Raw genomic sequence first — 140,312 nt, forward strand, 5'->3', positions numbered from 1 at the left:
GGGGTCCAGCCAGCCGGGCACCAAGAGGGGCAGACTCAGAACTCAACCCAAAGGACCCCAACAGTGGTGGGCCTCCCGAGTTCAGGAAGACGGCTGTGGGAGAAGGTCACTTGGGACAGCAGTGGGTTACAAGGCCGTAGCCACTGCGGTGGGACTTTGGAAGAGGAGAGGACCCCAGCACTGGGCAGAAACTAAGGATAACAGGAGCAGAAAGAGTGGGTCCTGGAGGGACCGAGCCTGTGGCAGGTAGAGGCTGGGGACAGAGAGAGAGAGGGAGGAAAGCCCCGTTACCAGAAACCACGTTCAGGTCAGGGCGCACTGGCCGTTCCTGAAACGCAGGTCTGGAGTGTTGAGCTAAGTCTCCTTCCGTGCCCCTTCCTGGGGTCAGGGCTCGTCCCGGAGATGGGAGTCTTTGAATTAGGGGGCCGTGCAGCTGCGAGGAGCCGGAGACTGGACTACAAGCGGCTCAAACAGGAAGCAGAGCATTGGCTCCCAAAGGGGAAGGTCAGCAGAGCGCGCCTGTGGCTGACCTCACCCAGCGGCTCCAACTCCACCTCCCGGTGGCTTTCTTGAGTCTGTCCATGGTGGGACGGTGGCTTCACCTGCAGGATGGCAGCCAAAGGGCTCCTGCCAGGCTGGCCATGGGTGGGTGTGGGCAGAGCAACATTGCAGGGTAGGCTCCTTTCGGGGCACAGAGCGGTGCGGGTAGGATAGACACCTGCACAGAATCGTTCTTCTGTTAGCAAGAAGGAAGGGGAATGGTATCAAGGGCCGGAGGGAGCACAGGTGGGTGGCACACCTGGGCTCCCACTGCTGCTCTGACCATCTCTGTGAGCCGGGGAAAACCACTTCCGCTCTGGAGGCCTCAACCTTTCCATCTCATAACGAAGTGATTGAACTAGAGAATCTGTAAGTAGGCTTGCCCTCGACGAAATGAGATGTTCATGGACTACTCCATGCAGGTCGATGAGTATAGAAAACGATTCCGGCCCTTTGTGGAAGGTGATACTTCCCAGAGATGGCCCCAGCAACTTCTCCACCCCACATGTCCATCTGCAGTGGGACCTTGCCACTCTGCCAGCAGGAAAGGGAGTCTAATTCTCATCCCCTTGAGTCTGTGCCAACCTGATGACTCTCCTGGACCCGGGGGGCCATCGTAGCTGGTAACTAACACACTCAGGGAGAAGTGACACTCGTGGTCTTTTCAAAAGGCCATTGCAGCCCTGGCTGGTTGGCTCAGTGGTGGAGCGTCGGCCTGGCGTGCAGGAGTCCCAGGTTCAATTCCCGGCCAGGGCACACAGGAGAAGCGCCCATCTGCTTCTCCACCCCTCCCCCTCTCCTTCCTCTCTGTCTCTCTCTTCCCCTCCCGCTGCCAAGATTCCATTGGAGCGAGGTTGGCCCGGGCTCTGAGGATGGCTCTGTGGCCTCTGCCTCAGGCGCTAGAGTGGCTCTGGTTGCAGCAGAGCAATGCCCCAGATGGGCGGAGTATCACCCCCTGGTGGGCATGCTGGGTGGATCCTGGTCGGGCGCATGCAGGAGTCTGTCTGACTGCCTCCCCGTTTCCAGCTTCAGAAAAATACAAAAAAAAAAAAAAAAAAGCCATTGCAACTGGTTCTCTCAGATCACTAGCTGCAGGAGAATCCAGCACCGTATCAGAAATCTGACCACTCTGAGACTGCCGGGTCAGGGAGGCCATGTGCAGGTGTCCGTGGGGACCGCTCGGCTGGGCCCCAGCCCACAGCCGGCACCAGCCGCCGGCCGCGAGTGTGTGCCACCTTGGACCTCCAGCCCAGGCTAACCTTCAGATGATTGAAACCTCGGCTGACATCAGATGGCAACCCCATGAGAAAGCCGACAGACAGTCCAGCCACGCCTGTCCACAGTTCCTAACCCAGAAAACCACGAGCAAAATAAAATGATGGGTGTTCTGCACCGCTGTGTGTCGGAGTGATTCGTTACGCCCCAGCGGTAACCAGAACATCCTTAGAGAGGAGTGGGCATAAATGAATCAGGGAGGCTTTAGGCCCAACTTTGAGAAGTTGTTTCTGAGGGCTGCAACAAACCATTGAAAATCTTTAAATTCCTTTCTGTGGCTTCTGAAGAAACCAGGTGGAGAGATCCTTTGAGGACTGGCCTGGGGGCATCTCGCTAGGAGGTAATAACAATCGACAGTCACATTGAAGGTGGCCCTTCGGAGTCTGCGAAGGACAAACTAACTCATTGGAATGTCAGAATTAAGGGCACAATTCAACCTCCATCTTTGTCCAGCACCCCGCACCCCTGGAATTCCTGAGCCTGTGGCCCACCTGTTTTTCTTAGAACACTAGTACGTTAGCAAAACCTCCCTTCAACGAGCACCCACATGTGTTGGGCTCAATGCCAGCCAGTTTCCTAATTGTATCCTCACGTGGGGACAGCAAAGAGGGCTGGAGGCCTCTGAGCTGCCAAGTTTCCCAGCCGGTCCCCGGCTCTCTGCTGACGGTCGCAGGCTCCAGCCCAGTGGCCCCTTGTACAGCCCTGTTTTAGCAGCGGCTGCCTTGACTCAGCAGATGCGTCCTCTGGTTCAGGGTCTTCCTTGAAGGAGTTCCACAAACAAATCCTCGTGCCTGACCCGTGGTGGCGCCGTGGATAAAGCATCAACAAGCCCGAGTTCGCTGCTTGAACGTAGGCTCGCCAGCTTGAGCTCAGGGTCTCTGGCTTGAGCGTGAGCTCATCAGCATGATCCCAAGGTCGCTGGCCTGAGCCCAAGGTCACTGGCTTCAGCAAGGGGTCACTGGTTTGGCTTGAGCCCCTCCCCGGTCAAGGCACGGATGAGAAGCAATCAACAAACAACTAAAAAGTGATGCAACCATGACTTGAGGCTTCTCATCTCTCTCTCTCTTTCTCTCTTTCAAAAAACAAACAAACAAAACCCCTCGGCTCTGTGAGGTGAGTAGGAAAAATGTTATTAACGCTATTGTGATAACCAGCCTCCAAGATGATCCCCAGGAGCGTGTGCTCCCTGGTAGTCGCGTCCTTCAGTGGGTTAAATCGGGTAACAAACAGCATAGAGCTAACTTCAGGGGCTAGGTCGGGGACGATAGAGGGGCTTCTGTCTGGCTCTCTCAGCTTGCTCTCTCTCTCGGGGAGGCCAGCTGCCAGTTGAAAAGAAGCTCATGCAGCCCCACGGAGACTCCTGCCAGCAGCCACGTGAGGGAGCCATCGTGAGAGGCGATTCTCCAGCCCCAGTCAAGCCTTCGGATGACTGCAGCCCCAGCAGACATCGTGGCCTCATGGCCTGAGAGACCACGAACCAAAGCCACACAACGCAGTCGCTCCTCAATTCCTGACCCAAGGAAACTGAGTGAGATGGTGAATGTTTATTGTTTAAGCTACTAAGTTTTGAAGGAATTTTTACAAGAGTGATGAGTAATTAATCTGTCCAGTGTCCAAATGAGAAACTGAGGCCCAGAGACGTACAGTGACTAGCCCGACGTCACACAGCTAAAAGGGGAAGAGAGCCCTCACCTTGTGACCGCTGACCCACACAGCACGGGTTCTCTGACAGCCCATGACTCAGCAGTTCTCTGATCCGGCCCCAGAAGAGGGAGACGTGAGGCTGCAGGCACGGGGCAGTGACTGCCCAACCAACCCTGGGCACGCTCGGGGCCCGGACCAACACGGCTCTGCACCAGGAGTCCAGGGCTAGGGCGGGTGGCCGGGACCCTTGATGCCCACCGACGTAGGGCCTCCATGTCGAGGAGAAACAAGCCAGCATCCAGACCTGCTTTTCATCTGGGCAGACACCCCCACCCCCCTCACACACAGGCTCACACGTGCTCTGGGCCTCAGCCCCACCACAAAGGATGCTACTGTTGAGCCATGATGCTACACTTCAGTGGGGCTGCGGTGGAAGTCTGTGTGCAGGGTCCTGTGCATGTGACACTTCCGTGTGTGTGTGTGTGACTCAGGGTCTGTCCTGGCCTCCCAGTGTCCCCACAGCTGACTCATGCGTCTGTTTTAGAGAAGTTGCCCCGGTGAGGTGCGCTTTCAGTTCCCATGTGAGTCACTGGCCATACGGTCACCGGTCACCCCGCTGCAGGGCGTGCCTGTGGCCTCCGTCAGCTCTCCAAAGTGACAGCCTGGGGTGGTCATATGGTGAGCATGGTGCAAGGCTATGGGACTGTTTCTGCATCCTTCCAGCTGGATGGGACTGATTCCAGTAAGAGCTACCGTGCCCGCCCCCCAGGGTAGGCCTGGGACTGGGCGTGTCAGGAGGATGGTTGAAGACAGAAAGGTACGCGGCCGCTGCTTGTGTGCCCGGCTGTCAGTGCCCTGGGAGGGGGCGCCAGAGAGAGCCCCGAGGCAGGGCCTGGGCTGTGCGGACCTGTGCGAGGGAACAAGGGAGAGACCTGAGGTGGTGGCGTTTCTTGATTAAGGACCTTAACGGCCCAGCAGAGGGTCCTGAGCCTATGACCTTGTGTGGCATTCAGTGACCTCCATAATAGAAGAGGCGGAAAGTACGGCATAGGACACCTGGGTTCTAGTCTAAACTCAAGATTTCATCACTTGGTTAACCTTGGAAAAGTTGGCCAATCTAGGCCTCGGTTTCTTCAGGAGTCAAGTCAAGCAAATGGTGCTCAGACTGGGTTCCCTGGAGCCCTAGGGTTCTGCAGACCGACCCTAGAGCGTGCCATTGGGAGGGGGCCTCTAAACCAGCGCTATCCAATTGAAACACAAAATGCAGCACAGATGCACTTTAAATTTTTTTTTTTAGTAGCCACATTTTTTTATAAAAATCAAAAAACAAATAGGTAAAATTAATTTTAATAGTCTCTTTCAACATGCGATCCATTGATGACATTCATTAAGATATTTTACATTCCACGTTTCTGTACTAAATCTTCAATATCTGGTGTATAATTTGGACTTCGGCACATCGCAATGTGAACCAGCCACACTTCCAGCGCTCAACAGCTGAAGTTTGTAGTACCTGACCTGTGAGAAGGAAGGAGCAATCAAGGCTTTAGGAAAGACCTCCCCCTGGTGGACAAAATGGAAAAGTACAGGGGAGGCCAAAGGATGAGAAGATGCAAAACACTGGAAAGCAAAGCCACTGGGGGCGCAGGTGGCTCAGTCCAGCCAGAGCGTGAAGCTAGGAGAAGGAAGGGTGACAGAAGAGGTCGTGTATTCACTCGGCTTCCTCCAATATCATGCAGTTTTCATGTCATCTAGTCAAGGTCTCACTTCCTTGTTCAATGATCATGTATAACGTCAGCATCATATAGGCAGATAGGTAGATAGATAGATTAGATAGATAGATAGATAGATAGATAGATAGATAGATAGATAGATAGATAGATAGATAGATAGATAGAGAGGGCATTTGGGGACAGCACATGCAAATCAGAGACACAGATCAAGGCCAAACGAGAGCTGATGGCAGAATCACTGTGGGAAGAGAGTGGGTGCAGACTGTTCTCCCAGGAGGGAGGAGGATGGGGAAGAGACAAGAGTGTGTGGACCAGGGGGAAACTGCTTGGACAATAATACAGGCTGCAGAGCCATTGTCACGACCGGGTCAAAGGAATCAGAGGCATCTAAGGGGCAGAATAGCAGGGCTGCTTAGGAATAGACTCTGGGGCCAGCTTCGCTGCTTCCCGGCTGTGTGACTTTGGGCAACTCGCCTCCTGTGCCTCAGTTTCCTTACGTGTCTAATGGAGACAATAATGATACCTGCCCCTTATATTTGCAGCGTGATGAGTTCTATTTGATAACAATCTATTGTTATCAAATAGAACTTTATTTTATCTTTATTTTCCCTAATAACATATATCAAATGCTTAGACTAGGGGTAAGAAAGTGCCATGGATTACTCAGCTATTATGATTATGGGAATTTCTTTAGAGGGGCCACATTTTCTGTGAATGCTCACACAGGAGTTGGCCTTTTCCCTCCCGGGAGAGTTCAAGTTCAAGTGCAACCGTAGGGCAAGTCTGACTATTCTCTACTTAGAAATGACAACATTATTTCTCTAGGGGGCAGTGGCCCACGGCATATTTTTCTAGTGTCTTCGAGCTGGAACAGCCCAGAGGGCCAGCTTCCTGACCTAGTGGGGACACTCAGGATCGTGGAGGGCCAACCCTTGCTTTACGCTTCCCTCTTTCCCAGGGAAAATGAAAGTATATCAGGATTCACAATTCTATCTTCTAACTGTGATGCTGATGAATTCAATGATCTTCTCATTTTAAAAAACCTAATAATGGCTGTGGTTTGTTAAAGCCACTACCAAGTGGCAGTCACTGACCAACATTCCATCTAATCGATTCAAATCTGCAGAATGAGTGTCTCCCCTTATATAGCTGAAGATGCTGAGGCTCAAGTGTCATCCAAGTTTGCTTCAATTCCAGGATTACCTGGAGCACTCGTTTTACACACAAAATCTGAGCGCCTGAGTAGTGGTCCTCAATCTTGCTATACCAGAACCATTTGTGTGAGAAGAAGATGTGGTGGGGGTAACATTTTTGAAATCCTGGCGGTCCAAACCCACACTCCAAATCAATGAAACTGAAACCTCCGGCTGTAAGACCCAGACATCAGTGTTTTCAAACTCCCTACTCAGGGGTCCCCAAACTTTTTACACAGGGGGCCAGTTCACTGTCCCTCAGACCGTTGAAGGGCCGCCACATACAGTGCTCCTTTCACTGACCACCAATGAAAGAGGTGCCCCTTCCAGAAGGGGGGGGGGCAGATAAATGGCCTCAGGGGGCCACATGCAGCCCGCGGGCTATAGTTTGGGGACACCTGCTACGTGATGTAGTATATAGCCCAGATTGGAAACCTCGCATTCTGAAGGTGTTGGTCTGGTTCCCAAACCTGGCCAGTCCTTAATCTCATGCTTGGAACGCACTGCCTAGGTGCACAGAATTGAATGCATTGTTCTCCTTACCATGACATGCTGCGATCACTGGAGGTCCGTGCCAAGTCCTTCTTTCTCTTCATTCTACTATTTTTTTCCTTCACCACTCATTCCCAGCCCATTCCCCTCCACCCTCTGAGGCACTTCTCCCTCTAGACTACTCATGTCTGTTCCGTCGGCGTTCCACGTGGAATAAATATTCATGCTCTTGAAAACTCCGGTGTGCATGCCTCTAGCTTACATAAATGACACTGTGCCATCAAGTATCCTTTGGAATGCTTACTTTTTATTTAATTCAACGCAATGTTTGTGAGCCCCACCCGTGTAGCTGCAGTAGATGTGTTTCCGATTTCTGCTTTGTCTTATGACGTGTGCATGTCACCAATATCTTATGTGTCGTTCCCTAGGGACAGGCATCCAGGTTCTCTCCAGTCTCTGCCATCAACAACGACACTGCCCTGAGCATCGTCTCACTGTCTTCATAGGGCCCGGGCCCGGCTTCCCTCCGTGAGGGGCCCGGGAGGGGAGCTGCCGGGTCAGAGGGTATTTGCAGCCCTCTTCTGCCCTCCAGATGCCACACCAGTTCATACTCCCGCAGCCCCGCCCTGAGGGCCCTCATTTCCCCCATCCTTGTCAGCCCCTGATGGTATCTCACTTTCTAATTTGTGCCAAGCACATGGATAAAAATATGACCTCTGATGGCTTTCATTTGCATACACCTACCTGATTGCTATGGAAATGTCCTCTGTCACGGAGCCATCACACACTTGACATCAAAGGACGGTGCAGAGGGGGGTTTCCACCCGAGAACGGTGAAAGCCCCATCAGATGTGTAGCTCTTTGCCACGTGATTCCAAATACCTTGGCTTGTTTGTTGCTCCCGACAGCCCGGGGAAGCCTTCTCCACGGAGGAGGGAAGGGGGGCTCAGACGGTCTGATGGCTGACCCCCGGTTGTCCAGCCAGTTATTCCCAGAACCGGGGTGGGAATCCCGGTGTCCTGACCCCTCATCGAGGCTGGTCCTACTCGAGTGCATTGTACCTCCAGAAGAGATGTCCTCTCCCCCCAGGCACGGGGCTCGGACGTTTGTGAGAAAGCTGAGGGGTTTGCTTTTCTGTTTTGTTTCTCTGATCAGCTTTGTTGAGGTATAATTCACACACCGTGAAATGGGCACTTGCCTGAGTATCCACCAGGGGAACCACCAAGCCAGATACAAAGCAGCTGACCCCCAGAATTTCCCTCGCCATCGCCCACCTTCCCAATTCATCACCCCCCCACCAGGCAGCCGCGGGCTGGCTTCCTGTGAGTGCAGAGTAGATTGGCCTGTCCCCGAGTTTCTATCACTGTGGATGAGATTTGTTTTCCCCCAGGTTTTCCTAAGCGTCGTTCAGCTCCTGTACCTGTGTGTTTCTCGGCACGTTTGTTCTTCTTGCTGCGGCCTGAATTCGCAGTTCGCTCCCAGTCGTTGCTGATAGCATCCCACTGTACGACTATGACACCATTCTCTTGCTGATGGACATCTGGCTGCTCCCAGGTTTGGGGGGGGGCGGTATTAGGAAGAAAGCTGCTACAAACCTCTGAGTGCAGGTCTTTGTGTGGAGTTCAGAGCCAGGACCCAGTGGAGGCACCTCAGTGGCAAAATTTAAGGAGGCACTCAACTCTCAGGTTCAGGAAAGCGCCGGCTCTGAACCTCCACGGACCTGAGAGTGAGTCCTCCTTAAATATCACCCCTTCCTCTTCCTGCTGGCCTTCCCTTAGTCCTAGAACTGGTGGACTGACGTTTTGTTGCAGAACAGGCTGTCACTGGGAACTAAGCGTTCAAGAGCAGAGCCAGAGCCTGGGTTTCTCAAAGTGTGAGCTGAGGCCCCCTCTTGCAGCCTCGCCAAGTGCTGAGCTCATGAGACCCGCAGGTCCCTGCCCCTCCTCCCTCCCTACCGCAATGAAATCTGGGGGTGGGGGCGACTGGGGATCTGTCTGCGTGTTTATTAATACAACACGAGTGATACCACTGACGTGAGCAATGAAGAATTGCTGAAGCTTTTGGAGCTGAACAATAGCAGGACCATACCTTTTTGTTTGTTTAACTTAGAAATAATTGTAGATTCACAGGAAGTTGAAAAAAAAAGAAGCATAAGGAAATCCCACCTCCCCTTCACCCATTGCCTCCCAATAGTTACATCCTGTATGACTATAGTACAATACAAGAACCAGCAACTGGACGTTGGTATGATGTGTGTGTACAACAGTGCTCATGGTTCTGTAACCACCATCTCAGCCAAGATGCAGAACTATTCCATCACCACAAAGATCTGCCTCCTGCTACCCTGTGTGGTCACGCCTGCCCCCGCCACCCCACGCCCTGGCAACCACTGACCTGCTTTCTATCCCTATGATTTTGTCATTTCAAGAATGTTATGTAAATGACATTGCACAATATGTGACCTTTAGAGACTATACATATATATATTTTTTTGTACTAATCATAAAGCCCTGAATGATAGCCCATGGTATGGAATTTAACCATTCACCCCAGTAAGGGACATTCGGGTTTTTTTCCAGCTTGGGGCTCTTAAGAATAAATCTTCTATAAACATCATGTATAGTTTTTTTGTGTAAAAAACGTGAGTTTTATTTCTTTGTCATAAAAGCCTAAGTGTGCAATCGCTGGATCATACAGCGTGTGTTCCGTTTTTTAGAGCACTGCCACGCTCTTTCCCAGAACGGCTACACCCCGGTGCCTTCCCAACAGCCACTTCTGGGAGATGTAGTTCCTCTATCTACACCCTGCCAGAACTCGCTATGGCCACTATTTTAATTTTAGCTATTCTGAAAGGGATGTGGTAATATCTCTCAGAGTCTTAAATGATATTTCCTTCGTGGCTAGTGATGTTAGGTGTCTTTTCATGTGTGTGCGTATTTGCCATCTGTATATCCTCTTCAATGAAATGGCTCTTTAAGTCCTTTGCCCACTTTTAACTGAATGGTTTAGTTTTTTACAGTTGGATTTTGAGGAATATATATCTATGTATACATATATATATTCTAGACACTGGTCCTTTGTCTGATATATGGTTTGCACATATTTTCTCCAAGTCTGTAGTTTATCTTAACAAAAGAAGAGCAAAAGTTTTTCAGTTTGATGGAGTCTTAATTTAGTATTCTTTTCTTTTATCTGTTATGTTTTCAGTGTTAAGTCTAAGAACTTTTTACCAAATGTTAGGTCCCAAAATTTTCCTCTGAAATTTCATAATTTCACATATGCATTTATATCTTTGATGCATTTTTTACTTAACTTTTGTATAAGATCCAAGATTTAGGTTGGAGTTGTTTTGTTTTTGTTAGTTAGTTAGTTTGTTTGCCAGTGAACACCCAATAGCTTTAGCACCATTTTTTGAAGACTATTATTCTTCCATTGGATTGTTTTTGTACCTTTGTCAAAACTCAGTTGGCTATATGCATGTAGAGCTATTTCTGGGTTTTCACTGTGTTCCGTGAATCTTTGTGTCTGTCTACCCACATACCGACACCACCCAGATTTGGTTACTATTACTGCATAGTAATCCTGAAATAGGATCAAGTGATTCCTCTCACTTCTTTCTTCTTTTCCAAAATGTTTTAGCTTTAAAAAAAAATAATGTTTTCACTTTTCTAGTTCCTTTGTCTTTCCATATAAGTTTTAGAAAAAGCCTGTCCATGCCTATAGAAAGTCTTAGGATAATCTGATAGAATTGCATTTTAACTATATGTCGTTTTGAAGAGAATTGACTTTTTACTATAACGAATCTTCCAGCCCATGAAAAGAATATGTTTCTCAGTGTATGTAGGTGCATAGGGGTCCTTTGATTAATTTCATCGATGTTTTGTAGTTTTGGGCATACCTGCTCCGTACACGTTTTGGTGATTTATGCAATATTTCTTTATTGAGAGAAAGATTATGAATGATGAACATTAATTTTGTTTTTTCCGTTTTTATTGCTTTTGGCTTTGCTAAATTCACTTATTATTCTAAGAATTGCTTCAGTCTTTTGTTTTTATTGTTGTGGGGGTTTTTTATATATTCTTTGGTATTTTCTGTGTAGACCATCATGTCATTTCTAATCAGTATTCTCTTTTCCCCCTTATGCTGCCTAGGACTTCCAGTACCACACTGAATCAGAGTGGTAAGTGCAGGCATCACTTACCACTAATTCTCAGTCTTAGGTGGGAACATTCAATCTTTCACCATTTAAATGACATAAGCTATAGGTTTTTAAATAGATATTCTTTATCAAGTTGAGGAAGTTCCCCATCTCTAGGTTTTCTGAGCCTTTTACCTTGAATGGATGTTAAATTTCATCAAGTGCTTTTTCCTGTATCAATTGATATGATCATGTGCTTTTTCTCCTTTAGCCTTTCGATATAGTGGATACATTGATTGACTTGGAGTGTTAAACCAGCTTTGCATCTCTGGAATAAACCCCATATGCTATTTGTTAATATTTTGTTAAGGATTTTTTTGTGTGTGTATATTTGCGATATTGGTCTGAGGTTATATTTAATTTTTGTACTGTCTTCGTCTAGTTTGGGGACCAGGGTAATGCTGGTCTGTCAACATGAGTTGGGAAGAGTTCTTTCTTCTTCTGTCTTCTGGAAGGGACTATGCAGAATGCTTGTTAAATTCTTCTTTAAACATTTGGAAGAATGCTCCAGTCAAATTATCCGGATCTGGTGATTTCTTTCTAAGGAGTTTTAAATGATGACTTTGGTTTCCTTAACAGACATCAGGCTAATCAAGTTATTTATTTCGTATTGGGTGAGTTGTGGTAGTCCGTGTTTTGGGGAGAATTAGTCTACTTCGTCCAAGTTGCAGAGTTGCTCGTAGAATTTGACTATTATCCTGTGATGGCTGCGAGGTCTGTCGGGCTGTCTTGATCCCATTCCTCACATTCGTCATTCGTGTCTTTGCCTTTTTCTGTCCGTCTTTCTAGAGGCGTGTCATTTTTAATGATCTTTTCAATGGACAGTCTTTAGTCTCATTTCTTGGTTGTTTATGTTTTCAATTTTACTATTTCTGCCCTTATCTTTATTTTTTCCTTCTTTCTACTTAATGTGGATTTATTTTGCTTTTCTTTTTCTAGGTTCTTAAGATAGGAGCTTAGAAATTTATGTGATACATTTTCTCTTTTCTACCGTAAGCATAGAGTGCTATAAACTTTCCTTTTCAGCACTGCTTTCATTGTTCCTCGCAAAGTATGATGTGTTACGCTCTTGTTTCTATTTCATTCAGTGTATTTTTTATTCCCCTCAAAACTTTTTGATCCTTGGATTATTTAAAAGTATGCTATCTAGTTTCCAGTAACTCACTTGGTGAAGATTTTCAGACACAGTAAGTAGGTTCAGTATTTTATTATATATTTTTTTCAGATGGTGATTTCATAGTAAAGATGTGCTACAAAGAGAACCACATCTTTTGTTTTTGAAGGAGCCTGGAACTTTGTTAACATGGAAACATATGAAACCACACACACATGCACGCACGCACATACACACATGGCATTCTTATACCCATGGTTAACCAGGAGAGCTCAAACTCTCATTTTCAAGAAACAAGGCTGAAAGCAGACACCCCAGTAAACAAGAAACAAGAAACAAGAAGAGGAAGGAAATAAGTATCAGGTCAGCTTTGCACCTCTAAAAAACTTATGCCAAACCAGAAACCTCCAGCGGAAATATCAGAGATATTTCAGAGCCTGGATTGACAGCAGAGGAGCTGTGCCTCTTGTGGGTTAGCAACACCTGCCTCTAAGTCAGTGTCCTCGCCACCTCCCACCATCACTGCCCCATCATACCAAGATCAATCCATTCATTCCACTTTGAAAAGTCAAAAAAAAAAAAAAAACCCACAACACTACACTTAATACAACAGTGGAATGGAAATTCTAGGGACTAAAGATGTATCAAAAAGAAAGAGTGTCCTGCACAGCAATTCAATGCCTGATAGATAATAACTCACTTCTCAAATGGCATGGACGGAGGAGTGTAGACATATTGTATTTACATTTATGTGCACTGCATATAAACACATAAGTATGTTTATAAAGTCTTTCCCTATCCATCGGATAACTATTTCTGTCTTCCAGTTTTTATGGTTTCATTTCTTACACTTAAACCCTAAGCTGTGGCTTAATAATACATTTCCATATCCATTGGATAACTATTTCTGTCTTCCAGTTTTTATGGTTTCATTTCTTACACTTAAACCCTAAACTGTGGCTTAATAATACATTTCCATCCTTGAGAGCGTCCTGGGTCACTCAGAAGCTGCGTCATGGAACGTGATCATTGGACTCTGAGCTCCAAATGTTGAATGCGAGAGGGAACTTCACCGTTTCCATTTAAGATAAAGGTACCCAGGCAGCTTAGACCAGAGCTTTGCAACTTCAGCACTATTGCTATTTAGGTAATTTTCTTTCATAACAGTTTGTCTTGTTTGGCTACATCCTTGATCTCTACCTGCTAGATATCATTAGCTTCCCCTCAGTTATAATAGCCAAAATTTCCTCCAGACATTGCAAAATTGCTCCCAATGAGAGCCACATGTTTAGACATATGCCTTCTCACTTCCTGCACTGGATGCTGTAAAAGCCATGATGCCTGGAGCCGCAGCAGCCATGTTGCAATCATGAGGAATGATGCAACAGAGGTGCTGCGGCTGGTGTAAGAGATAGAAAGGGTCGTGGTTCTCGATGACGTCGCCGACTTGCTGCATCAGCCCTAGAATTTTCTTCATGAGGGAAAGGAGCAGCCTCCCACTACTTAAGCCAGTGTAGCCATAAGCTCTGTTACTTGCAGCCAAGAGTGTCCTAGTGAATCCACTGATCCCCTTATTCCTCTACTTAGAACCCTTCACTCTTTCTCCATTCAGGATAAATTTCAAACTCCTTAACTCAGCACCCAAGGGCCTTTGCTTCTGTCTCCTCATCCCTGACCAGTCCTCTCTCTCCCTTTGAGCCTCAGTAGAGTCCTTGGAACCAGCCCTGATTCTCACATCTGCCGGTCTTCGCCCTGCCGCGGCCTTCCTCCTCCTCCCTTCCTGTTCACTTCTACCACCTCTGAAGACCTAGCCAGGTTCATCTCCCCCGGCAAGTTCTCCCTGAGGCTCTATGTGGTGGTTTTGAAACACAGAACCCAAATTATTTAACACTCCTCTAACTGAGAGTGGTCATGTGTTTCCTCGGGCGGCAGTGTGGGCCTCTGCGGCTTCTTGTACTCTGAGCACCACCGCGGAACGCTACATGACTAATCCGGGGGGAGTGTCATTCTTCGGCACACAAGGTGACTTTCGTGGTGAGGACGTGCAGTGCGTGAGCTGAGCTGGCCAGAACCGAAGGCATCGGGGAACCTGACTCAACCCAACCAGTGGACGCTGCTCATCTTCTCAGCTTCAACCACTGACAGCCCTGCCTCGTACACCACACCCCTCATCTGCTCTGAACCCCCGGGCGGGCCCAGGGTGTGCACTGTGGCATGTGTTTCTCTACACCTGGCATCTGCCCCCTGGAAAACTCCTACTCATCCTTCAGAACTTCCTTTGTCAGGATGCCCCAGGAAAGCCTTCCTTGCCTCTCCGAGGCTGGTGTGCCCAGAGCCAGTCCCTCACATCATACTTACCACGCCGCATCCTCATTGCCCCTTCCCATATCTGGGAACCCCAAGCATCTTAGGGGCAAGGAAGATAGTTTATTCCTTTTTTAGCCCCCTGCACCTAAAATAATGCCAGGCCTGACGTCACATAGTCAGTGAGGTGGATGCTGTAATTATCTGCAGTTCATATAGGGAAACAGAGGCACCAAAATTATATACATGGGCACTGGATCCTGAAGTCCGAGTTTGAACCCCAGCAGCCTAGCTCCAGAGCCCACGAGGCTAAACCTTACACTACCTGGTTTCCATCCGCAGAACCGTCCTAGACACTTGTTACAAAGGCGGCAGCCTGAGCCCCCCCGGAAGAGCTTATTTCTCCAGGTCTGGGTAGGCCCTGGGAAGCTGCATTCATTAGCAGCCCCACATAGCAGTGCCCACACCAACTTCCCGCTCAGAAATGATGGCTGTGTCCCCAAGAGCATAACGAATGCCCCAGGTTCCACAAGGTCTAGCCTTGATGTGTGCCTGTCTCACTAAAATCACAAACACATCCTATACTTACTCTTCTCCAAACTCTGTTCTCTCTGCCAGGAATGCTGTCACCCCCACCCGCCCACCAAAGCAATAGAGAGAGAAGAGGGGCCCCCTCTGCTCAGGATGAACTGGCAAATGCCTGGAGCCCCAGGGACATCCCCACAGTCCCCCCCCCCCCCCAGAGACCCGGGAGCAGACCAAGGGGCCTCGAGCTTCTCAGATGTCTGGTTAGTCATTAGCACAACCAGAAATGGGCAAAGGCTCCACTGAGAACTCTCTACGCTTGGAGAGCACGCCCACCAGGGCCCAGTTCTCTCACCGCACACCTGGCTGCCCTCCGGAGTGCCCCACAGACAGCACTGGTGATTCCAGATGTGCTTTGCTCTGCCTGGGACACGTGCACCCTGGGAAGCAAGGCGGTGTGGGACCAGGGACAGCCCCAGCCAGCCGCTGGTCCTGCCCGGCTCTCAGTGTGAAATCCCTCTCTCCAAACCCGCGCGCGCGCGCGGTCAGTCGGGTGGGCAGAACATGCTTTTCAGGAAAGGGGCTCTAGGCAGGAGTCAGTGAGTGAGCTGCCACCCAAGGTGGAAGGGGTGCCGGGTGAAGGTTCGGCCCGGGGCCCAGAGCAGCAACTCAGCTGCCAGAGCTCTGCTAGGAAGCGGCAGGCCAGCCCTCGGGGGGGATTTCCCGGCTGTGCTGCAAATGGAAGCTTCACAGAGAAGGCACCCCCTCTCCAGCCACATCAAAGGTGCGCTGCTGGAGAGCTGACAAAGCTCCCGGTGCGGTCGCCTTCATGCGTTATCTGCGCGTGGGGGTGCGGGCAGGATGGAAAACAGACTGGGGTTTTCCCGTCACCAGTCACCAGTGCTGCCTGTTCCGACCGCTGCCTGCCGTGTAACGAGCCACCCAGATGCTTAGAATGCTTTAGATGAGAACCGTTTTATTATTTCTCCTCATTTTGTGACTCAAGAACTTGAGCGGGGCTCAGCTGGGTGATTCTTTTCCCTGTAGCTTCAGCGGAGGTCTTCGGTGCCCCTGAGCTGGCCTGGGTTTCGGTGGAGGAGGCGGGAGAGCTGGGCCTGGCCCCGCCCACGTGGCCTCAGCCGCGTGGTGGCCTCAGCCGCGTGGTGGCCTCAGCCGCGTGGTGGCCTCAGCCGCGTGGTGGCCTCAGCCGCGTGGTGGCCTCAGCCGGCCTGGGTTTCGGTGGAGGAGGCGGGAGAGCTGGGCCTGGCCCGCCCACGTGGTCTCAGCCGCGTGGTGGCCTCAGCCGCGTGGTGGCCTCAGCCGCGTGGTGGCCTCAGCCGCGTGGTGGCCTCAGCCGCGTGGTGGCCTCAGCCGGCCTGGGTTTCGGTGGAGGAGGCGGGAGAGCTGGGTCTGGCCCCGCCCACGTGGTCTCAGCCACGCGGTGGCCTCAGCTGCCGCAGCCTCTGAAGCTGGACTTCACAAGCTGTGGTTCCCGGCTCCCAACGAGAATGTTCCAAGGGATCCAGCTGAAGACTGCCGGGCTCCTGATGACCGACAAGTCCCAGAATGTCACTTGCGCTGAATTCTATTGGTCAGGCTAGTCCCTAAGACCCACTCATGTTCAAGAAGAGTAAAATTAGACTCCACCCATCAATGGAAGGAGCAATAAAAAATTCATACTCATATTGATTCTCCCACACGGGAAAAGAACTAGAAAACGCTTGCTAGCTCAACTGTGGGGGGTTTCCACTCCACACGTGTTTGCTGAGCTTCTGATATGTGCCAGGCGCTGTCCCGGAAACAGAGAGAGCAGAGAACAGGACAGGAAGAGGTGTCTGCCTTCAGGAGACTGTCGTCTAGACGACAGTCCAACCAACAGTTACACAGTGTCTGGTATAATGTAAGTGCTCAGTACACATCGGCCGCTGGCACTATGATTGTTAAATAAACCATTATCGGATAAAAAATTTGCCAAAAGCAGAGCAATGCTTTGAAGAATGACAAGGTGCAAAAGGATAAAATGAGTCGTCAGGTAGCAGCACCCTTAGGACGTGATGCCGGTCCAACTCCGGGGTGAGGAGAGGGGAAGGAAGAAGCAGCAGTCTGGAGGAGCCTCACACAGCAGCTTAGATCCGAGAAAATGCTGGCCAGCCCAACGGGCAGTCCCAGGGCAGAATCCACCCTTAGAGGAACGCTGGTTCGGGCAACAGTGCAAGGGCCCTAATACCCTCCCAAACTCAGTCGCTGGCTAGAAGCAGCAAGAGAGTGGCGCGTGGCCTCAGGGGGCGTGGTGGAGGCAGCTGGGGCCACCAGTCAACCACGCACCCTACAGATGTCCCTGAAGGAGACCTGAGCAGGCACTTCCATGGCTGGCGCAGGACCTCATGCCCATTGGCCTTGCTGCCCAGGGGCCTGCATCTCCTCTAGGAAGGTCAGGCTTTCATGCTTTGTGGCTTTAGGAAGTTCAGAACTATCTACCTTCTCCTGAACGTAACTGCGCAATGATAAAGCCCAGAGGTCCCAGAGGTGTCCTGGTCCTAATGCCACTGCTTCATTGGTGTCTATGTGTGATGAGCATTGTCAATATTGGTCTCTGGCTAATTAAGACCCCCCCCCAAACCTTGTGCCACTCCCTCCATGGTTCATGGCCACACCAAACCCTGCCCTTGGGGGCTCCAGGAATGGACCACCCCAAAGGAGATATCCTCTATGCCAGACTCTCCAAATCCAGCTTTGGGCTGCCCCCAGTGCTGGGTGCAGCTGGGCCACTGAATCAAAGCCCTCAGTCCAATGCTCAGATTCACCCACCATGCCCAGAAGCCAGGAGACGGGGGAAAGAGGCCCAGGCCCTGCACACTCATGGCTCCTTCCAGCACCGACCACATGACCTCCGTTCTCTGCACCTCTCACCTGCACCTACCTTCAGCCTCCACAGGCGAAGGCTGTGTCTTCTGATTCTAAGAGGCCTATCCCAGAGGGTCCTTGGAACCCAGGAAATAAGGCGTGAAAGTGGCCCTTGTAGGTCAGGCCAGATAGCAGACACCAGGCTTCAGCCCCAGGGGTTCTCAACAAATATGTTGAACAACATCCTGTAAAAGAAAGGCAAGGGAGCACCAAAGGATGAGCTCAGCAGAGGGTTTTAATAATCAAGCGTATGTACAGGATGACTCATTCTGTGGGTACCAGTCAGCCTTTCTCCAGATGCCTCTCTTATTGCTCAGTGGGCTCATGAGGAGGTGGCCACAGTGCTAAGGATGGAGGTTCTGCAACATGCACTCCTCTCACCAGTCTCTGGTGCTATTTCTCTCATGGTCAGGACTCACTGGCCCAGGAATGAAAGGGAAACAGTGAGAGGAGCTCCACTATTACCAGTAGTGATTCATTAGCAAAATGTTTGCTTCCTGTTCCCACAACCCTATGCTCTGCTCGTCTGGAGGTCTTGGATCCAAAGGGAGGAATGCTTCTATCAGGGGACATAACAATGATTTCGTTGAACTAGATGTTAAGATGGCCATCTGGACACCTTGGGCTCCTCTTGCCTCTGAATCAACAGGCAAAGAAGGCAGTCACTGTCTTGACAGCCGAAGGAAACTGACCTGTCACTACACAATAGAAGTAAGAAAGAATATGTCTGGAATACTGGCAGTTCCTCAGCATGTCTCTTAGTACTTATTCATTGAAATGTGAGTGGTCCAGGTTTTAGGAATGAAGGTTTGGATCACACATCAGTCAAAGAACTATGGGCCCTGGCTGGTTGGCTCAGCAGTAGAGTGACGGCCCAGTGTGTGGAAGTCCCGGGTTTGATTCCCAGTCAAGGCACACAGGAGAAGCGACCATCTGCTTCTCCACCCCTCCTCCTTCTCTTTCTTTCTCTTCCCATCCTGCAGCCATGGTTCAAATGTTTCGAGCAAGGTGGCCCTGGGCACTGAGAATGACTCCATGTCCTAGCCTCAGGCACTAAAAATAGCTCAGTTACCAAGCAATAAAGCAGCAGCCCAAGATGGGCAGAACATTACCCTGTCGGGTCTTGCCAGGTGGATCTCAGTTGGGGTGCATGCAGGAGCTTGTGTGTCTGCTTCCCTACCTCTCACTTAAAAAAAAAAAAAAAAAAGAACTATGACAGCAAAGGTGTGACAAGAATCTGGAATAGATAGTGGAAGAGGTGGCTGCAATGTGGCCAGATGTGGAAATGAGAATTGTAACTGTTATGAGTATATCTTCTTTATTTTGTGATATATATATATTTGAGCATCCTGCCCGGCTGTTCGTTTGCTCAGAAAGAGTGGCGGGTACCCACACTCTCACTCGTGTTATTTCCAGACAGCTTCCGGGTTCAATGCCCTCCAGCTCAGCCTGGCACATCAAATTTGCTTGTTGATTTTGGAAGGAAAATCTTAATTCTCTGATCCCGGTTTTGGAGACAGAGAGGTAAAATGCTTTTACTTTTAGTCTATGTGACATGCAGCTTGCATTTCCCACTTCTAGCAAAAAGGTTCCTAGTCACTTTTCACTTTTATTCAACCACCCCATGATCACTACAAGATTTTTTTTTTGGGGGGGGGGGTTCAACTTTATTGAGGTATGTATAAGTCAGATTATTTTTTTTATCTTTTTGTTTCTGTTTCTCTCATAGAACCTGGCTTACACATACCTCAATAAAGTTGACCCCCCCCCCAAAAAAAATGAGAGAAACAGAAACAAAAAGATTTTAAAAAATCTAACCATTTGAGGCATGGCTGCAGGACGGGAAGAGAGAGAAAGAGAAGGAGGGGGGTGGAGAAGCAGATGGTCGCTTCTCCTGTGTGCCTTGACCAGGAATCAAACCTGGGACTTCTATACACTGGGCCGTCACTCTACTGCTGAGCCAACCAGCCAGGGCCCATAGTTCTTTGACTGATGTGTGATCCAAACCTTCATTCCTAAAACCTGAACCACTCACATTTCAGTGGATAGTACTAAGAGTACTATATACATGTGTACTAAACAACAAAATTTTTTCCCTTTCTTACCCTAACGTAAGATATATTAATAACAAACAACTTACATTATGTATTAAAGTTACTGGATATCCAGAAAAAGAATGAATACCACCCAAGAATTTTGCAACCTATCTGGAGAAAGGATTAGCACACTTTCAGCTGTATGCAAGATAGTTGTATTACGTTAGGTAGCGGTATGACTTTGTTATTGTAATGTGTGTACGTGTTATTATAAATGTATCTATAAATACATGTATATTGTAAATGTATATATTTATAATTTATGTTATACATATGATTTTATATTATGTATAAATATATAAGTTATAAATATGTATTTATAAATTATATCTAAATATCATATATATATGTAGAGATTATTTTTTTTATCTTTTTGTTTCTGTTTCTCTCATAGAACCCTGGCTTACACATACCTCAATAAAGTTGAACCCCCCCAAAAAAAAAATCTTGTAGTGATCATGGGGTGGTTGAATAAAAGTGAAAAGTGACTAGGAACCTTTTTGCTAGAAGTGGGAAATGCAAGCTGCATGTTACACAGACTAAAAGTAAAAGCATTTTACCTCTCTGTCTCCAAAACCGGGATCAGGGAAATAAGATTTTCCTTCCAAAATCAACAAACAAATTTGATGTGCCAGGCTGAGCTGGGGGGCATTGAACCCGGAAGCTGTCTGGAAATAACACGAGTGAGAGTGTGGGTACCCGCCACTCTTTCTGAGCAAACGAACAACCGGGCAGGGTGCTCAAAGCTCTGCCCACTAGGAGGACTCCCCTTCACTGCTGTCCTGCAGGAATGTCCCAGAAAGCAGCTGCAGGGCTCCTCCAGTGGACCACCTTAGGGTAGTGTCTGCAGGTCACACAGAACGATCTGTCAACCTGACATGCGTTTTTGTCTTTTCTATTCATCTGGACATAGGGAAGCCATTGTGAGGTCATAAGTGCGGGGCTGGGAGTGAGAAAGCAATATAGCAAGAGTAGGGGCCATGGGCATTTGGGCCACTTCCTCATGTAACTTACTTGTGCTTTCAGAGTCTCCTTGATCCCAGTCTCGCATCTAACACCCCCGCTTGATGATGGCTTGGTGGGTCACACAGAGGTGGAAAGGCTGCCTCTACTGGCAGGTTAAGGGTCCTATACCCCCAGCTTACTTGAGATCTTCCCATATGTTCCCCTTCCAATTTCCAGGCTCTCCTTTTTTCTCAATCAATGACCTCCCTCTAATAAAAGACACCCTGCAGGGCTGTAGATTTTATTTGCATTATAATTTGGCCACTGCAGGTTGAAAGATTTGGTTTCCAGAAATCTCAGCCTAGTGGCCACAGGAGATAGGATTTCTCTAAGGACAGATACAGAAGTTTGCAAGTCACTTATACAGAGCTTGAATGGACCATCTGAAGCCCTGAGCTAATCCTTTGTTTTGCTCACTTTCTCTAAGACAGTGGAGAGCCACCAGCCCATGTCATTATGTACCTGAGTTTAACTGAAGTGTCCTAAGGTATCATATACATGAATGGTATACCCAAGAGGATGAAAAATGTCTGTCCACATAAAACATGCACATGACTGACCTGTGGCGGCGCAGTGGGATAGGGCATCGACCTGGAACGCTGAGGTCACCGGTTCAAAACCCCAGGGTTGCCTGGTCAAGGCACATATGGGAGTTGATGCTTCCTGCTCCTCCCCCCTTCTCTCTCTCTTTCTCTCTCTCTCTCTCTCTCTCTCCCTCTTTCTCACTCTCTCTCTCTCTATCCTCTCTGAAAATTGAATAAATAAAGTCTTTTAAAAAAATGTACATGAATGTTCAGAACAACACAATGCATAAGAACCAAAAATGGAAACAACCCAAATATCCTTTAACTGATGAATGGATCAATGAAATGTGGTTTATCTATACAATGGGATTATTCAACTGTATTATGTAATCAAGTATTCAACTATATAAAGGAATGAAGTACTGACACATGCCACAATATGGATGAACCTTCAAAACATTATGCTAAGTGAAAGAAGGCAGACACAAGAGGTCACATATTGTATAGAGTCACTTACATGAAATGTCCAGAACAGAGAAATCCATAGAAGACAGAAAGTCAATTAGTGGTTGTCAGGGAATGGAGGGAGGTGGGGAGTGGGACTGATGACTAACAAGCACAAAACTTCTTTGGGGGGTGATGGAAATGTTCTGGAATTGGAGAATAATGGTGATCATACAATTGTGAATAGACAAAATACTTCTGAATTCTATAATTTAAAGTAGTAAATTTTATGTTCCATGAATTTTATCTCAATACTAAATAATCCTAACTATATATAACTAGTACATAAATCAAATACAATTTTTGATAAGATAAAAATACAACTTAAAAGATATATTAGCCTTTAACATCCCTTCTAACTCCAAAGTTACTTGAATCTCCCCTTGGAGGAACCCAGGGCTCAGAGGACCTGTATGTTATCCGACCCACCTGCCTGTGGAGATGAGATGGGTAACTAGCGCTTGACTGTGTGACCGGTGCTGTAGCCAGGTTCTAACATGAGGTCTAAGACGATAGTAAGGGTGTTGGAGGTGGATCAAATCAGGAAGCCTGGTGGTGGGAAGAGGAAGGATTAACAAAGACTTTCCCTTCTCTCTACACAACAGTCTTACCCCACCCTTCTCCAACTTACCTGGTAGGACAGTTGTTTCATTTTCATTGAGCAAAATCTGAAAGCCCCATTTCTGCCTGAAGACACATGTAAAGGGGTGAAGCTATAGGTGAGTTCCTTTAAACTTGTGTTTTTCTCTAATTTTAATAGCCTATACTGAAAGGCAGAAACTGTGGGACGAACTGAAAATACGACACTGGTGTGTTCCAAGAGAAAAGTGTATTTTAAAAGTGCTTGGATACTAGATGCAAGCGGGCTGAGACCAGCCTAAGGGTGTCAGCCCCAAGCTGCAGGAGCAAGCCTTAGATATAGGGGTTCAGGGTTTTGCTGGCATGGGGTTGTCTGCACCTGGGCAAGCTCAGATTAGCACATCGGGGTTTGTGGCTTTGGTTATTGACTTAACAGTGAGCAGGAGAAGGGGAAATCCTGCTGCAGAACACAAGTTTTTCGATGTATCATAGGCTTGATGTCCTTGGTAAATTCTGAAGACAGCCAAGAGGTCAGAAATCTCTGGGGAACAGCTGAGACCAGAGCCTGTGGCTAGGCTTTCACAAACAACTATTGTGATTTAAACTCCCCTAATGGTCAGGTCCATCCCCAATGCAAGCTTTCCCTGACATCCCTGAAGGTAAACTTTTTGCTGCATTTCAAAGGGAAGGCCAGGAAGCCATTAAGAGAGAGACTAGGAAGCAAATGACTAGGAAGCAAATTAACTACAACCTTGCACTACTCTCCCTGGGTGGAGGGAGGTTGGGTGGAAGAAATCTTTACCAAAGAAGTTGACCTAATGGGAGTTGGATGAAGGGAATTTGAGTTTTATTGGGGCTCTGGATTCAAAAGGGCCAATTTAAGCCTAATGTTTACCAGGAATTCTTAGACTTTGGTGGTCATTGGAACCACCTGAAAAGCTAGTAAATATGCATGTTCCTGAGCCCTATATCCAGAGGCTCTGATTCCATAGGTCTGGGAGTTCCCCAAACCTGCAGTGCTAGAAAGCTGGTCAGTAGATGGTACTTGCAGTAGAATTGTAGTATATAACACTTTTCTTTTCCTTATGCTAAAGTAAATGGAGGTGTTTATTTGGTTGCAAGTCCTTTATGTAAGGTGGGTTTTGTTTTTTTGATTTTGTGGTGTTGTTATTGGTAGTTGGATAATTGAGAAGTGTGTCTCTCAATCCAAATTATGTTGTGGACCAGGAAGATAAGTTTATTCTCTTCAAGTTGAGTGGGCCAAGGAGATAGGGAAGGAGAGCAATGACAGGCAAACGAGAACCAAACTAGAATGTAACCCAGAGTGGTTGGGATCTGGCGACATTCACCTTTGTACTAACAAGGTCTTCCAGGCCCGTACCCATGAGTGCCTCCGAAATCTTGAGTAAATAAGTAAATAACCAACAGAAAAGTGGAGTGGTTTTTGTAGATGCCCGATATTCCCTTTATTTCTCATTTGCTGAAAGTTTATGCCATGACATAAAAGCATTTTGACAGTTGTGTCAAATGCTTTTCTGAAATTATCTAAAAGGATCATATAGTTGGGTCGTTATTCCGTTAATATGGTGACTTAAATTGATTGATTTTTCAAATATTAAACCAATCTTGTATTTCTTAGATAAGCACCACTTGGCCATGGTGTATTATCCCTTTTAAATATATTGCTGGACTTGATTTGCTAATATTTGGTCAAAAGGTTTTGTTCCTATGTTCAGGGGATTTTGGTCTGTAAGGGTTTTTAATTATTATTGCAATATTTTTGTCTGGTATCAGGATTATGCTGGCTTCATAAAATGGTTTGGGAAGTATTCCATCTCATATTTCAGATAGTTTGAATAAGATTAGTGTCATTTCTTCTGTAAATGTTTGACAGAATTCACTAGAAAAATCATCTAGTCCTGGCGGTTTTTTGTAGGGAAACTTTTTCTATAGTTCACTAAATTTCTGTAATAAATGCAGGACAGTTCAGTTTACTATGTCATTTCATGTCAGTTTTAGTAAGTTGAGTTTTTAAGCTTCTTTTTAATTTCATTTAAGTTGTTGAATTTGTTAAGATAAAATTAATATGATATTTCTTTGTCATTCTTTTAAAATCTCTAAGATCTGTAGCAACAACCATTCTTTTATACCTGCTGTTGACAGTTTCTGTTCTCTTTTTGGTTTTCATAATCTAGCTAGTTTTATTACCTTTACAGATTTTTTTTTTTTTTATTCTTGAGAGGCAGGGAGGCAGATAGACTCCCAATTGTGCCCTGACTGGGATCTACCTAGCAAGCCCCCTATTGGGCAGTGCTCTGCCCATTTGGGGCCTCTGTTCTATTGCTTAGCGACCAAGCTATTTTAGTGCCTGAGGCAGAGCCAATGAGCCATCCTCAGTGCCCAGGGCCAACTTGCTCAAACAGTTTGAGCCATGGCTGCAGGAGGGGAAGAGAGAGAGAGAGAGAAGAGAGAGTGGGAGAGATGGAGAAGCAGATGGGCACTTCTCCTGTGTGCCCTGACCTGGAATCAAACCTGGGATTTCCACATGCCAGGCCATGCTCTACTGCTGAGCCAACTGGCCAGGGCCTACAAATATTTTTCAAACAATTAGTTATTGTTTTGTGTATTTGTTCTCTTCCTTATTTTCTATTTCTTTACTTTTTATCTTCATTACTTACTTCCTCTATTTACTTTGGGTTTATTTTGTTCTCTTTCTAGTTTCTGAGCCACCGATTTTAAATAACTGATTTTCAAATTTTCTTCTTCCTAATTAAAGCGTTTAAAACTACACAATTTTCTCTAAGCACTGCTTTAGTTGCAGCCCATGAATTTTGAGATGTCCTATTTTCATTATTATTTAGTTCAAAATATTTTATAATTTGCCTTGTGATTTCCTCTTTGATTTATAGCTTCTTTAGAAAGAAGTACATTATGTACTTCCAAATTATTAAGGTCTTTCTAGGTATCTTATTGTTATTGATTTCTAAATCCTTTTGAATGCTTTATATAAATATAATTTTATTTCTCTGCTGACATTCCTTATTTTCTCATTCATTGTGGATATTTTTCCTTTATTCCCTTGAGCATTGTTATAATAGTTGCATTTTCATCCTAATTGCAAATTCCAACATCTTCTAGATCATCTCAGGGTCAGTTTCTTGATTGTCATTCGTTCTGAGTATGGGCCATATGTTCCTATTTCTTCATATGCTGGGTAATTCCATAACTGAACGTTATGGAAGCTGTGTTGTGGGGACGGGATTCTGTTTTGTTCTTCTGCAAAGTATTGATTGTTTATATGTTGCTTGTTTGTTCAGCAGGCAATTAACTTGACTGGTCAAACTCTAAACTCCATCTCCCCTGAACTGGGCAGCAGCTCAAATCTCAATTTAGTTATTTTTAGCTTTCGCTGGTGCCGGCATGATTCAGAGAGGTCAGCCAAACATTTCTATGGCAGAGATATGCCCAGAACGTGGGGCTCTTGTTCTTTATCCCTAAGAGAGATGTTTGCTCCATTAGTGTCATCTCTGTTTGGCCCTGTCCCAGGAGACAGCGTGGTTTTCCAAACAATCTTGTCATCAGGACTTCCACATTTCACGGGAGGAAGTAAAGGAAGGAGTGGAAGAAGAAAGAAAGAAACAGAGAGAAGGAGGATGAAGGAAGGCAGACACAGTAAATGCTCACTAGATATTTGTTGACTAAAGGAGGGAGTGACTCTGGGATCGTTAGCTCTATGTAATAAATGAGAACCTGAGGTTCAGAAAGGTTCAAGAGCTTACTAGGGAACACAGCAACGGAGCCCAGATTTGATCTCCAGTTTTAGAGTCCAGTTCCACTTCTTTTTCCTACACCTAGGAGACTGGTCCACCTGGTGCTAGCCAAATACCCCTCTTCAAGGAGAAAAGGGACTTATGACAGAAGGTCAATCCATGCACTGCTTCCTCCATCAGGAAAATCCTGCTAAGAAAAAAATGCTAACCAAACTAAAGAGTGTGCTTAACGACTACTCCGTGTTCTAGTGAAAGTTCCTAATCTCCTTACAAATAATAATTCACCAACTGGCAGCTGGACCGTGGACCACACAGTACTGCAACTTGAACTCCCTTGAATGCTAGCCTCACCGCCTGGCTTTAACCTGTGGGTCTGTTTCATTTCAGAGGCTCTCAATGTCCAGATGGAGCCCTCAAGCACCCCGGGGTCCACCACGTTTTATGATTATGATCCTCAGAGTTTTCTGTGTGAGAAGCAGAGCTTCACCTTCGCCACCTTCAGCACCACCATCCTCTACTGCCTGGTGTTTCTCCTCAGCCTGGCTGGCAACAGCCTGGTGTTGTGGGTCCTGGTGAAGTACGAGAGCCTGGAGTCCCTCACCAATGTCTTCATCCTCAACCTGTGCCTCTCAGACCTGGTGTTCTCCTGCTTGCTGCCTCTGTGGACCTTGGAATACCACTGGGGCTGGGTGCTGGGCGACTTCTTCTGCAAGCTCTTCAACATGGTCTTCTCCGTCAGCCTCTTCAACAGCATCTTCTTCCTGACCATCATGACCATCCACCGCTACATGGCGGTGGTGCACCCCCTCTCCTCCCTGCGCGTCCACACCCTCCGCTGCCGCGTGTCGGTGACCACAGCCGTGTGGGCAGCCAGCGTCCTGTCCTCCCTCCTCGATGCCCTCTTCCATAAAGTGTTTCACAACTCGGACACTTCACGCTGTGATTATTCAGAATACAAGTGGTTCCGGGCCTCGGTCTACCAGCACAACGTCTTCTTCCTGCTGTCCACGGGGATTATCCTGTTCTGCTACGTGGAGATTCTCAGGACTCTGTTCCGCTCGCCGTCCAAACGCCACCACCGGACCGTCCGGCTCATCCTCACCATCGTGCTGGCGCAGTTCCTCAGCTGGACGCCCTACAACCTGATCCTGTTCCTGCAGACGCTGCTGAACCTGGGGGTCCTTCAGAGCTGCCGGGTCAGCCAGCAGCTGGATTACGCCTTGCTCGTCTGCCGCAACATCGCCTTCTCCCACTGCTGCTTCAACCCGGTGCTCTACGTCTTCGTCGGCGTCAAGTTCCGCAGACACCTCAAAAGTCTGCTCCGCCGCTTCTGGCTCTGCCGACCCCAGGCGCCCAGCCTCTCCCCGGCGCCTCACTCCCCAGGCGCCTTCCGCTACGAGGGCGCCTCCTTCTACTGAAGGGGGAGTTGGGTGCTGCAGGGTGAACGGACCGGGCCGAGGGGCTGCGGCGGGAGCCAGGAGAAGGGGTGCAGGAAGCGGTCCTGCAGAAGGTGCAGTGTTGGGGGCGCTACGGCTGCAGGCGTGGGGGCGAAAGAAATACATTACGATACATTACGCGCGCGGGGTTTTCCAAACAATCTTGTCATCAGGACTTCCACATTTCACGGGAGGAAGTAAAGGAAGGAGTGGAGGAAGAAAGAGAGGAACGGAGAGAAGGAGGGATGGAGGAAGGCAGACACAGTAAATGCTCACTAGATATTTGTTGACTAAAAGGAGGGAGTGACTCTGGGATCGTTAGCTCTATGTAATAAATGAGAACCTGAGGTTTTCAGAAAGGTTCAAGAGCTTTTCGGCAGAAATGTAGCTTCCCCACCTGGAAATTTTATATTGCCATCAAGAAAACATTTCTTGGATTCTGAGTTTATTATTCATTCCTTCGTTTATTTAGACACGGATTTCTTATCCTTGCTTTGTTCAGGAGGGTCGAAGACACGTACGGATTCCCAGGAAGGAGCACCCTTCAGGACTCGATGGGGGGTGGAAACTCCTTGCGCGCGATGACCGCGCAGATGCAGGCTGCCGGCCACAGGGCCTCTCCCGCTGCCGGCGGTAGTGTCGCCCCAGCTGATTTCGGGGAGCATTGGTTCTTGGTTCTGTGCCCCTCAGTGATGACTGGGTGAGGTTGTCTGCAGGACAGAAGTAACCATATCCTCAAATAAGCACAGTCAGAACGAAATCCGGATTCTAAACACCCACAACCAGACTGGCGACGTGTTCTGTATCACAATTCCCGTTTTGAGCACATGAACCGGCACTTGCATATTGAGTTCAGAAATCTTTTATGGAAAAGATGATTCAATAAGTGCTTCCTTCTGCATGAAGCATGTATGTGGGGGATGTAAAGACGAACAAGGTACAGTTGCTACTCCCCAGGTGCCAACAGTCCAGCTCTGAGGTCCCAGATAAGTGCCCTATTTCCCCGTGTGTAAGACGCACCTTCTTCCAAAAAATCTGGGGTCTGAAAACTGAGTGCATCTTACACAGCGGCTGTAGATTTTTTTGCTTGCATTTCCCGCTTTTTCACGCTTGTTTTTGCGCTCATTGTTAAAGACAGGGATTCCTCATCAGAACAGATGAGGACAAGCTAATGGATGGGAGTTTTGACGGTGATGAGGAGTTATATGAATTTGATGATGAATAAAACTTGCATTCAATAACTTTATGTAATACATATTTTTTTCAAAATTCGGGCCCCCAAATTAAGGTGCGTCTGATAGATAGGATCGTCTTAAACATGATGGGGAAATACAGTAAGCACCCAACTTGGTGAAGGCACCCAAGGTGAACAGTACTCCGAAACCTCATTCTTCCCAGGTGGATAGTGAGCTGACACTTCAGAGTCACCCCTTTCCGCTTCACCCCTCCCCAGTCACCCACCCTGCAGACCCAAGTCCTCTTTGAGCCCTCCACTCCCTTCCCCTCCACTCCCTTCCCCTCCACTCCTGTGGCCAAGTTCTGTGGACCCTGCCTTCCCAATATCTCTCTAAGTTGTTCTCGCCAATGCACGCCCGTGGGTTCACCCCCGAGTGGCCTCGCTCCCTCAGCGTCTTCCTGCTGCCCATCTCTCCGCACCAATGTCCTCTGCATTGAAACCACGGTGCACAAAACCCTTAGTGGCTCTTTATGACATCCAAACAAAGCCCCAACTCCTTAGCAAGTCCTCCAAGGCCCCTGCAACCCAACTGATTTTTCCATTCTTTTTTTTTTTTTTTTTTTTTTTTCCATTTTTCTGAAGCTGGAAACAGGGAGAGACAGTCAGACAGACTCCTGCATGCGCCCGACCGGGATCCACCCGGCACGCCCACCATGGGGCAGCACTCTGCCCACCAGGGGGCGATGCTCTGCCCATCCTGGGCGTCGCCATATTGCGACCAGAGCCACTCTAGCGCCTGGGGCAGAGGCCAAGAAGCCATCCCCAGCGCCCGGGCCATCTTTGCTCCAATGGAGCCTTGGCTGCGGGAGGGGAAGAGAGAGACAGAGAGGAAAGCACGGCAGAGAGGTGGAGAAGCAAATGGGTGCTTCTCCTGTGTGCCCTGGCCGGGAATCGAACCCGGGTCCTCCGCACGCTAGGCCGATGCTCTACCGCTGAGCCAACCGGCCAGGGCGATTTTTCCATTCTTACTCCACCCTGAGCTCCGACCCCCACCAGCTTGGGACCCAACCACAAAAGACCACTGGCTCGTCTTCCGGACATCTTTCTCCCGGTTTCCTCTGGGCCGCTGGCATGCTGTCACCCGGGCCTGGGACACTTGTCCTTCTGCTCCCTAATCTACAAGCTTCAGCCCAAAGGCCAGCTCCTTCAGGGAGTCCTCCCCGGTCTTTAATTCAGGAGAGCACTCCGGGTTGACATGTCACTCTGCTTGTCCCCTCCAAAATAGTGTTTGTTGCTTTCCACCACATGTCTTATATCACCACAGAACATGCCCTTTGAAAGGCCTGATCCGCTGTCTTCCTGTCCCATCCCGTTCCTTCAATCCTTCAAGTCCCAAGATGCATAGCCAAGTATTTCTTTCAACACATACAGCCATATCCTTAGGAGCACTTCATTAAGTACAATCATGTCCGTCTCTTTGCACTCCCAATAGACTAGGCCCCTGGAGGATCTTTAACCAAGAGTCTTCTCCTAATCCAGCTCCTTGGGAATCCAGGGGAAGAGGCATGGAGACAGAGAGGCCTAAACAGAAAGAAAGAGGGCCATCCTATCAGAAAGGAAGCGTGATAGAGACCAGGGACCATGCTCTGCCTTCTCTGATCACCCCCTTCACGGGCCACCACTTTCTGCTCCTCCCCCCCCCCCCGCACCCACCCACTGAAACCACTGTTCGACCTCAGCTAGACTCTGTGGGCCTATCCCTCCCCCAGCAGGTGAAAACTGACGCCCTGGACTCAGGGCTGCAGACCTGCCACACCTGGAGCATAAAAACCCCCAGCGGTGCCTAAGGAAGGTCCTTCCCCAGCATTTCCATCTCCACGCTCTCTCCAACAAAACAAGAAGAGAGAACGCTGGCTGACTTCCGCATAGGAACGTGCCTCCAAGCCCAGGGCAGCCCCAGAGCTCAGATGACCCCAGCCAGAGTGGAGTTTCCTCGAGGGCACAATCTGTGTTGCATGTCTAGAACCTTCCTTGATGCCCCACCGTATCTGTGGTTGGTTGAGTAAATGGATAGAAGACCCTCTTTTGGACATTTTTTTTTTCTACTTCCATTTCCTCTCTGACACTTGCTTATATTACATCTTCCAGTCAACTCCTGGTACCGCCTATGGGCTTCTCATGAATTCTTCTCTAGAGCCCACCAGCCCAGACATCACCTGATTTGTTCACCTCCTGATGGGTTTCAATCGTGAAAACTCCCTGTGATGCGACAAAGAGACTTGCAAGTATGGGAAGTCCAGTAGAAAAGTTTCCCAAGGGAAACTAGCTGAGAAGTCTGTTGGGATTTGAGCCCTGGACCCAAACCCCAAAGGTCTTTTATTCAACCACTGTGACCTTGGGTGTCACAGAGCCTCAGTGTCCTCATCTGTAACACTGTGTAACTGTCGGCAACACAAAGACGGACTCTACCCATACAATAGAGGTGTGCATGAGGTCATGTGTGTGAAGGTACTTGCTTTGTAAATCATTCCGCTCCAGACTAATATGAACGACTACTGAAATCATCTAATAAAAGCAGAAAGCATCATTGTAGTATATGCACAAAAAATTTCTACCCAGGATCATTACCTAAAATTCTTCAAAGTTCTCTGCTTAGGGGAGTGTTGGAGGACTGGGTTAGATTTGGGGCAAAGGAAGGGATACAGAAGAAAAATTGGAGGTAAAGTGTGGAACAAGCCCTGTGTGGGTCAGGATGGTGGGAAATTGGCTCCATTTAGGCCTCAGGCAAACTTGTCTGAGGCCAAGTCTGACCTGAGTGACCTGTGGCTCAGTTTTCTGTCCCTCTCTCTCCTCTGGCCTCACACCCAAGTCTTCTGTCTCCAAGACCCGGGCTTTTTTTCCATCTCATGATCCATGTGTGTCTGAACAAGGGCCTTCCAGAGAATAGCCCTCCCACCAAAAGGGATGATACTGCTTCCTGCTGGAAATTTCAGGAAACCTGAAAATTTGGTGAGAGATACTTTGCAGGTTTGGGGGAGAAGTTTGGGAAGGGGAAGAGGGTTATCCTAACTCCTCACCAAGTTGTTCTGAGTACAGAGCTACCCTCTCTACCATGAAGCCCGCCCAGATTTTAGGTGTGAGGTTGTTGCATTTCCTCCCACACAACCTCTCTAACCCCTACAGAAGGAAGTGAAGCCAGAGCGACCAGAGGAGGACAAGGGCGATCTAATTCTTTGATTTTGACCATTTCAGAAAATCAGTCTTGAGCATCACCCATAGCTAGAAGAAATGGGCGACAGATGAGCATGGAAAATTGGATGATTGCAGAGATTAGAGTTGGGGAGAAGAGCGAGAGGGGCAGGTGCAGACCTCCACAAGGTCCCTGACCTCATTTGTAGAGGGCCTGCTCTGTGCAAAGCCTGTGCTGGGGGGAGCGAGACAGCAAAGATGAACTAACCCCACTCTCAAGTTGGCCAGCCTCTAGCCACTCTCATTTGGGGAAATGTCCCCATAGGATTACTCCAGTCCCAAGGAATTCCTAACCCTTTTTCCAGATAACTTAGACGAACCCTCTGAACTAAGAGAAAATGACTTCACTTGATCATCCACACAACTGGGAATACTCACTTTAAACATGTCATTGAAACTATTCCAAGGCACTTTGCAATGAACGGTGGGACTCGGGGGAAGAAAGTACCCTCCTGTATCTGCTCCCTGCATCTTGATTGCAACTGGTTCAGCAAGCTGCCTCTCATCTTGCCCAATAGTAAGGAAAATGTGGGTTAAAAACAAGAACAAGAACAATAGCACTGAACATTGCGAATTCTTCAAAACATTTTCTGCTCATTTCAAAATTACAGGACCCACAAATGTTGGCCCCAACATGAAGAAGTCACCCCCCACTTTTCTGGTTTGGTCCTTAGCAAGATGCTTTCCCCTCTTCGGAGTTTCTTTTTCAACTTAACCAGAGAGGTTTGAACTCAGTGATCTCAAAGATCCCTTCCCATGATTAAAAATGAAAGTTTATGGACCTAAAGTGTCATGGACTGCATTTCTATTAGCATAGAGCATGTTAGATATTGAACTGTGTGCCACCCTCCCTCAAATTCGTATGTTAAGTTCCTAACCCCAGTACCTCTGAAAGTGACCTTATCTGGAAACAGATAAGGATTGCATATGCAATTAGTTAAGATAAAGTCACACCGGGCTGGGGCAGGCCCCTAACCAGTATGACTGATGTCCTTATCAAAAAGGGAAAATTTGGAGACAGACAGGAACAAAAGGAGACTGCCATGTGAAACTGGTGTTGTACTACCACAAGCCAGGGAACAGCAAGGTCGCCAGCAACCCCCAGAGCTAGAGGGGGACCTGGGGCAGATTCTCCCTCATGGCCTCGGAAGGAACCAACCCTGCTGGCACGTGGATCTCCAGCTTCCAGCCTCATGAACTGGGAGAAAATAGATTTCTGTTGTTGAAGCCACCCAGCCTGTGGGCCTTTGTTTTTGCAGCCTGAACAAGCTAATACAAAGCACACATCTCAGTGGGTGTGCGGGGGAATTCCAGTGCCGCTCAGACCCCCCGTGAGGTTTCATTGCCTACCTCGCCCACGCAGAAGACTGCACCTAACTAAAGACATGCAGGAGATTGGAAACTGACTTCCGCTGAGATCTACTCTGTGCTGGGGCCACACATTTCCACCTCGCACAGCCAACCTGTAGGGCGTCTGTTTCTCCACTCAGACCAAGGAGGACATCAGGACTCAGAGAGGTGACACTCCAACCCTCAGGGCATGGCTCTCAATCTGGGCCACATGCCAGATCACATGGGGATCTTGAAAGTGTACTGATGCTTGGGTCCCACCCCCAAAGATTCTGATGCAATTGGTCTGGGGTATTGCCTGGCCTCAAGATTTTTAAAGCTTCCAGGTGGTTCTAATGTAGAGCCAAGTTTGAGAAGCACTGATTTGGTGTATTTATTTGTTTGGTCACTCACTCAATAAATATCTAATGAGCACCTACTATGTGCCAGGCACTGTGCTGTGTGCCTTGCACACTTTATGTCACATTCTCACAACACTTTGTAAGGTAGGCATTGTCTCCTTTACCCAATGGGAAACAGGAGGCTTGAAGAGATAAATGACTTGCTCCAGTTCATGGGGTCAGTTAGACTCAGACCAGGGATTATCAACTCAGGTCTGTCTTGTCCCCAAATACCTACCTTTCCGTCACATCATTCTGCTTCACTAAATGATGAATGTGTCCATCAGGACTCTTTGCTATATCCACAGAAATCACCTCTAGTTGCCATGGCAGATAGAAATGCGTGGAAAATATATTGTATAGAATTGCATTGTGATTGTGTCAGAGACATGTCATGGTATCTGCAACTGCATCACAAAAGATTCAGCAGGAAAAAAAAAAGAAAGAAATGTGTATAATTAGACATTAAAATGGGAGGAAATAAAATAGAATTTAGACTCAAAGAAAGAGAAAAGATGCTGGACAGCTCACAAAACTGATGGGAAGGTGGCCCTGGCCAGTTGGCTCAGCGGTAGAGCGTCGGCCTGGTGTGTGGGGGACCTGGGTTCGATTCCTGGCCAGGGCACATAGGAGAAGTGCCCATTTGCTTCTCCATCCCCACCCCCTCCTTCCTCTCTGTCTCTCTCTTCCCCTCCCGCAGCCAAGGCTGCATTGGAGCAAAGATGGCCCGGGCGCTGGGGATGGCTCCTTGGCCTCTGCCCCAGGCGCTAGAGTGGCTCTGGTCGTGACAGAGCGATGCCCCGGAGGGGCAGAGCATCGCCCCCTGGTGGGCAGAGCATCGCCCCTGGTGGGCGTGCCGGGTGGATCCTGGTCGGGCACATGCGGGAATCTGTCTGACTGTCTCTCCTCGTTTCCAGCTTCAGAAAAATACAAAAAAAAACAAAAACAAAAAAAAAACAACAACAAAAAACTCTGATGGGAAGACAGGAGAAGCAGGTAGACAAGGGGAGGCAGTCTCTGGCACAGCCACATGGGAAGCCAGAGGCTGCAGCAGCTCTGGAAAGTCTTCCCCCACCTACAAGGCCCATGGCAGGTACATGCGGTACAGGGGCTGGGCCAATGTCACACATCTACACTCTGACCCCGAGGGAGCTGAGAAAGCACATTTGGGATCTGGGAAGGTAAACTTTGACTTCCTGGCTCCTGTTAGAAAAGTGGGCACTGTCTCCCACCAAGACAAAGTAGTAGGGAATCCCCCCAAACCAGGGAAGAAGTCTAGTCACCAAATCCAAATCAGAAAGAGGTTACTGAGAAAATATCACTACTGCCCAGCCTTGTTGCAGTCTAACTCAGCAATGTGGGTCGCCAGATGTGTGACATCACTGTGCCCACCCAAAACATCTTAGAAAGGAGCCTTGGACAAGCAACATGATCAGACTCCATCCTCGCTTACTGACCTACTCAATGAGAAAGTGACACTCTTAGAAAACAGCAAGCTTAATTATTCTATACTAGTATTATTGAGAATTTCCTTCCTGCCAGCCATTTACTTAAAGGTTACTTCTTGGTAGCAAAGACTAGAGTTTTTCTAGAAAGCACTTTTCAGTTTCTTCCCCAGAAGAAACCATCAAGAAAATGAAATGATTTTGTTGTTACCCTCCCTCGTATACACCATAGGAGAAGATATTATTGCATGTAGACAGTATTAATGAATGCATTTTGTTCTGTTGGGTCCAGCCTCAGAGTGCTTTGCAACTTATAAAGAGAAATTGGTCTGAGAGTGGGGCAGAATTTATGAGTGGAAATTCATCTATTAACGCAGTTTTTGAGCACTCCTTTTAAGTAGATTAGATTCCTGTGTTAAGAAGTGAGGGAGATCAAAGAGCAGGGCATTAAACACAGCAATATGTTATGTTTTTTATTTAGTCCAACTTGTCAAAAATATCATTTCAACATGTGATCAATAAAGAAATATAGTAATAATAATTTTACATTCCTTTTTGTACTAAGTCTTTGGGATTCAGATGTATTCTGCACTTAGGACACATGCACACTTCAACTCAAAGCAGTCACATTTCAAATTCTCAAATGTCACACATGGACAGCGCTGCTTTCAAGAAAGATCCCAGACCCGTGGGTAGTGGGCACACGTGCCAGCGGAGATTGCAAGGGTTAACCTATCGCCGGTGCCTGGGAGGGCCAGTAGGAGTTGTAAACCTCGGCTCTGCAGAGCATGCCGGGAGTTGTAGTTTGCGCCCGTCCGTCCGTGGGGTCCGACGGGCGTTGTAGGCCTCGGGTTTGTGAAGCATGCCGGGAGCTGTAGTCCGCACCCGCCTGTGGCCGGTATCATGGCCGTCTGCGCTGCCCTCCCGTAGTCTTCCGTTTGGCCCCAGAAAGTTTCGGTTCTGTCCAGCGGTGGACTCACGAGCGCGTAAGTGCTGCCGGGGGACCAGCCGGACTCTGGGGGCTCCCAGACTGCTCTGGACCCCGGAGCGGAAACTTTCTTCCAGTTGCGGCTTGTCACCTGTTGCCCTTGCCGTCCCCGCCCCTCCCGGGTCTCCCGCGGACCCCCTCCGAGCCCTCGGCCAGCGGGCCTGGGAAGGACCTCAGGCGGCTGAAAGTGACCCACCCTGGAACCCAGGCTGCCTCTGGTGACCAGTGAGAAAGGCAGAGCCCCGACATCAGCTCCAAGACCCACACCGGCCGCGGGGCCGCAGAGGGGCCCCCCTTGTAGAGGGACCTCAGAACACGGAGGACAGGTCCCCACATTTCTGCTTCCATTGTCCAAGAGGCCGCTGGCCTGAGAAGCTGGTTCCAGGCTCTGCTGGGCCAGGGCGGCCCAGACCGTCCCTTTGTGAGGCTCCACTGAGGCCCAGGTCGCTCCCCTCCTCCCGCGAGAGGACAGTTTGTTCATCCCGGGACATCCTCAGGTCACAGCCCATTGCTCTCCACCCGCTGCCCCTTGTGCCCAGGTGCAGGGTCTCGAGACAGCCCCCAGGCCGTCTTTCCCGAGACACCTGTGGCTTTGTCGATTGTCTCTGGTGCGGCAGCTCCGGACTTGAGCTGGAGTCCGTGCTATTCAGAACCTAGGCTGGGGGGTGTAGAGGAGGCGGGGGCTGAGGGGTGTTTTTTTTTTTATTATTATTTTTATAAAAAACCATGTGTGGTTGACACGTTCACCACGTGGCGCCCTGTGCCTGCATCCTCTGATGCCCCTTGTCACTCTTTGCTGTTTCCATTGGCCGCCCCCTGGGGGGGGCTGGGGGGGGGTGGAGAACTTAGTGAAACTGCCTGTGCTGGCCACAGCCTCTCTGCCCCTCTGCTTGTCTGACCGCAGCCGTTTCCTCTTCCGACCGAGAAATGGGTCAGGGGCTCTGGAGACGGAGGATCAGGCCTTAATCCGCTCACAGCCCTCCTGCCACCCCCGAGCCTGGCGGTCTCTGTAGCAAGCTTAACTTTCCTGCCATCTGACTAAGGCGGGTGCTGGGGGCCGCGGCCGGGAAGAGCTGTCACGCTGAGGTTGTCCGCTCTGGGTGGCTCCCACCTTCTGCCGTGGGTCCAGGTTGAGAGGGCCGCGCTTGACCCACCCACCCTGTTCTGTGTTAAGAACTGTTTATAAGCTATTGAATTGCCCGTACCACCCCGGAAAAGCAGAGTTCGTTGTCTCAGAGTCGGGCCGCGGCCTTCTTTGATGAAAAGGATCTGAAAAGGTTCTTGCTTTAGGACATGGGTTTTTCTGCTTCATTTAGTTTTTAAATTGCTTTCAGTATTTTATTTAAAAAACAGTTGAACACAGAGTTTTCGAAAGAACTGTACGCTGAACATATACCCACCTGTTGGGTTCTACCATTAATATTTTACTTTGATGATTTTTGTGCTTGTTTGGGCGTCAGTCCTCTTGACGCTCCTTGGATGGTCTTTGCACCTTCTGGCTGGTTTCCGGGCACCAGCCTGGGTTCAGGAGCCCCCGCTTTTAGCCTGGTGCTTTGGGGGCAGGATGGCTCCCACGGATGTTGGTGATGAGAGGAACCACTTGAAACAGATGTCAGGGAGAAAAAGTTGTCCTCTGCCCTTCCAGGTTCTTCTGGTTGGACTAATAATCAAATTAACATGAGACAAATTCGCAGGAGAAAAACAAATTGCAGTTTAATACCATGTATGCCTCCTGTGTACATGGAAAGACAGGAAAACTTGTAACTCACCAGAATGGTGGAAGCAAGCACCTTATAACTACCACCATCTGCTGAAGACAAAGGCCGGGGTTGGGGTAGAGGGTCCCAATGCGAGGCTGCCAGGAAAAGCCTGGGAAATCAGGGTCAGGTTGTTATGCTGATATAAGCCCCTGTCTTCTCTATTGAATGCAAAAGCAGGCCTGGTGCAATGAGGGGTAGACACCTGCAGAGATAGAGATTCCCCTTACAAATGTAAACGTCCTTTTACAAAGGGTAATGTCTAGACCAGGCCGTAGTTTGGGGACGCCTGGTCTAGACTTTCAGAGCTTCTCCCACCTCCGCTGTTTCTTAGAATTGACTAGCCTAAAAGAATCAGTACCCCAAGGAGCCGTATGTTGAAGTGGTAAACTCAGCTCCCCTTCAAGAGCAAGACTTCTGGTGACTTCTCTGACCCGCTTTGGTCACTGAGGTCGTGGGCACCCAGGGCTGTCCCCCTCTTCCCTCTGGTGGAGAGGCTTAGCTAGACGGGGGTAAACTGTTTTCTGGTGATTCCAGGGACAACTTAGGTGACTCAAGATTAGAATGCCTTTAAACGTGAGGCAGAGGAAGCGTGTTGTCTAGCTGTGGTCTCATGGTGAAAATCACTGATAGGAACTCAGTTTAGAGACTCACTCGCTGGAGCGGCCCCAGTCAGCAGAGCAAGAAAGGTTCATTAACTGGGGTCTTGTACCTGGAAGTTGCCTGAGAGCAGAGGTGAGTGGAGTTTGGCCTTGTCAACATCTGCTCGCCTCGTGGCTGAATGTCATTGCCTTGCTCAAAAGATAAACAGTATTTTCTGTTTGTAATCTCAGTGCCAGATGTTTGGGGTTTTTTTTACGTTGTTGATTGGTATAAAAGCCTCTGTTTGAACAACTAAATAAACCACTAGGGTGGGCATTGAAAGTTTTCTGTGAGTCTGTGCTTATCTTCCTGCTGTTTTTAGATGTGTCACCGTAGTGACCCCACAATAAGAGCGTCGCCCTCAGAGCACACGGCTGTGGCTTTTGGAAGGTGAGGATGGCAGAGACGCTCTGGGTTGTGCAGGAGGCATTCTCCCCCCCCCTCTTACACTGAAGCCAGTCGGCTTGACGGTGGCAGTGACCACCAGTGGTCCTTCCTGTTCATGCAGCTCTCAGTGGCATTTGAAAGACACCAAGCGGTGGTTTCCAGGTGGGCCAGATCCTGTTTTCGGTAGGAGCTGTGCACAGCAGCGTAGTTGAGGACAGACGGAGGGAGAACCTGTGGTCTGGTTAGAGCACTGTGGCCTTGCGGCTGGCCCAGGGGCCCAGGGGCCCAGGGCAGGTTTGACCAGCCACAGGGTGTGGTGGGTAGTGCACCTCAGCCTGGGGCAGAGAACTGCTAGGGAAACCCTTGCGGCCAGAAGAAAACCCTGAAGCGGAGAGCAGTTCAGGCCGGTCGCTGGCGTACGGAGGTCCAGGCTGAGGGAATCCCTGTAATGGGGAGGTCCAGGCTGAGGGAATCCCTGTAATGGGGAGGTCCAGGCTGAGGGAATCCCCGTAGGAGACCCAGGAGGGGCTGGACGCTGAGCCAGGGGTGGTGACCCCCTAACATGGGGCTGGAAGGAGATTCCTCAGGCCGAACCTGCAGCCCCAGGTGCCTTTCCCAGGGCACCTGCAGCCTTGGTCAGGGAGGGGGCACTTTCGAGGAGCCTCGACCACAGTTAGCCAGGAGAACGTCAGCTCTTCTCTGCCCAGCTCCTCCGCGAAGGAAGAGAGAGGGATGCCTCCCCACACTGTACCTATAAAACAAACAACCCCCACACACACACACATACACACCCACGCACAACACACACAAGGTAGGAGGAGGTCAGATACCTTCCTCAGGACAGACAGATTTGCTCACACCGCCTGAAAATTGTTTGGTGAGCTAAACATCCCGTGGGTCTCAACCAGTCACGGCATGATCTTGATTGCATTACTCATTGCATGATGGGTAATGGAAATTTCGCACGACTAGTCAGCTTCTAAATCTGAATAGGGTCCAATTGGCGAGACCCGGCTACAGTTGATAAAAGCCAAGACCGTTTTCTTGCCCATTGCCACAATGCCCGCAGCCCTGGTTCTTGCGCGCCCTCCTGTCTGCCAGCCTGGCCCCACCCCCTGCCCCGTCCATAGCCAGGCTGCTGCTCGTCACTCAGGGAAAAAAACAGCAGAACTCAGGTCCATCAGTACCTCCCTGACCCAGCCTTGTAGTGTTCCTGTTTGATGGTTCCAGGTAGAAACATCCGGGGCGGAGGGAAAAGGGACCTGGGGGAGGGGGAGGGCTGAGGTAGAGGGGTGGGGTGGGGGGGCTGAGGGAGGGCTAGGGGGTGGGGGAGGGCTGGGGGGTGGGGGAGGGGGGAGGGGGGGAGGAGGGCTGGAGGGTGGGGGAGAAGTGGAGGTGGTGGGAGGGGCTGTGGTCATTGCTCCCCTGGATGGGGTGAGGAGGCTTCTGGGTAGGGCTGTCTTGGGGTCAGGGCTGTGGGGTGCACGCTTTCCTGTAGTGTAGACACACTTAATGTGTCCAGTCCCCAAATTACACCGTTCCATTCATTCTCAGCATAACACTGTGCTGTTGGCATGATGATGATGATATGTCAGCAATTACAGCTTGACTTTTTAAGATGCATTATTTTAGTCAGCATAAAACTATTTTATGCTCAATAAAGGAAAATTGAAAAATTCAAGAAAGAGAACTTTTTTTTGTAGCGTTACCCATGATTCCCACCTTTGAAGGATAATTATCATTAATTACGTGTTGGTACATTTCTAGTACATCTCTATGTCTAAGGTTTAACTTGGTTTGTGCAGCAGGAGTCAGGGTTTTGTTTTGTTCAGTTCATTCATTCATTTACCAAGTAACTTATTGAGGTGTCCGTCAGCACTGTGCTGGGTGCCGGGAGGGCAGTGGAGCTTAGAGACAAGCGGGAAGGACAGATTAAACCCAGGACCGGATCAGCGCATGGCCCCAGGCAGCGGTGGATGTAATGGGCAGACACACCAGGCACGCGCCCTGGGCCCCAACTTCTGAAGGGCCCGGCAAAACCCCAACTTGACACTTTTTCTACTGATACCAAGTTTGGTTTCATATGTGCAATTTAACATTAACAGTATATAGTATCTTTTTATTTATTTAAAAATGTGGTTAACATATATTTTTATTTTCTTTATCTCTCTTTTTTTTTTAAGGGGCCCCAATATTTTCTTCTGCGCCCGGCGCCTCAACCGACCTTACTCCGCCTCTGGCCGCCGGTTTAGAAGACAGGGGAGCCCCAGCAGTGCGGGCTCAGCCTCAGGAGCTCAGAGTTTGGTGCCTCGTGCTCCTCTGTTTTCATCAGAGTGCTCCTCAGGCCTCACCACTCCCGTTTGTCCATCAGCTCAGCGGGTGTGTGCTGTTTGCTTCCCCCCTGCAGCGTGAGTTCCGTGAGGTCCGGGGCTCCCCCAGCCTTGTTTACAGCTGTCGCCCCAGCTCCAGGGTCAGGCCTGCCCCGTAACGGTGGGGCCCAGCCAGCCCGTTTGGGCTGGCAGGAGGTTTGTTAGCACAGGCGGGTCCCCCGCCGCCATCCCCAAGGCTGAGTTTAGTGGTGCAGCACCTTCTATGAGGTTCAGGTCACAACTCAACACTGGCCACGCTGACAGCCCCGCCCGGCCCCCGCACACCGTTTGGGAGCATCGCTGTTCTCGCACCTGTGGGGGGTGCTGTTTGAGGAGCGGGGAGGTGCACCAGCCTGTTCTCACTTGTTTGTGCCGCTGTGATGGTCACTGCCCCCATGTTCACACACACCCCCGTGGCCCCGGGTGCTCTCCCTGGGCTTTGCACAGGCATTGGAGCCCCAAGGACCAGTGTGCAGCCCTCCAGAGAGCAGTGCTCACCTTCCTACAAAGAACAGACAGCTTCCCCAGGCCCAGATGTGACACCTCCAGCCACAGGGGCCTCTGCTCTCCTGCGTCAGTGGGCTGGGCTGGGCTTCCAGGGCAAGTGACCAAGAAACCTGAAATTGTGGATGGGAAGGGAGCAGGGGCCAGAGATGGCTCAAGAAGTGATGGCAGAGTCTCAAGCCTTCATCCCCTTTGACGAAGGGAGAAGACCGCAAGCAGGGAGTGCTTAGGGAAGATGACCCAGGCGTACAATTAGTCAACATTGTAATTGTAGGTCAAGGGGTGGGGTTGCCTAATGAGCCTTTGGTCAGTAGTGCTGAAATGTCTGCTTCTGAGCTGGCCTCCGACAGACTGCTGAGCACTCCTAGGCACCTTCTAGAAGCTCTGGTGAGGGCAGCCTGCCTGCCCAGCAGCCGGGTCAGCGCTGAGCCAGCAGAGAGAGCCTTGGGCCTCAGAGCCGCAGGTACCAGCCTAGTGACCCCCTTTCCAGAGGTGGGAACCAGGTCGATGCTGTCGAGTGTGCTGAACCCGGCCAAGGCAGTGGACTCTCCAGAGAGGCTTCCTGCTTTCTGGAGAGAAATCTGAATTTGTTCCTATTGTTTCTTGGTCTGGGTGGGATTTACAACTGATGTGTTCCACCTTGTTGGAGAGTGGGAGGGGCCCCAATGTATGGTGCCCTCTCTGGGTCAGTTCTTAGTTGTGGTGGTGTTTGTCAGTACTTGTTATTGAGCGAGTATGACAGAGTTTGAAGGCACAGCAAGGTTTGTCTTTCATGCCTCAAACCTCCTCCTCCCCTCTGACCCTTCTTTCCTGCTGTGGCTACTCAGACGCTGCAGAACCCACTTCTGGACAACATGAATATTAGTCATTTGCACCATAGTGTAAATAATTTTATGTGAGTCAGTCTTTATACTTTAATCTGGTTCTAAACTGCTGTTTGTATTGTTTAGGGCTTCTGTGTGTATTGTTTAGGGCTTCTGTGCACCTAATTTTGGGGTGGGGGAAGATGCTTTAGCTCTGAAAATAATACCTGGGCCATGACTAGGTATTTGGGCAATAGTCTCAGGTAATAAGAATTTTTTAAAAATGCATTTAGTCCCTTTCTCCCTTTCAGAGGATTGGATGTTTTTAGACATTCTGGCTAAGCTGAAACATAATTCTGAGTTGTTGGCAAGAGAGCACAGTGTTCCCCCCGGTAGTCAGTGTCAGAATTGAAATGAATTGAGGGGCACCCAGTCGGTGTCAGAACTGGTTTCTGGTGCAGGAAAGAGCCACACATTTGGTGTCAGCGTGTGTGAGTGGAATAAGAACCCTTTGGTTATCTAGAGACACAGGAAGTTGGCCATGATGTGGAGAGAGTGTCCCTTGTATGTCTTTTGCTGCTTAGTAATGACCTCAGACTAAGGAAGAGGGAGGACAGAATGCTAAGACTCGTCCTTCCAAGTCCGTTGAAACAGCGTCCCTATGGTGACCATGTCTTCCAGGGAAGCTCTGACTTCCTGAAACCCGGGAGGCGGTGCCCACAGCCTCGGGGGAGCCCGCTGTGCCCTGCAGGCCTGGCAGCCGGTCTCTCAGGGCTCCTGCCTTGGTGGCGCCGCGGGCTGTTTGGAAAAGCAGCTGTGTAGTCAGCAGCTGGCACAGGGCACCCCATGACCCGGGACCTTGGCTTCAGCCGAGCGCCCTCCTGGGGTCAGGCAGAGAAGGCCTCCTGGGCTCGGGCCCCGCCAGGGCCGTTTCACCAAAGCGCCAAGAAGTCTTGAGGGAGTAGGTCGGTGTCTGTGTTCAGGCTCGTCGTGCCAAGTTGCCGGTTTGGTTTGCAGACGTCATTTCCTCACGCCAGACTCCACAGAGGGCTGGTTTCTAGGAAATGCAGCGGGTTGTTATGTCATGCATTGTCCCGGCCAGAGCCTGCCCAGTTAGCTCAGTCTGTTTTTATCACTTCCTTCCAAGGGCCACCCTCTTCCATGTGGGCAAGTCTCACCTGTACTTGAAGTAAACACACAGACCCAGTAGGCGTCCTTTGAGGACTCCTGTGGTATTAGTCACCATAGTTCTCCCAGAAGCCACAGCGCTCTCTGTGTTGATGATATTCAAAAACGAGGAATACCAGCGGAGAAACAGGCCTTCCGTACCCTGCTCCCGGCACCCTTTCCGCCTGTGTCTCTTTGAAGACCTCCTGTTCATTTCTCAGGCCTGGCCCAACTCATTGCCATTACAATGTCTACCCCCTGCTCCTTCCCCAAGCAGAATTAACTATCCCTACCTGGAGTCCCACTGAAGCCTTCTAAATTCATCACAGTGCTGCTGTTGTTTTGTTTGTTTTTGTGTGACAGAGACAGAGAGAGGGACAGATAGGGACAGACAGGAAGGGAGAGATGAGAAGCATCAATTCTTCATTGCAATTCTTCATTGCGGCTTCTTAGTCTCCTTAGTTGTTCATTGATTGCTTTATCATCTGTGCCTTGACGGGAGTAGGGGGAGCTACAGCAGAGCGAGTGACCCTTTGCCCCTTTGCTCAAGCCAGCAATCTTTGGACTTAAGCCAGCGACCATGGGGTCATGTCTATGATCCCACACTCAAGCCAGCGATCCCATGCTCAAGCTGGAGAGCCCATGCTCAAGCCGGCAACCTCGGGGTTTCGAACCTGGGTCCTCTGCATCCCAGTCCAATGCTCTATCCACTGTGCCACTGCCTGGTCAGGCTGTTTTTGTTGAATATAATTTATATATAGGAGTTTTGACAACTCAGAATGTTTTTGCCATGTGACCATCACCACAATCAAGGGAGAACAGAATTGCCGCCCCCCCCAGCTTCTGTATTCTCTTTTATAGTCAGAGCCTCCCTTCCCCCCCAGCCCCTGACAACCACTGATCAGATTTCTTCCCAGTGTTTTGCTTTTGCAAGAATATGCAAATTGAAATGCAAAGTATGTAGCCCTGGTTCACTCAGCATTATAAAGCATTTGTTGTATGTGTCTGTGGTTCATTCCGTTTCATGGCTGAGTACCATAACTTTTTATCTATTTATCTGCATGGACCTCTTCTGTTATATCCTGATACTGATATTTTTCTGTCTCCTTGGCGCCCAACTGAGCTCCTCCAGGGCCGGCCTGTGCCTTGCCTGCCTCTGTATCCCTGGGCACATGACAGAGTGTGGGGCCAGGCAGCTCTGCACTGGCGGTGACGATCCTTGATCCTCCCCACCTCGCAGCGCACCGGGGGGCCCAGGTGTCTGCCTGGGCAGCAGAGCCCCTGCAGAGGTCTGGCCAGCTGGGCTCCAGCTCGCTCTGGGGCCCTGGCTGGTCTCTGCTTGGGCTCTGTGTTCAGCCGGCAATCTGGAGCAGCCCTGGGGGCTGGCCTCTTGTACACCCTCCCTCCCTCGGTTTGGTGTGTGTGATGGGCATGGTGCCAGCACTTGCTGGGGGGCTTTGGGGGGTCTGTCTGGATCCCTGACTCTCTGGAGCTCCATGTCATGCATTACTGGGAGTGTGGACAGGTGTGTGCCTGTCTCATTCCTCCCAGGCCAGAGGAGCCCTCTGTGGGCTGGTTTTCACTGACTCACCGCTGCCCTGGTTAGTTAGTTAAAAATAGGTTGGGCATATCCGCCCTGTGACAGGCCCTCCTCAGGCAGGCTGACACTGGAATGTTTATGTACATATTTGGAGGAGCATGTGCCTAGAGACTGTTTCTATCCCAGGATCTCCTTGCCCTGACTCCTGGGGCACTGAGGGGAAGATGGCAGTGGGAGAGTGAGGGCCAGCACGTGTTAGAAACACTCAGGGCGGCAGCACGTTGTTGGGGAGGTGGCTGGAGTTCAGGGCGGCTTTTGGAAGTCAGTGGAAGTGGTTGGTCATTGGCTGTGGTGACAGTGGCTCAGCCGTAGGTCCCAAGTTTGAAGTCAGACTGACCAGGGTTGTTCAAACCGCAGTGCCACTCCTTGCTGGCCGTGGTCTCAGACAAGTTCCAGTTTCTCCTCTGTACATGATCTGCCCCACTAGGTGGGAATTAAGTCACGTGTGTAAAGTGCCTTGCAGGGCCCAGCACACAGTAGGCCCTCATTTAGTGGTGGCAGCTACTGTGGGCTCCTCCAGTCTTGTCAACTGCTTTGCCAGCAACCATTCCTACTTTGCGTGGGACATCTAAGGAAAGAATCAGGTTTGCAAGGACCCAGGAGTGTCCAGATGCAGGGCCGGGCCTCTTTCCAATGCTGCTCCTATCTCCCCATCGCTGTTGGGTTCAGCTACCAGTGTCCTTAAATCACTTCAGCAGCTGCCCGAGTGGGGCTGGCAACTGGGACTCACCAGCCACAGGAGGACAGTAACCGAGCTTAAAATAGAAGTGGCTCTTGACTGGTTCCAGGGGCTGCGCGGGCCCCTGATGAACGGCCCGGTGGCCTCAGCCCATCCAGGCAGAGCCGGACTCTGGGCATCTGGGCTGCACACCTCCCGGAGGGAGCCAGGCTTCCCCCAAGAGGCGAGCCAGGCTTCCCTGGGTCCAGAAGCCCTGAGGGTAGGTGTCTTCCCCTCGCTCCTGGCCGGAGGCTACGGAGCAGCTTCAGAGAAAGCAGACCTGGGCAGGATGTGGGAGAGAGAGGGGTTTGGTGGTAGCACCAGAGGCTTAGCAGGCCAGTGGGCTGGGTGGGGCTGGACTAGCTCTGGCCCTGATTTGGGGGGTATGGAGGAGCCCCTGGGAGGTATTTTTAAAGGTGGAAAGAGAGGCGCCACTATTTAAGAAGGCCGATGAGTAGAAGAACTCAGAAAGAGTAGACCACACTCTTTGGTTGGTCTTGTTTCTTTTTAAGGCCCAAACCAGGTTGTTGTGTCTGAGTATAGGTGTCAGAAGCCAACCAGGGCATGGAACGCATGCCCACAGAGCAAGGCCCACACAGAAAGGTCAAGCCCTTTCCGTTGCCAGAAGGTGCCCAGACGGGGCCACTTTGTGCCCAGAGCAGAGTTCCTCTCCCATCTTTGCAGAGTGTCTGTGACTGCTCCTTCCATGCCCCCTCCCCCCATGCAGGTGCCACCATGGAGCCCGACTTCTGCTGACCGGGCCCAGGCGGGAGGGGCGCAGCTGAGACGGGCAGCCTGCAGCGGTCGCCATGGCTTCCAGCAGCGCGGAGGGCCAGCTCCAGAGGATCGTCCGTGACTTGCAAGGTATGGTTGGCCACTTGGCTCCAGGCTGGGCGTGGGGGAGCTGTCCTGTGCTTTCGCTGTTGCCACTTGAAGTTCAGCCCTTTCGTCTGGGTTCATGTGGGAGTAATTGGAGCCCTCAGGACACAGCATATTGAAGTATTCAGGGCTCAGATGTCCATCCTCTACGGCCAGGAGAGCTGGCCTGGCCTTCCTCTCGGGGCACTGTAAAGGCGCATTGTGAACAAAATGACATACTCCTTCCTGGGTCTGGGTCGCGCGTGCATGCGTGTGTGTGTGTGTGTGTGTGTGTGTGTGTGTGTGTGTGTTTTCTTGGTCGAGTCACGAGCCTCTGGGCTCTGATGGAGTTGGGGAAGAATATTCTCCTTCCCTCGGAGCAGGAAGACCAGGTACCCGTCTTTCTTGTTCTGCTGTCTCGCCTGCTTGTGGTGGGCAGACGGCCTATTCCGGACGGACTCCAGTGGTGGGCCTGTGCCCTCCCAGACGTCCCCCCGCGCGGCCTTGCCCAGTGAGAGTGGGACACACACACACACCACGCCCCGAGGGAGGTGGGGCGGCCGGCCGTGTGTGTGAGAGAGGGGGTTGCCTCCTCTGCTGGCTGCAGTCCGGAGGGGACGGCCCGACGGCCACAGTCCTGTCCGGGTTTCCAAGCCCCCCGGACCCTCAGGGCTGGTCTTGTAAGTCTCCTCAGAGATTCGGTACATTTGCTACAACACCCTCTTCAGCTCACCACTTCCTCCCTGTCACAGAGACCACAGTGGCACTCTCCTGACAGATTGACGGCCCAGGTTCCTAACCGCTTTGACACGATGACCGACTGCAGGCGCTTCTACCCAGGACTGTCAGGCTGGTGGCAGCCACAGTGCAGTCCTCTCTCAGAAGGTCACGGTCAGTGAGATAAAAATCTCGTTCTCAGGCTTGTCTCCTATTTATGTGACTCTTTGGACCTCTAATAGCTAATAGTCATATGGCATTTCACACGTGCCAGGCACTGTCCTGCACACGTCTTGCTGATAATAACTCACTGTGCCCTCGTGTTTGTTTCTCAGAGGTAGGAACCATTGTTATTCCCATTTTGCAGATGTGGAACCAGACACAGAAAGCTTCAGTGACTTGCCCAAGGTCACATGTCCAGTCAGGCAGAGCCTGGCTTTGCGCACACAAGTTACAACTGGTGCCAGAGTCCGAGCTCACACCAGTCTACTTCCAGCTAAAGGGTCAGATGCTTTTTTAAAAAGCAACTCACACGTGCGTGCACCCACACGCAGAGAAAGTGACGTGCTGGTCTCTGTACATTGGAGTTTGTCACTGGCCTTGAGATGTTTCTCCACACGGTGGCAGGCTTCTGTGTTCCGTCTCTGGTTTGGGACGCGAAGGTCTGCACTGGGCGGGGGGGGGGGGGGGGGTAGAAGGCTGGGGGAGCCCTGGGCGAGCCCTGATCCAGGGGGACGGGCGTTAGCCTGGGCTCAGTGCCCTGTTCCACCCCTTGTGCTGGCTGCCCTGGTCGTCCCAACATCCCAAAGTCATCTCCAGTCCTAGATCCCGTGCACAGAGCGCTTTGGTGAGAATTCTTAAAAGGCATCACATTCTCAATACCCTTCCTTTTCTTTTTTCTTTTTCTTTTTTTATTCAGTGAGAGGAGGGGAGGCAGAGAGACAGACTCCCTCATGTGCCCGACTGGGATCCACCCGGCATGCCCACCAGGGGGCGATGCTCTGCCCCTCTGGGGTGTTGCTCCGTTGCTCAGCAACTGAGCTCTTAGCATCTGAGGCAGAAGCCATGGAGCCATCCTCAGTGTCCAGGACCAACTCGCTCCAGTCGAGCCCTGGCTGCAGGAGTGGGAGAGAGAGAAGCAAGAGGGGGAGGGGTGGAGAAGCAGATAGGCTCTTCTCCTGCGTGCCCTGACTAAGAATCGAACCCAGGACATCCACACGCCGGGCCACGGCTCTACCACTGAGCCAATCAGCCAGAGCCTCAAGACACTGTCTTTTCATCTGTTGGTAACTGTTTTAATAAACAGCCAACAAACTGACAGTGGTGCGTCCTTGCCTGAGGTGTCCTGTGCAGGACAGCCCACTTACTCTGGTGACAGCAGTTATGCAGGCTTTGGTGGCAGGCAGGCTGGGGCCAGCTCATGGCTCCACCTTTTACCCTGGAAGAGGTCGAGTGAGTCCCTTCGCCTCTCCGGGGTGCAGTCGCGGCTGTCATGTGCTAGGTGGGTTGGTGAGATCACCCACTTCCCAGGAGTGCTGGCAGAAACAAACATAATTCATGTAAAACTGAGATATTCATAAGTAATGTATTTGGATCATCAGTGAATAGTGCTAAACTCCTGATATTCCTTTGAAAGGAAGGCTCTTTCCAAATTTCAGGGGTTCCTAGAACAGGTTGTGAGCGCTAACCCCGCCTGACGGGGGAGAGGAAGGCTGTGATTTGCATGTAGAGTCCCCTAATGCTGACTTCCAGAAAGCCTTGCCCTTCATTCTGGTCCCTAGTGCTCAGTGCAGGGAGGTCCAAGCTTCCAGCCCCCACCCCAGTTCTCAGCGCCAGTCACAGCGGACACTTCTACTGGCACACAGCTGGGCTACAGTCACTTACAAGAATCGGTCCCTGGTTGATGAAGGACCTGTCTTCACCATCAGCTGACCTTTGCCTGCGGGGTCAGGGTCGATTACATTTCGGCAGCTCAGACTCAGTGCCGGAGACCTGCTCTTCCGCTGTAGTGCTTGGGAGCCAAGGGCTCTGGCCTCTCCGCCAGCTCCTTCCTCATCTGTAAAATTCTACGCTGTATTTATTCATTTTAGCAGCTTGAAGTTGGGACCACCTTAAAGCCGACTGCATCTCAGAGCTGTTGAACAGGCAGCTCCTGCCTCATAGGGCTGTATTAAGTGAGAAGGGCTTGCAAAGGCCCGGCAGGTACGGCAGGACGCAGTTAGCAGAAGCACTGTATTAAGTGAGAAGGGCTTGCAAAGGCCCAGCAGGTACAGCAGGACGCAGTTAGCAGAAGCACTGTATTAAGTGAGAGGGGCTTGCAAAGGCCCGGCAGGTACAGCAGGACGCAGTTAGCAGAAGCACTGTATTAAGTGAGAAGGGCTTGCAAAGGCCCGGCAGGTACAGCAGGACGCAGTTAGCAGAAGCACTGTATTAAGTGAGAAGGGCTTGCAAAGGCCCAGCAGGTACAGCAGGACGCAGTTAGCAGAAGCACTGTATTAAGTGAGAAGGGCTTGCAAAGGCCCGGCAGGTACAGCAGGACGCAGTTAGCAGAAGCACTGTATTAAGTGAGAGGGGCTTGCAAAGGCCCGGCAGGTACGGCAGGACGCAGTTAGCAGAAGCACTGTATTAAGTGAGAGGGGCTTGCAAAGGCCCGGCAGGTACGGCAGGACGCAGTTAGCAGAAGCACTGTATTAAGTGAGAGGGGCTTGCAAAGGCCCAGCAGGTACGGCAGGGCGCAGTTAGCAGAAGCACTGTATTAAGTGAGAGGGGCTTGCAAAGGCCCGGCAGGTACAGCAGGACGCAGTTAGCAGAAGCACTGTATTAAGTGAGAGGGGCTTGCAAAGGCCCGGCAGGTACGGCAGGACGCAGTTAGCAGAAGCACTGTATTAAGTGAGAGGGGCTTGCAAAGACCGGCCCAGCAGGTACAGCAGGACGCAGTTAGCAGAAGCACTGTATTAAGTGAGAAGGGCTTGCAAAGACCGGCCCAGCAGGTACAGCAGGACGCAGTTAGCAGAAGCACTGTATTAAGTGAGAGGGGCTTGCAAAGGCCCGGCCCGGCAGGTACAGCAGGACGCAGTTAGCAGAAGCACTGTATTAAGTGAGAGGGGCTTGCAAAGGCCCGGCCCGGCAGGTACAGCAGGACGCAGTTAGCAGAAGCACTGTATTAAGTGAGAGGGGCTTGCAAAGGCCCGGCCCGGCAGGTACAGCAGGACGCAGTTAGCAGAAGCACTGTATTAAGTGAGAGGGGCTTGCAAAGGCCCGGCCCGGCAGGTACAGCAGGACGCAGTTAGCAGAAGCACTGTATTAAGTGAGAAGGGCTTGCAAAGGCCCGGCAGGTACAGCAGGACGCAGTTAGCAGAAGCACTGTATTAAGTGAGAAGGGCTTGCAAAGGTCCGGCAGGTACGGCAGGACGCAGTTAGCAGAAGCACTGTATTAAGTGAGAGGGGCTTGCAAAGGCCCGGCAGGTATGGCAGGACGCAGTTAGCAGAAGCACTGTATTAAGTGAGAGGGGCTTGCAAAGGCCCGGCAGGTACGGCAGGACGCAGTTAGCAGAAGCACTGTATTAAGTGAGAGGGGCTTGCAAAGGCCCGGCAGGTACGGCAGGACGCAGTTAGCAGAAGCACTGTATTAAGTGAGAAGGGCTTGCAAAGGTCCGGCAGGTACGGCAGGACGCAGTTAGCAGAAGCACTGTATTAAGTGAGAGGGGCTTGCAAAGGCCCGGCAGGTACGGCAGGACGCAGTTAGCAGAAGCACTGTATTAAGTGAGAGGGGCTTGCAAAGGCCTGGCAGGTACGGCAGGACGCAGTTAGCAGAAGCACTGTATTAAGTGAGAGGGGCTTGCAAAGGCCCGGCAGGTACAGCAGGACGCAGTTAGCAGAAGCACTGTATTAAGTGAGAGGGGCTTGCAAAGGCCCGGCAGGTACGGCAGGACGCAGTTAGCAGAAGCACTCTATTAAGTGAGAGGGGCTTGCAAAGGCCCGGCAGGTACGGCAGGACGCAGTTAGCAGAAGCACTGTATTAAGTGAGAGGGGCTTGCAAAGGCCCGGCAGGTACGCAGTTAGCAGAAGCAGGACCTATTGTTGTCACTCTTGGGATTGTTAGCATTAGTTATTTACACATTCTGGGTCTTCCCGACGCCTGGACCTCCCTGCACTGAGCACTGGGGCCAGAGTGAGGGCAAGGCTTTCTGGAAGTCAGTATTAGGGGACTCTGCATGCAAATTACAGGGCTGCGTGGCAGGCCTGCAGGATGACCCAGGAATGTGCCCACCCAGTGAGCTGTGGCAAAGTACCTGGGCTCTCAGGACACCCTGGCGCCCTCTGACTTGGCCTGCGTCCCTTGGGTGTGGACACTGCACTTCTCGCCTCCCAGCTTCCGTGCCGTCACTGACCGCTTGCTCCTTGCTTCCCGGGATTATTCTGCTTCTCTCTCGAGGGCAGCCTTCATCTGGTTACATGTTCCTGTTTGTTGTCCTAAAGATGCTGTGACAGAAATAAGCAAAGAATTTAAGGAAGCAGGGGAACCCATCACAGATGACAGCACCAGCCTGCATAAGTTTTATTACAAACTTGAGTATCTCCTTCAAGTAAGTGACCCCTGTACTGCGCTGCTATCTGCTCCGCGTTGTCTTGTGTTTCCCTCGTGGTGACTGGGCAGCACTCAGGACGTGGTCCGGAGCTCAGAGGAGCCTGTGAGCTGTCCCGCTTAGACCGAAGGGCAGAGCAGTCTCCATCAAGAGTTTGGCCTCCAAGGGCCATCGTCCGGACAATTGTAATGTTGCCCCTTAGGATGATTTTGGGAATCCAGAACATTCTTTAGAGATTCAGGTCAACTTAAGGCAGATAACAAGGCCCCCACTTAGCAGGGAGCTTCACTTTGGGCAGTCATGTCCCTTTTTGAAAGTCTGGTGAAAATGATGGAATCTCTCCCAAACAGGCATGCATATGTGTACCTGACCAGTCACACGTTTCCAAGATAATCTGAAGAGTATGCACAGCTCTGCTTTAGACGCCTGCTCCCCCGAGGGCGGCCCATAGACCAGCAGGTGGCCAGTGCCACCTGCAAGCATGTCAGAATGTATTCTCGGTTCCCACTCTTGACTCCCCAAGTCAGGATCTCTGAGGTCAGCCCAGGAAGTTTTCTTTTAACACACAGCATAAAGCTCGTGACTGCTTGGTTCAAGGGCACAGATCTAGAGAACTCTGCAGATATGGAAAAGTACAGACGACGATGACAGGAAGGAAGTGGGCCTAAACGTTAGCAGAAGTTCATCTTAGGTGTTGATATTAGGTATTATGATTTTCTTTTCTATTTTTTAAATTTTCTCCAGATTTCTTAACACTATATGTATGTCTTCTGTAATCAGGAAAAATAAAAGCCATATGTTAGGCTACAGAATGATATAGCAATACGTTCTGTATCCCTTTTCCGCCATGTAGACCATTTTGGTTTTGGATTTGAAATGACTCATAGCTGACACTTACTTGAATTTTTTGTATGTATATTAAAACATTGACACTTGAGTAGTTGGGATGAGATGTCACCAAGTTATTTCCCTAAGTTGAGACATAGTTAGCCCTTCATGTTGCCCTTAAGACTTTTCACTTGTATTTCTTTATCATGAATTGTTATGTATCTTTATTAAAGTTGTTAATAGCAGCTTTGATGGTCTTCTGCCCAACTATAGGCACAGAGGTCCCTTCAAGAGATAGATCTGGGGGGGGGGGGCTGTTATTCCTGAATCTTACTAGTTGTATGACCTTCAGCTAGTTGTTTAACCCCTCCTAGCCTCAGTGTCCAGATCTGTAAACTGAGGATTAAAATACCTTCATTTGACTATAAATAAGAATAACGCCAGTGAAGGGCCTCGCCCAGTGCCAAGCCTCGCCCAGTGCCAGGCGACTATGAAGCTGTTATCACTCATCATGTAAAGAGGTGCTGGCAGGGGGTTTGAACTGCCTCTCTGCTCCTTCTGTTCCTTTCCCTCCCCAGTTCGATCAGAAGGAGAAGGCCACCCTCTTGGGCAACAAGAAGGACTACTGGGATTACTTCTGCGCCTGCCTGGCCAAGGTGAAAGGGGCCAATGACGGGCTCCGATTCGTCAAGTCTATTTCGGAGGTAAGCAGAGCAGCCAGGGCCTCGCGCCGCCTGCCGCCTGCCGCCTGCCTCAGGCACCGCTTTGTGGAGACCTTGGCCGCACAGTCAGATGAGGAAGTGGGCTTTACGGGTGGTGAAGGGGGGTGATCTCCAGTCCAGGCACACGCAGTGCTTGCTCTCAGCTCGGGGAGCAGGCTACGTGAGTGTTGACCAAGCCAGGAACGCCCAGTCCAGGCTCAGGGACCAGACCGCAGCCCGCACGTGACCCCACAGGCTGGGCTGGTCACACTGGTCTGCCCATGGTGCCCTGCAGAGGCTCACAGCACTTTTTTTAAAAAGTCAGTTTCTTAGATAAGATTCTAAATATTTGCAAGGTCATTTTTTCTACAGTGTTCCCAGAAAACTTGGATTTGAAATGAAGAGAGTGATGTGGGTTCTTAATTAAGACTTTAAATGCTGACTGCTAAGCGGCTTCCCACATTCAGTTCTGAGCCCTTGGAGTGGCTGGCTGTTTCACAAAACTCCAGAACAATCTGTCTTATCTCTCCTCCCCTCCCTCTCCCCCTCTTTCTTTCTGTGTCTCCTCTGCCTCCCACTCCCGATGAATCTTTTTCTCTCATAAGCCTAGTCCATCTGGGAGTAAACTTTACACATCAGGGAGCAAGTAACCCCCCAGATTTAAGGCAGGAGGCCTAAAGGGTTTGAACACTTCACCTTCTCCGTATCTTGTCTGCAAGTTTAAAGACACTTGAAAGTCAGCAGACATGCTGCTTGGCTGGCCTCCTGCAAAAGCCACAGAGTCAGGTGACCTGGAAGGAATTCCTTCCCGACCCGGAGCCAGATGGGTTTCTTCTTATAGAGGATGGCAGTTAGATTCTCTGACGGTGAGAGCTGGCCATTTTCCCTGGCTGCACGCTCTGGCATCGGGGGCGACGAGGAAAGCTCCTGACTGGAAAGAGTTTGTCCCGCAGTTTCTTTAATGTCCGGGTACTGCAGACAGGCCTCGGAGATGCCGGGTGGGACACTCAGGTCCACGGTGTAGAACAAGGGTTAACGCACCGTAAGTCTGGAGCTGGTGCTCGCTGTGGCCCCTCGCGGTCTCTCCCGCTCTTCACAGCAACTAAAGCCTTCAACTTGATGACTTCCAGCAGCTGAAGTCTGGAAATAAATTTAGTTTAATCCTCATTACCTGGGGTTACAAAATGCTCACATCTACTTTTTAGCTAGTTCTGACCTTTTCTCACAATGCACTCAACGTGTTCAAGGCCAGGGAAGGTGTCTTCTAGAAGCAGAAGCAGTTCCTGCTTGCACAGACGTCGTTGGGTTTTTGGTGGCTGGCACGGGCTCTGCTTCCCGTAGGGTCCGGTTGTCTCATCTGTTGAAGACTCTGCTCTGTGGGACACCACTGGGTGGAATGGCTTGGGATGTCACTGGGCAGGACGGGCTGCTGGATACTTGGGTTAACTTTAATTAGTAATCAATTGCCACCCAGGCCAATGAGCCAGAAGGTCAAAGTTCATGGATAAGAAGCATTGCTGGGCCCCTTAGCGTTGCTGGGCCCTGTAAGTCCCTTGGGGTGGGAGGCAGCCACTGGGCCTAAAGCAGTCCGAGGCTCCAGCCAGCCACTCCTGAAGGTTCCCCATGACGGGCAGGAGCAGAACCGGGTGCAGCGTGGCTCCTGGCCCGGCGGCACGACTCGAAGCAGAGTCAGCTCCAGGGACCTCGCAGACTTCCTGTCCCCGGCTGCTGTTGTATCGCTTCCCAGTATAGTGCACACGTTCTGATTAAATGCTGAAACATTTCAGGAATTGAGTCATTGAAAGCGGACCCATGATCTCAAAAAAATAGGAGATAAAAAGGCTATGCAGTATTTTCATTTGTAGTACAAGGAGCCAGTGTTCTTTTCCACAAGGGATGTTTAAAAAGACCTCTTAAAATTAATAGCTTCTTTTATATATAAAATAAATACAGTTAATAGGCTTGGTTAAAAAATATAGACTCACATGTTCTCTATTAAAAAATAAATGTTCTAAATGCTGTTTCAGTGGCTATTTTGCTAATAAAGACAGGCCGCTGCCTTGAGAGCGCGCAGACTTGGGCTGTTCGGCGAGGCTCTCACTCAGGTCCGTGTCCTGCGTGGATCTGTGTTTGTGTGACTGACACACGGTGCTTCACAGAGCCTGGCTCAGCTGTCCCCGGCTGCCTGAGCTTCCTAGTTATCACCACTGGACACTTTGTTCTCACCTCACTCATCAGTGGCAAAAGTATTTGGACATGGGGCTGTCATCAAGATTGTCCCCTGGGCATGTGTCGTGACCGAGAGTCTGCAGACCTGCCGTGGTGGAGTTCTTAAAGCCAGAGGCCGCCCACCTGCATTTTTTGGCACCCTGACTTTAACTCAGCCCCACAAAACGTACAGCCTTTCCAGCTCTTGAGGTTTCACACCTTTTTGTTTCTTAGAACTGCTTCATGTTGTGGCACTATTTCCTTCAGTGGGCAGTAAGAAGTCGTAGCTCTGAGCTAGAAGGTGCTTGATCTTCTGGGGCTAAAATGTTGGCAGTATGAATCCTGTTTTGCAGACTGGTCTCACATGTCTTCTGTGGCTGTCCCCCGAGCCCTTCCGTCTTGGCGGCTGTGTGTCGCAGGCAGAGTCTCTGAGCAGCTACCCCATCTCCATCACAACAAGCTGCCAGAAACCTTCAGGAGCCGTGTTTTGGCACAGTGGGGAGAGGGTTCAAAGACAGGCCTGTACCTGGGCCCTCCGTCCACCTCACACTTCTCGAAATAGAAGCATGCCCATTCTTTCATTACCCCAGTGTGACTGGGCCGCCTAGGGACGCCTGCTCTCATCCCTGGGCCCCCTGACTAAGAGCAGGGAGTCGGTGTGGCTGAGAGGAGATTCATGATGGTGTCTGTCCATCAGGGCGCCTCAGAGTCCCCCTGCACATCCCTGCCTTTAGCCCTCCTCTCTCCCGCCCCCGGGGCTCCAGCCCCGCCCTGGCGGCCTGGTCCCCTCACCTCCTCTTCCAGCGCCCCCAGGGCAGCCCGGGGGTCAGCCGCACTGGGACCCGCTCCCGCTCAGCTCACTTCTGGTGTTGAGAAGCCTTCACTGACCTCCAGGTTTTATTCTAACCATTCCAAGTGGATCCACGCAGTTTTCTCTCAGACTCCACACCCAGAGATTCTGATGCCCCAGAGGAAGGCCAGTGGCCTCCCAGCGGAACCTGCGGTCCTGGAGAACTTCTCTCAAACATGCCGATCTTACCGTGTTTGCTGGAGTCTGTAGATTATTTATTCTTGGGTAGAGGCCTACAAGAAGCTGACCCACTTCTGGCCTCGCCCTCGGGATGACATTATCAAATACCCAGTGTCCTCTGAGGGCCATGCGTGACGCCAGTGTGGAGGGTGGAGCTGGACGTTCTCCACCCGTCTGTCTCACTCAGGCCGTATCAGGCCGGGCGTTGGCATAGACCTTGGCCGAGGGCCGTTCATTCCTGTGTGGTCTTTTCTTCCCAGCTCCGAACATCCCTGGGGAAAGGAAGGGCATTTATTCGCTACTCCTTGGTGCACCAGAGGCTGGCCGACACCTTACAGCAGTGCTTCATGAACACCAAAGTGACCAGGTGAGCCCCTGGCAGTGCTGGCCGACCCCGCCACTCTCCAACGAGCTGAAGGCCCCTCGTGGATGATGATGGTGACAGCTGCAGCTGCAGTGCCTGTCACAGCCGGGCTCAAGCACCTGCCCTCCTCCCTCTCCCCACCACCGTCCTCAACACACGTGAGCACCTGTCATCCTCCCTCCCCACCACAGTCCTCGACACACGTGAGCACCTGTCATCCTCCCTCCCCACCACAGTCCTCGACACGCATGGGCACCTGTCATCCTCCCTCCCCACCACCGTCCTCAACACGCGTGAGCACCTGTCACCCTCCCTCCCCACCACCGTCCTCAACACACGTGAGCACCTGTCATCCTCCCTCCCCACCACCGTCCTCAACACACGTGAGCACCTGTCATCCTCCCTCCCCACCACCGTCCTCGACACGCGTGAGCACCTGTCATCCTCCCTCCCCACCACAGTCCTCGACACACATGGTCACCTGTCATCCTCCCTCCCCACCACCGTCCTCGACACACGTGAGCACCTGTCATCCTCCCTCCCCACCACAGTCCTAACACACGTGAGCACCTGTCATCCTCCCTCCCCACCACCGTCCTCAACACACGTGAGCACCTGTCATCCTCCCTCCCCACCACAGTCCTAACACACGTGAGCACCTGTCATCCTCCCTCCCCACCACAGTCCTCAACACACATGGGCACCTGTCATCCTCCCTCCCCACCACAGTCCTCGACAAGCGTGAGCACCTGTCATCCTCCCTCCCCACCACCGTCCTCGACACGCATGGGCACCTGTCATCCTCCCTCCCCACCACAGTCCTCGACACGCGTGAGCACATGTCATCTTCCTCTCCACCACAGTCCTCGACACACGTGAGCACCTGTCATCCTCCCTCCCCACCACAGTCCTCAACACACATGGTCACCTGTCATCCTCCCTCCCCACCACAGTCCTCGACACACATGGTCACCTGTCATCCTCCCTCCCCACCACAGTCCTAACACACGTGAGCACCTGTCATCCTCCCTCCCCACCACAGTCCTAACACACGTGAGCACCTGTCATCCTCCCTCCCCACCACAGTCCTAACACACGTGAGCACCTGTCATCCTCCCTCCCCACCACAGTCCTAACACACGTGGGCACCTGTCATCCTCCCTCCCCACCACAGTCCTCGACACGCGTGAGCACCTGTCATCCTCCCTCCCCACCACAGTCCTAACACACATGGTCACCTGTCACCCTCCCTCCCCACCACAGTCCTCGACACACATGGTCACCTGTCATCCTCCCTCCCCACCACCGTCCTCAACACACGTGAGCACCTGTCATCCTCCCTCCCCACCACAGTCCTCGACACACGTGAGCACCTGTCATCCTCCCTCCCCACCACAGTCCTCGACACACGTGAGCACCTGTCATCCTCCCTCCCCACCACAGTCCTCGACACGCGTGAGCACCTGTCATCCTCCCTCCCCACCACAGTCCTCAACACGCGTGAGCACCTGTCATCCTCCCTCCCCACCACAGTCCTCGACACGCGTGAGCACCTGTCATCCTCCTCCCACCATAGTCCTAACACACATGAGCACATGTCATCCTCCCTCCCCACCACCGTCCTCAACACGCAAGGGCACCTGTCATCCTCCCCTCTTCCCACCACCATCCTCGACATGCGTGGGCACCTGTCACCCCCCCCCCACAGTCTCAGGAGGCACTGACTGCCTTCCTGTAGGGACCACCAGTGCTCCCCCACACACAGTCTCGGGAGGCACTGACTGCCTTCCTGTAGGGACCCCAGTGCTGAGCCTGAGTCATCGCGTAGGAACTCGGGTCCAGGTCACTGACGTGGTATTGCCAGGTAATGTCCCCCCAGGGATGACGTGTTCTTGGTGCTGACAGTAATGAGTCGCCACACCCACTCCTCACCAGTGGGTTGCAGCCCGAGTTCGCACTTGCCAGGCATGGCTGGGCTTCCTGGAGACTGTGATGAGCGGCCCGTTCGGGCGCCTTTGTGCCACCAGTGATGAAGCCAGGGTTTGGGGCGTGGAACACGAAAAAGCAAGTGGGGAGGGCGTGGGGGACCCAGAGCTGCAAGACCCCCACCGCTCAGCGGAGCCTCTTCAGCCACACCTCCTTCCCAGAGCTGCCTCCCTCTCCCTGGGGCACAGGCCGACTGTTTAAGAAGAGAGCAGTTGGGGGAAAATACTTTGTTTTCGTTTGTCACCTTGAAGGCTGGTTTATATTAACGTGCATTTCTCACATGTGTGACATGGCACGGGCTTTGTGAATCTGTGTGAGCTGAGAGAACCTTCTTCACATGTTTGACTTGTAGGTGGTTTTGTTCTAGATGTTTGGTGAAAACCATCACACACACCTCGGCCTCCAGTGCACCCCAGTTCACAGGCGTCGGCCAAGTAGCTCTGCAAACTCGTCAGTGTTGTCCTTAAATTCTTCCTGCTCACGGGAAGTGAATCCACTGACTCCTCACACCTCAGGGGCAGGCCTTTTGTTCTTTGTCTTTTAAATTGGTGTCAGGGCAGAAATTAGCAGTGAGTTCCCTGTCCTGCATTGAGTTCTCCAGAAGGAATAGGAGGGGAGGTTATATACACTTCCTTTCAAAGAGGAAGTGTTCTTTGCCCTACAACTAGCTTTTCTTGGCAAGTAGTTGAGATTTAAGGTTCCTCATATCCTTTTTGGGAAATCGATAGGATAGACATAATAAATGTGAAAGTACCTAGTTCATCTCAGCAATTTCTGTGATAGCTTATTGGAGAGTTACGTGCTCTTGCAGTGAAAATCAAATGGGGAGGCGGTGTGTCTGTCTGTCTGTCTGTCTAATTTAGTAACCTGCATTAGTAACCTCAGGAGGCAGAGCCATACTGAGAGGACTGATTAAATTCACTCTTTCCTTACTAAATTTACCCTTCCTTACCTGTATTCATCTTATAGTCTGCACTTTTGTTTCCCTGCAGTGACTGGTACTATGCAAGAAGCCCTTTCCTGAAGCCAAAGCTGAGCTCTGACATTGTGGGCCAGCTCTACGAGCTGACCGATGTCCAGTTTGACCTGGCGTCGAGGGGCTACGACTTGGATGCTGCCTGGCCGACATTTGCCAGGTATTGTGAAAACTTGCCTGGTTTAAAAGACAGAGGAAAGGTATTTTGGAAGATTGCCACCTGTCCACTGAAAGCTCTTATTTGCTCAGTAAATACATAAAGCTTTCCAACTGTCACACTGGTTGATTTTACAGACTTGGATGAATGGTGACGCATAATAAAATCTGAAGGCACCAACCTAACTGGCCAGGTGGTATATGAACCAGTGGAAATGCACATTCAAAGCCCAAGGGTTCTAAATGTGCTGAGGGACTGGGGTGAGAGTCTGGAGAGGAGCAGGTGGGCCTTCCCCATTTGTGTTCTTAGGGAGTTATCATGGAGGCCTTCCAGGTGGAGGGGGTGAAAGCTACAGCTCGTCCATGTAAGGGGTGCTGGGAAGGTTGCCAGGTTTCCCCTTTTACACCAGCACGGCCCTCAGCACGTCATCCAGCGGGGTCCTCACAGCCGCTGCAGGAGGGAAGGGCGGAGGACCAGGCCCCGAGCCGAGGGGCTTGCCCGGAGCCACTCAGCTGGTGGGCAGCAGGGCCAGGGCGCCACACTCAAGTCCAGCGTTCTTTCTTTGTTTCACTTTCCGTTAATAAGGCTTTTTAAATTTTAGTTTTCATATTTTCTATCAGACCATGCTTCCTATGTGAGAGCAGTACTGAATATAATGATATCCACTTACCGATCACCAGGATTTAATAGCTAACATTTTGCCATATTTACTTCACATGTCCTTTTTAAAACTTGGTGATTCTGAAATGATTTCAGAATTACAGAAAAGCTACAAAGGTAGTAGAGTGCCCATCTGTCCTTCACCTCAATACTACTGTCTAATATACAGATCTTATTTAATACTAAGACTCACCCCAATAATGTCTCTTATGATCCGGGGGCACGGGGCACGGTTCCTTGTCTCTAACCTGGAGACCGCCTCTTTAGTCTGGACAGTGTCTCGGGTTTTGTTTTCCACAACATAGACGTTTTTGAAAAGTTCAGGTCAGTTATTCTGTGAAATGTTTCTGACTTGGAGTTTGTCTAGTGTTTCCTTGTTATTAGATTCAGGTTGAGCATTTTGCAGGAATACCTCAGATGTCGTGTCCTCAGCACGTTATATCTGGGGACACACGGTGTTGATCTGTATCATTCCAAGCGCAGTTAACCATGATAATGTGGCCCAGGGTGTGTTTGCCAGGTTTCTCCTGAAGTGACCATTTCTCCCACTGTGATTAGTGTGTACCTTATAGTAATACTTGGAGATTAGGTTAATAACCTGTTTCTTTTAACAAATCCCTCACCTGTTAGTTGTAGCATTCGTTGATAATTCAGGCAAGAATTACTTTATGATGCATGTATCCATAAATACTTCATATATAGTTCTACCTTATATACACCGAATCATGAGATAGCTCTCCTTTTGCAACTTGCCTTTTCCACTCCACATTGCTTTTGAGGTTTTTGCCCGTATTGGCCCATGGAGTTGTCCAGATGGGGGGTCGAGCCAGCAGCCGGGGCCCCCCAGGGCGGTATGTAACATGGCTTCGTCCGTCCTCTGCCTGTTGTCTATGGCTGCTTTCATGCTACAGTGGCACAGTGGGGTTGTGACGAGACCATAGGCTTGCAAGCCCCAAATATTTACATCTGGCCCTTTCCAGCAAAAGATTGCTGACCCATGGTGTGGAGTCTTCTGTTGTGTGAATAAACCGGTTTGTCTGTTGCCCTAGTGATAGAATAAGGCTGCGTCCACTTTCTCCACTGTTACAGCGTGCTGCCAGGAACACCCCCGTGTGTCCTCTGCACACACAGTGTGTGACTCCTGCTAGGGCAGGTGCTGAGAAGTGGAATTGCTGGGTTGTGGAGACTGGCCAGTTTTAAAATGCAATAGTTGTACGTTAAGGAGAAGATTCTTCTTAAATGAAAATGTGTTTGGTCTGCACTGTTGCAGACTAAACGGGCATTACCGTGCCGTCCTTGTGTTTCCGGGCTGTCAAATAGAACTTCCTGCAGTGATGGAAATGCTGTGTGCGCTGTCCACACCAGTTACTGAACTGGAAGCAGGTCTCCAGTGACCGTGCACACCTAAGCACGATGTGACCTTTGTTCACAGGTTGACCGCTCCTTGTTCCTCACTAGCAGACCAGACTGTGGCAGGCACCAAAAGTGAAGGAATACTTAAGCCAGAAATTGGGACCTGTGTTCACTTAGCTCTGTTTGGCACTGGGAGGAAAGCCGCCATGTTTGAACGCTAGCGATGGAATGCCTTTGCTGCAGACCAATGTAATCGTGCCCTTTGGTGGAAACCGTTGGGTTCTGCCTTCTGGCACTGTCTGGGAGAGCACTGTCCCCTCCTGCATCGGTTTCCGTGTGTGTGCGGTCGCGTTTCCTGCTCTGACACAGGCGTGTGTGTTCTGCGGCCCCACAGGAGGACCCTGGCCCCCGGCTCCTCGGCCTACCTGTGGAAGCCGCCCAGCCGAAGCTCCAGCATGAGCAGTTTGGTGAGCAGCTACCTGCAGGTAATGACAGAGAGGCTGGAGCTTCCCTCGCTGTGGTGTCACCCGGGACGGGTCCTTGCCCCTCACGGCTCAGGGTGATGTTCTCAGACACCGCTTGTTCCAACCGGAGCAACGCAAACCGTCTGTTATACCCACTGTTTGCTAGAATCCAGGCTTCTATAACCACAGAGAACTTAGGCCTCTTTTTTTTTTTTTTTTTCTTTTCTGAAGCTGGAAATGGGGAGAGACAGTCAGACAGACTCCCGCATGCACCCGACCGGGATCCACCCGGCACGCCCACCAGGGGCGACGCTCTGCCCACCAGGGGGCGATGCTCTGCCCCTCCGGGGTGTCGCTTTGCCCCGACCAGAGCCACTCTAGCGCCTGAGGCAGAGGCCAAGGAGCCATCCCCAGCGCCCGGGCCATCTTTGCTCCAATGGAGCCTTGGCTGCGGGAGGGGAAGAGAGAGACAGAGAGGAAGGAGGGGGTGGGGGGTGGAGAAGCAAATGGGCGCTTCTCCTATGTGCCCTGGCCGGGAATCGAACCCGGGTCCCCCGCACGCCAGGCCAACGCTCTACTGCTGAGCCAACCGGCCAGGGCAACTTAGGCCTCTTAAAAAGTAAATTCTTTGAAAAGCTTTAGAAGTATTTGAAAAGAAGCGGTTTAACACTGGGGTTAAAAGCAACAGAGTCAATAAACTGTGTCGCCTATAAACTGTGTGTCCCCGGGCAGATGACCAACCCTCTCGAATCTCAGCTCCGTCACTCGTACACTGGGGATCGCGACCATCACTGTGGCGGATGAGTGGTTGTGGGGGCTGAATGAGGGAGGGCGTGACCCAGCAGGTGCTCAGTAAACATTAGTGGGTAGGTTAGTTTTGTTGACTTGTTAGAAATGTGACTATGTCACAGCTGTGTGTAGTTTTGTGGGAAAGAACACTGAAATTAATCCCAACAAAATAAAAATAATCAGCATTAAGAGTAGAAAATTGACTTTTTACCCTGTTTTGTGGTTTAATCACCGCAGGAATTGTGGGTGTAGTGCAGTGAACAGTAGTTTAACTTATTTAAGGGTCGCCATTCATTATGTTACCAAAGCTACAGGAGGCTGAGTGGGAAACACGGGTCTGAGTCTCGGGAGCCCGGGGTGGCGTGGGGCCTTCAGGGTGTACTGTCGGCAGAGACTGTGAGCAGGGGGTGCTCTTCCTCCGAATCGCTCGATGCTCTACCTTTAGGTCATAGAACTGCCGTATTTTTACTTCTGTTCTCAAACTCTAAAGCTTTTCATAGTTGCCATGTAGCTTCATCTCAAAGCCACTTGTGTTTTGTTTCTCCTCCCCAGACTCAGGAAATGGCCTCCAGCTATGACCTGAGCAGCCCCTTGAACAACGAGGCACTGGAAGGCTTTGACGAGATGCGGGTGGAGCTGGACCAGCTGGAGGTGCGGGAGAGGCAGCTGCAGGAGCGCGTGCAGCAGCTGGACAGAGAGAACCAGGAGCTGAGGGCAGCTGTCTACTCGCAGGGGGAGCCGCTGCAGGGGAAGAGGGAGAGGGATCGCTCTGCGGCCGCGGCCGAGGACCACGGTCGCCTCACTTGCGTGATGGTCCAGCTCCAGAAGCAGTGGGAGGTCACCCAGGCCACGCAGACCAGTGTGAAGGAACTGCAGGGGTGCCTGCAGGCCCTGGAGCTGGGGACCGCGGGGAAGGGGGAGGGCTACCACTCGGCTCTGCAGCGGCTGGAGTCCATGGTGCAGCTCCTAGCCCAGGGGCTCGAGGCCACGCAGGACTTGCTGGGCAGGGAGAACCAGCTTTTAGCTCACGTTCCGGACCCGTCGGGCCCGGCTGAACAGAAGGCAGACGTGGCGCTGGACACAAAGGGACAGCAGCAGCTCGTCCCCGGTGCCTCCACCCCGGGGCTCGGGGAGCTGGGCGAGCAGCTCCGAGCCCTCGAGCAGGAGAGCGCCGAGGTCCAGGAGCTCAACAGGCAGCAGAGCGCCCAGCTGGAGCGGCTGGCCGGCGAGCTGCAGCTGAAGGAGGAGGCCCGCGCCGGCCTGGAGCGCGTCGTCCGGGAGATGGCCTCGCTCCAGGAGGAGCTGTCCGGGAAGAGGAAGGAGGCGACCCAGCTCCGGCGGCGGCTGCAGGAGGCGCTGGCCCACCTAAGCTCCATAGAGGAAGAGCTGATCAAGACGAGGCAGGTGGAGCAGCGGCAGCGGGACGAGAAGGAGCTGCTGCAGCAGGAGGCCAGGTCCCTGATGCGGCAGCTGCACCTGCTGGAGACGCAGCTGGCACAGGTGAGCCAGCACGTGAGTGACCTGGAGGAGCAGAACAGGCAGCTCAGCCGGGACAAGGACCACCTCAGTGAGAAGGTGGTGACCCTGGAGTGGCTTGCTGCGCAGGTGGCGGGCGAGGAGAGTGAGGCCCAGGCCCCCCAAGACGCCACCCCGCAACGGGCCAAGGAGCAGGGGGGGCTGCAGGAGGGACCGCTGGACGACAGCACGATGCCAGCGAGCGACCGGGAGGAGGAGCTGCAGCAGGCCAACAGGGAGCTGGAGGAGAAGCTGCAGGCTGTGGCCGCGCGCAACCAGCTCCTAGAGGACAAGCTGCAGGCCCTGCAGGCGGACTACCAGGCGCTGCAGCAGCGCGAGGCGGCCATCCAGGGCTCCCTGGCCTCCCTGGAGTCCAAGCAAGCCAGCATCCGGCACATGGGGGACCAGATGGAGGCCAGCCTCCTGGCTGTGAAGAAAGCCAAGGAGACCATGAGGGCCCGCATGGCGGAGAAGGAGGCCGAGTGCCAGCAGCTGCGGGAGCAGGTGGAGCAGAGCCGGCAGCTGGCAGAGGCCCGGGAAGGGGAGCGTAGGGCTTTGGAGAGCCAGTGCCAGCAGCAGGCCCAGCTGATCAAGAACCTGACAGCAGAGCAGGGCCCACAGGGGCTTGGCCCACCACCGGGAAGCACATCCCAGGAGCTCGCCGCCCAGCTGGCCCTGTCTCAGGCGCAGCTGGAAGTCCACCAGGGGGAGGCCCGGCGAGTGCAGGCTGAGGCGGTGGACCTCCGGGCCAAGCTCCAGGCAGCCCTGGGTGACCAGGAGAAGGTGCAGAGCCAGTTGAGTGTGGCCGAGGCGGCTCTGCAGGAGCACAAGGCCCTCGTGCAGCACCTGAAGGAGCAGAACGCAGCCCTCAACATGGCACACGTGCAGGAGCTGCTGCAGCACTCGGAGCAGGAGGGGGCGCTGCAGGAGGAGAGGGCCGAGGAGGCCCATCTGCGGATGGAGGAGGTGCAGGCGCTACGGGCGGAGCTGTCCCACGTCAGGTGCAGCTCCGAGGAAGCCCAGCTGGAGCATGCCGAGCTGCAGGAGCAGCTGCACCAGGCCAACACGGACACCGCCGAGCTCGGCATCCGGGTCTGCGTGCTGAGCGCGGAGAAGGAGCGGATGGAGGGGACCTTAGCATGCACTATCCAGGAGCTGCAGGATGCCAAAGAGGCGGCCTCACGGGAGCGAGAGGGCCTGGAGCGCCAGGTGGCGGGGCTGCAGCGAGAGAAGGAGAGCTTGCAGGAGAAGCTGAAGGTGGCCGAGGAGGCAGCTAGCTCGCTGCCTGGCCTGCAGGCCCAGCTGGCCCAGGCCGAGCGGCAGGCCCAGGGCCTCCGGGAGATGGCACACCAGGAGCTCGACACCCTCAAGTTCCAGCTGAGCACCGAGATCATGGACTACCAGAGTCGGCTTAAGGTAATGCTGGCCTTGCCCATCGGGCTGCACCTGTCCCCTGCGGCAGGACGTGATGGGCTCCTGAGGGGGTGGGATGCATGTGGTACGGGAGGGTGCAGGCATGTCCCAAGGGCTCAGGCAGACACGGTCCCATCCCACGGCTGCAGCGCACAGCATCCTCTCTGCAGGAACCTGCTAGGGGCACAGCGCTGGGGAGTAATGCCTCAGCCCAGAAGTCTAAACTCAAGGCCATTGCAGACGAGTTTGCCCACACAGAAATTTTTTTAAGTAGTGGTCAGCATTTAAAGAGCAGATGTTTACAAATTCGAGTTGGGTGCTTCTTTTGCAATCTTGAGAGATCTCAAACCCTATGCCTTCATCCCCAGGTGGCAGTGGGGGCTGCCCACAGTCAGGGACATGCATCCTTTGGTATTTTCCTTGCAGTCCTTGATGTAGTTACCCAGCCCTTTTGGGCATGTGGCTTTGAGACCCCTGCTGTAGCCTCAAGAACCTGCTGCAGAATGCCAGCGATTCCTGGCAGCCTTGAGTCCTGCTTCTGGCTCCTTTGTCTCCTCAGGTGCCATTCTGATAGCAGGTGCAGTTGGAGGGAACTGACTCAGTTACCACAGGGCCCTTGGAGTAGATGAGAGCATGTGAGGGGGCCGTGTGCCTTTGCTGCTGCACAAGGAGGGAGTGGAGAGCGAGGACAGCTTGGCTTCCAGTGCTCTCACCGGCCGGGTGTCCAGGTCTGTGCCCGTGGGCAGCTGGTGCGTGTGTTCCCAGATGAACCGCTGACCCTATCGCTCCATCCCACTTTCCCTTGCAGAAATGAAATTCTAAGTCTGGAGACCAAGCTAAGTCTGTTAGTAAGCTCGAAAGGATTTTGTTACCAATGGAGGCTGGAACATACTGAGTTTGGGGGAGAAATGAGAGGTAGCTTGTTTTTACCCATTTGGATGATGTAGCTGAGGGCATTTCAGAACAAGGCCCCACCTCTGCGGTCCCTCTCTCGTCCTCTCCAGACGGCCAGTGAGGAGAGCAGGAACCTCCGGGACCAGCTCGAGGAACGGGGCTGGCAGCTGCAGGCCGCCCAGGCGGCGGTGGAGAAGCTGGAGGTAGGCCTGGCCCGGGGCGTGTGCTCCGGAAGCCCTGGTCAGCGGCTGGCCACCCAGGGGGGAGGCGGGGGCGGGGGCCTCTGCCTGGCCATCTCCACTCCCGTGTGTGGACCTGTCAGGGAGACGGGATCTGGTTTGGTTTTCACTGGACCATTGAAGGGCTCCCCACAGACGTCCAGTTCCCAAGCTGAACCTGTCATCAGTTCATTTGCAGACACCCTCAGTTTGTGTCATGGTCCTTTTCTGCTCCCTGGACAGCTGACTGGAGCTTCCAGGTGTGTTTTTCACCCCACCTTACGGGCAAGAAATAAGTGTCCTTCTTCGTCGGCTCTGCACGCATTCTCTAAGTCAGGGACTGAGCCGAGCAGGCACGGGGTGGCACCAACACTGGTGTTCAGGGCAGTGACTTATTTTAAGCGAACCCTCCTCCCTTGCCACCTCACCCCCACCCTGGAGATTCTGATACCTGCCACCCCTCCAACCACCACAACCAGTTGCAATTGATGCTTCAGGGACATAGTTACAGATCACGGGAGTGTGTCACACTCCACAAACCCAGAACAAAGCTTCTTGCCTCTTGACCTTAAAAACAAACAAACAAGCAAAAGCCCCTCCAGTTAGAAGTGGCCCAGCCAGATGGGGTGGCGAGCACAGCAGTCCCTGTGGCGTCGTCTGGCACGTGCTTCTGCGAGCTGAGTGTCTGCTCCCTGCTGTCCTGTGCCAGGCTGCCCGGGCGGACGTGGGCGAGCAGCTGAGCCGTGCCAGCACCCAGCTCTCGGAGTGCCAGGTCGCCCTGCTGAAGAAGGACGAGGAGGGGGCCGCCCTGCGCGGAGACCTGGACAGGTCAGTTCCCCGGCCCTCCCCGCGGCCGTGGGTGTCTTCAGGGAGGCGGGTGTGGGGCTCAGTCCTTTAGAAAGTCAGCCACTCATATGAAATGAAAGAAGTCGTCTTCTTTTTTTTTTTTTTTTTTTTGAGAGAAGCCACAGACTCGGGAAGTGCTTGTGCCCAAAGCATGCCACCGAGAAGCCGGCCACCCGCCTCTCGCAGCCCTGCAGACCGCAGCGCCTTCTCCTGACTCCACTGTGGTGTCTGGCGTGGCGTATTTCAGTTCAGTAACGTCCTGTTTTGCAAAGATGAACAGGAAGTAAAGTTGAGATGTAATAATGGTAGTAATCACAGCAAACACTTAAATAATACCTGAAATGGAGCAGGCACCATTTTTAAATACTTCGCCTCTAATTGCCCATTTAATCCTCCCAATGGTCCGATGAGGAGGGCGTTGTTTATGCTCATTTTATAGGTGAGGGAAATGGGGCTTGAGAATTAAGCTGCCCCCCTAGAGACAGACAGCGTGTGAGCAGTGGTGGTAGGATTGGGGCCCAGACCACTGGCTGCAGAGACTGTTTTCTCAGTAACTACCCTAAATATACATAGGCAGATAGTTTTGTGGTGTTTTACTCTAGGGTACTGGTGTGTGTGCGTGTGCACATGTGCGCGTGTGTGCGTGCCTTTCCCCCTCTGGACATGAGTCTTCCTCATTTCCACTGTGGTAGGTGTGGGGTCCTCCCAGGCTCGTCCTGAGGAGTGAGTGTCCGGGGCCGGGAGCAGCTCGGGCTCCTGCAGCCTCTCTGGTGCTGTGTCTGTGGAGAGCACGCCGTACTGTCACCCTGTCACTTTACAGTGTGGGCCCCGTGTGGCCAGCACCCAGGCTTCCCGAGCCTCCAAGCCTTCGGGCGTGGGGGCCGCCTGGAGTGGTGAGCGTGAGCCCCCCGTCTGTGATGGGCCACGCTAGGCCTGCCGCAGCCTGATTAGGACAGGTGTAGCCGGAGATGCTGGGACCAAACTGCCTGTGTGCCCCTTGCAGGGGCAGGCACCCCAAGTTGTGCCAGTGGTTTCACTTTTCCCCTACCGCCCCTCCCCTCCCCCCACCCTCCTTCAGGGCCCGGCCCGGCCCAGCAGGAGGTCAGAGCAGGTTCAGTGACCATGTGCCTTTCTTCTCATCTGACTTTCAGAGTTCAAATCCTAGCTGGCTGCCGTTAGCCAGGTCACGATCACATGACAACTTAAATAGAACTTTCTAAGTTGGTGACATATATATTTTTTAATGCTATAATGTGGTTGTGAAATCTCAGCCATTATTTTAGCTGCTGAAAGTTACATAATCCATCTGCCTAAGAGTGGACTTTGTTGTTATTCATTGTGTGGATAAACCATGGCGGTGTGTAGACCCATGAAATCATTCTGGTGGACAGTATCTAGTAAACAGCCTCCTGACGACATCATACTGGACATGAAAAGGCTGGAGGAGACGCACATGGATTGGTCACTGTGGAGGCCTCTGTTTACTGGAGCCTTTACAAACATGTTGTGGGGCCTGGAGTCTCGGAAGACCACTACCTTGGGCGTAGCTGGCTAAGAGTGGGGTGGGCAGGTGGCACGCCTGGCCATGCAGATAGCGTGCCTGCTGTGTGCCCAGCACTGTGCCCTGAGTCCTCCACGTGGTCACCTCCGGGTGACCCTCTGTCCCGACTCCTCCATCTCACAGCTAACCCCCTCTGTCCCGACTCCTTCTCCGTCTCGCAGCTAACCCCCTCTGTCCCGACTCCTTCTCCGTCTCGCAGCTAACCCCCTCTGTCCCGACTCCTTCTCCATCTCGCAGCTAACCCCCTCTGTCCCGACTCCTTCTCCATCTCACAGCTAACCCCTCTGTCCCGACTCCTTCTCCATCTCGCAGCTAACCCCCTCTGTCCCGACTCCTTCTCCATCTCGCAGCTAACCCCCTCTGTCCTGACTCCTTCTCCATCTCGCAGCTAACCCCCTCTGTCCCGACTCCTTCTCCATCTCGCAGCTAACCCCTCTGTCCCGACTCCTTCTCCATCTCGCAGCTAACCCCCTCTGTCCCGACTCCTTCTCCATCTCGCAGCTAACCCCCTCTGTCCCGACTCCTTCTCCATCTCGCAGCTAACCCCCTCTGCCCTAACTCCTTCTCCATCTCGCAGCTAACCCCCTCTGTCCCGACTCCTTCTCCATCTCGCAGCTAACCCCCTCTGTCCCGACTCCTTCTCCATCTCGCAGCTAACCCCCTCTGTCCTGACTCCTTCTCCATCTCGCAGCTAACCCCCTGCACTAGCTGCTGAGCCTTGCCCTACGGGCTCCTCTCATATCCTGAGGCCCTGCCCAGAGTTCAGCTCAACCTGGCTGCCCCTAGTGACCCAACATGACCTGTGTTCCCAGAATGCCCAGAATTGGGTGTGTGTGTGGTGTGCGAGGGGAGTCTTTACAGCCGGGGGGCGCAGCACCTGTGAGCAGGTGGGGCCAAGAGGCTCTCCCTGGGAAGAGAGCGTGGCCCATCACAGATGGAGGGACAGGTCATCAGGAAAACGTGCCACTCCTCCACCAGGACCCAGAAGGAACTTGAAGAAAACATGACAAAAATGCAAGAGTATAGCAGCAAACTGTGCCAGGAGGTGACCGAGCGGGAGAAGAGTGACCGGAAGATGCTCGCGGACTTGGATGACCTGAATAGAACCAAGAAGTACCTGGAGGAACGGCTGATAGAGCTGCTCAGGTGAGCGCAGGGACGGACAGGCGGCTGCGCCTTCCGCCCAGGCTTGGTTTCCTTAAAGAAATGCAAGGGTTCTTAAGAGACTCTTCAGGGGAGCGCCCCCCACACACACTCACGTACAGGCTCTGCCCAGGCCCTTGGCAGCCTTGAGTGGATCTGTGTCCCCACTAGTGCTCACAGGGTGTGTGTTTTATAGTACTATGTAATTATTCTCAGAATCTCCGTGCTTAGCCACAAGAATGACAATAAGTGATGTTCAACGTTTTATAGACTTTCCCCTTCCCTTTCCCTCTCTCTTGAGCCCCCTTCCATCTCCATCACCCTCCCCCACCCCCCGGTGCCAGGGTGCCCAGACCCCGCACGGAGCAGACTGCTGATGTGCCTGTGTGTCCGGTGGGAGGAGAGCGGGGGCACAGCCTGCCCCCTCTGCCAATTGCTGCCACACAGGCATCGAGCCCGGAGTAGCCGCCTTAACGCTTAGAAGGTGGAAGTCTTGATTTTTATGTGAAATTGTCCTAACTTTTAAACACTAACGAGTCATTAAAATTTTTTAATACTTACAGCAAATTTCAAATAAACAAAAATAGAGTGGCATAACATTATTCAACTCGGGGCCCGCCTGGTGTCTTCGGAGTCCCACCCATTTCCTTGCCTCCCCAGATTATCCTGAAGCATATTCCAGACGACATTTCACCCTCCAGTGTTTTAGAACCTATCACGACACTTTAATCAATTGCAATATCATCACCACACTTACAGATTAACTATTTATATAATCCTCGTATAAGGTTCTAGTCAGTTCTAAAACTTTTTCAGCTGCCTTACAACTTTTTCTCAGCAGGATCTAAATGAGAGCCACACAGTGCATGCTGATATTTTTCTCGGATCTCTTTACTCTGCGGGTTTCCCCACCATCTCTTAACTTTTTTTTCCACCCGCAATTTACTTTGGAAAAAGCCAGGTCGTTTGTCTGGTAGAGTTTCCGTAGCCTAGGCTTTGCTGATTGCATCCCCATGGTGTCATCTAACGTGTTCCTCCAACCTTTGTATTTCCTGTGAATGATAGACCAGTGCTTCTCAACCCTGACTGCACATTAGAATCACTAGGGGAGCTGTTTATAAAAAACACAACACTTATGTTCAGCACCCCCCACCCAGACCAACAAAATGAGAAGTTCTGGGAGCAGGCTCCAGGCGGGAGAGGCCAGAGCTGAAATCACTGCCCAAGTACAGGCTTGCTCAGATTCACGTTCAGTCTTTGGGCCAGAACACTTCACAGAATCTGCTTCTAGTTCTGGGTCTGTCCTGTGGGAGCCACATCGATCCGATTAGCCTTTGCTTCACATGTTAGCAGCCGTAGATAAGCATTGCTAGATCAAATCATTCATCTGGGGTTGCAAAATGGTGATATCAAATTAGAACTAAAGTGGAAGTTTCAAAACTTTGCCCCCGTGTCGATTTGCAGACTTGGAACTCGAGGCCTTTGTGACCTCTGAGCTCAGAGACCTCCCGAGGTGTCCTTCAGACTTGTTTCCTGGGGTGACCACCGTCTCGGAGGAGCAGGGCCGACGAGCGTCCCCTCAGATTGCAGGCTGGGGAGTCTTTGTTGTGTTGCAATGATCAGTCGTTGCTTGAACCATAAACCGTAAAAACATGGAGGCCCTGAGCACACGTAAAATTTGAGTGGGCAGTGCGTTTGTGGCTCTTGGGCTCAAGCTGTCGTGTCGTTGTGACAGCCCAAGGTAGCTTAAATTCCCAGCGGCCTTGTGCACTGTCATTTAGACACCTGAGCAACATGTCACCGTGTTCATGCTGGCGTTCTTTGCGGTTGCCAGAGCCCTCTGAGTACATCCTGGGCCACTTGTGGACCCTCTCGTGTGTAGTGCCAGGGAGGGGCCTGCCCTTGGGACCGAGGGGACACGAGTGGGGTGTGCTTCAAGGTGGAAGTGAGTTTTCCTCTGAGTCTTGGGACATTGGAGTCAGTCTCTTACAATGAATCTGGGATAATTCGTTTCCACAGACCTTTCTTTTTTCTAACGTGGCTTTGTCCCAGGGACAAGGATGCGCTCTGGCAGAAGTCCGACGCCCTGGAGTTCCAGCAGAAGCTCAGCGCGGAGGAGCGGTGGCTCGGGGACGCGGAGGCGAGCCACTGCCTCGACTGCAAGCGCGAGTTCAGCTGGATGGTGCGGCGGCACCACTGCAGGTCGGCGGCCCGGAACCGGAGGCACAGCCCGGGCGGGCCTCGGCGCTGGGGCTGGCAGCCTGCGAGGACCGCAGTAGGCGAGGGGCAGTACTGGGCAGGGTCCGAGCAGGACACTCGGGGACCCCTGGAGAGGAAGAGTGTCATACAGATGTGTGGGTGGCGTCAGGGGGAGCCACAGGGGTGTGGAGCACACGGAGACCAGCAGCCCGGGCCGCCCTCGGCCTGCAGGGACCAGAGGGGAATGGTATTACTGCAGCCCAAGGGGAGTGGGGGCCAGGCTTCCCTGGAGGAATCAGAGCAGAGACCCCCTCCGGCCCAAAGGAGGGTAGGCAGAAGTGAACCTTGGTTTGTGAGCAGAGCACAGAGGTGGCATCAGCCCAGGCCGAGGAGCGGCTGCCGTCTCTCAGGGCCTCGGCCACACGCTAATCCTCGTGTCAGTGCGGGTGGTGTTGGCCACACGCTTTACCCCCGCTTCCCATGACCTTAGGAAGTGAAGCATCCTCCCACTTAGCTCACCAGGATGGCCTTATTGGAATCCTGTCACATGGGCCTGAAGGCCACACTGCAAAGTGGGACGGTGCCAGGTCTGACGAGAGCCGAACAGCATCCAGAACCCGACAGTCCCGTTCCGGTGCTGAGCGGATCTCGGGCCCACCGCCGCCGTCCTCACCGCCCGTGCTCATTTGGTCCCCAGGGTATGTGGCCGCATCTTCTGCTACTACTGCTGCAACAACTACGTGGTGACAAAGCACGGGGCCAAGAAAGAGCGCTGCTGCCGCGCCTGCTTCCAGAAGCTCAGCGAGGGCACCGGCTCCCCGGACAGCACCAGCACCAGCACCAGCACCAGCCTGGGGTGGCCCAGCCCCACCCTGTCGCCGGCCGCGGCTGGGCTCCAGGCCCCCGGAGGCCAAGGTCAGGCTCCCGCTGTGGCCCTCCGCGTTCCCCGGGGCGCCCCCCACGCCTACCACTGCCGTCCCGGCCAGTTAGCTGTCACAAGCTCGATTCCGTGTTTTCCAAACCGAGGTGATAAAAATGTAGTGCCACAAATTTGAGACTTTCATTTTGATGTTTTTAGGATCGAACAGGAATTGAAAAGGGAATAACTCTCTCCTGATATGATTCAGTGTTGTAAACATGAGCTCTGTGTCCCTGTTAGCTCACGGGCAGCCAGGGTACTGTGCCCACACTTGGGAGACACTGTCTCCTGCAGCCTTGACCCTGACTTTCACCCTCTGTCCCAGAGTGACCAGAGGCCGGAAGTGGACTGTGCCCCACACTTGGGAGACGCTGTCTCCTGCGGCCTTGACCCTGACTTTCACCCTCTGTCCCAGAGTGACCAGAGGCCGGAAGTGGACTGTACCCCACGCTTGGGAGACACTGTCTCCTGCGGCCTTGACTCTGACTTTCCACCCTCTGTCCCAGAGTGACCAGAGGCCGGAAGTGGACTGTACCCACACTTGGGAGACGCTGTCTCCTGCGGCCTTGACTCTGACTTTCCACCCTCTGTCCCAGAGTGACCAGAGGCCGGAAGTGGACTGTACCCACACTTGGGAGACGCTGTCTCCTGCGGCCTTGACTCTGACTTTCCACCCTCTGTCCCAGAGTGACCAGAGGCCGGAAGTGGACTGTACCCACACTTGGGAGACGCTGTCTCCTGCGGCCTTGACTCTGACTTTCCACCCTCTGTCCCAGAGTGACCAGAGGCCGGAAGTGGACTGTACCCACACTTGGGAGACGCTGTCTCCTGCGGCCTTGACTCTGACTTTCCACCCTCTGTCCCAGAGTGACCAGAGGCCGGAAGTGGACTGTACCCACACTTGGGAGACGCTGTCTCCTGCGGCCTTGACTCTGACTTTCCACCCTCTGTCCCAGAGTGACCAGAGGCCGGAAGTGGACTGTACCCACACTTGGGAGACGCTGTCTCCTGCGGCCTTGACCCTGACTTTCCACCCTCTGTCCCAGAGTGACCAGAGGCCGGAAGTGGACTGTGCCCCACACTTGGGAGACACTGTCTCCTGCAGCCTTGACCCTGACTTTCACCCTCTGTCCCAGAGTGACCAGAGGCCGGAAGTCACGACTGGAAACACCTGCATCCTTTTCTCGCTTCCCGTGGCTCACATTCTCTCAGTGGCGATGGGGGGAGGGGTGTTCTCCTTCGTGTCCTTTCACTTGGTGCAGTAAAAGGAAGTGGGACCTGGGGCCTGCTGCTCCTGCTCCTGCTCCAAGGACGACCCAGCTGGGCAGCGCAGGGGCCCTCCTGGGGGCAGGCCTGCGGGTGCGCCGGGAGCAGAGCCGACAGGCCCGGGCAGAGTGAGTCTCATCTCTGCGTCCTGCGCTGGGGCCTGCTGGCTTCTCCGTGACCTCTGCCTGGGTCCAGGGCCGCCGGCCACCAGAACGAGCCAGTTCCTCTTTTGTTCGGCTCGACCATCAAGGAGGGCCGCACGCCCCACTGTCCATCTTGGCTCCAAAGAGCTGCTCGGGGTCAGGGAGAGTGCTTTGCACAGCTTTAGTATTTCTTCACATCTTTTGCTCATTTAAAATTTTCTTTTAATTCTTGAATTTGATTCCTTTATATATTGAAGTTATTTACAGATATGCATTTTACAAATATTCCCTCCTAATCTATATATCTATATATATATATACATATATATATATATATATAGCCTATACTTTCATTTTCTTTCAAAGAGCAAAAGTTTATAATTTTGATAGAGTCCAGTCTATAAATTTTTTTCTCATAGATCAATTTTTTTTTCCTTTGTGTATCACATGCATCTTTGCTTAACCCAAAGATTCAGTTTTTTGTTTTTTCTTAGAAGTTCTGTAGTTTTAGTTTGCACGTTTGGGCCTGTGATCCATTTTAAGTTTATTTCTGTATAGTGCAAACTGTTCATAGAGATTCATATACTTTTTCGCATGTGGTTGCCTAATTGATTCAGTACCATTAGTTGGAAAGTGTGTTCTTTTGGTATAGAATTACTTTTACGGCTTTGTCACAAATCAGTTGAGTCTTCTAATCCATGGACATAGTATAACTCTCCACTGATTATGGCCTTTTTGATTTCTCTCAATGGACATCAGTTTGGGTCCTGATACCCATCTGTGGCTAGGTCTATACAAAGGAACCAGTCCCTGTCCCCTTTTCCAGCCTGAGCCTCAACCTCTCCCTTACGTAGACTTCAGACAAGAGGAAGTATGTGCCTTCCCAGTAGCCATGTAGCAGGACCCACTGGGAGCTGATAGCTCATGTGAACTGACTCTTTCTGCCCTGAGTCACTGGCAGTGGTTCTAGAGACAAGGGAGAGTGGCACTATGTCAGAGTGCTGAGGTCACTGGTTTTGATTTTTGATATTTCCTGTCTCCTCTTTTGTCTACCTGTCTTCCTTCCTCCCTCCTTCCCTGTCCTTCTGTCTTTTCTTCTTTCTTTTTCTGCCTCAGACATGCCATCACATTTTCCGTGACATATGCAAGAGAGTTCTTGTGGGTGGGTGATGGGCATAGGAGCATGCATGCAACGTCCTTGAGTGGCCAGTAGACAGGGCCGGGCACAAGTCTGCTGTTCAGAAACACAGTGGTCGCTGCAACTCCTTGAGCACTGGCAGGATCCTTCATACCCCACCCCAGTGGGCTGGCATGAAAATGCAGGTCAGGTGGATCAGGTTTCGAAGAGGCCTGAATAGGTAGTATCCTACCGCCTCCCCCCCAGATGGTTTTTGGCACTTTTTTCCCTTCTACACAGTGGACCTCAGAGACTCTGTAAGAGCTTAAAACCTCTCGGCCCCTGCCTGAAGGGCTTAAGAGAAATCTCATAAGCTATATGTTCAGTGTCACCTGTGGTCCCCACGCGGCTTTTCTGGCATGTCCAGCAGCCATGCCTCGCACCTCTGGACAGACAGCTGTCCGTTGGGTGAGCACTTGCAGTGCGTCCTGGTGGCATGTCCTGCATGGCTGCACTTCCTCCCCCTTCCTGAGGCCCCCTCCCTGTCTTCTGTGTAACCTGTGTGTTTCTCTTCTCTCTGACCTGCCCCTGCGGTCCAGGCACAAACACCGACCTCAGGTCGCCAGACGACGCCGTGTTTGACATCATCACGGACGAGGAGTTGTGTCAGATACAGGACTCCAGCTCCTCCTGGCCTGAAACCCCCAACGAGACCGACTCTCTTGACCCCAGTGTGGCCGAACAGTGAGTAGCCGTCACCTCCTCCTGAGTGCTTATTCTATGCCTGGCCTTTCTGCTTTGTAACCAGAGGGCCGGGAGGTGGACTGGCTGTATTTGCTGAGGGGGAGGTGCCTCACTCAGGGCAGTGCTCGGACGGGAGCCCCTCAGAGAGCACCAGGACTCGGGGCGGGCGGCGTCTGAGCCTGGGCGGAGCCCTCCCGAGAGTGGCAGTGGTCCCTGATTTCAGCGTTCAGGCCTTTCTTGGCTTGGGCAACGATGTTAATCTGCTCTAGCTGCCATAATAGCATATCACAGGCGAGTGGCTTCCCACAGTTCTGTAGACAGCAGTCCAGATCGAGGTGTCCACAGTTTGGCTTCTTCTGGGGCCTCTGTCCCTGGCGTGCAGACCGTGGCTGTGCCTCTTCACCTGGTTGTCTGTGGCCAACTCCTCCTCTTACAGTGACAGCTCTCGGGGTGGACCAGGGCCGCCCTAATGGTCCCATGGTAACTACGCTCTTCACAGCCTTAGCCCCAGGTACAGTCAAGTTACATTCGGGAACACTGGGGTTAGGACATCAACGGGCGTGTGATTGGCATTCACGCCCAGGAGCGCGGCCCCTGCTGTGCCACGCTCAGCTGTGCCAGCGACATGCTGCCCTTTACAAAATGTGTTCATCCTTCAGGGTGGGTGCCGAGGCCGTGAGATCGGAAGCTGGGAATTCGTTCCTCTTGTCTTGGGTAGACGTGTTGTCTCAGAAGTCCCTTTAGCTCCCAAGAAGTCCTCTCGGGGTCCAGTGTCCAGAAGCAATAAACGTATAGGCAGGTCTGTTACCCTGCACTCTGTGGAACCCAGGGACCTTTCCGCTCACCCAGCCTGTGCCATGCCCGTCGCCGGCGTCTGTTTTGCTCGTAGTCAGGGATCCAGCCCCCCGAACTGTCCTGATGCTGCGATGACAGCGGACACCGCGCAGGGCATCCCTTAGCGCAGGTGTCCCCAAACTACGGCCCGCGGGCCGCATGCGGCCCCCTGAGGCCATTTATCCGGGCCCCTCCCGCACTTCCGGAAGGGGCACCTCTTTCATTGGTGGTCAGTGAGAGGAGCATAGTTCCCATTGAAATACTGGTCAGTTTGTTGATTTAAATTTACTTGTTCTTTATTTTAAATATTGTATTTGTTCCCGTTTTGTGTTTTTACTTTAAAATAAGATATGTGCAGTGTGCATAGGGATTTGTTCATAGTTTTTTTTATAGTCTGGCCCTCCAACGGTCTGAGGGACAGTGAACTGGCCCCCTGTGAAAAAAGTTTGGGGACCCCTGCCTTAGCGTTTCAGCACGACCCCCTCCATTTTCTGGGCTAGCTGTACCCACAAGATTTGTGCAGAGAGTTGTGCCAGTTTTTAAACATGTGCAGTGACTGCACCACGTGCCACCAGATGCAGTGTCAGGAGGCTGTGCCATAGGAGCCTCAGGAAGAGAGCGGTGTCCCTCCGTGGCAGCCTCGCCTGCTGCTTCTCAGCCCTGGAGTCTGGCTCAAGCGCAGTGTCTACAGCAGGGGTCCCCAAGTTTAAAACAAGTCAAAAACCAGGAAGCTCAGAGACGATGGGAGCTGTAGGGTCCAGATATGTGTGAGCATCCCGGACAGGAAAGTTCGAGAAAGAAATCAGCAAGTCCGAAGTCAGAAGTGATCGAGGAGGAGAGACTGTGAGTCAGTCCGCGGGGAAGCGAGGCTGCTCGGGGCTCTGCTGTCGAGGGCGCCTGTCGGGCATCGTCCCTGCTCCGGCAGCTTTCGAACGCGGCCCAGCTTTCACATATAGCCTTCGTGGGCTGGGGTCTGATAGCCGTCACACTCCCAGTGAAGGTGCCGAAGCCACCAGAGGCCAAGACACTTGCTCAGGTCACGTGGCTGTAAGTGTCAGAACGCGGCTGTGAGCCCAGGGCGCCTCCCTCCAGTCCTCGGGCTGAGGCCACGTTGAACATACAGCTTCTCCGCCTCCCCATTGCCCCGTCTGCTTCCCGGGATCCTGCCCACCTTCCCCTGCCCCGTGCCCGCACAGTCTCAGGGCTGACAGAGGTGTCCGTCTTGCCCCTCCTGGTAGTGATGGGACAGGAAGGAGCCCCCAGACCCACGCTCAAGGAGACTGGCAGAATGCAGCCGCCCCCCGGGGACAGGGGTCCTCAGGCACACGGTCCAGAGCTAGAGAGGGGGCAGGAGGCAGGAACACAGCCCCGTCCTCGGGCAAAGGGTGACTCTTCAGAACCCGTCCAGAGGAGGCTGTGTGCCGCCTCCCACAGCCAGCCAGGCCTGCCCTCAGCCATCCCCACCGGTGGGTCTGAGGTCCCAGGTGGCAGGCGGAGAGGGAGAGAAAGCTCCGTCAGGCTCCGGTGACCCCTTGGCCTCTGCTCAGCATCCCCCCAGTCATGGCTTCCTGGGGGCCAGGCCTCCCCTTCTGATTACCGGATGAACGGACTGTGGCCATGAAGAGCTGGAGCTCCAGACTCAGACACCTGGCCAGACGCTGACCCTCCACCCCGGGCTCCCTGGCTCTGGGCACGGCGCCCCTGAACTGAGTTCCCCACCCCTGTGCAGAGGAGACCGGACAGCACCCTCCCGCGGGTTCCTAGGCGGGGAAGAGAACGTGAGTCCGGCGCCCTGAGCCCAGTGCGGCCCGGGAAGCCTTCCGTGAAGGTGCGCTGTTTCCGTGACGTTCCACCGGCTTTGCGTGTCGGGCTGCGCTGTGCCTGACTCCTGCCTGTCCCGGTCCCAGGCACCTAGGAGCCCACTGGGCTTCCAGGGAAAGTCACTCCCCAAGTGTCCAGGTGACACGGGGTCCTCGGGTTATGACAGTCTTGACATATGATATCGCAAGTTTACAAAACTCACTCCCATAAAAATTTTTAAAAATTGAGACGTGAGTGTTTCGGCTTACGCCGTGAGCATCGTATTTACGGACCACGTGGGCGAACTGGTTCGGTTGCACAGTGGAAGAAGACGCAGTACAGTGTACAGTACCGTGTATTCATGTCCTTTTCCTCCTCCTGTGGCGCACTTGTGTTCTTATGTTCTAGATTATGATTTTACAGCTGTGTTAGGATAGGTGACCTAGGCTAGGGTGTGTTTCAGCTTACACCAAAACTCGGGTTACGTCACTGTCATAGGAACTTTCAAACTGTGTCATAACCCAAGGTCCCCTGTACTGAGCTTGCACTCCCCCACAGAGACGGTCCCTACACACAGAGCATCTTTGCTAGTAACTGCATTAGAAGTGCTGCTTGTGGTCGAATGCTTTGGGGAGCTGTGGTGGGTTTGTTACCAACCAGGAGATTTGATTCCTGGTAGCTCAGAAACGAAATGAGAACAGGATATGGTGATAATGGTTAAGGTTAGAAAGCCACCTTGTGCTTGGGTTAACCCAGTATCTGCCTTTGTATGAGGAGCGCTGGCAGGGACCTTGGGCCCATCAGCTGCACGAAACCTCTCTTACCAACCTTTGAGGACAGAGAGGGAGTTCTTCACTGGGGTCCTCGCTGTGCCGTGTGAGCTTGGCCAGAGACCGGTCTCTCTGAACTAGCTTCGTCATCTGCAGAGCGGTGTTGGCAGTCGCCGTGAACCACAGACGGGGCACGTGGCAGGGGGTGCTGCCTTGAGAGCCCTGTGAAGGAGAAGGCTAGAGCGAGCGCCCTGCCCGCTCCTGGGCCTCGTGGTCTTTGCTGGGCCCACCCCTCCACCAGGGGCACCGTTCCTCAGCGCGGAATGCTCACGGAGACCACCCGGGTTCCCTTCGGGTGGCTCTGGAATCAGGGTCCCCGTGTTCACACGGGACAGTGTCGTCCATCTGTGTTCTCTAACAAGTGTTGGAAACGTGGTCGGAAGGAGACCTTTCTTTACCTTCACACCCTGAGGCCATACCCGAGGCAGACTGGACTCAACCAGGGTCCACACCCAGGCGGCCCCCGGCCCCAGGCCTCCTGCAGGATGTGCTGGTGCGCATGAGCGGAGGGGAGAGCCGAGGCAGGGAGAAGAGCCGGCCCAAGGTTGGGAACTTCGGCTTCACAGTCTGTCGTGTGAATGGAATAAAGTCAAGTTGTAAAAGCCCTGTGATCTACGTGGGCTGTGTCAGCATCAGTTGCCAATGATTGGTGTTGCTAGTTCTTTCTTTAAAAAAAAAAAAAATATTGGGGCGACACTGGTTAATGAGATTAGTATACGCTTCAAGTGTACAATTCTGTAGTACAGCATCTGTATATTGGAGTGTGCTCACCACCCAAGGTCTAGCCTCCTAGCCTCCTCCCGCCACCATGCTTGACGCCCTTGACCTTCCGCAGCCTCGCCCACACCCCTTCCCCTCTGACCACCGCCTGACTAGTGTCTGTGACTGTCAGTTTTTTTGTTTCTGTTGTTCATTCACTTGTTGCTTTCTATTTTATATCCCACATGTGAGTGAAATCAAGACTCTCTCCTTTTTCATCTGACTTATTTGCTTAGCCTGGTTCTCTCCAGATCCATCCATGCTGTCACAAATGGCAGTATGCCATCTTTTCTTCTGACTGAGTAATAATGGCCGGTTTCTGTGAGAAGGGACATAACCTGCGCCACTTTGGAGCCCTCCTAGCCGTGAACGTGAGCTGTGCTAAGTGTCGTGTGCGCCGTCCCAAGTCCACAAGCCAGCCCAGGGACGAGGGAGTGCTGGGGCCCATGTGTCACCAAAGTAAAAGCGGCACAGAGATAACCAACTGGCCTTACCTACTAGTGGGGGGCAGAGCTGGGATTCAACCTAAACCTCAAAGCCACGCCGTTCAGCCTGTTCTGGCAGCTTCCCTGCAGCCTCTCTGGCTGGTGGCAGCTGGTTCTTCTGATCCGGTGAGGGGTTTGTGACGCATGGGCCAGACCTATTGAGCAGGTAGTTAGGATCTGATAAACACTCACTAGTGTCTGACATTTAACACTCTGCCTCATCCTGTGACCACATTGTGAAGGTTAAACAAATGCACGCATCTTCGACAGGAGGTCGGAAACCACAGAGCAGGAGCTGGGTGGTTGTGATTGGTCCTCTCCGCTTCCTGGCTGAGTGGTGCCCCGAAAGCTCGCTTCTAACTCACTTCTTGTGCTCTGGGCCCGCAGATGGTCTCTTTTGATGTATTCCAGGCACACCACATTAAAGTAGAAGGAGCCGAGGGATAAAAGTAGTCTGTAGACTTAAAAAGTTTTATTTCTTAGTCATGAAAATCATAATGCTGTTTTGATATGTGTGTGTAAGAGTTATATATACATATCTATACAGAGAGGATTTGTTACATCTACATGTGTAAGAGGCACCGGGTGATTCAGGGTTTAAATGAGCAGACCCACCAAAGAACCCGTTTCAGAAACACTCCGTAGATTCACGCTAGTCTTACACTGTGCTGTGCAGTTTTCTAGCATTCTGTGGACTGTCGGAATTCTCAGCCAACTCGTTCGATTCGGCCCGTTCATATTCTCTGGTGCCAGTCCTTCCCGGGTCAGTCACAGAGAACAAGAGCATCGGCCCGGGGTGGGGCAGGACCTGACCCTGCTGGCGAGGTGCCGGTGACGAGGTCTGAGCCACGCGGGCCAGCATGTGTCCATGACTGCTGTCACCTCCCCAGCCTCCCGGAACATGGGAGTTCAGATGCCACCAGCTGTCGGCAGCGTTGCTGGTCATGCTGCCCTCTGCAGCCCTGTCTCAGTCTCAGTGAGGGAGGACTGGCGGCCTTGGAGTCACACGTGTCCTCTGGCGTCAGAACACTTCAGGACAAAGGAAGGAAACCTCTCATGGTTTTAAACTGCCTTTTGAGCTTCAGGGCTGGGTGCGCTATAGGACAGAACAGATGTGTTCGTGCCTGAGAAGAAACGTTCTGCGGCAGCTGCAGCGTTTGCTTACTTCTCCATTGAAATGCACGGTCTTCACCTGTAGAATCATGCTAACCAGTGTCACCCCAAAAAAATAAGCCAAAGAAAAAGAAAATGCACAAGCGGTGATCCAAGCCTTTCTCGTCACACCCAGAGGACACAGCCCGCTGCTGTGAGTTCCCGAGGCCCGCTGCAGGCCTACAGCTGGAACATGCTGGTGGCCTCCGCGTGGTGGGAGGCCGAGCACGTCTTGGAAGTGTCCTCCGAAGACTTCCACCGGCTTGAGACCCCCAGGTAAGGGAGGCAGCCGACGTCTTTCACAAGCTTCCAGAAGTTCTTCCGGAACTTCAGGCCGACAAAGGCGTAGAGCACCGGGTTGAGGCAGACCCGCAGGTAGGCAACGGCCTCGGTCACGGCGACGGCATAGTGGAAGCTGGTCCTGGTGTGGAACTCCCAGCTCGTGCTGCCGACCAGCTTCACCAGGCTGAAGGGCGTCTGCGTCAGCAGGAACAGGGCCAGCACCAGGAAGATGATCTTGAGAGACTTGTGGTTCTGTAAGCCCCGGACATGAAGCAGGGTCCTGATGACGAATGAGTAGCAGACGACCATGGCAAGCAGGGGCAGGAAGAACCCCAGGGTCATCTGGGTGGCAAGAACCACGGTGGAAATGTGGTAATTGCAGATGCACTTGTCGTGTTGGTAGACATTGCCATAGAGGATCTGTGGCAGGGACACCAGCAGGGACACCAGCCAGGCGGACACGCAGATGGCCTTGCCCCAGCTCATCCGCTTGGCCTTCTGGTTGTAGGCCTTGGTGGCCCGAACCACCGCCATGAAGCGGTCCACAGTGATGCAGATGAGGATGAGCATGGACGTATAGAAGTTCAGGGTATAGATGCCCAGCAAGATCTTGCACAGGATCTTGCCAAAGACCCATTCGTGGATGCTTGCATAGGCCCAGAAGGGCAAGGTGCAGACAAACACCAGGTCGGCCAGGGGCAGGTTCATCAGAAACACGTCCGTCAGGCTCCTCAGCTTCTGGTAGAAGATGTAGATGACCAGCACCAGGGAGTTCCCCACCAGGCCGCAGAGGAACACCACGAGGTACATGCTGGGCAGGAAGAGCCTGCGGAACTCCAGGAAGTGCCTGTGCCGCTGGCCGTCGTCGCTAGAGACGTTGGAGGTCCTATAGTCGACATAGTCGTCGTCCTCGGTGGCCATGCCGCTTGCTCTGCTGCACACCTGTGAGTCGGAAACAGAAGTTGTGTCTGGGGCTGAGGGCTCACCACCGCAGCCCACACTGCTCAGCTCCACACAGCGATCCGGCCGGCCCAGCACACGGGGCAGCCAGTGCAGACGGGACACGGAATTCCTCACTAGTCCTACAGTACGCCGGGGCTCCCCCGTCCGGGAGACCACACGCATTCCGTATAACCCTGTGCTGACTTTGAAGTCAAAGGGCACTTGTGACACAATGGGGACAGTGCCCTTGGGCAGAGCAGCTCAGCAGGGCCGTCTTCAGCTGCCGCGCCTCACAGCACCTGGAGGGCCCATCCGGTGCCCCATTGGTTATTAAAGGAGACCGCTGAACTACGTACCCACCGTGACAGCTAAGGCATGTGTCCCCCTGCGGGGGGCCACCACCAAGGAGACTGGACACAGGGGGCGTCTGAGAGTGGCCAGGACTTCTCCTCCTGGTGGCCCTTCCCGCCTGCCCTTCCTCGCCCTCGGTCACAGACTGAAGGAAAAACAAGGCATAGAAAAGCCCATGGCTGCCCAGCACTTAGGCTGAGCTGGCCCCGGCCAGGGACTGAAGAGTTGTCACACCCCAGCCCCAACTTTCCCCCTTGTCACCTGTCACAGTTAGGACATTCTGATGACTTCTCAACCTTCAGGCATCTCTTAAAAAGTAGATTTCCCAAGAAGGAACATGGCTGTGGCTTTCCTACCCAGCAGTTTAGGCTGAGAGGTCTCCTTTCACGGATGGGGGCCCGGTTGAAATGGGAGGCCAGCCAGGTGGGGGGGCAGCCAGGTGGGGGGGGCAGCCAGGTGGGGGGGCAGCCAGGTGGGGGGCAGCCAGGTGGGTGGGGGGGCAGCCTTGCAGGGGGTCTGGGAGCAAAGCCCAGCAGCTGCCCTCAAGTCCTCCAAGGCTGGCACTTCCCTGTGACCCTTCTCTTTACCTCATGCCCCTGCCGAGAACACAGGCAGGACACAGAGGTGATGTCACCCTTGGCCTTGCAGTGCCAGCCACTGCCCACAGGTTCGCAGACCCAGTAGCTCCTTGCCAGGGACCCGGGGCCGTTCCCTGCCCGTCCCTCAAGATTCAAGAAGATGGGCTTTTGGGTTCAATAAAGAATACTGAAACACGAGTATTCTTTATTGCATGTTTCAAAATTGGAAGGAGGAAAGTATTTGGTTTAGCAAAGTCAAAATATCAACTGACCAGACCAGGGCATATAAAAGGAGACATCTCTCCTTCTGATCTACTCAGTTTCCCTGACTGGAAGTGGCATGGGCCCTGGTGCTGCGCCCTCTGTCTTTCCTGGGGACCAGGCGCCCTTCCTGTGTAGAGAGGACAGTGCCCCTGGGGTGAGACTGCTCAGTAAAACGTCCCTGCGCCTGCACCACAGATGTGAGCTCTCTGAGTGACGGGCCCTGGGCCTCACCCGCTCTCCCAGCTGCTGGGTTAGGTAGGTCAGACGCCAGGTGTGTGCGTCTTACTCCTTCGCGTGGGGACAGAAACTTTGCTTTCTTCTTTTAGAATGTGAGAGGGGCAGTGTTGCTTTCCTTGAGAGTAATGTCAGATCTCCATTATTGCTTGACATACTGTAGACTTTCTTTTTAATCCTCCTGTTTGGTGTTGCTGGATCCTTACACTACCATTAAACGTTTCCTCAAAGGGCCTGTGCAAATTCACTAGTGATAATAACACTTTAATAGTGTGCTAACAGATTGGGGCCCCACCGTTCTGTGCAGACAGTATTAAATAGTACTTTCCCTTCTAGAAATGTGAAAAGCATTTACTTCTATAACTGAAGCTCTAAGTTGATTTTTGAACATTAAAAAAAGTAATATATATATGCAACTTCAGAAATAGTATAAATGTCTGATAATAAAAATTAAGCAAATTATAATTCAGAAAAAATAGAATATAACCAATGTTTAGAAAGTGTTTTAATATTCTGAAAAGTATAATACATGTAAATTCCTCCAAAGGGTGTAAGCACAAAATTAGCATGGCTGAATAAGAGACAGAAATAGCGAATCATCATTGTCTCAACCTTGGATTCTAAGCCCCTTTGAGAGTCGTGGAGGCTGCACACCGTTCCCTCAGAAACAGGCCCCCACACTCCTGCAGTCTGGGGTTCATGAACCCTTTGACTCTGTCACATACTGTATTCGATGACCTTAGTTCACTTCTGGCTGGTGGAATTGGGCAACTTATTTCCCTTTATATTTTCCAAAATTTCTACAGTGTTGTATTGAGACAAGCAAGTAAACCAAATTCTGAGATAGCAGCCTGTCTTACTAACTGCCAGGCACAAAACAGAAAGGTTATTCAGTGAGCAGACGCAGGCACTGACTCCTTACCCCGGGGGGTCTGGTTGTGCCCGTGCTCCCAGGACCATTAGCTTACAAGCACTTCTTGCGCTCTCGGGCGTGCTTGGTCATTTTCACAGCCCTCTGACCCCCTGCAGCAAGCAGCAGAGATGGGATTTGAGCCCAGAGAGGTTGCGCTCTAAAGCCTGGGCATCTTTACACCAAACTGCTTCAGGCAGGATTCTGAGAGCCCTGTCTTCTTACCTATAACGAGGAAGACAAATGACTCACCCGCCGGAGTGCTTTGTCAGTTCGGCCCAGAGATGAGCTGTGCCCAGCAGCAGGTCTGCCTCTACCTCTCTGTGATGTGGTCCATGTTTCCGCTGAGTAGTTTTGAAGAACCCTAGGCTCGTGATTGGAAGAGACCCAACCCATCTTGCCGCTCAGGATCCACATGACCAGCCTGCACCCATGTCATTTAAGGTCTCAGATAGGAAGCTGTGGCTCTGCTACTGCAAACCCCCTGCCCCCTGGCTGGCGACCAGCTCCTGCCAGGACCTGAGATGCCTTGTATTTGTAGACCTGGCTCCGGCAGGCCACCAAGGATGGCATTTGTACCTTCAGCGTGTTTCATTCACTGGTCATGCATCTGTTTGGAACATGTTGGGTCTGGACCAATGCAGAGTCCGTGCTCTGGCCTGGGTTCTGTGCATGCGTGCGGCTCCGACGTGACAGCTGCTGGTTCTCAACGCCCTGCAGAGTAGGTGTCCCCAATTTATATGACAAAACTGAGGTCCATAGTCAAAATAACAGTCCCTTGTGCACACAGCTAATAACTGGCACTTCCAGGATGCCAACCCAGCTCTCTGCCATGGCCAGGCCAGTGAACCAGGTGGCCTCCATGCGCTGGAGGTCTGCCTCAGACCCCACACCACCTGGGCCCCCAGCGGGCCGCTCCCCAGCCTAGAGTAGGTGTCCCCAATTTATATGACAACACTGAGGTCCATAGTCAAAATAGTCCCTTGTGCACACAGCTAATAACTGGCACTTCCAGGATGCCAACCCAGCTCTCTGCCATGGCCAGACCAGTGAACCAGGTGGCCTCCATGCGCTGGAGGTCTGCCTCAGACCCCACACCACCTGGGCCCCCAGCGGGCCGCTCCCCAGCCTAGAGTAGGTGTCCCCAATTTATATGACAAAACTGAGGTCCATAGTCAAAATAACAGTCCCTTGTGCACACAGCTAATAACTGGCACTTCCAGGATGCCAACCCAGCTCTCTGCCATGGCCAGGCCAGTGAACCAGGTGGCCTCCGTGTGCTGGAGGTCTGCCTCAGACCCCACACCCCTGGGCCCCCAGCGGGCCGCTCCCCAGCCTGCTGATCCCGGCTAGGACCCCCTGGTCTCCTGAGGCTGCCCTCTCCACCCCGGACTCCCTAGAGCTCAAGCCCCTGGTTGTGTTGCTGTTACAGTTGGTCTCCGTGGTCCAGAAAAACTGACACTTCTGGAAAATACACTTGGAAGGCAGGAGTTGCAGGAACGTCTGCCTGGGTCACACTGTCCACTACCTCTCCTCTGTGGAAAGGGCAGGAGGCAGAGGCGTGGACTCCATTTCTTCTTTCCCACAAGCAGTGCCCTCGAGCTGAGTCACCAGGCTTACTCTCCCTGTTCCATACTGCCGCCCAGCCTGCTTCCCCCCAGCCTGGTGCTCTCGGCCCGCCTGCTGGGCAGACCCTCTCCTGGGGCTCTTCCTAAAGAAGGGCAGGGTGTCAGGCATTGGGAGCAGAGCACCAGAAGCAGCTCCAGGATCTAGACTAACTACTCAGTTCTACTAGGATCTGGGCCCTGGGCAGGATGCCTCCTTATACAGTCACCTACTCCCAGTCACTTAACAGATGAGTAAACAGATTAGAGAGATTAGCTCACTTGCCCAAGAACACGCTTGTCCCCAGGATCTTTCCGGCTGTTCCCTGTCCTCTTGAGTACGGAGCAACCCAGGGGCCCTAGTAAAAGGTCTGCAGGTTTCTGGTGGGTTTTCAGGTCTTTTTTGAATGAACTAGTTCAGATTATTCTTTCCACCAAGCTGGTACAAATGCATGAGGTGTTCCCTGAGGGCAGGAACCACGATGCTCTGTAGAACATGTATCTCTAGACTGACAGATGGGTGAGTGGGTAGATGGGTGCAGGGACCTACAGACAAATGAGCAAATGAATGGGCAAAAGCAAGTACTAGAGGGGAGGTCGGCCAAAGCACCTGTCCTTCTAAAAGACACCTTTTGAGGCAAGACATCTCTATGCAGTGGTCTCATTAGTCAACAGAGCCAAATATCAACAGTACAACGATTGAAATTTCTTTTGAGAGCCAAAATTTTTAAACTTAAACTACATAGGTAGGTACATTCCTTATCGAGGTAGCGCCCGCACGTGGCATTTTGTGGAAGAGCCACACTCAAGGGGCCAAAGAGCCGCATGTGGCTTGCGAGCCGCGGTTTGCCGACCACTGTGAGCCAGCCTGACATTTTAGACTCTTTAAGCTTTGAGAGATGAGCTTTTTCCAGGGACAAGCCAACCGTGTCATACAGGACCAGTTCCCCAAGCGGAGCTTGAAGGGCCTGAGCCCTGTCAGACACGCGCTCTACTGTGCTTGCTCTTCTGTCTCAGTAACAGGTGTACTCCGTGAGAAACCAGTGCTCGTGCCGCCCTCCGCAGCGTGTGCGAGGTGCTTGGGGTGGGAGGGGTGGGAGGGGTGGGTCCGTGTATGCAAGAGCATGGCTGCCTTTGTCATCCGTTCTCCATGGGGGGTCCTCCAATGGGAAACTGCGGCCACACTGAAGGAATGCAGTCCCTCACAGTTTGGGGGCCAGAATTTATTTCAGCCCCTTCACAAAGTGCCTTTTTCATATCTGCTAATCCTGTAGTGTTCATTGTTTCAAGAGTATTACTTTTTTTGAAACAAAACTCAAAACTACTTAAGGGCAAGTACCTAGTCATATGTCTTGGATTTCCCCTGAAATACCTAAACATTTTATTTTCCAAACAGTTGAGGGAAGAATAGAAGGGAAATGGCAGCCATGCCCGTTGCAGATTTATGCTGGAAGGCAGACTGTGTTGACCTCACTTTTCCTGAACACCTGCCATTCTCAAGCCAGAACTCGAGTTAGGGTGTCAGGACCTGGGGTGAGGCAGTTCCTGCTGCTGGCAGAAGAGGCTCCCTGCAAGGCCTTGGTCGGTGCCCCAGGGTAAGTTAAAAGAGCCTCGGAAAAGTAGCCTCTCCAGAAGGCAGCAGGGAGCCGGGAGTGACTTGCTCAGCGGCGCCCCCAGGTGTTTGTTGTGAGAATGGGCCTGCAGGTTTGCACATTGTGTCAGACCGTAGTTACCAAGTACTGTAATCAGAAATCAAAATGCCAGAAGTTCCCTTCTTTGCTTGGTTTTTATGCAAAAGGAAATTAATGACTAAAAGAAACATTTCTAGGAATTTACTTTAATAGTAAAATAGAAGGACACCCTGATCCACAGTGAATGTGGTCCGTAAAATGACATGCCAAGCTTATGAACCAGGTTGTTCCACAGAGCCTGCTGCCGTGACAGACATGTCCTGTGTCCATGCTCCCCGGTGCAGTGGCCAACAACCTCTGCAACACATAGGAGACAGTTCACAGAGGCTGACCAGGGACTGTGGGACTCAGTGTCATCGGTCAAAGCCCCACTCCTAACCGCTGGGCTGGGGCAGGCAGAGGAGTAGAGGGCGCTCCCTGAGGAAGAGTGTCAGCAGGACACTCAGGCCTTAGGGGCCCTCTAGGCATCTGACTCACTCCCCAGGCAGTCTGCAGCACTGCAGTTGTACAGTAATGAAGTGAAAAAGAGGCTTAGGCGTTTTGATTTGTGGGAGGAAAATACTGTCGATTCCGGCTGCAGAAACCAAGCTGGAGGAACCCCACCCGTGACCCCTCATTCAGGCATGCATGAACCCCTGGACTGTATTGTCAGGGACTTCCTCGTCTGTGGTCACCATGTTATTCTTACTTGGTTCTTACGTGGAGCCTTGGTCATGACCTCCACTACAGGCATTGGAGTAGAGATAGAAAGCCACCTTAGCCGGAGGCACCTGATCTAGACATTTGTTGAGCACAGGTTGTGTGCAAAGCAGGTGCCCAGGGATGAAGGCAACATCCCCAGGGATGAGACCAAGAGGGTGGACCAAGTTGACACAGGTGTGTGTGCCTCAAGACCGGTTCGGTTGGATGAGCCACAGGCTCAGGGACACTCAGCCAGAAAGTGTGACATGCCAGCAGCATTGGCACTGAGCCGCTATAGCTGGCAGTAAGCTCCCATGGCCGGACCAACCGGAAGAGTAAGGTCACTGTGGGCACTGAGTGTCTCACTTCTTTTCTGAGAAAAACACCTCAATGACAACGGAAGGAAATGCCTATGGCTGGAGATAGGCTGCCCTCTAGTGGCCTTGCCTTTGTTCCCTGTCATTCTCAAACATTTTTTAATCCTTTGACACATCTTCTAATACAGTTGCTTGGACATTTTCTATTGCATCCCACAGTAAGAATACATTTACATGACTGCCTAGGTGTGGACACGTGTAGACTTACTAGCAAAGCAAGAGCCTCATAAAACAATACTTACCTTCACAACATGCATTGATAATTTCAATTTTTTAAAGTTAGCCATAACTTGCTATATTGATTCACAATCTACTAAATGAGCTGTGGCCCACAGTTTAGAAATCTACTGAAAAGAAATCTCTGCCCCTAATCATTACCTCCCAGCGGGCACCGCCGCCCAGGCACACCCCCACCTCCACCTCTCCCTGCTGCACTCAGCCCCCCGTTGTAGGGCCTCAGCCAGGGCTGGCGAAGGCCTGGGGTACCCACTCTGAGAATCATCTATTGCAGGTAATCGGGGGTTGTTGTCATCGTGATGGTGAGAGAGGGGGGAGATGCAGGAAGAGGTTAGGACATCTTCTACCCTAAATGTGGGAAGGTTGCGAGAACCAACTGCATGCAGTTTTCAGTTTGTTTCACTGGATGTTATTTATCTTCCTCCTTTAAAAGCTAAAGAAAGGCGGTTGGCCTGGACCGCCCAGGGCCCGCCTCCTCTGCCCTGGACCCACCTCCTGTACTTACCCTGGGCCCGCCTCCTGTACCTACCCTGGGCCCGCCCACTCTGCCCTGGACCCGCCTCCTCTACCTACCCTGGGCCCGCCCACTCTGCCCTGGACCCGCCTACTCTGCCCTGGGCCCGCCCACTCTGCCCTGGGCCCGCCTCCTCTACCTACCCTGTGCCCACCCACTCTGCCCTGGGCCCGCCCACTCTGCCCTGGACCCGCCTCCTCTACCTACCCTGGGCCCACCCACTCTGCCCTGGGCCCGCCCACTCTGCCCTGGACCCGCCTCCTCTACCTACCCTGGGCCCGCCTCCTGTACCTACCCTGGGCCCGCCCACTCTGCCCTGGGCCCGCCTCTTCAGCTGGTGCTCTGTGGTTTGGTTCGTCCCAGGGTGAGGGGTGGGGATCTGGAACCCGTGCTTAGAAGAGCAACAGGAGATGAGCAGGGAGGGGTTCAGAGGTGTGTCTGGGCGGGAAAGGAAAAGGAGCGGCTAGTGACATGGCGTGCCCTTTGGAGGCAGCAGGCACTTCGGGACGTGTTCTTGCTGCACCTTCCCTTGAAAGAGCAAGGAGGCCAAGGACAGGGAGCCGCTGACCAGAGCAAGTACCCCCCCTTCACAGCCAGCCGACGGAGCAAAGCACCCTCTCCAAGGCCTGTGGGACTTACAGCCATTTCAAGCCAGAGACCCTGGACTCCATCTGGTTTTATCTTCGCCCGTTTGGAGAAGAAAAACTGGAAGTCTCAGGAGGAAAGGGCTTACCCAGAGTCACACAGTTACACATAAAGCCAAGACTGGAGCCACACTGAAGTGCTGATTTTCACACGTACACCCCCCACCCACCTCTCTGCCCTTTGGAGCCACAGTGAGCTCCAGCTGGAGCCCCCCCCCCCCCCCCAGCCCAGGGCAGGGTGTTTGTGAAGACCAACTCTTGCATTTCTCATGGGCGGGCGTGAACTGAGCACAGACAGCCCAGCCAGGCAGCGGGACATAGTGCGTGTCTGATGGTCCAGGCAGTCCTGGAGGCTCCCAGTGCCCACCCCACCGCCCCCCACTCACAGCCGCATCCCCAGAGCAACGGGACATAGTGCATGTCTGATGGTCCAGGCAGTCCTGGAGGCTCCCAGTGCCCACCCCGCCGCCCCCCACTCACAGCCGCATCCCCAGAGCAACGGGACATAGTGCGTGTCTGATGGTCCAGGCAGTCCTGGAGGCTCCCAGTGCCCGCCCCGCCGCCCCCACTCACAGCTGCATCCCCAGAGCAACGGGACATAGTGCGTGTCTGATGGTCCAGGCAGTCCTGGAGGCTCCCAGTGCCCGCCCCGCCGCCCCCACTCACAGCCGCATCCCCAGAGCAACGGGACATAGTGCATGTCTGATGGTCCAGGCAGTCCTGGAGGCTCCCAGTGCCCACCCCGCCGCCCCCACTCACAGCTGCATCCCCAGAGCAACGGGACATAGTGCATGTCTGATGGTCCAGGCAGTCCTGGAGGCTCCCAGTGCCCGCCCCGCCGCCCCCACTCACAGCTGCATCCCCAGAGCAACGGGACATAGTGCATGTCTGATGGTCCAGGCAGTCCTGGAGGCTCCCAGTGCCCGCCCCGCCGCCCCCACTCACAGCCGCATCCCCAGAGCAACGGGACATAGTGCGTGTCTGATGGTCCAGGCAGTCCTGGAGGCTCCCAGTGCCCACCCCACCGCCCCCCACTCCCAGCAGCATCCCCAGAACAGGGTCCGACGTCCAGCGGCCTCAGCATTCCCATCGTCATTGGACAGACAGGAACGAGGCTGGGAAACTGGAACAGTGGTGGAGAGGGCGGCTGCCGGCCGGCTGTGCGTGGGTGTGATGTCCAGGCAGTCCCAGAGAAGCCCGGCCTGGAGCTCAGAGGTTTCCCCGGAGGACAGAGTCCTGCTCTTGCAACGCCTGTCCTCTGGTGCCGAGAGGCTTTGTGTCTGAGACGGTCCTGTTGGAGGGAGAGGGGGCAGCAGCCTGTCCTCAGGTGGGAGGCTGATAACCCAGCATCCACACTTCCTGTGTGGCTCAGGCTCCTCCTCCTTCAGGCATCTGTTCCTGATTCTTTCCTCGACTTTGTCAGTGGCGGTTAAAAATGTCTTGTGGTCAAATAAGTACAGAAATGCTAGAGTTAAAATGGAATGGATGACTTTGCTGCAGAGCTTCTCGGAGCCTTGGATTTACTGTGGTTATTTAGATATGCTGTGACTTTAAGAGGGTCTGGTACTCCCGGCCCCTGGCACGGGTGTCCACTGACACACCAGGAGCCACAGGAAGTCTGTACTGCCAGGCCGAGCTTGCTGCCGCGCCCCTGCACAGCTGGAGTGGCTCGTGAGGGAAACAGGACATGTAGCTTCAGTCTGACTCCTTTGTCCACAGCTCTGTCCCATGGCCTCCCTTTTGGCCCCGACTGTTTCCTGCCCCATTAGCTCCAGGTGCCTGTTCTCATGCCCGGCGGTGGGCCAGAGCGGGCTCTGTAGTTGCAGCCTGGCGCTGAGAAGGCAGGATCCGTGGTGCTGCTGACCTGTCCCGTGGCTGTAGCTCTGCGGGTGTGGGGTGAGGGGTGGGCCAGTTTGGTTGTGGTCATCGCCTCCCCACCAGTGGGGTAGACGTCAGGGACATCATTGCAGCCCTGTTGTCCTCTCTCTGTCCAGTGGCCCTCTGCCCACAGAGTTTACCAGGCCTCTCTCATGGCCTGTAGAATTAAAGGATCTCCCATGGCATCTGAGGTCAGACTCACGACCCCAAGACTATGGACCTCAGGATCTGGGACCCCGTGTGCTTGTCGCTAAATGGCTGTGTTCTTGTTTGTGACATTTCAGGGACAACACATCAAACTCGCTAACCCCCGAGGACACTGAAGACATGCCCTTAGGACAGGATGCTGAAATCTGCTTGCTGAAGTCCGGAGAGCTGATGTAAGTGCGGGTCCCACGCGGGGCTCCCCAGGACATTGCAACTGGGGCAGAACCGCCGTCAGTGCCAGCGCCGGAAAGCACCCGCAGCACCGACTTGGCACTGCTGGTGGCTTCCAGTTTGCGCTCTTTTTAAGGTATAACTTATGTACAGCAGAATCCCCTTTGTAGTGTGTAACGCGGAGACTTTGACAAGTACTAGTGTAAGAATCACCCGCCGTCCCGCTCAGCCCACACCCACCTCAGCCAGGGGCTCCTACGAGCTCAGAGACCTCAGAGCTCAACCAGGTCCGCTCCCCGTTTCTGCCAAAGGAGGATCCTAATCTAGAAGAGAAAAGTGATGACTTGCCCCCGTAAGACCACTCACGATGAGCATACAGACCAGGCCCAGCACCCCCAGAAGCTCCCCGTGCGCCTCTCTGCCCACCCCTCCCACAGTATCCCCAGCAGTCTTCTTTTCATAAAAACAACTTTGTTTTGTTTTCTCATCATAAGGGAAATAAACTACATTTTCATTGTAGAAAATGTAAAAAGGAGAGACGAGTAAATCCTATCGGTAGATAGCCTTCCAGTCTTTTCTATACATGTGTACATAATCTTTCATGTAAACAAGGGCTCTACATCGTGTTTTGCATTCTTTCTAAGCTTCACATTGTGTGAGTATTTGCCACAGCATTCTTCTTCTCCAGTGTTGTGTTCAGTGGCTACATGACCGCACAGTGGTCACTGGGTAGATTCAGTCCCTCATTCACCGATATTTATTCAGTACCTCCTGTGTGCAGCGTACTGTTCGAAGTCCTTAGAGGGCATCAGTGAACAAACAGAAAAAGATCCCTGCCCTCATGTTCAGTGTCCAGTCCAGGAGGGCTTGACAAACAATGAATGTAAGTAAATAAGTAAATTATATAGCATGTTACAAGGTAGTACTTGCTATAAGAAAGAAACAAAGAGTAGGATAAAAGGTCAGAGGAATTTTCAGTTTTAGACACTAAGAAGGTAAGACTTGAAGAAGTTGCTATGCAGATATATGAGGGAACAGCATTCAGGCAGAGAAAACAGCCAGTGCAAAGGTCCTGGGGCAGGAAGATGCCTGCCATGTTCAAAGAATAGAAAAATGGCCTATGGTGGCTGAAGCAGAGAGAATATAAGAGACCTAGACAGAGAGGGAATAGGGAGTCCATAACACATCAGACCTTGTGAGCCATTGTAAGGACTTTAGTTTTTAATCTGAGGGAAATAGGAGCCTCCAAATTAGGTTTAGAACAGAAGAGTGACTTAATCTAATTTATATCTGAAAAAGGATCAGTGGTTGCCATGTGGAGCATGACTATGGAGGGTCAAGGGCAGAGTAGGGAGGACAACAGAATTTATATTTGTGCTGTGAGTCCTGTGGACAGTGAGCTTTTATTTAAGATTGTATTTGAGCAGAGATAGCAGATCCTTGATTTGTTTTTATCAGTATCTCCTTTGGGGAGACTGGGTATTGTCCTTCACTGAACATACGGTGTCCAAAAAGGTTAAAAAGACTAAAGGCACAATCCAAATAGTGATGCAGGGGGAGAACTCTGAAGCGTCAAATTATAAGATGACCCTGGCTTGATGGGGACTCTGTCAGCCAGTGATGGCACGCACAGTAATGCAGTAACGTTTCATGCTACAAGCAAGACCTCTTTTCCACAGTGAGCCTCTCTACCTACTCTGAGTCCCTGAAAAGTAATTAGAAATAAAGTTCAACACATGGAAAAATGTTTCACAGAATTAAATTTTCACAGAGGTGAATGACAGAGGTGTTCTTTAGCGCGTTGGGGTTTTTAAATCATTGGTTAGTCTTCTACTTGGCAAAGGTTCGGGCAGTGTTTTCATTTGTCCCCACAGCTTTGAAGGCAGACAGAACTCCCAGAAGCACCACTTGCTGCACAGTTTTGGGCGAGTTACCTAACCGCTCTGAGCTTTAGTTTCCAGCCCCGTGGTCAAGGGACAGCTGCGGAGATGAGGCTGGCCCCAGCCCCCGCCACTCCTGAGTTACAGCCCCGAGCTAACATGCCGCCTCTGGGGTTGCTCCGCGCTGGGGGGGCGCCACTCAGTCGAGACAGGCAGCATCGGGGAGACTGCCCTGTTCACATGGAGTTCCTCCTCTCGCTGCCTCCACCCAGTCAGGAGGCAGGCCCGCTAGTCTCTGCATACCCACGAGGAGGCCGAGGCATGGGAGAGGGTCAGCCCTGCAGCGGGAAGAAGTGAGGCGGGAGCCAGAACCCAGGCTTGTGTGGCCCTGCAGCTCATCTGCCCATCACATGGGGCCTGTGGAGTGCCCTCCGAGCAGAGGGACTCGCTCTCACTAAGCCGTCACACTTCTGGGAGAGGCTCTGCCCCCCTCTGGAGACCAAGAGCCAGGAACACAGCCCCAAGGAGCCTTTCTCCCCGAGGCCAGCACACCAGCCCCGTGTTAAAGCAAGTCAGGGCGGGGATCCAAGATGGCGGTGGAGTGGGTCCTCCCAGGACCAAACTGGGATTACAACTAAAATACAGAACATCCGACCTGAAGATCAACTGAAGACTAGCTGGACCTTATAACCAAGGTCCAAATCCTTATAACCAAGGATTTGCAAAAGAAGCCGCGTGGAGACCGGTAGGAAGGGTGGGGACTCAGAAAGGGCCGGCCCACTGCCATGTGTGGGGCTGAGATGCTAGAGGGCTGTCTCAGCTGCCAAGGTGCCCCCTACGGGGTGAGGGGTCTCGACCCAGACCGGACTCCCCAGCCCAGAGCATAAGGGCTGAGAAGAGGCACCCACATACCATCTGGCTATGAAAGTCAGTGGGGATTCTGTCCACCAGGGAGAGGCAGGACTCTGCTAGAAATTCAAGTGCCCTCTTAAAGGGCCAACACATAGGATCTCATTTTCAGGCACTCACCCTGGGCTCCAGCGGAGGGAGTGGAATCCTGTGAGGAGAGACGGGGGGTTGTGGCTCCACAGAGAAAGCTGAGGGACAGCCACCAGGGTCCCTGTGCTGAGTCCCTCTCTCAGTCGCAGGTGCAGTCTGTCCTGTGGAACCTGTCTCTCCTTCCAGCATCAGCCTGGGGGGATGCAGTAGCCCCACCCTCGGCTCCCTGTCATGGGGGACTCAGCTGCCTGGACCTCTGGTGTAGATATCCAGGCAGACTCAGGGAGTGTCGGTATCCATGAGTTATGTGGCTCTGCGTTGGGGGCCACTCCTCCACCAACAGCAGAGCCAGGCCTCATGGGGGACTCAGCTGCCTGGACCTCTGGTGTAGATGTCCAGGCAGATTCAGGGGGTGGCAGTATCCATGAGTTATGTGGCTCTGGGTTGGGGGCCACTCCTCCCACCTTCCCCCAAAGCTGACCAGTGCCTTCCCCCCACAGAAGAGGCACAGTCTGGGACAGACTGGCTTGTGTGGCTCTAGGACAGTGCCCACTTTTCCCTCCCATGCTCAACCAGTGCAGAGCCCGCCACACAGCCAAGTCTTGGTCTGTTCGGGTCTGATGATCTCCGCTGGCTTCACTCTGACGACCCCCTGAAGCCGCAGCCTACCACAGAGGTCTGTGGGTACCCAGCAGGTAGCAGGTAGCCTGGGTACACCCTGGAACTTCTACTCAGTAGCCTCAGTTCCAGCACTGACACCAAGTTTGAACAGTGTCTGTCCAGTGAATACACTCACCCCCACCTGGTGACTCACATGAACCTAGCTTAGGCACCTTGTGTACTGCCAGAGGCTCTTTCAGTGACGGAGCCTGACAGGCATCTGGAAGGCAGAGGCACGCCCTGGACATTCTGCTCACCTGCCCCCAGGCTCGGCGCTGGTGGGAGGCAGCCTTGGTGCACAGCTTGGTCCTTCCTACACTCTCCAGGGCCCATCACAAACAGTGTCTGACACTGACCTACATCAGAGTCCCTCCCAAGAGACCCCAGAACCAACACACCCAGTGGCAAGCATCAGACCTCAGACAGGATCCACTTAGCTTCACAAGTGGTGTGTCTAAAGGGAGGTCTCGACAGGAAGCTTTTCCACTGCGGTCAGGGTCCATCCTCACAGTTTGCCAGCCCGAGGGTCGAGCCCACACACAAACAGGCAGGTAGTCACTAAGACTCAATTACAGCAGGAGGGCTCACATAACCCACACTAGGACCATTCCTGGAGCACCCCGCTCAGGTGACCAGGAGACATCACCACCAGGTCCCGCAGGACACCTACTACATATGGCCACCCTGCCAAGACTGGGAGACATAGATGATCTACCTAATACACAGAAACAAACACCAGGAGGCAGCCAAAGTGGGCAGCCAAATGAACACGCCCCAATGAGAGAACAGGGGAAATCTACAGAAAAAAAGAGCTAAGTAAACTATATAAATGGAGACAAACAGTCTGCCAGATATAGAGTTTTTTAAAAATGGTTATAAGAATATCCAGGAAACTTATTGGCAACTTCAACAGCATGAAAGAGGACATAGAAACCATAAAAAAGAACCAGTCAGAAATGAATAATACAGTATCGAAATGAATACACTAGAAGAAATAAATACGGTTGTCCCTCGCCATACGCGGTTCACTTTTTGCGGTCTCGCTATATCGCGGATTTTAAAATTGTATATATCTAATTTTGTATCGCGGATTTTTCACTATATTGTGAGATTTTGCGGCATATAGGTATTTTATGTATTATTTTAATTATTTTTGCAGTAAAATAAGCATTTTCTAGCCTAAAAAATGGAAAATAATATTAAAAATATAACAAATATTAATTGAAACATTAAAAGAATATTACTGTATATTCATGGTGAGTATCCATATAGAATTTTATATGTTGTTAAAATTACATAGGTTTAAGAGTGTAGAAAGTGTTTAAGAGCATAGGAAGTGTTTAAAAGAATGTGGGAAAGGTTTATAAAGCCTTAAAATATATAAATAATATAAGGTCGATAGTTTACAGGTTTTCGCCTACCGCGGGGGGTTCTGGAACCTAACCCCCACGACAGACGAGGCACCACTGTAACAGGTTAGATGAAGCAGAGGATTGAATCAGCAACTTGGAAGACAAGGTAGCAGAAAACACCCAATCAGTGCAGCAAAAAGAAAAAAGGATTCTAAAAATGGGACAACATGAAGCACAAGAACATTTGCATCATAGGGGCCCACAAGGAGGCAACAGAGAGCAAGGGACTGAGAAACCTGTTTGAAGAAATAATGACTGAAAACTTCCCTAATTTGGTGAAGAGAAAATGGTACACAAGTCCAGGAAGCACAGAGATTCCCAAACAAGATGAACCCAAAGAGGCCCACACTAAGACACATAATTAAAATGGCAAAGGTCAGAGACAAAGAATCTTTAAAGCAGCAAGAGAAGGGACAGTTACCTCCAAGGGAGCTCCCAGAAGACTTTCAGTTGATTACTCAGCAGAAACATTTCAGGCCAGAAGGGATTGGCATGAAATAGTCAAAGTGATGACAAACAAGGATATACAACCAGAACTACTCTACCCAACAAGACTGTCATTTAAAATTAAAGGAGAAATATAGAGCTTCCCAGACAAAAAACTAAAGGAGTTTGTAACTACCAAACTAGTGTTACAAGAAATGTTCAAGGGTCTTCTTTAAGAAAAATAAAAGAGGGGGAGTATAGTTATAAAGAATAAAATGGTAATGTATATGTATCTATCAGTAATCACTTTAAAAGTAAATGGTTTAAATTTTCCAATAAAAAGGCATAGGGTAACTGAATGGATAAGAAAACAAGACCCATATATATGCTGTTTACAAGAGACCCACCTCAGAACAAAAGATACACAAAGAATAAAATAGGATGGAAAAAGATATTTCATACAAATGGAAATGAAAAAAGCTGGGCTACCTGCTGAGTCCGGCTCAGCAATGGGTTGGAACAGGTGAAGGGCGCCTCACAACTTAAGAAGAGACCACACAAAAGAAGATGTAAAGATGGGAACAGGGGACTCACAACCTCAAGGACTGAGAGCCCTGACTTCAAGTTCCTCGTTGTATTTATTACAAAGCTTAAGGACAGGAAGATAACTTTCTTCTAAGTTATCTTCTAATAACCGCCCCCTCTGCATCTGCCTCAGGGACGGCCTGCAAAGTCCGAATTATCCGATTATCTGCCTCCTTCTGCAGATAATCATGGACTGGCCAGGACATCTTCCCATAGGTAGCAAAACTTAGACCTGAGAAAATAGACTTCAAAACAAAAGCTACCAGAGATAAAGGAGACTACATAATGACAAAGGGATCAATCCGACAAGAGGGTACAACCCTTGTAGACATTATGCACCCAACACAGGAGCACCTAAATATGTAAAGCAAATCTTGATGGACATAAAGGGAGAGATCGACAGTAATACAATTATAGGGGGGGATTTTAACACCCCGTTGACATCAATGGATAGATCTTCCAGACAAAAAATCAAACAAAGAAAACAATCTAGTGGCCTTAAATGACTCACTAGATCAGGTGGATTTAATTGACATCTCCAGAGCATTTCACTGCAAAGCAGCAGAGTATAAATTCTAAGTGCAATAGAACATTTACTAGGAAAGGCAACATGTTGGGACACAAAACAAGTCTCAGTAAATTTAAGAAGATTAAAATCATATCAGGTATCTTCACTGACCATAATGGTATGTAACTAAAAATCAATCACAAGAGAAATAAATAAATAAATAAATAAACCAAAAACCACAAAACATATGCAAGCTAATTAAGATGTTACTAAGCATGTTACTGGTTTAACAATTAGGTCAAGGGAGAAGTCGAAAGATACCTTGAAACAAATGAAAATGTGAACACTACAACCCAAATTTATGGGACACTGCAAAGGCAGTCCTAAGAGTGAAATTCATTAGCATTACAGGCCTAGATCAAGAAACAAGAAAAATCTCAATTGAACCTTACTTACCTTTAATGGAACTAGAAAAGAACAAACAAAGTCGGAAGTGAGTAGAAGAAAGGAAATAATAAAGATCAGAAATAAACAAAATAGTCTAAAAAAAAAAACAATACAAAATATCCATGAAACCAAGATTTGGTTCTTTGAAAAGATAAACGGGATTGATAAACCTTTAATCACACTGGTCAAGAATAGAGAGGGCCCAAATAAAATCAGACATGAAAGAGGAGAAGTAACCACTGACACCACAGGAACACAAAGGATTGCAAGAAAATATTATGAAGAGCTATATGCCAACAAATTGGACAATCTGGAAGAAATGGATAAATTCCTAGAAATATACAATCTCGCAAAACTGAATCAAGAAGAAACAGAAAATTTGAACAGACCAATTTGATACAACTAATGAAATTGAAGCGATAATAAAAAAATTCCAATAAACAAAAGTCCTGTTCTGGATGGCTTCACAGGTGACTTTTACCAAACATTCAAAGAACTAACACTTATCCCTTCTCAAACTATTTCTAAAAAGTCAAGAGGAGAGGAGACTCCCAAGTTCATTTTACAAGGCCAGCATAATTCTAATTCCAAAACCAGATAAAGACACTACAAAGAAAGAAAACTATAGGCCAGCATCCCTGATGAACATAGATGCAAAAATCTTCAACAAAATATTAGGAAACCAAATCTAGCAATACTTTAACAAGATTATGCAATGTGATCAAGTGGGATTTAGTTTCAGGAGACAAGGTCGATACAATATCTGCGAATCAGTTAACTTAATAAGACCACATAAAGTGAAAGATAAAAACCATGATTATATCAGTAGATGCAGAAAAACTTGACAAAATCTAGCACCCATTTATGATAAAAACTCAGCAAAGAGGGAATAGAGGGAACATATCTCAACATAAGTAAAGCCATATTATGACAACGCTAACATCATATTCAGTGGGCAGAATTCACAAGCATTTCCCTTAAGATCAGGAACAAGGCAGGGTGCCCCCTTTCACCACTCCTATTCAACACAGTACTGGAAGTTCTCGCCACAGCAATCAGACAAGAAGAAGAAATAAAAGGCCTCCAGGTTGGAAAGAAAGAAGTAAAACTGTCATTATTCACAGATGACATGATACTGTGCATAGAAGATCTTAACAATTCCACCAAAAACCTGTAAGAACTGATCAATTCAGTAAAGTAGCAATGTACAAAATAAATAGCCAGTAATCAGTTGCATTTTTATAACTACCAGAAAGAGGAACTAAGAAAACAATCTCATTTACAATTGCATCAAAAAAAAAAAAAAAAAAACCTTAGAATAAATTTAATCAAGGATGTAAAAGACCTGTATTCAGAAAAGTATTAGACACTGAATAAAGAAACTAAAGAGGGCACAAACAAGTGGAAGCTTGTACCGTGTTAATGGATAGGAAAAATTAACATCAGTAAAATGTCCATATTACCCAAAGCAATCTGTAGATTCAATGCAAGTCCTATCAAGATACTAATGGTATATTTCACAGGACTAGAACAAATATTCCAAAAATGTATATGGAACCACAAAAGACCCCAAAACACTAATTATTTACACTAGCCAAACTATGGAAGCATTTCAAGGGCCCGTCAGTAGACAAGTGGATAAAAACACTGTGGTACATATATAAATATATACACACACACACACACACACACACACACACACACACAGTAGAACATTACTCAGCCATAAAGAAGAGTGAAGTCTTACCGTTTGTGACAGCATGGGTGGACCTAGAGGGTAATATGCTAAGTGAAGTAAGTCAGTACGAGAAAGACAAATGCCATATGATTTCATTTATGTGTGGAACCTTAAGAAAAGTATAAATGAACAATCAGGACAGAGAACAGGCTGAGGGTTGGCAGAGGAGACGGGTATGGGGGACAGGGTGAAAAAGTTGAAGGGACTGAGGAGCACAGATTTGTAGTGACAAAAGAATCATGAGGCTGTACACGGACAGCATAGGAAATATAGTCAATAATATTGTCATAACTATGTAAGGTGCCAGGTGGGTACTGGGCACAGAGGGGTGGGTACTGAACACATAGGGGGAGCACTTGGTAAAGTATATGATTGTCTAACCACTATGCTATACTCCTGAAACTAAGACAAAGTAATATTCAGTGCAAACTGTAATTGAAAAAAAAAACTGTAAAAATTCTTTAATTCGCAAAGAGAGAGTCTGGGGTGTTTGCACTTAGGAGAAGTCAGGGTGCCCACTTGGAACCTCGCGGCAGACCCCAGATTGCCACTGAGAAGCGGGAGAGCCAAAAGGCCAAGTTTTCTCACACTGGGTGTGCTTCCTGCCGGCGGTTATTAGATAAAGGGGGCAGGGAACTGAAGAGAGAAAGGGGACGGCTGGGCAGCCAGGCAGCCAAGCCCAGGCCTGCTCTCCCTCCTGTCCCCGAGGGGCCCGGGCCGCTCAGGCAGACCTCTCGGTTCCCACGGGGCTGGCAGGTGTCACCACGGCTCCACACTGGCCCGGTTCATCATCTGTCGTTTTTACCTCGGTGTCCCCAGTGCCTACAGTTATGCCCGGCCTGTAGTAAGTGCTCAGGAAATGCCCGTTGGCATGAGATGCACACCAGGGTTTTTCCCAAAATTAAGCCTGTTGGTCAAGGGGACCCAGGGCTTATCCTCCCAAGAGCCTCGGGTCTCTGGCCGCCTCTGAGCCACAGACAACCTGACCGGCAAAGATGACTTCTGCCTACTTTAATCGGGTTCCTCCCTGCATTCCTCTTTTAGGATGGAGTTACCCTTCACGGTGGAAGAGATCGCCAGCTTCGGGGAGGGTAGCAGGGAGCTGTTCGTGAGGTCCAGCACCTACAGCCTCATCCCCATCAGCGTGGCCGAAGCAGGCCTCACCATCAGCTGGGTCTTCTCCTCCGACCCCAAGAGCATCTCCTTCAGCGTGGTCTTCCGGGAGGCAGAGGACATGCCGCTGGATCAGTGCAAGGTACGCTCGCTCCCGGCCAGCGGGCCCCTGCGCACACGCCAGGACCCCGGGCAGGCCCCTCCCACGGCAGGGCGTGGCTCTTCTGCCTCCGGCGGGGCAGGACTTCCCTGAATGTTCTGGGCCCCAGCTGTGAGAGGGCAGGAGAGAAATCAGGGTGGGAGAGCCCTCTGGGCTGCATCGTACAGAACAGGCCAAGCACCAGGGCATGTCCTGCTCGGGGAAGGAAAGACCCGGAAGCACAGGAAAGCTGTTGTCCAATGTCTGAAGGTAACTCCTTATCAGACATCTTCTGTCTGACCTTGAGATGGATCCGTAGACATAATGTAGAGAAGTACAGTCGTATGACTCAATTTGAGGATTAATTTTTAACAGAGCCCTGCAGAGCAAGAATGGGCCCCCGTGGGAGGTCACCATCTCCCAAGATCTCTGCCTCTGGTTATTAGCTGAGGGTGTTCAACGTATCACTTCAGTTGACACTCAGCCACTGTGTCACTGAGTTGTTAGGGCTTGAAATTTTGGTGCCAGATACCAGTTCGTAAACTCGTAAGACATCATAAGCTTGCAGTATTGACGATGGCCTGGAGCATGGGTCTCAACCTGGGCCACACGTTAGAAATACCTGCAGAGCAGTTTCAACCCACTGCTGAGACCACACCCCACACCACGAAATCGGAATCTCAGGTGGCAGGGCACAGACGTCCCCAGGTGATTGCAGTGAGTAGCCCAGGTTGAGAGCCACCAGGCCAGATGGAGGGGAGGAAGTCAGAGTGCAGAATGAGCAGAACCCACGGAGGCTGGCGGAGTGTAGGGCGGGGAAGGGGGTCGGGGTGCATGCCTGCACCTCCGCAGGGCACGAGAGCGTGTGTGGGTGGGAACCTGTGTGCCATTTAAATCACTTAGTGCAGGAACGGTGAGGCTAGTCACACACTGGACAGCAGCTTAGAGTGGGTCCCAGGCCCTTAATATGCTGGCCCAAATCTCTATTTTCCAAAATGACAAGAATCAGGACAGAGAAGAGCAATTTGAGGTCGTGTGAAGCAGGACTTCTGTGATGTCTTTGCAGTACTATCCATTCATCCCTCGTGTGGCCACTGGGTGCCCTGAGGGGCTCAGGGTGAAGAGGGAGGGGCCCCGAGCTGAGGGAGCTCCGGGCCAGGCTCGGTGGGCTCAGAGCAGACTGCTGCCCCTGGCCGGCATCCACGTGGAGGGACGCCTGTCCGTCTGGGTTTGCTCTCCGGCCGTCCCTGCCCTGCTCGTTGTGAGGTATGCTTGGTCATCCCTGTGCTCTTCACATTCCCTCCTAAATGTCACTGCAGCCTCCCTGAGTCGCCTTGTTTATTGGAGTCTCGTGTTCATTCTTACCTGAACACTGCTCGGCTCTCTCGTCCTTTCAGGGGCTGACAACCACGCCACCTGCCTAGCTCTGAGGCCCTTCCTTCCTGAGAGGGTGCAAAGCCAGGAGGTCCTGCGGGTGTGGGTCACCTGGTGACTGCGCATGGGGAAGGTGGTGTCTCACTCTGTGGGCCAGGTCTTCGTCAGGTTGGCAAATAAGGACACAGATGCAGAGTGACTTGCTTGGGTAGTTAGTTGAATAGCAACAAAACTCCCGTGCTTATCAGCTCCGCCCTGACCCTGCTGCACAGCTGAGAACTCACGCCAGCATCTTTGCAGTTCACCCTCCTGGTCCCAGGACCACCGGCGCCCAGCGCTATGTCCCCCCAGATTACACGCTGCTGGGTGTCTATGGCCAGGAAGAGGGAGCGAGAGAGGTGGCTAAACCAGGTGTCCAGGCCTTTGCCATTCCAGCTGCCCACAGGTGGCTGAGCCATAGGTCTCTGCCTTGCTCAGTCTCTCACCTGCCAAATCTTCATGGCCCTGGGACACCTTTGTGGCTCTTACCGCAAATCAGGAGTTTGGGGACCTGGAGGAGCTGTCCTCACCTCTGGCTTCCAGGCACCGGCCTTCTGGGGGTTTTGACCACCACTGTCTTTCCCACAGTGGACACCAGGGGGCAGAAGGAGCCCATCTACAGGGTGAGGGACCAAGATGTTCCGGTGTTACTTCTGCCTGAGGTCCCCACACAGATGTCAGCCTGGGGAACCTATTTCCAGCACACATCCTCAGTTCCGTCCTGGGAACTCCCCCGCATGACCCCGTGATCGGCCTGGGTCGTACAGGAAACAAAGGGACGCAGTGTGACGTGCAGTGCAGACACAGGCGCTCTGCTGCATACTTGCAGCCTGTCCGCAGCCATTTGTGGGGTTTCTGCTGCACGCTGGGCTCTGTAGGGCCTGCTGGGGACAGAGAGCGAAGGACAACGTGGGATCTGCCCTTGAGGAGCTCGCAGCAGGGTCAGAGACTAGTAAATAAGCAACTGTGATTCCACATGGGTGGGCACTGTGAGGTCCCTAACCCAGCCTGGCTGCAGTGATCAGGGCCGGAGACCCCCAGACCAAACAGAGAGGCATGGTTAGAGGAGACACAGCCAGGCACAGGGAGGAGCACAGCGGAAGGCCAGCCTGTCTCCAGAGGTACCTGTCAGACACTCCCCACCTGGGCCACCCTCTCTCGAGTGTGACCTCCTCCGTGCCTTGACACCGAGGCTAGAGATTATGAATTTGGGGGGGGCCCTTGATAAAAGGAACAATACACCAAAGACTTGAGGCCGCCCACATGCGGGACACAGGCCCTGCACTCTCTGGGCCAGGGGTCCCCAAACTTTTTACACAGGGGGCCAGTTCACTGTTCCTCAGACCATTGGAGGGCCGGACTATAAAAAAACTATGAACAAATCCCTATGCACACTGCACATATCTTATTTTAAAGTAAAAAAACAAAACGGGAACAAATATAACATTTAAAATAAAGAACAAGTAAATTTAAATCAACAAACTGACCAGTATTTCAATGGGAACTATGCTCCTCTCACTGACCACCAATGAAAGAGGTGCCCCTTCTGGAAGTGCGGTGGGGGCCGGATAAATGGCCTCAGGGGGCCGCATGTGGCCCGCGGGCCGTAGTTTGGGGACCCCTGCTCTGGGCAGAAGACCCACATTGGGCCAGAGAAACTCAACAGCCAGCCTGGGGCCACAGAGGGAGTCAGGGGCAGCACCAGGGCTTGGAGCAAGGCCCTATAACTCTACTTTTTAAACAGCTTTATCAAGATATAATTCACCCATTTAAAATATACAGTTCATTGGGTTTTTAGTATATTCACATAGTGCAACTATCACCTCCATGGGCTTTCAGGTCATTTTAGTCACACCCCCAAACCTTGGACCCGTTAGGAGTCCTCGCCGGCCTCCACCCCCAGCGACCGCCGGACCACCAACCCACTTTCGGTCCTTTGGACTTGCCTATTCTGGGCATTTCGTGTGGAAAGAATCATACAGTGTGTGGCCTTTGTGACTGGCCTTTTCCATTTGGAATCAAACTCATGCTTTGTACCAGGACCCAAGCCACTGGAGCCCATAGAGAGCTCAATAAAGCCAACTCTTTCGCAGATCCGCCGTATAAAGCAGGGCATGGCCACTCAGCCACGCCGCCCGGTGAGCGACGTCCCCAGAGCTCTCAGCAGAGCCTGTCTCCCAGGTTCACGGTCATCTTCCCATCCCCTCAGGAACATGAGCTCTGACACCAGAACCATTATTAGTCTCCCCTAGATGTTTTGATTCATTTACTTAAAATAATAGGAGAATTTTACAGATTTTGACCATGGTAGAAAAACAGCAGCCGAAGTGAACAAAAACTCTCTAGAATAGGATGTTTGAAAGAAATGAAGAGTATAATCTTAAACAGAGCCACTTCAGAGGACCTGCCTTCATGAGCGCCTGGTTGATGCTTTGTAACCAGGCCAGTGGCGGGAGGTGTGGGGCACAGGTGCCTCTGCGTGACCAGCAGCCCTCCTCCTGCCTGCAGCTCTCTCCCACCGAGCTCCCGAGGGTCTCAGGCCACGGAAACAGACCCAGCCACTCAGCGTCCCAGGATTCTCTGTCCCCAGTGGAATTAGAATATTATCCAACATTAATGGAACTTAATGAGATAATGTACAGAAGTCACTGCTGCCGCCAGAGCCCACACGTCGTAGGTCCTCATGCATCTTTGTCCCCTCCAGGCTCATGCTGGGCCCCTCCTACTCCCTCGCCACCACCTTCCAGCCAGAGCAGACACACTGTGGTGTCAGGAACGCACCCTGTGCCCTCTCTCTCTCTCTCTCTCTCTCCTGTGCCGCTGGGATCTCCCTTTTGATGTCTCTTTGTCCCATGTGTTATTTAGAAGTGTGATTTAGTTTCCAAATATTTGGGGATTTTGCAGAGATCTATTTTATTTTAATTAATTTCACTGTATAACTTGAATCTTTCTATATCTAAGTTGGGTTTGGGGGGGTTGTATTTTTCTGTATGAGAAGCAGGGATGCAGAAAGACAGACTCCTGCATGCACCCGTCTGGGATCCACCCGGCATGTCCACCAGGGGGCGATGCTCTGTCCATCTGAGGCGTTGCTCCATTGCAACTGGAGCCATTCTAGCCTGAGGTGGAGGCCACGGAACCGTCCTCAGCGCCTGGGTCAACTTTGCTCCAATGGAGCCTTGGCTGTGGGAGGGAAAGGGAGAGAGAGGGGAAGGAGAGGGGGAGGGGTGGAGAAGCAGATGGGCGCTTCTCCTGTGTGTCCCGGCTGGGAATCGAACCCGGGACATCCACACTCCAGGTCGACGCTCTACCACTGAGCCAACCGGCCAGGGCCTAAGTTGTTTTTTAACAGTCTAGTAGAATATGGCCTACCTGGTGCGTGTTCCAAGTGCACTCGATAAGAATGTGTGTTCTGCTGATGGTGGTGGAGTGTTCTGTAATTATCAGTCAGATCAAGTTAGCTGATAGTGTTGTTCAAGTCTTCTCTTTTCTTACTGAGTTTCTGTCTACTTATTCTCTCAATTATTGAGAGATATTGAAATATCCAGCTATAATTGTGAATTCATTCTGTTTCTCCATGTAATTCTACCATTTTTTGCTTCATGTCTTTTGAAGCTCAGAGCTTCATTTAAAAAGGGTCCTCCCAGAGTATCCATGGGGCCCTTTCAGCCTCTGTGATGGTTCCTCTTACCTGCTTTTCCTCCCAGGTCCGTATTCCCATGGGTAGTATTGTTATGTCCTCTTGGTGAATTGACACCTTTACTATTATGAAATTATCCCTGCTCATATTCTTTGCTATAATATTAACTTTGATGTTAATATAGTCAACCCAGCTTTGACTATTGCTAGCCTGGTACATCTTTTTACATTCTTGTATTTTTAACCTTGTTGTACCTTTGCATTTAAATTGCATTTCTTGTAGGCGTGAGGGGGGTGGGGCTTGCTTTTATCCACCCTGACAACCTTTGCCCGTTAACTGGGATGTTACTCACCTTTAATGTGGCTATTGGTCAGGGTAGGTTTGAGTCACACATGTTCCTGTGTTTTCTGTTTGTCCATCTGCTGGTGGTTGCCTCCTCTCAGAGCAGCAGGCTCGGCCGGGTAAGGCTCACCTGGTTCTCACAGAGATCACTGTCCTTTGCTGCCTGGTGTCCAGTGTCTTGACTAAGACTGGGCCCAACAGGACACAGCCAGGAAGATGGATTTCACCTAGAATAAGCCTGGATCCCTGCAGCCAGGAAGGGCCTGCTTCTCCAGATGGCAACAGTCAGAGGAGGCTGGGGACCACTCCTGTGGGTGTTGACCAGTTCGCGATTCTGAAATGAGTTTCATGAGACTCCAACCTTCCCCCTACTACAAGTTATCAACAAACCCACGGTGTGTGGACGGCAGCCCACCTCTTCTGGGGGCTGATCCTGGTCCCAACCCAGCTCTGAGCTCAAACAGGGCCCTCGCCTCCCTGGGTCTGTTTCCTCCCCCAAAGTGAAGGGTCCTCCCAGAGGGTCCATGGGGCCCTGTCAGCCTCGGTGATGGTTCCTCTCATCTGCTTTTCCTCCCAGGTCCTCATTCCTACGACCCGATGCAACTCCCACAAGGAGAACATCCAGGGCCAGCTCAAGGTCCGCACGCCCGGCATCTACATGCTCATCTTCGACAACACCTTTTCCAGGTGGGGCCTCCGCACTCGGCAGCGTCCAGACCAGCCGCCAGCTCTCTAGAGCAGAGGCGACGTTAAAGAGATGATTGAATGATCATCAGCTTACTAGTAACAGTCCTTTGATTCTAGACCCCTATACTGAGGTGTTCCTGTGTCTGTCACCAGTAACACACAGGCTAACAGCGTCTCACTGCGTGCGGGCGTGTTCTCAGCCCCCACACTTACTGACTGCCCAGCCCCCCAGCACCCCCCTGTAGTAGAGGCTGTCTTCCTCCTCGTGTTACCACGAAGGGACTGAGGACCAGAGGGGCAAGAGTGACACTCCCCAGTCACACAGCTGGTGACAGAGCCGGATTTGAACACAGGGCCCGGCTCCGGACGCTGGACTCGGCCGCAGACTCTCCTGCCTCTCTCTGCTGTCCAGCCTAGGTTCCCACCGTCCAGCCCAGAGAAAGGCTCAGTAAACACAGCGGAAGGGTAGATGGGCAGACCAATGAACTTGAGACAGGGAGGAATGAAAGGAGGAAGGCTGACGCCGAGATGAACAGGACTGGAAGTGCGAGGCGAAGCCCCGGGCCCTCCCGGGCAGGGAGCAGGGGCGCCGCTGCGGCCTCCGGGAAGCCTGTGCCAGGGCGGCGGTGCCGGCCCACAGCGCGGGGCTCGGGCGGGCGGTGGAGTGCGTGTGGGGAGACGGGGCTGCAGGGCAGCGAGGGAGGAAGTGGGAGAGAAGCCCAGCGTCAGGGGCATCGCCCGGAAGCCAGGGCTCACGGAGCCACGAGACAGGGAGCTTAGGTCACTGACACCTGTCCCCTTGATGTCTTCTGGCTTCAACATAAGCCCTAGTGGGGCTGCCTCTTTAACAAGACCTGCCTGATCTCTGAGGGGCGCCCCACGCTGGGGGCCTTACCGCCCATGGGCGCCCCTCCCGGTCCCGTCCACTTGGTTGATGAGCGGATAACTTGACAAAACACGCTAGGGGAAAGCTGCACGGCCCCTTTCCTCGCCCAGGGCTTGTGGGCGCCCCCCAACGGGGAGGTCAGGAGGGCGGGGCTCCGCCGTGCCCTCTCCCACACACCCCTGCGAACAGGAGCACGCCTGGAGTGAGCAGGACTGGGGGCACAGGCCCAGCATGCCCAGAGAGCTGGCCCAGAGCAGGCAGGCCAGCCTGGCACAGGCTCTGCCCTGTCCTCTGTGGGCCGTAGCTGGGCCCGTTCCCTCTGCAGCGGCACTGAGCATTGTCACCACCTCACTGAGCCTCACTGTGGGGTGACAGGCCAAGAGTGGCATGCTGCCCTGGCCAGATAGTTCATTTGGTTGGAGCACTGTCCCAAAACGCAGAGGTTGCCGGTTCGATCCCCAGTCAGGGCACATATGGGAATACTGATGTTCTTGTCTCTCTCTCTCTTGCCCCCTTCCTCTCTCTCTAAAATCAATAAGTAAATTTAAAAAGAAGAAGAGGCGTGTTGAGGGCAGAGCACAGTGCCAAGCCCCAGACCTGCTCCCAGTTACCATTAGAGGGGGTCTTGTTGCTGTGACAACCCACCTTCGCCTACTGAGCCCATGGCAAAGCAGATTATATGCCCAGTCGGAATGAAATCGACACTGATCTCACCTCAACATGGCTCCGCCCAGACCCCTGGCCCACACCCCTATGGAGTGCAGACTGCCCCGCCCTCGCCCCCAGGGAGTGCAGACTGTCCAGGCCCCGCCCCCACCCTCGCCCCCAGGGAGTGCAGACGCCCAGGCCCCGCCCCCGCCCCACGGAGTGCAGACCGCCCTGTCCCCGCCCCCACCCTCCCCCCCAGGGAGTGCAGACCGCCCAGGCCCCGCCCCTGCCCTCCCCCCCAGGGAGTACAGACTGCCGAGGCCCCGCCCCCACCCTCCCCCCCCAGGGAGTGCAGACCGTCCAGGCCCCGCCCCCGCCCTTGCCCCCAGGGAGTGCAGACTGTCCAGGCCCCGCCCTCCTCTCCCCCCCAGGGAGTGCAGACCGCCCAGGCCCCGCCCCCGTGGAGTGCAGACCTCCCAGGCCCTGCCCCTGCTCTCCCCCCCACGGAGTGCAGACCGCCCTGTCCCTGCCCCCGCCCCCGCCCCCATGAAGTGCAGACCGCCCAGGCCCCGCCCCCATGGAGTGCAGACTGCCCAGGCCCCGCCCCTGCCCACCCTCACCCCCATGAAGTGCAGACCACCCAGGCCCCGCCCCTGCCCACCCACCCCCAGGGAGTGCAGACAGTCCAGGCCCCCGAGGGCCCCCAGCCTTTTCAGAGTGGCAAGGGAAGGGGTGACCAGCGTGAGACCGCATGGGTGCTTCTGCCCCAAGGCCCTTGATTCTTTGCCGGAGGAGAACTCAGCTGGACAGACGGGAAGTGGGGTGAGGGGCCCAGGTCTCCCCAGAAGGGTCCCTGTGCCATCCTGCACCCACGCCAGCCAGGCCTCCTCAGCCTCCGCCCCCAGCTCTCGGGCTAACACCCTCCCTTCTCACTGCTGTTTCCACAGGTTCGTCTCCAAAAAAGTGTTTTATCACCTGACAGTTGACCGGCCTGTGATCTACGATGGGAGTGATTTCCTGTAGCCTCAAGCACCCGGATTTTAATTATTTTATTTACCCACAAGAAACACTACTCCTCTCACCTGTTACATAAAACACTAAAACGAAACAAACTCGACAACAGCAAACACCAGCTGCTGCAAAGCTGATCAACTCTGCACCTTGGGCGCCATGCTGTCGCTGGTCCTCAAAGCTGTGTTGCCGGGAGCGGCGGGCACTCAGTTCTGAGCACCGGCTCTCCAGTCCCGGGGCTTCCAAGGCTCAGCAACGTTCCCATTGGTTAGGGACCTCACCCCTCACAGCAGCTTAGACACTGCTGAGGGCACAATCGGTTCCAAGCCTCCTGTGGAGAGTTTCACGGGCCAGAGATGATACCCACTTCTGCCCGTGGAGAGAGTTGCCCTGCTGTGCCCAGCCTGGGCCCGGCCCGGGCATCCTGAGTGTCCATGGGTTGGGATGCCCTTGCCAGACCCTGGGAGGCCCTTGAGTCCCAGGGAAAGAAGGCCTCAGGGTCATCCTGAGCGTCAGGGTGCCCAGGGGCCCTCCCGAGATCTCAGCCAGCCTGGTCCCGTCATGTCCCTGTCCCTTTCTGCCCCAGTAAGTTTGGGGTCCCTCCTGAACCCAGCAATCTCAGAGGGGCCTCCAACTGCATCTTCCTCCGGCCCTTCTGTCTGGGCAATTCTGTCCTCGGGCAAAGCCCTTCCCCATCCCAGCTTCTCAGCCGTTCGAGATGTCACCCTGAGGATCAGGACTAGACGGCCCATCCCACTCGGTCTGCAGTCGCCGTCCATATACAGACGGCTAAAGCCCAAACTAGCTAACGTCAGTGCCATGGCCAAAAAGCAGGATCATGCATTGTCCCTTAGATCCACTTCTCAGCCGATGACCTGACTTTATTTATACAAATAAGAGCGGCCTCACCTGCGGATATGCTTGTTGATAATCATAATCAGGATGAGAACCCCTTTCAAACATCAGGGCCTTCCTAAGTCTTAGGTGACTCAAGTGTGAACAGGCAGAATCCACGACTCTGCTGTCTGTCACCTTTCAGTCCCTGCTCCCCCGCCGCCTGACCCCCTGCACCCATTTGCCGACTGCCTGCTGCTCAGCCTGTGCCTGAAAGCCAGGCGCCATCTCCCCCGGGGGCAGGTGGGCCGTGTCTCCTCTTCCAGGGCAGGAAGGAGATCATGTGTTCTCTGTGACCCTCTTCTCCCACCACAGAGAGAAAGCTCACCTTTGATGGCCAGTTTGTGCCTGTTCCCCGAGGCCAGCGCCTGTAGCCAGGGCCCCGGTGCTGCCATGGGCGAGCAGAGCACCCACCAGCATCCTCCTCCATGGGCGAGCAGAGCATCCTCCAGGGCCCCGGTGCTGCCACGGGCGAGCAGAGCACCCACCAGCATCCTCCTCCATGGGCGGGCAGAGCATCCTCCAGGGCCCCGGTGCTGCCACGGGCGAGCAGAGCACCCACCAGCATCCTCCAGCTGGCCTGCTGACCGGGCCGCGTCACAGCACCTCAAGGCCTCATTCTGTCGGCCACACGCCTGGCCTGACTGGTTCCGAGAGCTCGAAAATGGGTCGGGGCCCCGGGCCGAGTCCAGCACAGAGCCCACACGCACCGCACAGCAGCGCACTCCCGGGGGCAGGGGCGCAAGGGGGTGCTTCAGCGATGCTCTCGGACCCCTCATTGAAACAGGAGGCTCGGGCTCTTCCAGTGTAAGTGGGGCGGGGGGAAGGGCGAACAGAACCTTCCAGGGGAAGCTGGGCCTCTGGCAGAAAGCCGGCAGAGCCTGGTCTTCAGAGCCACATGCTTGTCCTCGCTGGCGTGTGCAGAGCCTCGGGGTTGATGGTTTCAGGGCAAGTTGTCCTGCCTTTGCTCCCACCCGCCTTCTAGGAACAGTGGGAAGTAGTTGGTTCACCACGTGAAAGAAACTCACTTAAGTTAAAAGAGAGCCCAGAGCAGTCTGGAATTCTTTGAGTGCTTAGCTTTTCCAGGGTCCTGTGGGGACCGGCCCCGCTGGTGGCCTTCCGCTGGTGGCACCAGAGCCTAGTGGGTAGCTGAGGTTTCCTGCGAAAGGCCTGGCACATTCCAGCCAGCCAGGGTCCTGCTGCCGATTTAAAAGCCACTTGGCTCCTCAACCCAGAGCCACTTCTGGAGAGCAGCGCCCCTTGGGTGAGCGCCCCGGAACGTTGGCTGCAGTGTGCAGAGGGGCCTTGCTGTGTGCAGAGGGCTGGCCAGTCCCCGCAGTCAGGTCCGGCCTCTGGGATGTTTACCTTCCATGCCAGGAGGGCTCCGCTTGCTGTGGCTAGAGGACGGCGTGGCCTCCGTGCGTGTGGCTTGTATACGTAGCTTGATTATTTCAAACAGGTTCCAGTGTTACTGAGGTTTGGAGCTGGGGAACTTTTAAAAAGTGCAAATGACAATGAGCTATTGAGGTGGTAGCCCAGCCAGCAGATAAAATTACACTGAATATCAGCAAGGAAAAACACCCTTGGAATCCTAGATCACTACAAAAAAAAAAAAAAAGGACCAGCCACCTGCTGCTGGCCCAGCTTTCTGAATAACAGTCATTTTTTTACTGTTGGTAACCAGCCGTCTTGCTCACTACGGCCTCGGAAGCCACTAAACCTCGCTGAGAACGTGGCCTCTTTCAGGCACACTCATGGGGGGGGGGGGGGCGTGCTGGGGATAAAGTGTGGCCTCTGCAGAGCACACTGGCTGCAGCCCACTGGACTCCCTGGACCAAGAGCAGACAGATTCTCTGGGACTGAAGACCCATGGGGTTTGGAAGGTAGAAATGAAAAGTCACATTACTATAACTCAACGTTAAAGGTGGTGGCTTTCCCAAACTCTTCAGTTGTCTCCCACCGAAGGTATGAAGCCGTTCCAGACTCCCATGAGAGGAAGCCCCATTTAAGGATGCAGTGTGTGTGTGTGTGTGTGTGTGTGTGTGTGTGTGTGTGTGTGTTTGTTACGGTACTGATTAGATGCCCACTGATGCAATTTTATAGGAGTTTCATTTTTTTAAAGTCTCTGTTGGCAGCTCTGTGTGCAAATCCCATCCTTGGCTCAGGGGTGTTGAGACTTAGAAGCCATTTGTGGTGCTCAGAGTTGAGAGTCGCCCTTCAAAGACTGTTGAGTCAGCCATCCACCCAGACAAAACACCCAAAGGATACTTTTCAGTGGAAACTTGGGTAAGTTTTTCTCATTCAATTCTGATTCTTCCAAGGAATGAGAAAGACAATAAAGCCTTTTCCCCTCTTTTTTAAAATAATGAAGCATATTTTTAAATTTTGGGAGGTATTTCTGATTGAAAAAAAAGCTTCCACAGAACCTTATGACAAGTTACTCAGGCACCCCTGCCTCCGGCGGCCACAGCTGCACGACTTCCGGCGGGAATTGCACTCTGACTGATCCTCAGTTCTCACGGCCTCACGGGACGGTGGGTCTGGGAACCCAGTTCATTCTTATCTGCCAAAGAATTGCCCAGAAGCACATCAAATGCCAACACCACCCCACCTGCACAGTGGAGACGGGAAACTTGTATCCCAAAATATTTCTTGATAGCATCTGCTGCACTGTTTGGAAATGCTGTATTTTTAATCTCAGGATTCAAATAAACACTATGACATGAACAGTGCTGTCCTCTTTAGTTCATTGAGACTCCAGGCATGTAATGAAATTGCCCAGACCCAAGTCGTAGGTGAGCTGGCCTACTGGGAGATCAAGGGCCCCGGCCAGCAGATGGTTCTGAGAAGTCGCCACACGGCCTGATATCTGGAAACGCCCCGTGCTACTCTGAGGCAGGTGTGAACACTTGCCTGAGCAAACACACCATTCCAACCTGCTGCCCTCAGCTCAGATGTCGCTGGTCCTCTGTGGCACTCACGGAGCCCTGAGCTCAGAACACGCTTCTGAGTTCCCAGACGAGTGAGGTGGGGGAGAAGGTCACATGTGGCCTAAAACCATGATTAGTCCACCTGTGGCACAAAGCTGGGCAAGACTGCCCGGCCGGGCAGCTGGCAGAGAGGCATTCAGGGGCCCAGCACGACTTGCACGGCTCTCACCGGCCACGCCCAGAGTGGTCCCAGTCAGTCCTGGACTGGGCGGCCGGGCAGGTTGAGGTCTGGCTGGGCGGTGCATTCGCACCTCGTGGAATCCAGAGCTCCTTCCCCTGACTTCCCTGTGCCTCACAGAACGCCTCCCAGCCCCGTCCCCTGCACTTCCCGCCTCCAGACCTCCCTGGGCCCCCGGGGTCCCGTGTGGCTTCTCCTTTAATCAGCTATTCAGGAGTGAGTAACACTCTGCATCCGTGTTCTCCCTGGCTTCCTTCATCTTCCTCTCCCTGCTTTCCCTCACTCTCACTGCCTTGAGCCTGTGCCAGACATGAGTGCGGTCCCCAGTTACTGAATCCTTAAAGACAGTGGTCAGTCCTGGCGCCTGGGTCCGCTGTGGGTCCTCAGCAGTCCCACTGGCCAGGGACAGAGCTCCCGGGACTCCCGTGGCAGAGAAGGACCAAGGGCAAGCCCACAGGAGGTTCCAGGCGGACCTCGGTGAGCTGAGCCATCACCAGACCCCCCCCCCACCATGTTCCCTCTTTTTAAGTAAGGATGCCCTCAAACCAGCGGCCAGCTTGAAGTGACGATAGATCGGTTCATCCAAGTGCCCACAACGGCTCGGGCAGAGAAGGATCTCCTGACTAGAACAGTCCCTCCAGAGCCGGGGGGCTGGAATGAGAACCGCCCGAGGCACTGAGACCGGCAGCTGCTGCCGCTGGGGCTGGGACCTGGGGCTCCGACACAGAGGCCCCATCACATCTCCCCCATCCGCTAAACCACTGAGCGGCCCAAGGCCCCATCACATCTCCCCCATCCGCTAAACCACTGAGCGGCCCAAGGCCCCATCACATCTCCCCCATCCGCTAAACCACTGAGCGGCCCAAGGTGGCCAAAGTCTGCTCCACGTTGTCCAAGCCCCATCATTGGTCCCAGGCTCCTGGCCCAACTCAGGGCCGCAGGCTCCGCGGCACTTGGTGGGTCCACGTCTCTTCACGCCACGTTGGTCCCTTGGTGCCGGAGGATGTAGCAATCCCCCCCCTCCTCTTCCCCCCGGTGACTCAGAAAGACACTCTCAGCAGGGTCAGCCCTTTCGGTTTGAAGATGCGTGGGAAAAAGTCTGGCTGGGAGCTCGCCGCCCACACATGTGTGAAAAGCATAGAGCTGGTGAAACCCGTCCCCGGAGATGAGAAAACGGACTTCTTTCTGAGAGAGCAGTTGATGGGGGAGCCATGGAAAACCAGGGGGACGGCACAGCTATTATGAAAGCCACTCGAAGCGGGTGAGGGTTGAAAGAAAGGTCAGCCTTTTACTTTTCCCACACCCACGGGCTTCTGAAGACAGGGTGAAGCCAAGCAGCAGTGCGATGGCCGAGCTCGGCCTCCGAGGTGTGTCCCCTCCCTCCCTCCCTGCCTGGGCCCCGTGGGAGGACAGTCCCCTCCCTGCCTGCCTGGGCCCCGTGGGAGGACAGTCCCCTCCCTCCCTGCCTGGGCCCCCGTGGGAGGACTGTCCCCTCCCTCCCTGCCTGGGGCCCTGTGGGAGGACAGTCCCCTCCCTCCCTGCCTGCCTGGGGCCCTGTGGGAGGACAGTCCCCTCCCTCCCTGCCTGGGCCCCCGTGGGAGGACAGTCCCCTCCCTCCCTGCCTGGGCCCTGTGGGAGGACAGTCCCCTCCCTCCCTGCCTGGGGCCCCGTGGGAGGACAGTCCCCTCCCTCCCTGCCTGCCTGGGCCCCGTGGGAGGACAGTCCCCTCCCTCCCTGCCTGGGCCCCGTGGGAGGACAGTCCCCTCCCTCCCTGCCTGCCTGGGCCCCGTGGGAGGACAGTCCCCTCCCTGCCTGCCTGGGGCCCGTGGGAGGACAGACACGGGGTGGTTTCCTCGCACCTAGCCGGCATGCTCTGAGGTTGTCTCTGCCTTCACAGCCCCGTCGGGAGCCTAGAATGAATCAATCGGCTGAGAGGCGTGAGTATCCTCACCACGAGGAGGGCCCCGTTTCCTGCCCGGGTTTGGCTCTGGGCCTGTGGTTCCGTGGAATCATCGAAGGGGAGGTGATTTCAGGAGGGAGGAGAAGGAACCCATTCCCTGGGCCAACACCTCTGTCCCCCAGGTCAGTGGGGCAGGCACCCATTGTCTGTCTCTCCTGGGCGGGTGGGGGGAAGAGGCAGCCATAGGATGGGAGAGCAGAGGAGGGCTGGGAGAGGGAGAAGCAGGAAGGGCCGGGCCCAGGCTTCCGGCAGGGAAGAGCTGCAGGCCAGGTGAGCGGACCGTCCTCCTCATGGGAGGAAAGGAGCGGTGTGTAATGGGCCCTGTTGGTGCGGCCAGAGCCACCCAGCGGAGGCAGCACGTCAGTGGAATCAAGACCTGGGCTGTTTACTGATCACACAGCACGGGTGGCGCTGCAGACGCGGGAAAGACAGCCGGCTTGTTCCTCTGCCTGGGAGGGAGCTGGCCCCGAGGCAGCACGGCCCGGGGGGGGGGGGGTGACACCTCCGTCATTCCTCCCGAGAGGCCCTGGTACGGAGCCGCCTCCACCAGCAGGGGTTCTGGACCCCCGCAGAGCCGTTGGGTGTTCTCAGAAAGAGGACTGTGCCTTCATGCCCTGAGTTTTGGAAGAGAGTTGGGGAACCAGGTTCCAACTCAGGTCAGGCCTAGAGCCTGCTTGGTGGCCAAGGGGCCAGATGTCAGGCTACCGGGAAAAGCCCACGACTGACCCAGGGCCCGGTTTTCCTCCAGGGTCAAGCTGTTCATTTAGTGCAGTGGTTCTCAACCTTTCTAATGCCGTGACCCCCGCAATACAGTTCCTCATGTTGCGGTGATCCCAAACCAAAAAATAATTTTGGTGGCTACTTCATAACTGTAATTTGGCTACAGTTATGATTCGGAATGTAAATAACTGATATGCATTATGTATTTTCTGATGGCTTTAGGTGACCCCGCCGGGGTCACAACCCACAGGTTGAGAACCGCTGATTTAGTGAATATGAAGTCAGTATAAAGAGTTTCTTAGCAGCAAGTTCTCTTGGTTATCCGCTGACCTATTAATATCCAGATTCGAGGGCACCACCCGTGTCAGCTCTGGGTTCACCTGGTTCACCCACAGCACTGCCAGGTGGTTCAGGCACAGGTGACCTGTGGACCACGTCAAGGAGGTCCTTGATGATGTCACCACTTTGGTTAGAACTCGAGGAAAAGGGGGAGTAAAATGAACTAATCTTTTTCTTAATTTAATTCTGCCAGCAACCCTTAAATCTTGGAACCTGGACTTCTCCCTCAATCCGTTGGTCCAGCTGCCGGGGCGCACCGACAGAAAGCTTTTTCTCAGAAAGGAAGGCTTTTCTAAATAGAATCCCGGGTGTGAAGTTATTGTACAGGTAAGATCTTGTTACAACCACAATTTTTTTTATGACATGAATTTATATTCAAGAGGCATGTTGCGAACTGGTGGATCACTTGTAAATGGGAAAAAAATTCCTTTCCCCAAATCCAAAATAGTTCCATTCAGGTCCAAAATTTAAGCAGAGGAAGAGACCTGGAACTCTGAGGTCGCCAGTTCGAAACCCCAGGCTCACCCAGCCAAGGCACATATGGGAGTTGATGCTTCCTGCTCCTCCCCTCTTCTCTCTCTCTCTCTCTCTCTCTCTCTCTCTGTCTCTCTCATTCCTCTCTCTCAAACAAATAAATAAAATCTTAAAAGAATTAATAAATAAAACATTTTAAAAAGAAAGAAGAAGCAGAGGAAGAAATATGAGTTTGGTACCGATGGATATGGGTTGAGGGCAATCAGGTTAAACATGGGCTCCTAAGCTGGTCTAGACTCAGAATTCTAGACTCAGAGGCTCTGAACTTGGAACGAGGGAATAGCATCTTTCCCCTAACTTTCAACTACAATGTAGGTCTCCCCTTAGTTAGGAATGTAGACAAAATTATTAGCAAGACCTGTGACTTCGTCACCAGTGGAAATGACAGATATTTTCATATTACGTGACACCTAAAACAGGCTTTCAAAATATCATTTACACTCATCTCCACTCAGAAATGAAGGTTGTCATTACACCTGCTGGTAGACTTTATTAAATGCACCGACAAAGAGGTACATGATTTCCTAGTTCATACATTGGTTTTAATATTTAGAGAATTATATTTCAATAGAATTGGTTTCCTTTGTAATCCTATATACTTTTTCCTTTTAAAACATTCTAAAAGGGGGGCTATAGGCTTTGCCAGATTGCCAGATGGTGCATGAGACCAAAAGAAAGGTCCTTTCGGTCTTTTTGGAAAAGAAGGCACAAGAAAGGTCAGCTCAGGGCGCACTGTTTACCAACCACGGTGGCAGCATGCATCACTGAGTAGGCTCTTGCCGTAAGTCAGCTGGCTGTGGCCCGTGAGCAAACAGAGACACGGAAAACGGTGAGTCTGAACCGTTTAGAGAAGACGCTGTTCTTGGTGCATCACGCGGAGATGGCTGCGGGACTGGGTGTCTACCGTTCTCGTTTCCTTCTCATTGTCCAATCATTTTTCCAGAGTCTTCCGTAAACCAGGCTAGGCTGTGCCGGGGTTAGCCAGGCCTGTGCCTCATCCCCTGCTCTCCCTCATTGCTGCCCATTTTCTGCTCACTTCCTCGCCAACCTGTAGTTTAGAAGGGGGGCAGGAGAGGGAGGAGAATGTGGCAGGGTCCGGGGCTCTGTGTCCCCTGTGGCAGGGATGGAGCTGAAGCCGCAGCAGTTCACAGCACACTGGGAGGGGCGGGCACTCCCACGGAGCCGGAGGAGCCCTGTGGCGCAGCTGGGGTGGCGGAGCTGCTCTGACGTCCTCCGTAGGAGCTCCCCAGGGGCGAACTGGGAAACACATGGGAAGCTTGGCCGGAGGAGAGAGCAAGACGGGCCAGCCCAGGCGGTCTCAAGGCATTCTGGGAGTCTGGCTTCCTAATCCCGGTCTCTGACTCTGCGCGCTCTTCACATGGCTCCTTTCTCTGCGATTGTAGGTATTTAAAATGTAGAGGCGGGGTGGAGCAACTGACCGGTAATGCATATTTTAAAATGTACATTAAAAAACACTTTACTAATATACCTAAAACTCACATCATATTGTATGCCAACTATAATTGAAAAATACATTTAAAAAAATTTTTAAGCACTTTTCTTATCTATGAAATGTTTTCAAATGGTATATATTTGCCAAATAACTAAAAGAAAGACACAAAGCAAAAATAAAAACAATAAAGTAGTAGTAGAAGAACTATATGACATTTTTTTCTCAGCTAACTTGAAAGCTTTTAAACACATAAGCACTCTGCGGTAAGAAAGGAGAGGCACAAAGACGAAGACCCTCCTGGCAGCTGCAGCGACAGACAGGAGGGCCGGGGGACCGACCCGTCTCCTAGGTCGCAGAGTGGACCGTCACGAAAGCCACGGTGCTGAGCGGACCCGCGGTGGAGCCAGGGCTGGCTCTGCCAACTCCGGTTCGCAGTCTCCCTGCGGAGGCTGAGACCGCTTCCACGACCCCGGGGGACAAGCCGACTCGTCGCCCACACCAACCCTGCGGCAGGGGTGGAAAGCACAGAGCCCCCAGCAGGACACAGAAATGGGTTAGAAGCCAACAGGACCCCGATGGCTTGCTGGTGTGGTCAGTGGCCCAGGGGCTCACTGACCAGATGGTTTCAGAACAGAACTAACTGGTCATGGCGACCAGAGGGGAATTCAATCTGAGGTTGTGTGGCAAGATTCTAGATAAAGATTCTAGATTAAGAATCTATAAAACCTGGCGTAGGTCTCAACCTCAAAACCAGGGTGGAATCTCCAAAAGACGGAAGCTTTCAAGAAACCTTGGGTTTTTGTGGACTACGTACAGTGGCCAGTGCTTCTGTGTGTGTCCCTTCGAAGGGGTGGTTTCCAAGCGGAAACAATGGCAATCCGCAGTGCGCTGAGAATCCCAGAAGCCTCCTCCAGGGGTCAGGTGCACTACCACTGGGCCAGCGGCCAGCCAGGTGGCCTGCAGTGCTGTCCCTGGTTCTCCTTTGAAAATCGCGGGCATTGCATCCGGGAGCCAGTCAACAGTCTCCTGAGGTGGCCGATCGGTTTTGAAAACTCTGGTATGGCAAAAATTCTGACTCGAAGTAATAATTTTCATATTCATTCCTTTGTGAGTTTTCTCTCTTTCTCACTTCCTTTTCCTTCCCCGGTGGTCCCTCTCGTCCCATTGGGTGGGGAAGCTGTATCTGTATTTATCGTTACTTCTAAAAGGACCGCCCTCCTCAGCGAGATGGTCCCTCAGAAGGAGAGAGGTCCTGAGTTTGTCTCCAGCAACACAGACGACAGCTTCAAGCTCCCCTCTCTCCTCGTAAAGGAGACCCACTGGGCCCGGCTGATGCAACCCAGGTTCCTCAGCGTTTTCACAAGGTCCCGGCGGAACCTCTCGCCCACGAACACGTAGAGAACAGGGTTCAGGCAGCTGTGGAAGAAGGCGAGGGTCTGAGTGACCTGGAAGCAGATGTCGATGCCGGTGGAAATGGCACAGTTGGAGATGAACACGATGTAGGCGTCAATGGTCTGCACCAGCAGAACGCAGTTGTAGGGGAACTGAGATAAGACAAAGACAGTAAGGACAGTGATGGTCACCTTGAGGGCCTTGTGCTTGGAGGACTTCTTGGCTTGGATCAGAGTGTGAATGATGATGGTGTAGCAGCAAGCCATGACCACGAAGGGAAGGAAGAACCCCAGGATCACGTTCAGGGTCAAGACGGTCGACTTCACTTTGGTACTCTCGCCGTGAGGGTACACCATGGTGCAGACGGTAACGTCCGATTCCTTCTTGGTTTGGCTGTACAGGATCTCCGGGATGCAGAGAGCGGCGGCCGCCAGCCAGACGGCAATGCAAACCAGCTTGCTGTACAGAAGCCTCTTCTGCCTCCAGGTCTGCGCCTTCATGGCCTGAGCGACGGCGATGTACCTGTCCACGCTGATGAACATGATCAGCAGCACGCAGCTGTAGAAGTTCATCTTGTACATGCTGTTGACCACTTTGCACATGAAGGTCTGGAACTTCCACTGGTCAGCAGCGGCGATGGCCCAGAAGGGCAGGGTGGCCAGAAAAAGAAGGTCGGCGATGGCCAGGTTCAACAGGAACATGTCGGTCATGGTCTTCACCCTGGTGCAGTACCAGTAGACGAGGATGACCAGGCTGTTGCCCAGGGTGCCCACAATGAACACCAGCCAGTACAAGGGGGGGAGGAACTGGCTCGCAAACTGCCTGACGTTGGTTTTCTTACAGAAGAAGTCCGTGAAGTTGAAGTTCGCATAGTCATCCGTGGAAGACGTGGAGTCGTAGCTGTAGTCGCCAGATTGATTAGGGCCATAGCCCTGCAAGGAGGCACAGGAAAGACAGCATTAGGTCAAGGACAATCTTTGGGAGGTTCTGTCTGTCGGCAGAACCGCTTGAATCCTTCCAATCCCAAAAGTCTATAAGACGCAAGACATGCTTATGTAGAAAATACAGGTTCTGAGAGCATCTCCTTGGACCATAACCTATTTATTTATTCAACAAATGTTTATTGAGCACCTACGATGTGTCAGATACTCTACATGCTGAAGATACAGTGGTGACTAAGTCAGACGTGGCCCCTGCTCTCGTGGAACTTACCTACCCACGGAGGGTACCTACCACGAATGAAGGATTACGGACAGGTGTTTCGAGGGGTAGCAGCATAGAACTAGCTTTAGTTCAGGACTCTCCATGTGTATATTTTTTCTTTAATAATTTTTTTCAGTTACAGTTGACATACAATATTCTATTAGTTTCAGGTGCATAACATAGGAATTAGACTTTTATGTAACTTACACAGGCATCACTCTGAGAAATCCAGGACCCAGCTGACACCATACATAGTTATCACAGTAGTACTGACTGTACTTCACACCCTGTGCTGTACTTCACATCCCTGTGACTAATCCGTAACCACCCATTTGGACTTCTTAACCCCGCCCTCTTTTCACCCTGTTCCCCCTCCCCCTCCCATCTGGCCACCCTCAAAATGTTCCCTGTGTCTATGAGTTTGTTCCTGTTTTGTTTGTTGATTTTATTTTATTTATTTAGATTCCACATATAAGCGGAATCATCTGGCATCTGTCTTTCTCTGACTTCTTTCACTCAGCACAATACCCTCTAGGTCCATCCATCTGGTTGCAGATGGCAAGAGTTCCTTCTTTTTCGTGGCCCAATCAGATTCCATTGAATATATGCACCCCTTCTCCGTAGTAACCCCTTCATCTATTGATGGACACCTAGGTTGCGTTGCTGTCTTGGCTATTGTAAATAATGCTGCAGGGAACAGATAGATGCGGATGTCATTCTGAATTTGTGTTTTGGGTCACTCTGGATAACGCCCCAGAAGTGGAACTGCTGGGTCCTTCTTTGTCTCTTATTATAGCCTTTGTTTTAGAGTCTGTTTTGTCTGGTATGAGTATTGCTACACCAGCTTTGTTTGTTTGTTTCCATTTTCATGAAATATCTTTTCCTACCCCTTTAATTTCATTCTGTGTGTGTCTTTCCATCTGCAGGAAGTCTCTTGGAGACAGCAGGTGGAAGGGTCTTTTTTGTGTTATTCATTCAGCCATTGTATTTTTTATTGGAACATTTAATCTAGTTACATTTAAAGTAATTATTGAGAGATATCTAGTTATTGCCATCTTATTACTCATTTTTTTTTTTTTTTGTATTTTTCTGAAGCTGGAAACGGGGAGAGACAGTCAGACAGACTCCCGCATGCGCCCTACCGGGATCCACCAGGCACGCCCACCAGGGGCGAAGCTCTGCCCACCAGGGGGCGATGCTCTGCCCCTCCAGGGCATCGCTCTGCCGCAACCAGAGCCACTCCAGCGCCTGGGGTAGCGGCCAAGGAGCCATCCCCAGCGCCCGGGCCATCTTTGCTCCAATGGAGCCTTGGCTATGGGAGGGGAAGAGAGAGACAGAGAGGAAGGAGGGGGGGTGGAGAAGCAAATGGGCGCTTCTCCTATGTGCCCTGGCCGGGAATCAAACCCGGGTCCCCTGCACGCCAGGCCGACGCTCTACCACTGAGCCAACCGGCCAGGGCCTACTCATTTTTTTTTTTATCTTTCCGCTTCTTCTTCTTCTTAAAGAAGTTTCTATAACCTTTCTTATAATACTGGTTTGGTGGTGATGAACTCCTTCAGCTTTTTCTTGTCTGGGAAGCTTTCTTTCTTCCCTTCAATTCTAAATAGTAGCTTTGTTGGGTAGAGTGATCTTGCTTGTAAGGTCCTTGCTTTTCATCACTGGTTATTTTGTGCCAAATTCTTCTAACCTGAAAAGTTTCTGTTGAGAAGTCAACTGACAGTCTTATGGGAGCTGCCCTGTAGGTAATGAACTGCTTTCCTCTTGCTGCATTTGAGACTTTTGTTTTTAAACTTTTGCATTTTAATTATGATGTGTCTTGGTGGAGGCCTCTTTGGGTTCACCTTGTTTGGGACTCTGTGCACCTCCTGGATTTGTAGGTCTATTTCTTTCATCAAGTTAAGAAAGCTGTTTTCCTATATTCTGTTGTAGATATCCTCATAAAGTGCCTCAACTCTGTTATGGGACAAGGGGCTGGTAGGGCAGCATTGGAAAGGGTGCTCTTGTTCATAGAAAATGTCCCAGCCCTGCTGTCTGAAGGGGATGACAGTTCTCTTTCGTATCTTATTAAAATGTCAAGAAATATTCTTACCAAAGGTTTCTCTTCCTATATTTCTTACCAAACTATGTTGTTCTCAGACCCACTTGAAAAATGAGGCACTTACCAAGGCTAGAGCTATTTTGCAACCTGTTATCCCAATTAGCTGAAGTCTGAGCTAGTTCTTGATTTTTCTGCTGCTGTTGTGTCTCCTCACCTCTCCTGGTGATTCGCGAGGGTAGGAGGGGCCCAGACCTAGACAGCGTTTTTGTGAAAATGGGATTGTCTCATTCCCTGCTGGGACTGAGAAAGTGACACAGTCACTCAGGCCTGAGAAACATTAGCTCTCCATGTCTTGTTCACGGGCAATAAATAATGTAATCTGGCCCTGGCCGGTTGGCTCAGTGGTAGAGCGTCAGCCTGGCATGCAGGAGTCCTGGGTTCGATTCCTGGCCAGGGCACACAGGAGAAGCGCCCATCTGCTTCTCCACCCCTCCCCCTCTCCTTCCTCTCTGTCTCTCTCTTCCCCTCCCGCAGCCAAGGCTCCATTGGAGCAAAGCTGACCCAGACGCTGAGGATGGCTCCATGGTCTCTGCCTCAGGTGCTAGAATGGCCCTGGTTGCAACAGAGCAACGCCCCAGATGGGCAGAGCATCGCCCCCTGGTGGGCATGCCGGGTGGATCCCGGTCGGGCGCATGAGGGAGTCTGTCTGACTGCCTCCCCATTTCCAACTTCAGAAAAATACAAAAATAAAATAAATGTAATCTGTTCACCCATTCAACAGCTATTTCCTGAGCACCGTCTACATGCTAGGCAAGGACATAACTTCCAAAAAACACCATCCAAGTCAGTGATGGAAATAGAAATGGAGCGAGACATTAGAAAGGTCCACAGCTCCCAAGTCAGGCCCACAGACGGGATGGGGGTGAGGTGGGTGGGGGTGAGGCTTGGCTGCGTGTAGGGCTCTGTTGGCAGCTCCGCAGCTCGGACACGTCCTTTGGGGACAGTTGTGTTACTCCCAAGGGGCTGCTGAATTTAGAGATTTATATCATTTATTTTAGATGATTTTTAGCGCTTTGATCAAGAAGAAAGAGTGCGCTATAACCGTACTGCAGAGTAAGCGAGGGAAGGGGTGTGGCATACTCAGTGGCCGGCCCGGTTCGCAGCGACGTGGGCTGCCTGCTTCTCACGTAGGTCTTTGTTTCTACTGTGGAAAAACTGTTTGAAACCTCAAGAGGTTTTAGAATGATTTTAAGATCATAGTGATTACTGGGTCTGCCCCTTCATCCTAGAGAGGAGGAGACAGACCAGAGAAATGGAATGTTCTGCCCAAAACCCTCAGCCACCAGGAGAGGGTCAAGGCCAGAGAGAGCCTCCGACGCCCCGCAGTGCCAAGCTGGGAGATTTTAATCCCTGCTGACCCAAAGCCTTGCTCTCCACATTCTGATGTTGAATGGGCCATGACGAGTCTGAGCCACAGAGACCAGGAGCCCAGACAGAGCGGCTGTCGGGTCCCCTACCCCGACCTCCACCTCCCTAGCACCGGAGGTCGCCTGTGGCTTCCTCAGCCCAGAGCAGCAGGGGGCTGCCCTTCGCTGGGGCGAACCTCAGTGCACAGCCGGGGCAAAGGGTGTGCCCTGCATCCCTACGTGTCTGTGCCCCTGCGTGTCTGTGCCCCTGCGTGCCTGTGTCCCTGCGTGCCTGTGTCCCTAAGCGCCTGTGTCCCCGCGTGTCTGTCCCCCACGTGCCTGTGTCCCGCGTGCCTGTGTCCCGCGTGCCTGTGTCCCCAAGTGCCTGTGTCCCTGCGTGCCTGTGTCCCCGCGTGCCTGTGTCCCTCAGTGCCTGTGTCCCCGCGTGTCTGTGTCCCCGCGTGCCTGTGTCCCCGCGTGCCTGTGTCCCTCAGTGCCTGTGTCCCCGCGTGTCTGTGTCCCCGCGTGCCTGTGTCCCCGCGTGCCTGTGTCCTCGCGTGCCTGTGCCCCTGCGTGCCTGTGTCCTCGCGTGCCTGTGTCCCTAAGCGCCTGTGTCCCCGCGTGTCTGTGTCCCCGCGTGCCTGTGTCCCCGCGTGCCTGTGTCCCCGCGTGCCTGTGCCCCTGCGTGCCTGTGCCCCTGCGTGTCTGTGTCCCCGTGTGTCTGTGTCCCCGCGTGCCTGTGTCCCCGAGTGCCTGTGTCCCCGCGTGCCTGTGTCCCCGCGTGCCTGTGTCCCCGAGTGCCTGTGTCCCTGCGTGCCTGTGTCCCTGAGTGCCTGTGTCCCTGCGTGTCTGTGTCCCTGAGTGCCTGTGTCCCTGCGTGCCTGTGCCCCTGTGTGCCTGTGTCCCTGTGTGTCTGTGTCCCTGCGTGCCTGTGCCCCTGCGTGCCTGTGTCCCCGCGTGTCTGTGTCCCCGCGTGCCTGTGTCCCTGCGTGTCTGTGCCCCTGTGTGCCTGTGTCCCTGTGTGTCTGTGTCCCTGAGTGTCTGTGTCCCTGTGTGTCTGTGTCCCTGCGTGCCTGTGCCCCTGCGTGCCTGTGCCCCCGTGTGCCTGTGTCCCTGTGTGTCTGTGTCCCTGAGTGTCTGTGTCCCTGTGTGTCTGTGTCCTCGCGTGCCTGTGTCCCCGCGTGCCTGTGTCCCCGCGTGCCTGTGTCCCCGCGTGCCTGTGCCCCCGCGTGCCTGTGTCTCCGCGTGCCTGTGTCCCCGCGTGTCTGTGTCCCCGCGTGCCTGTGTCCCCGCGTGTCTGTGTCCCCGCGTGCCTGTGCCCCCGCGTGCCTGTGTCTCCGCGTGCCTGTGTCCCTGCGTGCCTGTGCCCCCGCGTGCCTGTGTCTCCGCGTGCCTGTGTCCCCGCGTGTCTGTGCCCCCGCGTGCCTGTGTCTCCGCATGCCTGTGTCCCCGCGTGCCTGTGTCCCCGCGTGCCTGTGTCCCTGCGTGCCTGTGCCCCCGCGTGCCTGTGCCCCTGGCAAGGCTGTCAGCACAGGCCCTGGCTCCCCTGCAGGAGCGGCCTCCTCCTCTCAGGAACTCAGGCATCGAGGGCTGTGCAGCTGTGGAGCGGGAAGGAGGCCTCCAGAACTTTCCAAGGCCTCTCTCATGAACTCACCCTCTCTGGAAACCCTCCCCCATCTCCAGGGTCCTCATTCCCACCTCTGGGTAAGGACAGGGCAGTGGGCAAAGACCGTCCTTCAAGGCTGTGTCCCCGTGTTCCTTACCACCACGACGGGCCCCTGGGGAAGTAGGAGGATGGGATAACGGGGGGGGGGGGGGGGGGGGACAGGAGGAGGGGACCTGAATGTGTCATGGGCGGTGGAAGTTGGCGGGCGACACTGCCAGGCACTCTGTCCCCACACATGGGAAGGTAAGATGTCCAAGCGAGGAGACCTGCCATCCGCCCCCAGGGAGCGCCCCAGTGAAGGGAGCGCCCCAGTGGAGGGAGCGCCCCAGTGGAGGGAGTGCCCCAGGGAAGGGAGCGCCCCAGTGGAGGGAGCCCCGACCGCAGCCTTCAGGACTCCTCCTCCAGCCCCCCCACCGTGTGACCGTGAGCCCTCGGCCTGCTCTCTCAGCTCCCGTTTCCTCATCTGTAAACGTGGCTCTGCCTTTACTGTGAGGCTGAAGGAATGTGGTGTCCTGGGTGATGACGGACACACAGCATGTCCTCAGAGAAGTGGCCACAGGGACCTCGTGCCTACATCCCAGTGCATGTGGGTGTTGGAGCCACAGAGGCCCATCTTCTTCTCCCCACTGAGGCGGTGCTGGACACGTCTGAACACACCTGGGTACCTTTGTCTTCCTGGCGGGGGCCCCCTTGCAGAGTTGGGCTATTTTCCAAGATCCCAAACGAGAAACCCGAATGACTGGCAGTCTCAGAAGCAGCCCCGCGCCCGCAGCCCCAGCTCCGTTTCCGCTGCATTGGGATGAAAGGCAGGTTCTAACGCTAGGAGAAGCCAGTGGGTCTGATTCTGGTCGGCAGAATAGAGACGCACCCCATTGCTTCACCAGACACCTCATTACCTTACCTTTTTCATAAATATGTGCTGATACATACAAAGCTAAGCATCGTTAGCTTATCACAAATGACGTATCTGACGTCAGCGGTTGCGACCATAGACCGTGGATGCCCACAGAGTTCTGTGAAGGGTAGTTGGTCAGCTCCACTAAGAAAGCCCGATTTCATTTATCTACCCGCAACACCCAGACTTTCCCTTTGAGAAAAGCAAAACAAAAACCCCTAAACATTGTTGTGAGGCCTTATGAATATAACAGAAACATGGGAATTTGATCCTAAAATTGATCACATTTGGCTATGAAATCATAAATGATTCCCCTGGATAGTGACTTAAAACTTTTTGTTAGCTTCTTTGTCCCTTTCTGAGAAATATGCCCCGTTGTGCATTTTTCTAAAACCTGCATGATGTTATGCAAGAAATACAATCAATGTGCCCATCAGGGGTCTTGTGAAAAAGTAAATGGAGCCTGGCCTGTGGTGGCGCAGTGGATAAAGCGTCGACCTGGAAATGCTGAGGTCACTGGTTCGAAACCCTGGGCTTGCCTGGTCAGGGCACATATGGGAGTTGATGCTTCCAGCTCCTCCCCCCTGTCTCTCTCTCTCCTCTCTAAAATGAATAAATAAAAAATTAAAATTAAAATTAAAAAAAAAAGATTTGTTTAAAAAAAAACAAAGTAAATGGATTTGCCTGCTGCTCTTTTGTCTGAGTCTCAGAACAGACACCCGGAATGAAGCTCACCCTCGTTAAAGATCATAAAAATCCTTATCTGTTAATAAGAGCTAAAATAGCATCTTCCTCTGTCTTCACAAATACGCCAAGGGGTTTCTTCCGGCTCTGCGTGTCTGCAAAGCCCGCCCTTTGCACTGGGTACCAAACGCCTCTAGGGCGCACTGCCCGGGGGAGATCTTACCCCGGGGAAACCTCACAGAGGAATCCTTCCCCACAATGGATTCTTCCCCACATCCCCAAAAAGGCAAGACAGCAGTGCATCTCCAGGAGCCTGGGGGTACAACTGTACTCACTGTGAATTCCGTGGGTGTCATGGTGGGTCAGATGCAAGCTTGCTTCTACAAAGAGAGGGAAAGATAAAAAGAAAAAGAGGACTTGTAAATATGAACAGTAATAAACACCTCAAGGTAGAGGTTGAATGTTAGGTCTGTTTTTCTTTTTCTCATAAAGAAAGAGATCTCAAGCAAGGGTAGGAGTCCATGTTACCCTGCTGTCGAGTCAACTGTTCTAGATTCCAAAATCATCTTGGTTGTTCGCATAGAAATGAGAGGAACTTCTCCCGGGAGAGTGCTCTGGGGCTTCAACGTTCCAGCAACGTCCTCTTTCCATTAGCTCGTTTCTCTGTTGACTCAACTTCTCTGTCAGGGTCTGTTTTGCTGAATTCCCCTCTTCCCCATTTTATCCACCTGAAGATCACAGGACAGAGGCTGACTCGGGAATACTCCGGCCCAGACTTTGTAGGGGACCAGGTGGCAAGAACATGAAAGTTGGATGGCATCTGCCAGCATTGGGGTCCCTCTCCCAGACGGGCCCAGCGCCCCATCACCTATCTGCATGCTCTGTTTACAAGCTCAGAGAAGAATAATGAGCCCTATTTTCTCTGGACCCTGACTCCAGCAAGAAAAGGAAGTCCTAGGCTTGTTTACCAAAGAAAAGGTAGCTGCCTAATGCACAGCGCTTCTGAGCTGGCTGAGATCAGTCTCTGCTGTTATTTTCATGCGTTTTGAATCCCTGTAAAACCCAGAGGCCTATAGGACCAAGGGAACAACAGCTCGACTGCCTTCAGAAAGGAGGGGTCTGTGCCTGCCTCAGCGGGCGTTTTGTTTCATATCGGTAGTGTCCAGCGCCACACCCCAGTGCTCTAGAAGAAAACATTCCCCTTCATCAGTTCAACCCTAACCTGTTGGTTTCCTTTCTCTAACACCACATCATGACTCATCCTGCTTTTCGGAAAGCCCAGTGGTTTTTTAGTACGTACCTGTGGTACAACCACTTTGGAAAACCGTTTTGTCAGTTTCTTAAAAAGTTAAACGCGGCCCTGGCCGGTTGGCTCAGCGGTAGAGCGTCGGCCTGGCGTGCGGGGGACCCGGGTTCAATTCCTGGCCAGGGCACATAGGAGAAGCGCCCATTTGCTTCTCCACCCCCCCCCCTCCTTCCTCTCTGTCTCTCTCTTCCCCTCCCGCAGCGGAGGCTCCATTGGAGCAAAGATGGCCCGGGCGCTGGGGATGGCTCCTTGGCCTCTGCCCCAGGCGCTGGAGTGGCTCTGGTCGCGGCAGAGCGACGCCCCGGAGGGGCAGAGCATCGCCCCCTGGTGGGCAGAGCATCGCCCCTGGTGGGTGTGCCGGGTGGATCCCGGTCGGGCGCATGCGGGAGTCTGTCTGACTGTCTCTCCCCGTTTCCAGCTTCAGAAAAATACAAAAAAAAAAAAAAAAAAAAAAAAAAGTTAAATGCACACACATCGTGTGATCTAACCGTCCCGCTCCTAAGTGCTAACCTAGGAAACGTGCGAGCACAGGTCCACACAGAGACTGACCTACATGTGTTCACAGCAGCTTTATCTGCAGTAGCCAACTGCTGGAAACAGCCCAAACATCCGTCCAGTGCAGTGAACGGACAAGTAAAGCGTGGACTGTCCGTCCATACAGCGGAACAGTGAGGAGCAACTGGTACAGGCAGCAACGTGGGCAGAGCTCAGATAATGATGCTAAGAAGCCAGACCAAACAGCATTCATACCCTGTGATTCCACTCATATAAAATTCTAGAAAATGCACACTAATCTGTAGTGACGAAGCAGATCGGTGATTTCTGGTTAGAGAAGGAGAGGACAGGGCAGAGCAGAGGTGCCGCAGGAAGCCTCGGGCACGTTCACTCCGCTGATCCTGTGGTTATTTCACAGGTGTGTGTATAGTTCAAAGCTTGTGTTCTTTCCCTTGGATATTTGCCATGGATTGTAGTTGGACCACAACAACTAAAGTGGTTAAAGTAAAGGACTGGAAAAAAAAGCAGGTTCTGGTGTTCGTCACTCCGCCATCCTTATCTGGCCATTAGCAGGCAAGGAGAAAGGCAGCCTGAACCTCCCCTTCCTGCAAGCAGCTTCGCAAAGGTGCCCCGCTCCATTCTGCGGGAGCTGAGGGCTCAGTGGGAACTCATGTTTTTAAAAGTTAGATGAGATGAGATGAATAATTTGTATCTGTATGTATTTGTATTTTACGTATGTATTTCCTGGCTTCCACTGCTGAGAGGACCCGAAAGCAGTGACACGCTGTGGAATGAGCACCTAGCACCCAGATCTTAGTTTCTAAATACCTCTCTGTGCCAAAAAAAAAGAAAAAACAAACACCAAGACTCCTTGGAGAAACGTGTGGTTCTGAAATGAGGGCAGGGAAACCACAAGATGAGTCTGGAACTGCTTTTTGCACCAAAAAGTAAGGAAGTATTTAAAGGACCATGAGGACTTGTCAAAAGGACATAGAAGCCACCTGACCAGGCGGTGGCGCAGTGGATGGAGTGTCAGACGTGGAGGACCCAGGTTCAAAACCCCAAGGTCTTCAGCTTGAGCATGAACTTATCTGGTTTGAGCAAGGCTCACCAGTTTGAGCCCAGTGTCACTAGCTTGAGCAAGGGGTCACTCGGTCTGCTGTAGCACCCCCCACACACACCAGTCAAGGCACAAATGAGAAAGCAATCAATGAACAACTAAGGTGCCGCAAAGAAGAATCAATGCTTCTCATCTCTCTCCTTTCCTGTCTGTCTGTTCCTATCTGTCTCTCTCTGTCTCTGTCACAAAAAAAGAAAGGACATAGGAGCCAATCGGATGGGACCCCCACTCTCCACGTCTGAGGCAATTTGAGCATCTAATTAAATAATGATAGCAATAACTATTAAGTGGTAGCACATTCACTTAAATGAGGATCCATGAATCCATCCTGATGAAAAAAATTAGCAAGTAAATAAGGAGAAGAGAAAGTTGTTACAATGCCAACTAATACATTTAAGAGGAATAATGGAATTAGATAATCATCAGTGGGGATTGAAATTAGTGGGTGAATCCTTTATGAGGAGTAAGATATCTACCTCATCTCAAAGGGTCTCCCTCAAAATTACAAATTGCCCACTGACTTTATCATTCTCTCTCTCTTTCTTTCTGAGTCATGCTGTAAAAAAAAAAAAATACAATCTTTTCTTTTTTAATGCCAACTTAAGTTTGGAAGATCCCAGCTCCACCAATTTAATTTTATTACAGCCAGGGGAACAGGGAATTGGTTTGGGGGACATTTCTTAGAAAACACTTTATGTATTTCTAGTACTCATGCTGTACACGACCTCCTCTGTACTTAGATGAAGAGAGTGAATATTGATCAGAATATATCTGAGAAAACAAATTTCCAAAGAGAGAAGCCCCCAAAAGAAGAAGAGTGGCTTTGGTTATGGTTCGTTACAGCTAGTTTTAGGCTGAAACTAGGGACTGATGATAATGATGTTGGCGGGACTTTGGGGAAAAGACCTCCCCGCTGGTAAATTTGGGTGATCTTTTGGGAGGTTTAAGCCGTATCTGTCAAAATGACAAAGCATAACAGCTCTGACTCAGTGGTTCATCTGCTGGGAACACATCCTGCTGGCATTCTCAAAAAAGGACATAAAAACACATGTATGGGGATGTATATTGCAGGATTCCTCCCCCCCCCCAGAACAAAAACCTAGAAACTAAATATCCAAAAATTGGTAATATTCTGATACATTCATTCAATAACCAACCTGTAGCCAATAAATAGAATAAAATAGACCTCACACTGATAAGAGTAGGTCACCAGGACTATTAGGTAAAAATGCCAGGTGTATAGGAAAATGTTACGTGATGCTTTAAATATATATATATATTGGCCCTGGCTGGTTGGCTCAGTGGTAGAGCATTGACTCGGCGTGTGGATGTCTTGAGTATGATTCCTGGTCAGGGCATATAGGAGAAGTGACCATCTGCTCCTCCACCCCTCCTCTTCCCCCTTCTCTCTCTCTTTCTCTTCTCCTCCTGCAGCGATGGCTCAATTGGTTTGAGCACAATGGCCCTAGGCGATGAAGATAGCTCCATGGAGCCTCCACCCCAGGCACTTAATATAGGTTGGTACTCGAGCATTGGCCTCAGATGGGGGTTGCCAGGTGGATCCTGGTCAGGGCACATGCAGGAGTCTATCTCTCTATCTCCCCTTCTCTCACTTGGAAAAAGAAGAGGAGGAAAAAAAAATTATATATATATATATATATATATATATATATATATATATATATATATATATGTCTATATATACATATGAAAGGCTATACAGCTCATTGCTGATTAGTATTGAAACATTTCCTGAAAGGAGCTTGAACAGTGAGGGCCAGCGGAAAGTGAGACTTTCTTTTTTTTCCTTTAAGTTTCGTAAACTATTTAAATGTTTTACTTTGTGCATGAAATTTTAAGAGCTGTCATAAAAATAACTTGTCAGCATTTTAAAAAAAAATAAGAAGGAGCCCCGGTGCTCTTCCGTTCCGTGAGCCTGTTTGCAAAGCTCCACCGAAGGAGGAACTCGCAGCCGCACCGGCTTGCCCTGACCGCTGCTAGCCCGCAAGAGCGAGTCTCTCGCTAACCTCGCCCAGGCTGCTCTTGGTGACTTTGAAATCCTGCACTCGCTTTTTATTAAGGTTTATCTTTATTTCATGGTAAAAGTGTTTCTGGCTTATTGAAAATTTAAAGGCAGTGTAAAAACGGACCGTTTCCTTCCTAGACCTGAAGACAGAGCCGACGGCCTTTCTCTCTGTTCCCCTCTACTCGTTGCCAGAGTCCTTTTAGATACAGGGGTCCCCAAACTTTTTACACAGGGGGCCAGTTCACTGTCCCTCAGACCGTTGGAGGGCCAGACTATAAAAAAACTATGAACAAATCCCTATGCACACTACACATATCTTACTTTAAAGTAAAAAAACAAAATGGGAACGAATACAATATTTAAAATAGAGAACAAGTAAATTTAAATCAACAAACTGACCAATATTTCAATGGGAACTATGCTCCTCTCACTGACCACCAATGAAAGAGGTGCCCCTTCCGGGTGTGCGGCAGGGGCTGGATAAATGGCCTCAGGGGGCCGCATGCGGCCCGCGGGCCGTAGTTTAGGGACCCCTGTTTTAGAATATCTTATTCCATGGACTGCAGAGTCTCAGAGCTTGCTTTCATTTTCTTCTTGCCCCTGAGAAGGAGGGAAAAACGCGGGGGGGGGGGGGTGCATATAACAGAACATATTGAAAGCGAGGATGCTCTCCACCGTCTGTCACGAGTGCCCTGGTGTTTGACTGGGCGCTGCTGCAAACCTCCGCCCGCTGCTCAGACGGCCCTTGTACCGGCTCTGCGGCCGCCTAAACCTGGAAGGCTCGCCTGTGGTTTGCAGCGCAGTGGGGTGAGGTGGGAGAAGCACAGTGGACCCGAAGTGAAAGACCCCATCTGGCCCGTGGTCCATCCTTTCTAGCTGTGGGACCTTGGCAAGGGGTGACATGCCCTCTCTGAGCCCGAATCTCCTCGTCTGTAAAAGGGAGGTGGTAGCTCAACCTACTCAGCTTGTTGGGAGGGTCAAGAGCTGGGCATGAATGCTCTTTACGGAATGCGGGGAGCTTTGCGAGAACAAGGGAACGTAATGTTCTCCATCCCACAGCTCACTTACTGAATGGGCCTTGACACCTGGTACACTGGCTTGACTTTAACAGGGCACAGACATGGGTCCTCATAGCTCCCATTCAAGTACACTAGATGGGTCCTGGCTGCAAATACTAACAACAGTAAATGCTATGAAATGTTTTGGGAATTATGAGAAAGAGATCATGTTCTTCAGTGCTGGGAAAACCCAGGAGGGCTTCACTGAAGAGGTGATGTTTTTGCTGGCCCTTGAAGACTAATGAATGTGGGGACATGCAGTGAAGGGAAAGAACATAGCTCTGGGGCAAGGCAACGGATCAACAACAGCCCGAAAGCCAGAAAAGCATGAGATGTGAGCCACGGAGGCAGAGGAAAGCCAGAGAGCTGCTGAGTCTCCAGAAGTGGCAAGTGCCCATTAGAAAAGTTAGCCTGGAGTCCACGACTGCCCACCCATTGTGTTTCTGTTCTCTGCTGTCCTTGAGTAACCAACCTGAAAGTCAGTCAGCAGGGAGCGGCTGACGGCAGCTCCCCGTCCACAGCCTTCCTGGCTCACAGTAACCCAGTGAAGGGGACACGAGCGTGAGTCAGGACTGTGGGTCCTTACTGTGATCTCTGTGAAATGTGCTAGAGGGTCAGGCACCCATCCAGCTCCCACCCCGTGGGCCCGGACCTGGGCCCCGGGGGGCTCCCGGTGCCAGCCTGTGAGTGGGGCGTCAGAGCAGATGGACAGATAGGGGAGACAGAGGCTGTCAAGCTCTGAAATGGTGCAGTAGCTCTGGGGGTTCTGGCTGGGAGGAGAGGCTCTCGCAGACCAGTGGCTGCACCTTACCCCAATCCAGCACCCAGCACACTGGCACAGCTCAGATGTCGTGCCAGCCAGCTGTGGGGCAACAGCTAATGAGGAGCTAAAGAGGGAGCCCTGGCCGGGTAGCTCAATGGGTTAGAGTGTCGTCCTGATACGCCCAGGTTGCAGATTCGATCCCAGGTCAGGGCACAGACCAGAATCAACGGATGAATGCATAAATAAGAGGAACAACAAATCGAGGTCTCTCTGTCTCTGTTCCTCTCCTTCCCTCTTTACGGTGTTTGAAGGGACAAAACAGTATTCACTGGTGAGTCATTTAAAACAAATGCAGTCATTTAAATAAAAGTGGCTTGGGCGGCTCTCCCTGAGGACCATGCCCGCGCCTCCCCCCCCCCCCTCTAAGCTCCAAGGGCCTTTCTTCTGCTTCCAGGGCTCACTTCTAAATAAGCATTCTTTTATCATTTGAAAACAATAATAAATAAAGTATTTGGGCTGGGTTTTTTTTATTATAAAGGATTGTTTTCAACAGTACCAAGAAAATCCCCCCAAAGCAAACATGCGTAATAAAGAAAATAAAAATGGAAATACCTCTTTCCTAGTTTAGCCATTGCTAACTTTCTGAAATACCTTCCTTTAGACTTTTCTCTGTCACACTCTCTCTCTCTCTCTCTCTCTCTCTCTCTCTCTCTCAATGGTAAGAAATCCGACTGCACGCACAAAGCTCTCTCTTGCTTTCTAGTGAACAGTCCTTTGTGGACCACGTCTAATGCTAATTTAATGCGGAGCTGTAACAGCTGATTGGACGGCTGCCCAGTATTCCCTTGTCTGGATGGGCACAATCTATCTAACCCATCACCTCTTAGGTGTCTTATGACTCGCCCTGGAAGTCTGGTGCTCATGACCTCTGAATGCATGCATGAAATCTTGGGTTTTAGAAGCTATTGTGACAGCACACAACTGAGGATGCAGGTGACCCTGGGACAGGGAAGGAGGAGGAAGGGTGATACTCACAGTGGAGCGCAGCGTGAGAGGCCCCCGGAGAAGGTGGCCCCAGCGGCTGGGCCTGGGGAGGGGCAGGCAGCTGTCTGCCTGGGATGAGAGGCAAGCCTTCTGTGAGCTCTGAGCAGGCAGAGACCCGGTGAAAACACCAGAAAGGAAGCCAGGCCACCCCTGTCTGTGTTG

At 52.2% G+C, this 140,312-nt stretch overlaps 4 protein-coding genes across 10 annotated transcripts; 2 read left to right on the forward strand and 2 right to left on the reverse strand.

Annotated features, from left to right (window-relative positions):
• Nucleotides 1–22,661: 22,661 nt before the first annotated feature.
• XCR1 (X-C motif chemokine receptor 1) lies at nt 22,662–27,955 on the forward strand. Of its 2 annotated transcripts, none has more exons than XM_066351061.1 (2): nt 22,662–22,770; nt 26,788–27,955. In XM_066351061.1, exon 2 carries the CDS (start codon nt 26,805–26,807, stop codon nt 27,816–27,818), a length of 1,014 nt encoding a protein of 337 aa, XP_066207158.1. In that variant the 5' UTR covers nt 22,662–22,770; nt 26,788–26,804; the 3' UTR covers nt 27,819–27,955. The 2 variants fall into 2 exon arrangements, with proteins under 2 accessions (XP_066207158.1, XP_066207157.1); XM_066351060.1 differs by lacking the exon at nt 22,662–22,770 and adding an exon at nt 24,597–24,648.
• Nucleotides 27,956–36,252: 8,297 nt separating this feature from the next.
• Nucleotides 36,253–117,607, forward strand: FYCO1 (FYVE and coiled-coil domain autophagy adaptor 1). Of its 6 annotated transcripts, XM_066351773.1 has the most exons (20): nt 36,255–36,423; nt 39,147–39,214; nt 41,395–41,619; nt 47,100–47,236; nt 52,427–52,533; nt 53,940–54,065; nt 57,561–57,667; nt 60,643–60,786; nt 63,191–63,281; nt 64,602–66,980; nt 67,982–68,074; nt 68,799–68,917; nt 71,475–71,642; nt 73,692–73,841; nt 74,536–74,753; nt 77,883–78,027; nt 95,359–95,454; nt 105,152–105,362; nt 111,332–111,441; nt 113,923–117,607. In XM_066351773.1, exons 4-20 carry the CDS (start codon nt 47,182–47,184, stop codon nt 113,996–113,998), a joined length of 4,395 nt encoding a protein of 1,464 aa, XP_066207870.1. In that variant the 5' UTR covers nt 36,255–36,423; nt 39,147–39,214; nt 41,395–41,619; nt 47,100–47,181; the 3' UTR covers nt 113,999–117,607. The 6 variants fall into 6 exon arrangements, with proteins under 6 accessions (XP_066207872.1, XP_066207870.1, XP_066207868.1 ...); XM_066351771.1 differs by lacking the exon at nt 39,147–39,214; XM_066351770.1 differs by lacking the exons at nt 39,147–39,214; nt 41,395–41,619.
• On the reverse strand, nt 83,228–88,333 carry CXCR6 (C-X-C motif chemokine receptor 6). The gene is made up of 2 exons (XM_066350816.1): nt 87,701–88,333; nt 83,228–85,111 (listed from the first exon to the last, which is right to left on the reverse strand). The coding sequence occupies exons 1-2, from the start codon at nt 87,863–87,865 to the stop codon at nt 84,068–84,070; spliced, it is 1,209 nt and encodes a 402-aa protein (XP_066206913.1). The 5' UTR covers nt 87,866–88,333; the 3' UTR covers nt 83,228–84,067.
• A 4,452-nt stretch (nt 117,608–122,059) lies between the features above and the next one.
• CCR9 (C-C motif chemokine receptor 9) lies at nt 122,060–140,270 on the reverse strand. Its single transcript, XM_066351510.1, has 3 exons — nt 140,142–140,270; nt 132,674–132,718; nt 122,060–125,378 (listed from the first exon to the last, which is right to left on the reverse strand). The coding sequence occupies exons 2-3, from the start codon at nt 132,692–132,694 to the stop codon at nt 124,290–124,292; spliced, it is 1,110 nt and encodes a 369-aa protein (XP_066207607.1). The 5' UTR covers nt 132,695–132,718; nt 140,142–140,270; the 3' UTR covers nt 122,060–124,289.
• Between the last annotated feature and the right edge of the window lie 42 nt (nt 140,271–140,312).

Source organism: Saccopteryx leptura, chromosome 10, assembly GCF_036850995.1.
Source record: "Saccopteryx leptura isolate mSacLep1 chromosome 10, mSacLep1_pri_phased_curated, whole genome shotgun sequence".
Classification (NCBI taxonomy): Eukaryota; Metazoa; Chordata; class Mammalia; order Chiroptera; family Emballonuridae; genus Saccopteryx; species Saccopteryx leptura.

Excerpts from the sequence above, each read along its gene's own strand:
- CXCR6 (XM_066350816.1), bottom strand. The coding sequence starts at position 87,865 with ATGTGGATCCTGAGCGGCAAGATGGGTTGGGTCTCTTCCAATCACGAG. Across the intron at positions 85,112-87,700 it reads CTGACAAAGCACTCCGGCGG|GTGTGCAGCAGAGCAAGCGG; the intron begins GTGAGTCATTTG and ends TCCGACTCACAG.
- FYCO1 (XM_066351773.1), top strand. The coding sequence starts at position 47,182 with ATGGCTTCCAGCAGCGCGGAGGGCCAGCTCCAGAGGATCGTCCGTGAC. Across the intron at positions 68,075-68,798 it reads CGGCGGTGGAGAAGCTGGAG|GCTGCCCGGGCGGACGTGGG; the intron begins GTAGGCCTGGCC and ends GTCCTGTGCCAG. Across the intron at positions 111,442-113,922 it reads TTCGACAACACCTTTTCCAG|GTTCGTCTCCAAAAAAGTGT; the intron begins GTGGGGCCTCCG and ends CTGTTTCCACAG.
- XCR1 (XM_066351060.1), top strand. The coding sequence starts at position 24,627 with ATGTCATTTCATGTCAGTTTTA. Across the intron at positions 24,649-26,787 it reads GTCATTTCATGTCAGTTTTA|AGGCTCTCAATGTCCAGATG; the intron begins GTAAGTTGAGTT and ends GTTTCATTTCAG.
- CCR9 (XM_066351510.1), bottom strand. The coding sequence starts at position 132,694 with ATGACACCCACGGAATTCACA. Across the intron at positions 125,379-132,673 it reads TGACACCCACGGAATTCACA|GGCTATGGCCCTAATCAATC; the intron begins GTGAGTACAGTT and ends GCCTCCTTGCAG.